General features: G+C 42.5%; 1 protein-coding gene and 1 long non-coding RNA gene across 2 annotated transcripts; both read right to left on the bottom strand.

Annotated features, from left to right (window-relative positions):
- Positions 1–29,891: 29,891 nt before the first annotated feature.
- On the bottom strand, positions 29,892–33,410 carry LOC113915888. Its single transcript, XR_003517835.1, has 4 exons — positions 33,307–33,410; positions 32,883–33,043; positions 31,657–31,783; positions 29,892–30,101 (listed from the first exon to the last, which is right to left on the bottom strand). It is a non-coding gene; the product is annotated as an uncharacterized LOC113915888 (long non-coding RNA).
- Positions 33,411–43,787: 10,377 nt separating this feature from the next.
- On the bottom strand, positions 43,788–75,335 carry YWHAZ (tyrosine 3-monooxygenase/tryptophan 5-monooxygenase activation protein zeta). Its single transcript, XM_027571855.2, has 6 exons — positions 74,881–75,335; positions 71,709–72,013; positions 49,715–49,838; positions 48,794–48,957; positions 48,621–48,716; positions 43,788–46,028 (listed from the first exon to the last, which is right to left on the bottom strand). The coding sequence occupies exons 2-6, from the start codon at positions 72,000–72,002 to the stop codon at positions 45,969–45,971; spliced, it is 738 nt and encodes a 245-aa protein (XP_027427656.1). The 5' UTR covers positions 72,003–72,013; positions 74,881–75,335; the 3' UTR covers positions 43,788–45,968.
- Positions 75,336–144,179: the final 68,844 nt, after the last annotated feature.

Here is a 144,179-nt window from a genome sequence, read left to right on the forward strand (position 1 = left end):
GTTGTTCCAGCTATGTATGTTCACCTGTGAAGCTAATTTGATAACAATGATGAAGCTGGTACAAAACCTAATCACTTCAAAAGAGCCCAGCATTGTGACAGGCGAACGTGTCGAGGATGTGAGAGTCATTCTATCCTAATTTTCTCTCTTACACACTCTACACAATCATGTGCATTTAACACTTTGGGAAGAACAGGCTTCAAGTAGGCATATGGTACGTTTTATGGAAGACAGTCCTGTACTCTTGCAAAGGAAAATTCTGTACATTCCTTTTCTTTCAAAGTCGTTTCGTGCTAGGTCTTCCAATTTGGGTACATACAAAAGTCTCACAAATTAGGACTTAAGTTACTCACTTGGAGAGAATCGGCTAGGCCTGCAGATATAATTTTCCGCCACTAGATGTCTCTGGATCTTAAAGTAGCACAGCAATGAGGTTTGTATCTATTTATACACACACATCACCTACCTCCCAGTTACAGAGTTTCATAATCCTCTTATGTAATGCTGGGTCGTCAGCTATAGTTATCATCAGTTGGGAAATGGGGGTGGGGTGGTCCCAAGGGCTCTCTGACCCCAAGACAGGGCCGGAAATGTTGAGAGAAGGGTCTGCTCCCGTGTGACCACACACAACCCCCAATTCCAAAATTTGCCCACGCACCAGGCAGTGAACGCATGGGCAGGGAAAACAAAGAGCTGCTTGTGGCATGTGATCAGCTGGATGCAGAGACCAAATCATCCTCTTTCTTACAGTTTGGAACCAGCAGAGGAGCTAGTGGGCTGGGCAATAGCTCAGCCTACATTTCTCCCCTGGCTGCAGGCACCCCTCGAAACCCTCACGCCCGCCACACCTGCCCCCACCACCACCCCACTCCCCACCAGGGAACCCGGCAGCCAGCAAATGCCATAGGATTCTCCCCCAGACTCCTACACACGTCGTCAGGGCATCTCATCTGTCTGTTTTCTATGGCGCTTTCCTGTACGCATCTGCCTGCAGCCTAGACAGGCAGTCCCGGAGGGCACAGAGCACCCTGTTCATCTTTGCAGCCCCTACGGCACTGTGCCCAGTGCTTTCTACAGTAGGCATACAGTGAATGTCTGCTGCAGCCAATGTGTGGTCATGGGAGGTGTGAGAAGGCTGATGAAATTATTCATCACTGATGAGATTTTGAATCTTAAAAAAAAAAATAGCTCAAATCCTCCAATAACACAAATCACCTTTAACCAATCCCCCCCCCCCCCCATGGTTATTTGGAGGTTGATTTAGGCAGCTCCTTAAAGCCTATCATTTCAGTGCAAGAGTTAGGTGTGTGCACTCTACAGTAAGACTGTCGGGGGTAAACCTGAGCCCCAATCTTTATGAGTTTTGTGATTTTGTGGCAAAAGACGGGCGATCTCTAGCTCAGTTATGGACAATCACAGTATTCATTTCAGAGATTTGTTGTGAAAATTCAGTAAGTTCGTTCTCATCACTTGCTTAGCACACAGCTCCTGGCACACAGCAGTTGCTCAATAGTGGTTAAAAGCTGGGGACCAAAGTGAGAACGCCTCCAGTTCAAACCCTTCTCTGTCTCACTTAGACAAGTTACATAAACCCTCCAGGCCTCAGTTTCCTAGTCTGTAAAGTGGGGATAATGCTACTTAGTTCATAGGGGAATATGTGACACAGGAGGCTAGCAACCCACATTAGCTCGTATCACCATCACACTTCAGCTCTCCCAACGTGAGGTAAACAGCCTGTGGACGGAGCTGCCAAGAGATCGGGCATCAGTCACTACACTACATTCACAATATTCACAACTCCTCGCTTTTCTTTTGTACCTTAGTCTTGGATAATTTTGTAAAGCCTGTTTATATTTATTATTTTACTTGGAGCCTAAAACCCTTCCAGCTCATTTTAATCCAGAGGATGCTGGTGATTCGTGAAATACATGGTTCCAGGCTGGTCACACATCAGATGACAAGGGAAAGCCAAGAATGAAGATAGTTGGGCAGAGGGAAGGAGGCGAGGAAGGAGATGTGGGGAGTTGTGAGCTTTATCTTCGCCAGTGATTCCTACCCTGTTCTGGTTGGTGGGGTTGTTCGTGGCTCTTTCGAAAATGCAGAAGCTGTGAATACTCACCAGAAAATTGTATGCAAATGCAACATTTTCAGAGCATTTGCACGGGGTCAGACTGAGATCTGTTGCAAGTGATAATTTAGGATCCCTTTCAAATTAATTTTTTAATAAACACTTGTTTAATATTCATTACTAGTGGCAGGGGAAAACTAATTTTATATTCATAAAACTCATGTTCCTCTTTGTGTTTGCAATTAGAATTTATCACTTACATGCCGTTTTCTGAACTTCTTGAACCCATTTAAAAGTTAAGTAAATGAATAATTTCTGGTAGTTAGCACAACCCCCTGAAATATTCCATTGACTGCGAGCATCGAGCAGCTGTCCACTGGCCGGGCATGATGCAGAAATACTCAACAGAAAGGACCCCAGTGAGGGACATTCCCTTTGTTTGCTTGAGGCCGAGAGCAAGGGCAGTTCAAGTGTTTCCACTCAGGTGCCATCTTTCTGACTTATTCTCCTGCGGTTTGGGGGGCACTTTGTAGACGGAGACCTCAGCACCTGCTGACCTACCTATCCTTTAATCCATACTTGGGTTCAGGGCCCAGGGGAAGACCCCACGGGCTAGACAGTCAGGTTTAAACACCAAGGAGGTGATTAGGAGCTCTTCCTATATGCAAATGTCTCACTCCTCCCCTCAAGTTCATGGTGATGGGAAGAGGGGCTGGGGAGGGGAGCGGACAAAAGGAAAACTGTGACGCTCCCTGCAAGCCAAGGAGAGAAGATTCATTATGCCTCCACGGAGGCTTTGAGAAGGGGACTCGAGTCAAGCGGGGCTGCCCTCGTGCACCCACACATAGTCTGCAGTGCTCACACCCCTGACCGCAGGCACGTGCCTCCGGTTCAAGTACCAGGTCTGGGGCAAGCTGTGGAGGGCCGAGGGCGAACATGCTCGGGGTGCTGAAAGCGCACTTAGTCATGCGTCTGCTGCGCACGCGCAGCAGCCGGCGGACGTCCGGCCAGGCGGGGGAGGCCCGCTGAGGGGTCGGTTGGCTGAGAGGGCAGGGGGAGTTGTTCCCATCAGCTTTCAGAGCCAGGAATCCACGGGTCCAACGTTATGAAGATTTGGTTCATCCCCCAAACACAGGGTGGTGCTTGTCAGCAAGTTCACGCCACAGTGAACGCTTTGTGCAGCCGGCAGGATCCACAGGCAGAGGGCTGGGGCCCCCAGGGCTGCCGGGTGCGGGCGTCCAGGTGGTTTTGCTGATGCTGACCAACTCGGGGATGGGGCAGGCAGAAAAGACGGCCTCCGGGTTGCTCCCCGGCCGGGCAGGCAGCCGCGATTTGTCAGTATTGGGACGGTGACACGCCTCAGTGGAGAAGGCAATGGCTCAGTAAAGCAGTGGCTCTCAAAGTGGGGCCCTCGCGGCAGCTAGCTGCATCGTCTGGGAACTCGTAAGGGAAGCACCTTCTCGGGCCCACCCAGGTGCAGTGAATCAGAAGCTCTGGGGCTTACCGGGTAGGGTACCGATCCTTCCAGAGGATTCTGATGCATGCCCAAGTTTGAGAATCACCGAGTTGGGCCCCACAGTCATGTCCTAGCCTGCCTTCTCCATGTGCCATGAGGGCTCCTGGGGGCAGGCAAGGATCTAGTTGTGCAAGATTCCCCCAAAATCACATACCCACCCCAGGTTTCACCCTTGGGGATCAGTGCAGGCCAAAGGCTTGTCTGTTAACCCTGCACTGCCCACAGCAGCCGGCGGGTGGGACCCAGGAGTGCAGGTGGAAAGGCTGTGTGCCTGAGGAATGCGCTGCTTCTGGCTTCTGGAAGGAGCTGAGGAGGGCGGCCCCACACTCACCCAGGTCCTCGGGGAAGACATGGCTGAAGGGCTTCTGAGGAGGAGGGCAAGGTTACAGATGCTGGGGGATAAACCTGCTTCCCTCATCCTCTCTGGTGACCCACTTACTCCAAGGCTAAAGCAACAGGGAAGGTGGCCTGACATTTCTGTGACATCCTAGTAGCTGAGGCAGGATAAATGTTCATTGCTAAAGACCCCAGGCTTTGCCTAGACATGGAGGCACCCTGTGCTTTCGCCTATGAGCCAGGGGACCAGTACTGGGGGCAAAGGAGGCTTTTTAAGCTCATGTTTGTAAGGTACAGGTGGAGGCACTCTCTCAGACTACTCCCAGCCGAGGGGACTCAGCCCCCGGGAGTGCAGAGCCTGCAGAGACAGGACGAGCACAGAGGTGGCACCCACACCTCCTCCGGAGGGCCCACTTCATCCCTCTCAGGGCACGACCTGCACTCAGAATGCTACAGCAGAGGAATCAAATGAGTGCAGAATGCACATTCTCTGAGCTATTTGTCTTCATCTTTAGCCTCTATTTACTGGAACAGATTCCTTAGCAGCATTTCCGTTGGGAGAGTCCAAAATAAAAACACAACCAAATAAACAATTCCCAAAATAAAGTCCTACCGCTCACTAGTTTTCACTTTTAAACATCTATTTGGCTGGAGGGCCATACTGTCTTTGCATAATGGAATGGTGGGGCATATAAGCCCTGGAGTCTGCCCATTTGGGTTTAAAGCCCAATTCTGCCTTTTACCAGCTGTGTGACCTTAGGCAGTTTACTTAACCTCTCTGTTCTCAGTTTCTCCCTCTGTAAAATAGGGTTATTAATATCAGCTACCTCCCAGGGGCATTATAAAAATGAAATGAGTAAATATTCATAAGATGCTTAGAAAAGTAGTTGGAGCATAGCTACGTGTGTTGTATGAGTGTCACGTATACCACAGGAGTTTTAAATAAGGTTTCAAAGGATGTTGTGGTGGCCTTCTAATGCATCCATATGGCTAGGCTAAACTACATTTCCCAGAATTTCCTTCGCTGTATATTTTGGTTATAGTAGGCCACAAGAGAGATTCTTAAGCCAAGACCTGGAGGGTGGAAGCGAATCGGCAACCAATTTGCAGCTCGAATTATCTGCTGGTTCCTCTCCTGGTGTGAGCAGCCACCAGAGATGCACCTGCTCCGCCTTCCCCTGCATCCTCCTTCAGCTGCTTGGACTCCCAGGGTGGAGGGGGGCGGGGGGAGGGAGGGAGGGTGTGTGTGTGTGTGTGTGTGTGTGTGTGTGTGTGTGTGTGTGTGTGTGTGTGTGTCCGTCTGTCCCCACAACCACAGGCAGACCTACACACCACACCACTGAGGGCAGAGGCAGGAACCCGCACAGCTTCCACTCCGTCCCCGTGGGGCCCGGCTCGTGCTGTGGCTCCCCATGCCCTCACTTTTCCTGACGGCCCTCCCTCTGGGCTTCAGGCTGATCAGTAAGAGGTCCAAAAACAGCACGGAAAATAGGGTAGAAAGTGATCAAATGAATAGAAAGTAACTTTCTCAAGCTGAAGAACATAAATCCTCATGGTGAAATGTTTATACTATGCCAAGGACCCTTGCTAATGGATAAGGACAAAGGGGGAAAGGGGGAAAGAGGGACAACTCAGAGAAGGGCAGTTCTCAAAGCGACAAACATCCAAGAGGGTACACAAACTCAGCCGAGAAGTGCAAATTAAACTAACTTTATACCTACCGGCCTGGAAAAGATGAAGACCCCCGCCCCAACCTGTGGATGCCTGAAACCACGGCAAGTATGGAACCCCATCTCTACCATGTCTTTTCCTATAGGTTCGTACCTAGGATACAGCTTGATTTGTGAGTTAGGCACAGTAAGAGATCCACAGCAATCAACAACGGTGACAACGTACGGGAATACAAGGTACGTGAATGTGGTCTCTCAAAATACCCCATCCTTCCGTACTCACCCTTCTTGGAACGTGAGATGGTAAAATGCCTACGTGACGAGATGAAGCGGCGTGAGTGACCTGGGTGCCGGGACGTAGCTTTAGGCCACTACTGACCTTCTGACCTCCCGTCCCAAGAAGTACCATCTGCCTTCAGGGGGCGGTGACCTCAGGGACCCGGGGAAGGGAAAGCGCGGACAGCAGAACGGCGGATAAGGGGGGGGGGGGCAGTGCGGCTGGAGCGTGTTTGTTGGCTGCATTGCTGAGCAAAGGGAGCTCTCCTGCATCGTTGCCGGAACTGCGAATGGTTCCGGGCATTTGGGCATTTGGGCATTTGGGAAAGCGATGTGACAACAGCTATTACGATGACAGATTTGAAGTTTTGACTCAGCGATTCCACTCCTGGGATTCTGCCCCACAGAAGTGAAAGCACCCAAGGCTCACGTACAAGGATGTTTATAGCCTCCTTGCTGGCGATGGCAGTGGCCGGGGGCAGGGAGGGGGGAGGCAGGATCACTCAGGGTGAGGCAGGGCGACACTTCATCATCGGGCTGTGGGCGGAGGACACCCGCCACCTGGCTGGGCAGCCCATTCTGCGCCTCACAGCCTCCGCTTGGACACAGGCTTCTGTCTAGACGTCGGCAGTGGAAATGCGAGCTGCTTACCTTTACTGCGCTTCCCAGGCAGACGTTTGTTTTTAAATAGATTGTTCCTTTCAGAGCAAGGCTTGGATCTCACTGTTCGGTCATTTTATTCCAGAGTGGATACAACAGTTTACCTTAACTCACCCCGGGGACTGTGGGTGCTGAGCCCTCCTCCCGGAGAACTGTCAGCCGAGCCACAATGCCCACCGACTGCACAGACCCTCTGCTTTGTAGGAAGACTGAGAAGTAAATACAAATCCTGCTGGGAGCCAGCCTTTAGTCATCTGATCTCACCCAGACTCGTCACTCTATCACCCGAGTCAAAATAAAGCACTTCTAGTTCAACTCACTGCTCAGGAAGAGAGATGCTTATTTGATCCCAAAATGAAACCCGTGAATCCACCAAGAGCGGACTCTGCTTCGGGAGTGTTTCCAGAATCCCTGGGCTTCGTTCTACTTGGTATTAGGCAACCCGTCTCTCTCTCCCCTCCCTGGGAAGACACCCTAGGATCCAGGCCCAAGTGTTCAAGATGTGGTGGTGTGCAGTTTTAAGGCAGAGTGACAGGACGGCAGAGTCACCCGGAGGAAAGGGACGGGCTAGCCTGGAGCCTGCTGCGCCTTCTTTGGCCGAAAACACTCTCTGTGCACTGGCTGTGGCCTCCCCTCCCCGCCACCCCCCTTGGCCTCTGGTCCAAGCCGCCTAGGTATTGCCCACTGATAAAGCTCCTCTTCTAATATCCCTCCATAGGAAGGGAAACTCGTGGAGGGAGGGGGCTCTTCATGGAGCACACACCAAACCGCAGGCCCTGCAGAGCCAACGTCTGCACAGACCCTTATAGGCTGATGGGAGAATCTGGACACCTGAGGGTCTGGTCTCTGGTTATGTGTTGTTCTCTGCAGCTGCACCTTCCTCTGATGAAGCACATTCCTTCTCAATGCCATGTGAATTGTGCCATTCACCCCAATCCCTGGTGCAGGAACGGCGGGGCGGTGAGGAAGGATACACCTTGCTGGGCAGGGCACGGGGTCTGCCGTCCTGACGGCGGTCCTGCTAGCAGGCCACGGCTTCTTGGGCTCACAGTGATGTCGGTGACACACAGGGGCACCTGGGCACGTGGCGGACAACCCTGCAGGTTTCTCCTTACACACCTGCTACCCACCGAATTCGGTCTGAAGGCAGCTCTCATGAACCCTGACTTATACAGGGGCAGCCTGACGTACAGGAAGGTAAATGACTTATCCCAGGTCACTGGGCCGGAAAGTGATAAAGACTGGAATTTAAATCCAAAGTTATCTGACTGGACAGCCCGACGGCTTTGCTTTATTCCCCTGGGCTGCTTTCCTGAACAAATGGGACTGGAGAACGACCAAGGACAAGCAACAGCTTTTAAGGACTTAAGGGCTGTGAGGAAGGGAAAAAAAAAAAAAGCAGCAGCAGCAGCAGCAAAAGGCGTTTCTTCTCAGAAGGCTGGGAGGAATATGTGCTCTGGAACCAGAAGATGAATGTGTGAGTGGATGAATGAATGTATTCCCTAGATACAAACTGAGCCATCCTCTGCGGCTTCCTTGTCCATTTTCTCTTCTTTCCTACCCCGTGATCCCCTCTGCCACCCCCGGGGGGCTGCTGCTGCTCCCTTTCTGGAGCAGCATGGTGAGGGCGCCGCAGGAGGGGCGAGAAGGCTGCACGTTGAATCCCAAGACAAGCGGCTCATACTCTCAGAGCTTTGGGTGCCTCCTCTAAGGGGGGTGAGAAGCACACCTCCAGAAGCTTTTGGAAATCCACAGGACCCCTTTCTCCCTCCAGCCCTAGTCCTTGCATTTTAAAGTCAAGGCTTTTAAGGTTATCGCTTCTCTACTGGGATTTAAGAATGCCTCCTTAAAAATCAGAGGACAAGAATCTGACACCCTGTTCTTTAAGTGTCTGCCCTCTCTCCCCTGAATTCTGCTATCTGAGTGGTGGCCTCAGGGTCCCTGGTATAAGGATGCATGCCAGGAGATAACAATTCCTGGTTCCTCAAACCTTATATAGCTGTGGTTCTCAAAGGGTGGTGTGCAGACCAGCAGCATCAGCATCCCCTGGGTCTTGTTAGAAATGCAAATTATTTCATTCCCAACACACACCTACCGGTCAGAAACTGGGTGGGGCGGGTGATCGGTGTTTTTCCATTCCCTCCAGGAGATCCTGATGCACCATAAGGTTTGAGAACCTCTGTATCCTACACCTTGTTGTTTTCTTGCCTTTATAAATTTGTTCATGCTATCTCCTCCTCCCAAATGCTTCTCATGGGTCTCTGCCACCCTCCTTCAAACCATTCTACCTCTAAAACTCATCAAGTATTGTGTAGTACCTGTGATCTGTCACAAAGTATCTTCCTTGTTATTTACTTCTTCTCCTTTAAACTTTTTGCATGTTAATGCTTTGCCTCTGTAATGGACCAAGAAGCATCTTGCGAATAAGAATTGTATTTTAAACATCTCTGCAGCTCCCACACCACCTAGGAAACTTTCTGTCTCTGGTCAGTCTCCTGGAAGGTATTTTGAGAAGGGATCTCAGAGCCTGTGATTTTTTTTTTTTTTTTTTTTTTGAGGCATTGCCCTAAGGGAAGGCACTGGGGGAAGGCAGGACACAGAGAAGGAAAACGTGCTAAGCAAGGATGCAGCTCAGGTCAAGGCTAGCCATGATTTTGAGGAGCATAAACCACACCCCATTTGAGTCAACGGGTTGGCATCTTGTACTTCCAACAGTCAGTCATGGGCTGTGGGCCACCCTGAGCGTGCCACTTCATGGGTGATGAGGTACTTGTTGGCTGAGGACACTTCTCCAGAGAGGGTGGCCGCTGTGAGCCATCTGCAGCCACCATGCATAGCCGCTATGGGATGTGCGCCCTCGCCCCAGGCAAGGGGATGTGGGCAGGACTGTAATACTAGCTCTGTCTTATGCAAAACAAATGTTCAATAAATATTTGTGACGGATTGACTCCTTCTATTCCCATCTATGAAAGAGAATACTACTGTAAAAGATATCACTGTGGGAGTTCTCTCCCTAGTCCTCACAAAGCATTTTACAGACATTCATTGTTGAAGAAACACCAGACTCACTTTGTAAACTGGGACGAGAATGGCTTAGAGAGTCCTTGCCTTATGCCTCCCTACACACAGCAGTGAGTATGGACATGGGGGTGCAGAAAGAGAAAATGGACCATCTGGAACCACTGAGAAACAGGAGGAAAAGTTACAGCCCAAGTACCACAACTCTTCTTGAGTGCAATTTTTGCGTTTCATCTGGGGTATGAGTCATTTCCCACTTTCTTCCCCTCAGCCTCCCCAAAGTCCAAGTTAACCAAAAAGGATCTCCAGATGGCTCACCCATGATCAGGTCTCCTCTGATTGTTCCGGGAGGATTAATTAGTCACCACCATGAGTACCAAGACCAAATCAAGAGGCAATATGGCAGAGAGAGAGAGGGAGGGAGTACTCGCCTGCCGATGAGGGGACCGCAGAAGGGCATGTGGCGGACACAGATGGTGTGCCATTCAGGAACTCTTCTGAAAAATGCCAACGTAGGTTGGACCAGGTGTGCCACTCAGTCCAGCCTGATGATTCATGGTCCTGGCCGCACCAGAACCACCTGGGAAGCCTTAAACATACTGATGCCCAGGTCCTGCTGAGATACTGATGTGAGTGGTGCATCAGAGCCTGATTTCCACATTTCTTTTTTTAAAGCTCCCTGGATGATTTCAGTGTGCACTTAGTGTTGAAGAATGCTGTTGTAGTGTCTATTTATTCAAGCTGCAGTCAAGATTGATGGCTTTTCCCCCCCAAGTATTTCTTATCTATCTGCCCAGTCCTGCATTAGACACAACAGAGAAACCAAGAAATGTGAAACTGGAAGGAACTTCGGTCTGGGAAGTCAAATGGTTTGGGTCCAACTCTGCCACTTCCCAGCTGTGTGACTTTGGGGGAGTCACTTAAATTCCTTGGCTCTCAGTTTCCACACCCCGAAATAGCTCAGGAAAGGGCCCAAAGAAACGAAAATGAGAAAACCTGAGGTGTACCCCTTCCTCAGCTCTTAAGCCATCTGAGTCCTCATCAAGAGCAACGAACTATTTCTAGAATCTTCCTTCCTGTTGGAGCAGTGACATGCATTTCTAAAGCTTCTCCTAATACTTCAGTGATTTACTAGGATTTACTCCCAATAACTCCAGGTCTTCCTCTGCCTCTTTGCTCATGTTCTGATCCCCTCCTCATGGAACATCCCCCCTCCCAACCACCACTTATCCCTGAAATTCCAAGGCAAGTCCCTCCTCCCCTTGAAACGCTGTTGGAGATTAGTTCTGATCCCACATACTACTCCCTCATCTTAGCAGCTCATTGTCCCCTCACTGCAACATGTGTTATTTTCTCCTCTACTCTGATTCCTTAAGGGTCATAAAATAAGTGTTCTCACCCTTCTATTATGCTCTCTACTAATTATGGAGCATGTACAATGTGCTGGGCACTGGCTAGGTGCTTCACTTCTGTCGTTTCTAATCCTCAAAGCAACCTGTAACAGAAGCTGCCCACATTGCACAGAGGAAGAAATGGAGGCTCTGAAAGACAACATAAGCTTATCTGAGGTCCTGGTGTAGGAGTCAGAGCTCAGCCCTGGATCTGTCTGGCTCCCCAATCCATGCTCCTTCCATCACCTAACGCTGCCTCTGCAGCAGGACATTTGTCAAATGACAGATTTAAATATCCATGAGGACATATAAGTAATATACATATAAATGACAACTTGAGGGAAAAGCAGGGAAATCTCTTTGGTATCTCCTCTGAACAGGAAATTGACACACTGACCCAGCCCCAGCCTGAACATCTGCTTGAGCTATTTGTCAATAAAGCTTGCAGATTATGTCCATGCTTACATAGCCACTAAACTGACACAGCGATTATAAATTCCTTAAGGGGGTGGCATTATGAAGCAGAAAGAGAACAGGACTAAAATTAAGGGTCCTGGGTTCTAATCCCATCTACCTTTGCTATGAAATTGTTGTGTGACCTTGAATAAGTCATACAACCTCTCTGGGCTTCCATTTTTCTGAGGACAAAAGGAAGGGGTGAACTATATTAGCAGTTTCAGACCCGGTTTTGAGAGGCAGAACCTTTGTGGTGGAGGTGTTTTGGTTGAAGAACAGGATGACAAGGAGACCCATATCTGTAGGGACCCGCACTTAACCCTTCCAGGAAATCCCAGAGGTAACCCCAGGGACCCGTTTGAAATCCACTGGGCTAGAAGATGTCCTAGAAAGGCCTGTGATCCTATCTCTCACTTGCTTGGGACAACCCCTCCAAGCAGTATTTTCTGCACTTAGGTGCTTACTGAATACTTTCAGTTGCTCAGTGGGAACTGTTCCTGGATAATGTCCACCAGGCACATTCTCCTAAGTGCACTGCTACTCCCTCCTCCCTGACTTCTCCTGGCATCCTGTCATTGATTAGTTCTACTTGGCAACTTCGCTTTAATTTCCAATCCTCTCTGCCAAGTGCTTCTTTCCTCATAAGATGAGCTGGCCTTGAGGGTAATGATGCATATGTCCACTGGGGATTATAAAAAGAAGGGACTTCCCAAAGTATGCATTTCTGTGATTTCCATGACCCTACTCTACCAGAAGCCCTTGGGCCACCTCACTCAGGCCTAAAATGGAAGAGTAATATTTACTCCATCAGTTAAGCCTGCTCCAGACCCCATTAAGGAGGAGGAGACAGGGTGTTTCCTCATTGATGAATCCTTTATTAAATTTTTATACCTCACAAGCTGTGACAGGACCTAAATGAAAACCAGGAGGTTATGGCTACAGGGAGAAATAAAGAGTTGTTTCCAACTCTTCTGTGTCAGTTTGAGTCTTCTCAGAGGCAGATACCAAAATGGGATTAGGGGCACCTGGGCAGCTCAGTCGGTTTAGCGTCTGCCTTTGGCTCGGGTCATGATCCCGGGGTCCTGGGATCAAGTCCCGCATCAGGCTCCCTGCTCCACGGGGAGTCTGCTTCTCTCTCTGCCTCTCCCTGCTGCTCATGTTCTCTAATAAACAAAATCTTTAAAACAAACAAACAAAATGGGATTAGCTGCGCCAGCATGTTACAGGAAACACCTGGAAAGGATAAAGGGGAGAGATCAGGAGTAAGCAGGGAGGGGCTTCAGGCCACAGTGCAGGTCTGCCACCTGAGAAAGCACAGCAGGAGGGAGGAACACTAGACACAACTTCAGACTGCCGTGTAGTCTTGGCCAGGCAATGAGAAGCTCCCCAGCAAAGATGACCCACCGGGCAAAATGCCCAACTCCAGAATCTCTGTCATGCTGGTCGCTGGCTGGGAGCAGCCCTGTCAAAGTGTAGTCTTGGAGTGAATGCCATGGTGGAGACAGAAGGGGACAGCTGGAGGCTGTCAGTGACCTAAGCACCCCGCAGTTCTCTTGAAAGCCAAAGAGAGAGGAGCACCCTTGGTTGCCACATCCACACTCTTGATTCAACTGATTTCACCCAAATGACCCCCCCCCCCAATTACACAGCACCCTTGTCACACGTGATACAGACTCTATTGGAAAGTGGCCCATTTGCTGGCTCCGGGCATAGTCAGAGATGATTAGGTGGCAGCCTTTGAGGACCTGGAAGTGCCCAATTCTCTCAAAACATCCCCACCTTCACCCTTAACACACTCAACAAATGTTTACTGAGCACCTATTATGTTTCGAGCACTAAGAATACAGCTATATCTCTGCCTTCAGGGAGCTTGCACTGTTGTTGGGAGAGAGAGGCAATATACATATAAACGGATTCCTTTCCGACAGGTACGGGATGAAGAAAACAGAGCAACAGTAATGAAGGGACTGAGAGAGGAGAGACGTGCCCCATCAAGGGGCACTGGGGGAGGCTTCTCAGAGAGAAGAGTGCTGTCAATGGAGAGGGCCAAGCCCTGTGGCAGGAACAGGCTGCCCTGGGGCTGGTAAAGGGAGAGTGTGGAGACCGCGGGAACAGAGACAGGAGATAGGCCAGAGAATTACAGGGGCTTCATAGGTCCTGGTGAGTTTGGTTTTTATTGTAATTTCAATGGGAGCCAATCTATGAGAGATGCTAAAACAGAGGGTAAATCCTGCGAGCTGTCATATTTTCAATAAGTTTCTGCACTGGGGGTGAGGATCCATCATCTAGGGTGCCTCCAAGTACAAAGATGATCACTAACTTGTTAGGAGGTGAATCACTTCACCCAGGGGATCTGTTCCTGGGGAGAAGGGAAGAAAGGAAGAGCAATACCACTGTCCTTCCTCACTCTCTAACCTTGCCCTGCGTAGTGCTCAGGCTTTCTCTCAAAATCATGCTTCTTAACCTTGGCTCTCATGGGAATCATCTGGAGCATTTAAACACACACACACACACACACACACACACACACACACACACACACACACACACACACACACACACACACACACACACACACACACACACACACACACACACACACACACACACACACACACACACACACACACACACACACACACACACACACACCCCAGTCCAACCTTATATGACTATATGACAACAGAACTCTGACCCACACCATCTGCAGTAACCAGCCCAGGAAACCAACAACACTCAGAACTTAATATCTTCTCACTTAGAAGCAACCAGGGAAAGTCAAATATGCATCCCTAACCAATCACACTGGATGCCCCACTTCTAGTTAGCCTACTTCCAGCTTCCCCATTTCAAGAACCCCAATGAGGGCAAATCTGAAAGCCTTCCTTTTTCTCCACTCCTCTGCCTGCCTTTGAGTCTCTACCAAATACAAGTGATGGTGGTGTTTGATTCTCTTGTAGTGCAAGCTCTGAATAAATAGCCTTTGACCTTATTTGATTGCTCTTCACTTATTTCCACAAGATGCAGCTCAGGAATTGGTGTTTTAATTTAAAAGTTCTCCGAGTGGTTCTAATGTACAGCCAAGGTTGTGAACCATGGCTCTAAATAAGTGATTCTTTAAAAAAAGAAAAAAAAGGATTTATTTATTTGAGAGAGAGAGAGAATGTGAGCAGGGGGGAGGGGTAGAGGAAGAGGGAGGGGAGAGAGAATCCTCAAGCAAACTCCCTGGTGAGCACAGAGCCCAGCGTAGGGCTCGATTCCAGGACCCTGAGATCATGACCTGAGCTGAAATCGAGAGTCAGACACTCATCCGACTGAGCCACCCAGGTACCCCTCTAAAGAAAGTGGTTCTTAAAATTTAGTCCTCAGACTAGCAAATCAGCATCACCTGATAACTTGTTACAAATGCAAATCCTATATGGCTTTTATTTTTAGGCAATTTCCTTCTATTCTCAGTTTGTTGGGACTTTTTATCATGAAAGGACATTGAATTCAAATACTTTTTCTGCATCTACTGAGATGATCATATGATTTTTATCCTTCATTCTGTTGATGTGAAGTATATTAATTGATTTTCATATATTAAACCATCCTTGCGTCCCAGGAATAAATCCCATTTAATCATGGTGCATGATCTTTTTCATGTGCTGTTAAATTCACTTTGCTGGTACTGTATTGAGCATTTTTGCATATATATTCATCAGAGCTAATATCACACTCCATAGTGAAAAACAGTTATTTCTCTAAAATCAGGAAACAAAGATGCTTGCTGATTCTTGCTACTTCTATTCAATATAGTACTAGAATTTTCAGACAGAGCAGTTTGGCAAGAAAAAGAAATAAAAGATATCCAAATAGGAAATAGGAAAGGAAAATGTCTGTTTGCAGATGACATGATATTATATATAGAAAGCCCTAAAGACTACACACATACACTCATACACGTTAGAATTAATAAATGAATTCAGTAAAGTTGCAGGACATAAAATCAACATACAAAAATCAGTTGCACTTCTGTACACTAATAATGAACTATCTGAAAAGGAGATTAGTAAAAACAATCCCATTTATGATAGCACTAAAAAGAATAAAATACTTAGGAATAAACTTCACTAAGGAGGTAAAAGATTTCTAGACTGAAAACTACAAAACACTGATGAAAGAAATTGAAGAAGACACAAATAAAAGAAAGACATCCTCTTTTCATGAACTGGAAGACTTAGTATTGTTAAAACTCCCATACCATCCAAAACAATCTACAGATTCAATGCAATTCCTATCAAAATCCCAATGGCATTTTTTACAGAAATGAAAAAAATACTAAAACTCATATGGAGCCACAAAAGACCAAGAACAGCCAAAACCATCTTGAGCAAGAAGAACAAAGCTGAAAGTATCACACTTCCTGGTTTCAAAATATGTCACAATGCTACAGTAATCAAAAAAGTATGGACTGGCATAAAGACAAACATATAGATCAATGGAACAGAATAGAGAAGCCAGAAATCACACATATATAGTACATATCCACACACATACAGTCAACTATCTTTGACAAGGGTGCCAAGAATAGCCAATGGGGAAATGATAATTTCTTCAACAAAAGCATCAGGGACGTGCAAATAAACCCACAATGGGATATCAGCTCACACCTGTTCGGATTCCTAGTAGGAAAATAAATACATAAATACATAAATAAATAAAGGTGGCAACAAGTGTTGGACAAAGATGTGAAGAAATTGGAACTCCTTACACTGCTGGCGGAATGCAAAATGGTGCAGCCACTATGGAAGACAGCATGGGGAGTCCTCAAAAAATTAAAAATAGAACTACCATATGACCCAGCAAGCCCACTTGAAGTATTTATCCAAAAGAACTGAAATCAGAATCTCAAAAAGATATTAATTCGTACTCCAATGTTCATTGCAGCACTATCCACAATAGACAAGATGTAGAAATCACCTAAATGTCCACTGATGGAGGAATGGATAAAGAATATGCAATATATATGTACAATGAGATATCATTCAGCCTTAAAAAAAAAAAGGAAATCCTGCAATTTGTGACAACATGGATGAACCTTCAGGACCTTAGGCTAACTGAAATCAGCAGTCATAGGAAGACAAATATTGCATGACTGCACTTCTATGAGGCATGTAAAATAGTCACATTCATAGAGCCAGAGAGTAGAATTGTGGTCAGCAGGGGCAGGGAAGGAGGAGAAATGGGGAGTTGCTAATCAATGGGCATAAGGGCTCCATACACAAGATGGGTAAGTTCCAGAGATCTCCTATACAAAACCGTGCCTATAATTAACATATAATACTATATTGTACTATGATAATAATAATACTGTGTTGTACACTTAAAAGTTTAAGAGGGTAGATCTCATCTCATGTTGTGTTCTTACAACAATAAAATAACTAGAAATTTAAAAATAAAATAAAAAATACAAATCCTTAAGCAGTATAGGACCTCCTGCATCAGACACTCTGGGGGAGGCCCAGCTGTTTTTAAAGCCCTCCAGATGATTCTGGTGCATGCTACAGGCTGCAAAAACACTGCCCAAATAAAGTTCAAACAGATATTAAATAATATTGGTTTGAAAGGTCACCAAACCATTAGCTTCCTTAGGATGCTCGTGTGCCTTCATGTTGGAGGAATGTTCCCTTTACCATGAATAATAACTTATTGAGCACCTACTGTATGCTTGGTGCTGTTCTAAGTGCCTCACACGCATTAAATTTTATAACACTCCTGTGAGGTAGAAACCATTATTATTCCTATTCCTAGCAGGATCTGAGCCTAGAGAGCCTGGCATACAATGTCCCCTGTTCTGGCACAACCTCTCAGGGAACATTTAGCTCACTGCCTGGCACAGTGTGTAATAAATTCTCATTAATTCAGAAAGTAAACTGTCAAGGATGTGGGTCCTGAAAGAGAATTCTGATGGGGTGGCATGACTGGGGGCGGGGGAACTTCACGGTGGGCGTGGGAGGTAGCGGTAGGTGGGAAAGGAGAGAAGAGGAAGGGAAGGGGTAGCCAGGAGGCAAGTGGGCCGATCAGGTGCCTGGGAGAGGATACCGAAAGGAGGAAGAGAAATAGCAATGTCAAATGTCACTCCCTGCCAAGTTTTGGGGGTACCCAAGGTCAGCCATGGGGTCGTGATATTTTTGGGCTGTGTCGAGTTCCTGACCAGAAAGGAAGCAAGGTCAAGCCAGAGCCTCTGGGGTGCTTTGAGGGAAGTCCAGAATGAGGGGATACAGGTTTGATTCCTCGAGGCCTTCTTATCTTTCCCCTTCCATAACAGTCCCATATTGGGGCTACTTCTGAAGGCATCTCTACCCCAATCCATGTACCATGTCTAGGCAGGGAATGCATAGTTGAGATAACCACCCAAGAACGTTGAGCCACAGACCTTCCTTTTACCAACATATTCAAGAAATTGTACAAATTGAGCTACAGACAATAGAGTTGAGGAAATGGGGAAGACTGTGCCCTGCCCACAGGGAGCTCACAGTCTCATGGGGAGCCAGACACGTAAACAAACACGAAGTCAAGAGGGCAAGTTCCAGAATGGGGCATGCACGGAGCTTTGAGACCATAGGAAGGACTAATGAAAAGCTTCAGAAGAGAAGTAACGTATGAACAGAGCCTTAAAGGGCAAGTAAGAGTGTCAGAGACCAAAAAGCTATGGAAGGGGATTGCAGGCAGAAGGAACAGCATGACCTAAGGCACAGAGTGATGAGAGTGGGGCAAACGGTAAGGAAATGAGTGCTTTCTTGGCTGATACAAAAGCTGAATGCACAAAAAGAACAGAGGGAAGGTGGGAGAGCTGGTAGGAGAGACGGGGAGGAAGGATGGGGTCAGATTAGCTGGGTCTTGGATAGCATGTAAACACCCACTGGAGTTGGCTTAAGCTACAGAGAAAAATGTACTATAAAGCAACAGGAAATCTCTCAGAACCCAAAGGCGGGGACACACTGGAGGGTGCCAGGAAGAACAAAAACTTGAAGTAGAAGGTCAGGATGAGTCAGCCAGGGTTCACTCTCCATCTTTTCCTCGCCTTCTCTGGGCAGACAGGAATCAGTGTCCTTCCCTCTCCCTCCAGACACCATCCGGTACAGATCGCAGAATACCAGTCCTGCTCAGTGCTCTGTAGTGTGTATGTGCTACAGACTCAGGCCCAGAGAAAGTGTCCCGATTCCAGTTCTCGGGGAGAGAACTCTTGACTGGTACAGCTCCAGCCATGGGACCTCCCCTGGTCCAATCTACTAGCGCTAAGGGGTGAGGTCACGTTTTGCAAATTTGTACCTGGTAGCCCAACTCATGGAGGAGGGGACAGTGCCCAGAGAAAGGGGAATCTGTGGCTCATTTCTGGGTGACTATCCCAGAAATTCTAGACCATGGCCTTGTAAGCCACAACGAGGAGTTCAGGCTTTATCCTGTAGGCAACTGGAGGGACTAAAAGGAATGATAAGACCGAACTTGTCTTCAGCAGTTTGCAGACAGCATAAAGGATGGATCACAGGGGGAGAGACCGAAGGCTAGGAGTCCGCTGGGGAAGTGTTGAGATATCCAGGCCACAAAAGGATGAGACCCAGACTAGGACAAATGTGGTAAGCATGGAGAGGTCTTTTGAGGACTGAAATGTGAAGACTTGGAGGGTGCCTGGCTGGCTCGGTCAGTAGAGGATCCAACTCTCAATCTCAGGGTCGTGAGTTCAAGCCCCACACTGGGTGTGGAGCCTACTTAAAAAAAAAAAAAAAGTAACAAAGAAAAAGAAATCTGAGGATTTGGTAACTGCTTGAAAATGGAGGCTGATGGTGAAGGAGCCAAGAGACTCCCCGGTTTCCTGCCTGCTGTGATGATGCTAAGTGGGACAGGGGCTGCAGAAGAGGAAGAACCAGGGAGGGGCGCATCGAATATGGAGCGTGAGGAAGTGAGGCTAGTTGAGAGCACACTGAATCTGAGAAGTGATGAAGAAATTGATGGTTCTCCTTTCTCTTCCTTCCCCAGATCCCTTGAAATAAGCTGTATTGCTAACATAGGAAAATTGGGTGGCATCATAAACTGATTCTCATCTCAGTTAGTAATTGTGAAATCAGGAAGAAGCTGAGTCTAAAAGACAGAGTGTGGGCTTTGGAGTCAGTCAGTGTGTGTGCCAGTCAGCTGTGTGACCTTAAGAAAATGACTCAACCTCTCTGATTCTCAATTTTCTCATATGTGAAATGGTATACCCAGCTGACCTTACAGAATTATTGTGAAGAATAAGGGTGATAATATCTGTAGAGTTCTTACAATATAGATGGCCCTCAGGAAGTAGGTCATGAGGATCATACTGTTTTTCTCCTTCACATGAGCTGGGACTTTGCCCTGTGCCGGGCAGAAATGCTATACCCACAGCCTCGGACTGAAGCTGGGTTTCTCTGAAAAACAAGCCCATCCACTCCCTGCCATAAATGTCCCCTGAAATCAAATTAATCAAACCTACTTACTATTTAATTGAACTCTTCTCTACATAGCTATGGAATCCTAAATGGATTCAAAATTTGGGTCTGTACTAGCAATCAACTGACTGAAGGAACTGATGAATTCGACTATGTAGATCAAACCGATGCTGACCACAATAATAATAACCATCTATGTTGGCTGCTCACTGCATGTTGAGCACTGTTCTGGGGCTTTACAGAGTATAAACTCATTAAATCCTCATAAACAACTCCATGCAGTCAGTACTATCATCATCATCCCCATTTTACAGATGAGGAAACTGAGCTCACAGGCCACAAACACTGCGAAATTCACACTCTTGTCTTTCGCTATTTTTCCAGAGTACATCTTGCTGTTCACCTGAGCCTTTCTTCCCAAGCCTGTCTCAGCCCAGTGCGAGGTATGTTGAGCATAACTTTTTTGGGATTGAGTCCTTCTTTAAAACAAATGAGAGCAGTTAGATCCTTCACCGGCCCTCACGTGCATTCGAATATTCTCTTAGGAGGAGGAAAGTGAGTCCTACTAAGGGAGCAGAGGTGGTTATGGCACTTTTGAGCCATCCTGGTGCCCTACTTCCTGTCACACTTTGGGGTGGAGGCTTGCTCAGGAGACGCAGTCTCAGAACTATGTAACTCGATTAAGATTCTTAACCTTGAGGGGTCAAGGACCCCCTTGAGAATCCAGGGAAAGCTGCTGTCTCTGTCCTCATTAAAATGCACATTAAAATGCAGGACTTTACATAAAATCGCATGTAGTTTGGGAAGGGCATGGATCCCCTGAAGCCCCTCCCTGAGCCCCAAGTTAAGAAGTTCTGCCACAGAAGACAGACCAACCAGGTACTTTAATCATCCCTCCAAATTCAGTCTCAGCCTATTAATTTGTAATGTAACTCCCTGGAAATCTCTCTGTAATACTGAAATTCATATGCTGATTGTGCTCTGCCCTTGAGACACTTATGAAATTAGCTGCAGAGAATGATTTGGAAGGGCAGGCACCATTTCTCACCCGACATGGCATTATATCAGGAGTTATGCCCTGCCTTGCCAGCCTGGGGTACAGACTAATGTATCTCTTTGAAAATTCAAGTTCGATGACTCTAAGCCCTCATCTTGATTATAATGGAAACTCCTTCTTATTAAAAGATTGCCCTATCCAAAATAATTTCTGAAACCCCTGAGAAATGGTTACACAGTCTACAGTCAATCCTTCTAACTGCTTCTGAAGCCCACCCCACCTTCTGGGACAGCTGTTGTGCTGGTCAATATATGAAATGCTCCATGCACCTGAGTAAGTCCGCAGTTCAATAAGGAGTTCTCTTCAAACTCCTTAATTTGAAGAGTCACTGATACTATCCCACCCTGTGGTCACGGCAGCAGCGATGGATGGGGATCTTAATCTTGTTTCCACTGACTAGTTCTTCCAGCTAACTCATTGCTTCACGTATTACTCGAGTGGTAGATACTAAAGACATTCCACTGAATCAGGATCTACAGAATGGGGTTGCTCATAAGCTCACTATTCAGGAACAGAAGTCTATAAATACAACGTGTTTACTTATGCATTAAACCATTCAAGTGATAAATGATCTGTAATGATTTCAAGGCAGCACACATTACATCCATTTCCTCCAGCTCTTCCCAGCAGGACAAGTGCAGTCCACAGATTAAGTTGGCAGAAGTCAGGGGTCAGGATAAGAAGGGCTTGGTCCAAAGACATCTCCCTTCTATGCTTCCCCAGGGCCTGAGTTTAATAACTGCAGTACACACGTACCCTAGGGGAGGGTACCTACCTAGCTGGCTAATCGTTTCACTCTCCCTTGTGAATGTGTTTGACTAGACAGCTATACCTCCAGGGGCTCACAGGTCATTCACAGCTGAGAGACTAGAAAGATTAATTGGAGGATTGAAAGGAAGACCTAAGCAAAACTGGAAAACCATAGCACGATGTTCAGGGCAGCCAGAGAGCAGTGAGTATCTGGGGGCTGAGGCTCCCATCAGATGGGAATGATGGAGAAAGGAGAGAGACAGAATATCAAAGACAAACTTCACCTCATTCATAATTAGGCCCAAGGCCAGTACTTCTCTTTCCAGACTCACCCAAGAAGTGCCTAAACTAATAAATGCCTATTTCTACAAGGGTCAGGTGAAACTTCTTTCCCCAGAGCTTGATGTCATTTAGGTCCTGCCTGACTTTTTCACATTGGACCTGTGAGAAATGCTCATTTGAAAAGTCATTCTATAATCCCTTGCAAAATAAACCACCCAAACATAGCAGTTAAAACAACAACCATAGCTCTCTTGAGTAACTTTCAAGCCAAGTATTTGAACCATCTATCCTGAAGCTAGAGACAAAAATTATTTGTAAACATTGAACTCAAGTCAGTAGTTTCATTTTGCTTTTTTTTTCCCTGCAGAGGTACGGGCTAACTATTTTGAAACTAGTCTCTGTATGTTCTAGGATTAAGAAAATAAAACAGGGGCACCTGGGTGGCTCAGTCGTTGAGCGTCTGCCTTTGGTTCAGGTCATGATCCCAGGGTCCTGGGATCGAGTCCCGCATCAGGCTCCCTGCTCGGCAGGAAGCCTGCTTCTCCCTCTCCCATGCCCCCTGCTTGTGTTCCCTCTCTCGCTGTGTCTCTCTCTGTCAAATAAATAAATAAAATATTAAAAAAAAAGACTCTCCCTCTGCCTTAAAAAAAAAAAAGAAAAGAAAACAGTATATCATGCATGATAGGAGCCAGGTTTTTCACTGTTGGAAAAGGAAATCATAAATATGGAAAGGGAGAGAGTTAAAATGAAGCTCTGTGATGTTAGGTTGGAATTAGAGATAACAGTATAAACTTATGGTTTGAACTAATGGTTTTTAATTGCAGACAGATAGATATAAAACAAAGTGTGGGTGTATGTGTATGTATGTGTGTGTACGTGTGTATACAGACATATACTTCCTAGGTCTGCCCAGTAAGAAAGCTAAAACGCAATGACACTCCAATAGCAATGGGCTTCCCTGGCCCCCAGATCTTGGTATCTAAATACCTTCCCCACTAAAAAGAAAGAGGGCACCTTAGGAAAATGGTTGTTTCCAAGGCTGGGGCAGGGCAGTAAAACATAAGAGCCCCCAAAGGCCAAACCTGGGACAATTTAAGCATCAGAATAATTCATGATAGTAATAGATTATTGACTCAAATAAGAATAATTAGTTAAAACTGATTTAAATAAGTAAATGGGGGGAAAGGAAAGCTCTTTCTTACAGTAGAATATTAATAAATGCAGAAGGAAGGATGAAAATTAGAAAGTCAACATTTGGCGGTCATCATGGTAATAACTGGTTCATCAACTGAATCATCCAATCATCCATGAATACTAAAGCTAGTGGACCAAAGTGTCATGAGAAACAGGATATTCACAGGGTCTCAACACACCACTCTGGGAGACACTTATTAATGAGAAAGACAACTATAGTAACTTTGTATGGACAAAACCGTCAGACACCATCATAATCCCGCTCAAATTTAACATCACCTGATCCCTTCTCTCATATTTCTGCCAAAAATGTATAGCCTGAAGGTAATGAGGAAACACCACATAAACCCAAATTGAGAGACATTCTACAAGCCCCTGCCCTACTCTGCCTCCTCCTATACCACCCACACCCAAGGCCTGGGCAGTAAGAACGCGTGTTCGGATAAACAGCCTTGGGCACCGTCCCATTCGTTTGTCTGTAATAAACTTGTGGATTCATTTCGTCAGCCGAGGGGGAGCTTGCCAGGTGCCGGGCCTCATGAGAGGCCCTGGGGTTACCACACCAAGCAACACCCGACTCGGGCCTTGCGTCCCGGACTGCGAAGGACAAGTCAGCCGTCAGTGGTTGCGTTACTGTCTGCATAGTCCCTGTACTAAGGCAGGGAACGTACACATTTTCTGGTGAACTTTTTGCTAAAAGAGTTAAATTCCTTTCTAAATCTCACTTACCCAGAAAAGCCAACTACTCGGAAGATCTCTGCTCCCAGCCTGCCCCCACCTGGCCCCTGTCGCCAGCCCCAAGCGCGCCAGGCAGCGCTGACGCACTGGGGCGGGGGGGCGGGGGGGGGTCTGCCCCGCCTCTCCGCCTCACTCTGATTGGCTAATGGTCCCTCCCCTTCTTAGTATTGCTTTCACCTGTTGGGCTTGTTGGGCTCCCAGCCCTCTTCCTGTCTCTGGTTACAAAAAGGTAATTAACAGAGATTAAGAGAAAACAAGTGGTTGGCTAATGATTAAGTAGCCTTTCCCAAGAGCACTGAAGACATTTAAAAAAAAAAAATTGTACACGGCTCTCTCCCCATTAGGTCACACAGGCCTGTAAACTAGTGAGGGGTTTTAAATCCCTCCAAAGGGAGCAAGAGTGGAAAATGTACAATTTTTAAACCGAAACAACCCTTCTTGCGCCCTAAGAGCGTGATGGGGTTGGAATGTGCCTTCATCCCCAACGACATCCTTCCTAGGGAAAATCGAAGCGAGGTGGAGAGCCACAGCAGAGGCACTAAACACACGGCCAAGGCTTTTATGAGTGTCTCTGGCCTTACATATTAGAGAACAGTGCTCTCTTTGGGTTATTGTTGTCCTGGGGGTTACAGCTGGAAGGGGATGAAAACATAGGGAAGCAAAGCAGACATTGGAATACACTCTGTGAGTTGTTTGAAATCCTTATGTCTATTCATTTCACACAAATAGAATTTTTGTGTTTTTAAATTTAATACTTAAGAGTCTCGACTCCTTAAAAAACAAACATGAGCTGTGGTCTCAACGTCTGTGTCACTGCAAAATTCCTGTGTTGAAATGCTAACCCCCAAGGTGATGGCATTCGGAGGTGGAGCCACAGGAAGTAACTGGTTGGAGAGGGTGGAGCCCTCATGCGCGGGATCAGGGTCCTTATGAAAGAGAGCAGAGATCTTGCTTTCTCCTTCCGCCTTGAGAAGCAGCGGTGAGAAGACCACCGTGAGAAGACCACCAAGGAAACCAACCCTCAACAGACACCAAATCTGTTGGTGATCTCGGACTTCCAGCTTCCAGAACAGTGAGAAATAAAATTCCGTTGCTTGTTGGCCCCCTAGTCCATGGCATTTTGTTACAGCATCCCGAATGGACCAAGACAACCCAGGAACTCCAAAATGTGCAGTAACTGTGAGGACTCACCAGTTAAAGTTGTCTTCCTAAGGCTGGAGGGCAGGAGTTAGTCGCTGAGTGTTGAGTGGCGCTAACCAGCCTCCTAGAAGTCCCCTCTCAGTGTGGCTGTGTGGGTCCCAATGATGAGTTGATTTCAGTCGATCCTCATGAGCATCACCCTCTGGAGGAACGAAGTGACGTCACCACTGCTCCCCAATATGCCAGGTTCACCTGTCTTTCTGGCAGGGAGGATTGTGCTTCGTTGCCCCCTTGAAATAAGGTTTGGCCATTTAACTTGCTTTGGCCAATGAAATGTGAGTGAAAGGGACACATTTCGCTTTTGCATGGGAGCATGCAAACTCTGTCTTCTCTTCCAACAGTGATCTTGGAAGCACGTGTTGATATAGAGGTGCCTTAAGACCAAAGCGCCCTGGAAAAATGAACGAACCCATGGAGAACAGCTGCCCTGGAAGATGACTATATCCAGAATAGACTTTTTTGCATGAGTAAGAAATAAACTTCAGTGGCATTAAGCAACTGAGATTTGGGAGGCCTTGTTACTGCAACATAAAATAAACTTGGATCACTATGACATGGTGGAAATGACCCAAATGCCAGTTCTTGTGACAACTCTTGGATGGTCTGGCCTTTTCCACCTCCTGTCTCTTGGAAGCTAGCCGCCACGTAAGAAATGCAGCCTCCCCCGAGACCACCATGCCATGGGAATGTCAGCTACGTGCACAGGCCCTGGAGGACGAGATATTGCCTGAGAAGAGAGGGGCCACGAAGCACTAGATGTGCCAGACATTCGAGCAAAAGGCCCTTTTGGTAGTGGATTCCCCAGTTGCTCCAAATGACACCATGTAGAGCAGAGATAAACCATTCAGCCAAGCCCTCCACAGATTCCTCACCTACAAAATCAGGAGCAAAATAAATGGTTGTTTTAAACCATTCAGTGTCAGGACATTTTGTTTCCTAGCTGTACACCACCAGAATACTGAATAATAAATATTTTACAGTGACCAACAGCTATTCTGTGAATTGCCCTGTATTTAGCATCTAAGTCATGCTGCAGGCTTCTATAGGCTATGAGTTCCAAATCAGATCAACATCGATGTCAAAGTACAGTAGCTCTGAGTCCCCAGCCCCTTGACTGAAGCCCTATAGACCCTGCCATCATCCTTTCTCTGTTCAGTTCTCCCAGTTACTTCAAGGAGGCCCCTCTGTGCCCTCAAACCAGTGTGTATTAGTCGCCATGGGCTATTCAGTGTTACTTCTCCTGTGCTCCAAATACCACTCACTCCTGTCTACTGCCCGACATGCCACCAAAAACTGTCTCACCACCGCTGCTGCCCACTGGTCTTGTCGCAGGTGCTGTCCCTGGGTGTCGTCTCTCCAGTGGCCGCTACACAATGAACAGCCCCCCACCCGCTCCTCTCCTCTACCACGCACAAAACCAGCAGCTCCAGGGCAACTAGTGGGTGCAAAGGAGCCATCAGAAGGAATGCTGCGATCCTTCTCCCAGCTGCCTCGCCAAGAGGCCCTGTTTGAACAATTCACAAGCATCTTGAAAAAAAAATAAGCAACAAACAAACAAAACCTCTATGTGTTGCTACACACAAACCCTTTTTAAGCAAGGTGGAGAGCTAAAAGAATTCTTAAATACACCTTTCATCTTAGACTTTAGCATCTCAGCCTGTGCTGGACAGCAAGATAGAGATGCGGGAAACTGTAAAATCTGGAAGGTATCCATGCCCGATGACAGGAAGCAGCCTCGGAGAAAAGAGGAGAAAAAGAAAATGAACACCGAAGGCAGAGGGGCAGGGAGAAGGAGTGAATGGGGAAGGCATCCAGCCTGGAGCAGGATTCTCTGGCACTCAGGGGCAAGGCTGTAAGTACCCGCTAAATAATGAATGGAACCAGTCAGCTCCCCAAGGAATCCCTGGAGCCTCTATTTCTGAGATCGTTGAATTATTGATGGAAAATATGCGATGTTCTGGCCCGAGCTGACAGCTGGAAGACAAGCCGCCACAATTTAAATTGATTCTGCCCCCAATAAAATGGAGGCCACTTTCTGATTTTCAGAGATGCTCAAGGTCCCCATGGGCAGAGAGGCTGAAGGGGTCCAGGTTTTCCAAGGGTCCGTGACTCTCCCTTAGGTCTGGAAGCAGCAGGAGACCTTGGCCAGAACGATGGGCTTATCCAGTATCCAATGTTTCTTACGTACGTGTGAGTCCCTGGGGTGAGTCCCCTGATACTTCCTTCACGTCTCTGAGCATTTCTCAACAGTTCCATGCCCTGCTCAGATCTGCTGCATCTGGCTGACTTCCGGTTGCAGCTGGGGCTTGGGTAACAAAGCACCACAACCTGGATGGCTCAAACAACAGAGCTTTATTGTCTCAATTCGGGAGGCTGGAAATCTGAGACTGAGGTGTTAGTAGGGTTGGTTCCCTCTGAGGGAGGTTCTGTTCCAGGCCTTTCACCTTGACAATAGCAGTTTGTTGGCAATCTTTGGTATTTCTTGACATGTACATACATTGTCCCGATCTGCACCTTCATCTTCACATGGCACTCTCCCTGAGTGTGGGTCTATCTCCATGTCCAAATTTCCCCTTCTTGTAAGAACACGGTCATGTTGGACTAGGGCCCACTCCGGGATCATCAAACACTTGACCAAGTTATCCTTATCCAAATAAGGGTCCAGAAGATTCTATTCATTTTGCAGTCGATATCAAATCAACACACTGTACACCTTAACTTTACACAATGTTGTATGCCAATTATATCTCAGTAAAGCTGAGGGGGGGAAGAGGAAGAAAAAAAAAGACCCTATTACCAAATAAGGTCACATTTGCAGATCCTGGGGGTTAGGACTTCAACATCTTTTGTGGGGGACACAATTCAGCCTATAACCAAGCCCTTTATACCAGACCACGCTTCCTTTTCTCTGCCCTGCCTCCTCGCCCCCATCGATGTAGAAGACTCTGCACTCTACCTATCTCTGGAACTTTCTTCCCTCACCTAGAAAACACACGCCCTGAACTAGGGATCTCTAAGCTCTTCAGCACTAAGAATCAGGACAGGCAGGCAGAAGTCAGGCAGGAAGTATGTGCTATGTAGCGTGATACCTATTTTCCCATGAGGCAGGTTCTTGGGTATAAACTTAGCACACTGCCTAGAGTATGAAAGGTGCTCAGCAGATATTTGCCAACTAAATGGAAGGATCAATGGATCACTGAATGTCATGGAAATGCAACGTTTTCATAAGTTCCATTGTCTTTACCTGATGCGAGACAAGCTTGAGGAGTAGGGTTTCCTACAGGGTGGTTGACTAGATGGACACAGCTGCAGCCCTGGGGGGCCTGAGAGCAGGGACCCCGGCAAGGAGACCACCGCTGAAGGCTCTTCTCAAACAAGTTCTGTCTTCCCGCTTCTCAGATGCTCTTTTCCCAGCTACTGCTCACTCGTTCTCGTGTGGACACACCCACTCTCTCCGGCATTGACTCAGCACGGGAAACTCTAGCGTGTAGCCATGGCCCCATCCCAGGAAGATCTCCCAACAAAGGGGGAAAAATACGGGAAGTGAGGGAAAAGCCGGGGCATGGCATCACCGTGCCTGTTTGCAGAGGGCAGAATTCAAGAGAATGAAAAAGAAATCCCTCAATGATGAAAAAAAAAAAAAGCGAGATGTTCTTTTTCCCTCTGCAACTTCTCCTGGTTGTCCTCCCACCTTCTAGAAGTAGCGCCCCCTCGCCCCTGCCCAGGGGTAGAGAGGGAGAAGGTGGAATACCCACCGGGAAGACAGAGGCAGAGGGAAAGGAATGGCCCAGAGAACGATTAACAGAGTTCTGGGGAGCTTTTCCTCTTTACCAGAAAAGGGAGGAAATTAGGTTGTACTGGCATTTCCGTAAAAGAGAACTGGAACATTCTAGGCTCTCCCTGCCCCGCAAAGCCCTTGCACAACTGCCTTTCAGACCCTTTGCCTTTCAGAATGGCTTCGCCCAGGGTCCCAGGACCTCCCTCCTGGTTGGATAAGTGCCTCGGGAGCTGGCCGGGGACAGGGTACAGCTTCATTCAGGGAGCAGGTATTGAGGTCACGGGGCAGTGCGGTGCTGGGTATTAGGGAGGCCAAGATGGGAAGGCAGGGTCTCTGCCTGCCGGCGCAGGCTGTAACACAGGAGCTGAGACTTGGAGGATAAAGAGGGGTTCGCCAAGTAGAAAAACAAGGAGGACCTTCCGCCAAAGGGAACGGCATGTGCGAAGGAGCCCTGAATGTTCTGTCGGCCAGAAGCAGTTAAGTATTGCGGGACTGCTCAGCTCAAGGTGGGAAGGGGCAGGAAATGAGCCCAGGCTGAGAGCTTTAGACTGTTGAGGATACAGAAAAGGGAGTCGGTGAGGTTTGTAATCCATGGAGAGCACTCCTCAAGATGATGCAACCGGGAAGAGAAGGAGTCCTTAGAGTTTGAATGTTTGTGTCTCCCCCACCCCACCCCACCCACAAATTCATATGTTGAATCTTCATGCTCAATGTGATGGTATTAGGAGGTCCTTAGGGAATGAGGGTGGAGCCCTCATGAACGGGATTACTGCAAAAGAGACCCCACAGAGCTCTCTCATTCCTTCCACCAAATAAAGATACATGGAGAAGTCTACAGCCTGGAAGAGGGCCCTCACCTGATCATGCTGGCACCTTGATCTAGGACGTCCAGCTTCCAGAACCGTGAGAAATAAATTCTGCTGTTTATAAGTGACCCCGCGTATGGTATTTTATCATAGCAACCCAGCTGGACTAAGACAGGAGCCAAGAAGAGACTGCAGATCTAGAAGCAGCGCGGTGAGGTGAAGGTCGGGGGTTGGCAGTACCTGGCCACTGGACAAGTTCCTTGATTTCTCTGGGTCTCTCCTTTGAAATGGGCATAATGGCATCTGCACTTCATGGTGTTGTGATGATGAGAAATCGTGCAGGTGCCTGGCTGTGAGGAGGCCCTCCGTGCCCAGAAGCCATGAGCAGCTGTGCAGCCGAGACCTACTTAGTCACGCTGAGGTCGTGCAAATTCAACTATCTGTGCTCCGCATCCCTGCCCCCACCAAAAAAAAAGTGCAAGAGGAAAAAAGGATTTCATTTTACTTATTGTGGTGTTGTAAGGATGGCCACCGACTCTCTGACACTCCTCCCATAGGTAGATGGGTTCCGGGTCCCCTCCCCGCAGTTCAGGCAGGCTCTGTATAGCCACACAATGGAACAGTATTCAGGCTCAAAGGGGTGAAGCACTGACAGATGCTCCCTGTGGATAAACCTTGAAAATCCCATGCGAAGTGAGAGAAGCCAGACATAAAGGGTCTCATGTTCTCTGATTCCACGGACGTGTAATATCCAAAATAGGCAAATCCACAAAGATAGAAAAGCGGGCTGGTGGCTGCCAGGGGCTGGAGGGAGAGGGAAATGGAGAAAACTGCTTGATGGATCCGGACTTCCTTTTGGGGTGATGAAAATGTTGTGGACCTCCACAGAGGTGGTATTGTACATCACCGTAAATATACTAAAAGCCACTGAGGTGGTCACTGTAAACACAGAACTGTTCATCTAAAAATAATTAATTTTATCTTATGTGAATTTCACGTCAATAGAAAAAATAAATGTAGTTGCTTTTGTGGAGTATGACAAAGTATTTATCACAATCTGGGGATCTTTTTCCCCCCCTCATACAGGGCTTCCCAAAACACTTGGCATTTGTCAAAAATGACACATGACGCATGACTGAGTGCAGAATATGAGAATAAGCCATTTTGACAAATTCAGTAGCTTTCTAAGTTTTACCAAAATGCTAAAATGATTTTTATCATATTAATTATTGGGATGTACCCAGAATATTGGGATGTACTTTTATACATTGTATATGTATATGTATATGTATATGTACATTGGGATGTACCCAGAATATTGGAATGTACACAGAATATTGTAAGTACTTTTAAGTATCCTATATGTAGAAAAAAATCCCCTAAATGTGAACACTTGGAATTTGGGGATTCCACCTAAAATCCTGCAGAGAACTGTTCTCTTATTAGGAGCATATGGATTAAAGGAGAACATTTTGAGGAATAGACATCCCACACGCTAACACTCTTGCGGGGAAAGTGGTGAATGCAAGCAGGGAAGGAGTGAAGTTTGCTCCTGGAGCTTGCGTGTTGCATTCAGCATTCTCAGCAGTGCGAAGAAATGATGCATCGGGCGGGAGTCACCGGGAACGCTTTGGCAATGAGCTGGGTGAGTTGAGGGCAATTCGGGGAATGGGAACACCGTGGAGTTCTGAGGCCTGACTCTCATGGTTTTGTGAGGGGTTACAGGCCCAGGAGAGCACCAGGGAGACAAGTGCTGGTGCAAAGCTTTGAGAGGACAGGGCTGCCCTAATTCTAGAGAGCCGATGTCCTTTAAAACCTTGCCCTAGATTCACTCATCAGTCCCTAGAGCATAGGTTAGGGCTCTCAGAGGTGGGACTAAAAGCTTTCTTTGAGGATTGCCTTGGTATTTTGGGGATCACACAACCTATTTCATAAAGGTGGAGGTAAGTGCAAGGATACAGGCTATGGATACAGGAATACCCCAATTCAGGATCAGGGGACCTGACTTACAGTTCTAGTTACGTCACCAACTGTGCAGTGTCAGGCAAGTCACTGAACTTCTCTGCTGACCACTTCCGTCAAGCAAGGGACAGCCACAGAAGTCTTCACCAGCCACCGGTGTCACATCTGTGTCGTTCTAAGAAACACACAGTGAGGTTGTTCAGGTCATCTATAAGCTAGAAGCCTGGGGATGAGTATGTTTTATAAACTATAAAGAGTATGCAAAGATAAGGAATTTTTATTGGAGCTTGAAAACACAGGTACATTTAGTTCTCTCAGTCAACAATCAGGCATGAGGCACCAGATCTTCAGCGAGCTCCATGCTGGGTGCTGAGGATAGAAAGAAATGGGGATAAACCCCTCCTTGGAGGAGTCTGGAACTGAGAAAGCATGACAGCCAAGTGCCGAGACAGCCAAGTGCCGAGACAGCCAAGTGCCGCGACAGCTGGGGGCCATGTTGGGGTTGCAGGTGTGCAGAGCTGGGGGTGGGGGGTGGTCATTCAGTCTGAGTCTCAAAGGAAAATATTCCAGCCAAGGCTCTTTTGGCTTCAAGCAATAGACATCTCTTCAAACTAGTTAAAGTGAAAAAGAAGCTTTTACAGCAAGGATTGAGGAACGTCACGGAACCCTAGCTCAGGAAATGAGTTACATAGCCCTGGGTTATTGAACTGGAACAGGACACTGGAAAGACTAGAGGCCCACTGGCTCCCCAACCCCCTCTCTCCCCTCCTTCCCCTCCTCTCTCTCTCTCTCTCTCTCATTTCTCATTCCCTCTGTGTCTCTTCCTTTTTCTCTGTAGATCAGCTTCTTCTGCCTGCTCATCAGCTTGGAAATGACCCCAAAATGGCTGTCACAGGCTTCAAGCCTAGAATCCAGATACACTTCCAATACCATTTTTTGTTGTTGTTGTTCTTTTGCTTTGTCTTTGGGTGTTTTATCACTGCCTGGCCACAACTTACACAGAATTAGTTCAAACGCTAGAAAAAAAACAGCAATCTGATTGACCCAGCCGAATTCTTGCATCCAGGACACTGAAGTCAGGAGCCAGCCGGTGGTTAGCTGTTCGGGGCTCAGGGGACCACCTCTAGTCCCATCGGCGGAGCGATACAGCCTTTGGGACTCCCTCTTCCAAGGGCCATGGGCCAGGCAAGTCCCCCGGGAGTGTTGGGTTGGTTTGCTGTGGGATCTGGCGGAGGAGGGACAAGAAGAGAGGTGGAAAGGGAAGGAGGGCATACCTGGCCGGGAAGCAGCACGTGGGAAAGCCCGGAGGTGGGACGTTCCTGGCGGCTGGAGGCTCCCGGAGGGGCTCAGTGAGGGCCGCCTTCGTCCCCAGCTGCTGTCTGCACTAACCACACATAGTGGCCCGGGGGCACCAGCCAGTCAGAACGGGCGACAGCTGTGAACAGCGGGGACGGCAAGAAATGCCTGGAGGTCAAGCCTGCCTTGATGAGAAAACCTCCCCATGTGTGCATGTGGACGGAAGGCTGTGGCCCCCTCCTAGCCTTGCGGGGCCTCACTTCCTCCGCTACCAGACGCACTGCCCCGAGACGGGGGCGCAGCGTTGGCTCGGTGGGGCTCGGCCAGGGCTGGGTGTCACCCCCGGGTCACCTGTGGAACGCGCAGGGCAGCCGCCCCTTCCGGGGGCTTCCTGGGTCTTACTTGGGGCGCTCGGTCTGCCTGAGGAAGTTCAGAAGCCGCTCTTCCCTTTCTCAGGCTTTCGGAGAAGTAAGAGGAGGAAGCTGAGAGTCGGAGGCCCGCTGGAGGCTGCGGAGGGTTCTGCGCGAGTAAGTACTACAAGCGTGGGAAGTTTCTTGAAAAGGCTTCTCAGCCTCTAGCCCGGGCTGGGGCGAGTCACTGCCATTCTGTGCGTACAGATGACTCATCGGGGCTCCTCTCTGCCTCCGTGGGGGAAGCCAGCTTATCTGCGGCTGTGTGGACGGGGGTGGGGGCGAGGGGACTGGCGGCTGGTACTGACCGAGCATTTCCTCTGTTGCAGACACTGTGCGAGCTGCCGCCGAGACATCGTCGTATTCAATCATCCCAAATTCCCGGTGTCGGCTCTTTCCCGACGCTCGGGCCCCGCAGCCCGCATTCGGACCCACTTACCCATTCCTTACATCCCCAGAGCCCACCTAATGCATAGGAAGATCTGGGGACTGTCAGAAAAAAACATCCAACGCTTGGAAATAAGGCAGATGAGGTGGACGCCTGCCTTTCAATCCTTTCAGTATAAGAGCAGGTCAAAGACCAGCTGAGGATTGTCTAGAATTGTGCTGTCTGACACCATAGCCATTAGCCAGGGGTGGCCATGGAGCTCCTAAAATGTGGCTGGTCTGAATTAAGATGTGCTGTTTAGTTAAAAATCTACATCGGATTTCAAAGACTTAGTTGGAAAAAAAAATGTAACATATTTGATAATCTTATGTTGATTATATGTGAAAGTGATAATATTTTGAAGGTACTGGGTGAAATAAGATACATTATTAAAATTCATTTCACCTCTTGCTTTTTTAGTTCTCTTTTAAAACGTGGCTACTAGAAAATTTAAAGTTACAGTGCGGTTTGCATTATATCTCTATTGGAAACATTGGTCCAGTGCAATGTAGTGCATCTCATTGTTTCCTATTGATCAGAAGTCCCAGACTTAGTGTGAGGTCACTTGCTAATTTGTATATTTTTGTCCAGTAGAGATGCAGGTAATTTCTGTTGACTAGAACAGAAAGCCCCTAAGATTTATGGCCTGTTGGACATTAACCAGTTTTATATCTAACCAAGCAAATGCATCCTAATATTTTATTGTTAATTTGTCTATAAATAGCTTAGCTTTTCGTATGTCCTTTGTGCTGGTCATAATACCTTATTAGTTCCTTCATTATTAATGAGCCTTCAGAGATTTTTTTTTTAAAGATTTTTTATTTATTTATTTGACAGAGAGAGACACAGCGAGAGAGGGAACACAAGCAGGGGGAGTGGGAGAGGGAGAAGCAGGCTTCCCGCCGAGCAGGGAGCCCGATGCGGGGCTCGATCCCAGGACCCTGGGATCAGGACCTGAGCTGAAGGCAGACACTTAATGACTGAGCCACCCAGGCGCCCCCCAAAATTCTTGATACATGTTCATTTCATATTTGTCTGAGATTTGTGATTATCTTTTAGAACAGCACTAATAGAAACAGAATGCAAACTACATGTGTAATTTAGAATTTTCTAGCAGTTATATTAAAAAGTAAAATTAATCTTAAAAGTGTGTGTTATCTAACTCGATATGCCCCAAAGATGATCATTTCTACATGTAATCAAGATTAAAACATGATCAATGAAATACTTTATGTTCTTTTTCCATCCTTCAAAAATCTAGCATGTCTCAGTTCGGACCAGCTACATTTCAAGTTCTTAGTAGTCGCACGTGGTGAGCGGCTGCTACCGTACTAAACAGGGTGAGCTGTGACTCTCTCCTTAGAAGTAAAAGAAATGGCCAACAAACGAAGGCAGCTCTGGACATCTAGGGTTCGTGTGTGAGCTGGAAGGCAGCTGTCTCTGCAAAGACAACATAGGTCGACGGGGAGCGAGAATGTACCTGGAACTATATTCCAGTCCTCAGGAAATCCTTATCTCACCTTCGGATACTTTCTTCCGTTCTGCCCCCCAACTGCCTGGCCTTGAGCCAGTCACCTCCATTCTCTGGTTCTGTTTACTCATTTGTAAAATGAAGATCCCTGAGGTCCCTTCTGCATCCTTGTGAACATTCTCTGAATGTGCTTGGGTAGCACGTTCTGGGGAAGGACGCTCCTGGAAGTTTTCAGGTACTTTTGAGACTCTTCTTCCTGTTCTTGGGTTTGCGTTCCACAGTCTCTACAATACGTGGCGCTGAGAGGCTGGAAACCGGATCGGGAGCCGCCTGCTCAACCAAGAAGGGGCTGCTCCCTTTGGGCAGGTGGGGAGATAAGAGTTACGACATGTAGGACTGGAGGCCTGCAAGCCGCCGATGATCTTCCTCTGTGGCCTAAAAGTGTATTTTGTGGGTCGGGGGGGGTGGATCCCTTGCTTCCTGGAGTTCTATAGTTAATCTTAAGCAATAGAAGATAAAGGAAGTTAATTCCCTTCTGAGGATCCCCAAGAGAGTGTGCAGGAAATTAGAAGCGAGGGTATACCAAAGAAGAGAGAGAAACTGCATACTGATTGTTCCTTTAAGGAGGTGTAACTAAGTCTTGACTTCTGTAGGTAAAAGTCACTGGAGCAGGTTAAGACAAGGGATTAGTCTGTGGATGTTCCTTTTAAATAAATTGACGAGGGGAAACCAAACTGGATATGCCTTCCCCAGCCTAACAAAATGTATGTCCCGTGGGGACCCCCCAGTGAAATGACAGAGAGGGCTTCCCGGGGGTACCGTGAGACTGGCCCCGCACACGAGCGCACGGACGGGAGAAAGACGCAGAAGACAGAGGCCAGCCACACCAGATTGGGAGGTGGCAGGTCTAATAAGCGAGGGAACTTACCTAACAAGGCTTGTCTTGGGTGGCGGCAAGATGAGTAGATCTCCGCACCAGCCGGCCAAATCGTAAACAAGAGGCCTTAATTGGGTTGAGTCCAGGATATCTGTGGGTGTTCTCATCATCACAGCACTATCTCCAGGCTATGTCCATACAGCAGCCTCTGGGAGTGGGAAAGGCAAGAGGAGACCACATTGCAAGGGCACGGGAGGGGGTGAGGAGTCTCTCATGGCCGGGGTCCCGCCCCTGGGTCAGCCAGAGGCTGGGTCCTCTCCAAGACCCCTCACAAGAACAAGGGCAGTAGAAAATCAGTGGCATGATTTGTGAGATGCTAGGGTCTTCCCCCACTGCCTGAAATCCCACCATCGGGGGTGCATTCAGAACTCCTTTGTGTCTGGAAGGTTAGTCTAATTTTAGGAGCTATCACAGTGCATGTAAATCTGGGGGCGTGGGCATCCCTCGGGCTTCTCAGTTTGTGCATGGAAGCCGCGGGCAGCAGAAGCAGCTCACGCCTCATGGCCCAGTAGGAAGGAACCCCAGCAAGCAGTGCCTGAAATACACGCTGTCCTTCTCCCCCGACACTCCACAACAAGCTCCCTGGAGCTGGAGGATATTCGTCATCCCATTGGAAAATCCAGAGCCCTATGCATCTTCTGGGGCTCCCACCTGCCTCTCCATGCCTACTGCTTGCCCTTGGCTTCCATGCATGAACCTTGGTTTCCACAGACATGCCTCCTACATTCCCCTCCCCAATTGTCCCTTCTTGCGTTCCCCTGCCCTGCTCTCCCCCTCCAAACCCAGGCTCCAGCTCTGCTTGGCCAGCCGGGACGTCGGATTCGGAGCAAGCCAGTTAATTCATCTAAACAGTTTTTTCACTGTCAAGACAGGGAAACTATTATCAGCCCCATTAACCTCCTAAGGTGGTAATGAGAATTTCCCGATTGTAAAAATGGTTTAAGATTTTAAAATGCCACACAAGTGTAAAGGATTACCGTAATACTGATGTTAAACGGCCAGCAAACAGGCACGTAAGGTAATCCTGAATTCTTAAAGTCTGTTGTGATGTCTTAGAAGGAATTTGATTTGTGGAATTGCTAACTCTGTGAAAGTGTGCCTTTGTAAAAGATGTCACATCACTTTCTCATGAGGCAGGTGTGTTAAACGTGAGAAGGAGAGAAGAGGCTTTTGTACTTTTTCCCTGTTCCGTTTTTATCATGAAAATCTAATAATAGTTCCTCTGGACTTTGGCAGATAAATCCACAGTAGATCGTTTTTTTTCTTTCTTCCAGGCTAGGAGTCTTTGATGTGGAAAACATTGTATTTTGCAGTTCTAGAGACATGACATGAATAAGAAATGACTTTTTTTTCTCTCTTTTTATTTGTCTTCAGCTTGTACACCTGAAGGACAACAGTGGCTGAAAACAGGCCCCCCCCAACCATACCTGTGGAATCCCAGCTTCTTACAAATCCCCTTCCTCTTCTGGGAGGTTGTCTGATTCCAAAGCCCATGGTTAGAATCCTTTTAGCAGATGAGGAAACTGAGCTCATTAGCAAGAAAGTTGTCATTTGGGCAAACTCACAAGCAAGCAGTGGAAGGTGGGCTGAGGCCTGATCTCCCCAGTGGACCAGGACGAATGCTCAACACCAGATAATAGATTCTTTTCAAAGACTGTTTTATTCACTTATAATTTATACACTTGGGAGCTTAAAAGAATGATACCTGGGTCCTACCCCAGATACGGATAAGTAGAAGGTCTTGAGTAATACTGGGGTGATTCTATTGGGCAGCCAAGTTTAGGAACCACCGTTCTAGAGTTTTTATTCCTTACAACTCTAAGACTCATTGTCAGTGTGGGAACAGATGGATATTTCTTCTCCCTACACCTGAGACTGCTTTTCCCAAATCAGGGCTGGCAAATTTCCACTGGGTCTACTATCTTCTTCCCTCTCTCTGTCACACACACACACACACACACACACACACACACACACACACACACGCCCTAGAAGTTTCATTTGTACCAATGCTGTCACCAGGTAAATGTGGCTCTGGTCCCAGCCTGACTAGGTCACACCTAGAGATGAGCTCTACATTCTCAAAGAAGACTAAGTCACAACAGAATCCTGAGACCACAAATAAGCATCAGAACTATGGCAAGTACGTGAAGGTAGATACAACATGCTGGTTGTAAGTGAAAAGGAGCAAAACAGATCCTAGTGGAGGTCGGGGAGCAGAAAAGGCCACAATTCCATGCCTCCATGTGAAGAAGAGCAGGCCCACCAATCCCGAGGATGGTCATTTACAATAAAACTGACCTTGGACTAGAAGCCAAGGACATTTATCTCTAAAGTCCTTTCCAAAGCAACCAAGAACTCAAAGGGATACTACTGTTATCAATATCCCTATGACATTTTTTTAAATATTAAAAACCAAGTAGCTGTTAAAATACAAAACGAACTTGATTCTGGAAATAAGGTCTTGGGAATTGGATCTTCAGTTGCTTGTAATTGCTATGTCTCCTTAGTCTCCTTAATCTGGAACAATTTCTCAGTTTTGACTTTCATGACCAATTGATTTGTAGAATGTCTCCCTGTTTTGTTTTGTTTTATCCTGATGTCTTCCCATTGGTTTCAGGTTATGCACTTTTTCCAGGAATCCTAACTGAAGTGATGTCAGGTCCTTAGGGCATTGCAAAAGGAGGCACATGATATCGCTTTGTCCCATTACTGATGCTACTAAAGAAAAATAGCTTCTCAAGAAAATGGAGGACACATTATTTATTCAACATTTTCATTGGTTTAAAACCAACCCGAGTTGCATTCTGCACTGCATAAATTTCTAGTCTTGCCCCTCGCCGACTGGAAACATGTCCACATTCTCTGCCTCCACAAACCTTGAGAGAGCAGGCCATTCCTAATGCAGTTACTTCTCCCCACTTTGCCGTTGGCAAAGCCAGCTAGACACCATCTTTTGACTGGAGAATGTCCAATGAGCCTAACTAGTGTCACTATGTGCCACATGGATTAGATTCTGGAATAGTCTGTGAAGTATCCCCATTGGAACACCATCCCCTCCTTCAGTGAGCAGTCAGGTGATGGTGCAGAGGAATGCCCAGCACTCCAAAGCTTTCTCCAAATTCATTTCCAAATCTTTTGGCTCAACTTTGACCCCTTATAAAGTTCTCCAAGAATGGACTAAGGTCTCTAAAAAGACTTTCTGGGAAAGAAAAGAAAGACAAATCCTGGGAAAGAAAAAAAAAATAACCAACAACCATATTTATATTTTATCTAGTACTATTTAAGGATTATAGATTCTGTACTTTCAACTCTCGTCAGTAGACTTTTCCTACAGAAACCAGTTAAACTCTTGAAGAATCCCAGAGGAATATGAGAAAAAATAGTGAAAATCTTGCCTTGGCTATTCATGAGGTGTGACAGATGCCTCAGGGATTCAGGACTGAAGGCAGTGCATTTCCTCTAAAGGTTGAGAAGTACGGAACCTTTAGATAGTCTGAATCCGCTTAAGTGGTATGGCTGGTAGGACAAAAAATTCTTAAGGCCTGACAGAGATAGGCTATGTGCTACCAAAAGTTCTTACAGACTTCCCTGCTCCTTCGTTTTGGAGACCTGGAGTTTGCACTAGTTTCAGTGTTTCCTCATAAAGGCTTCCCAGCTGTCCTTCCTCTGACTAAATCTCCAGTTCTTGCTCCTTGCTCCTCCAGAGTCAAACAGAAAGGACAGTAGGACAATTTTAGGGTGTAACGGTTAGGACAGCAATTAACCATCTTGTGTGCTGTTTCATCAAACTTGGTGATTACTTTTCATATTTTCTCTGCTAATCTTATTACCATCAAGCAAGCCTTTGACTACTGAATTTACTGGCCCACTGTACTGTTCCCCTTTAGTTCTTTTCCTTTGTGACTTTCTAGTGCCTAGAGCTGGATTAAACATAATCCTTTTATCTCTATTCTTGAATGGACTGCTTTCTAATGAGTATTTGTGAACTCACCATCCCATGCCCACGATGGTCACATTACCTAATAACTTACATTTTACCGCTGTCCTTCTGCCCTAGTCTGTCTCCCTGCTTCTCCATAGGTAACCTCTATTCTAAATTTTGTCTCAGGAGTATCCATCGTAAAGAGAAAGTTTTATCATGTATATGTATGCTTAAGCAAAGGCATTCTGTTCATTTTTATAAGGATATCATACTGTATTGTTTTTCACTAAATATTGTTATTAAAATCATGTTACCAACTAACTGGGCTGTAGTTGTTTCATTTTCACTAATGAAGATTATGTTGTTGGGTAAAATAACTCTATCCGTTCTTTCAATGGACATTTGGATGGTCTCATTTTTTTTTGCTTTAATAGTGCAGCTGTGAATTTCCTGGTGTACAATGCAAGTGTTCCAGGAGATACACCCAGGAGAGAATTGCTCAACTCTAGGGATGTGAATGTCAACCTTGAGATAATGCCAAATTATTTTCCAAAGGGATGTAGTAATTAAACTCCCATCAGTACTGGGAGGTCTCAAACCACATCATCTCCAACATTTGGTATGACCAGACTTCCAAATTACATTATGTGGGGGTAAAAGGGTGATATCTAATTGTGGTCCTGGTTTGCATTCCCCTGGTTAAACCTCTCTTCATATATCTACTGGTCATATATTTCCTCCTCCACAAAAATGCCTGTTCAAAACCTTTGCCCACTTCCCTATTGTTTATATATGTATACCAATTTTTTACATTATATGTGTCTAACACTTTTCACTTCGTTATCTAAATTTTTATGTAGTTGGATTTATATTAAGGTTCATATACTGAGTCCGAGTTTACATATAATTTTCCTAGTTAGGCCTTCTGTGTCCATTTTGAGATGTTTCCTCAAACTTCGTATCACCTACATCTTATGAACATCAGAGTTTAACTCTTTCATTCTTCTGTATTTGATTTTTGTGGATGGCATGATTTAAAAGTGCAAATGGCATTTTCTTAAAATACTCAAAATCGTTACTTTTCTCTTGACACAGTTGGAAGTTCTAATATAGTACAGTACCTGCTCCCAAACTAAATCAGTCATTAATGTGGAGAACCTGTTGACAGGTAAATTTTACCTTTAATTTCCTTGCTTTGGGAATCATCTGCCAAGGAGATCCACAAACTTGTTTTGCAGACCATAGTTGTTTTAGAAATAGTCTTTTTTGACTCAAAATGTAATCTTACACACCTTTGTTTTGCCAAATATTATGTGTTCCCCATACCCCTACAGACTTCAGCAGCATGGACACTCAATCATTACAGCACATGGGAGCCTGTTTCTTCTTTCTAGAGTCCCTCACTTGTGAGTGCATGGAAGTCTTTCAAGTTCTCGTAACTTGAAGCCTTTGCACATGCTGCAACCTCCATCTGGACCCCATTCATTCTGCAAAGTCTTGACTCAAAACATAAATTTGAGAAGCCCTTCTTAAACATTCAGAAAAGTGGCTGGCCCAAACCAACATCCAGTAACAAAAAATGCCAAGCACCTACTTAAAATACCGATGGCTTCTAAGAAATTGGAAATTAATACTTAAGTCTTTTGAGAACATTTGACTGGTTAAGTTTGGGCTTTCAGAAATTTCACAGAATGAGCTCAAATACGGAAAAAGGGTACTCATTATCAACTGAGTCTCTGGCATTACCTAGGGTCGGTAATAGCTGTGCCCAAATATATCCACTTTCAACTTGGTTTCTATATCCAAAAGACACATATGCTTGCTTGTCCAAGATGAGAGTCATTCTTATAAACTTATTATGGTAATGATACAGGGCAGGTACAGATGTCTTCCCAAAGTTAGCATATCAAGTCTTGCTACTTCAGTAACTTCCAAGTTCTGAAACACTTGGGGGCTGACAATCATATATAAAATAGACTTCAAAGAATCCAGGTTGAGTAGCATTATCAGATTTTGATGTACTCAGCATTTTTATGCTTTTCAAGTTTTTAAAGCACATCTACTGTGATGAGATCTTGAGTACCATTATTTTGTCATTTCAAGAGTACCATTTTCCGTAAGAGGCCTGTCGTGAAGTTTCTTAAAAGTACCTATACAGATCCAGCAGTATCTTTAATTTTAGGCCTTTAGTCTAAAGGAGAGCTAGAATTAACCAGTAACACTGTGACCGCTGTACACAACACTGAAAAGCATGGGAGTACTTTATCGACAGTAATTTCACATTTAGAAAAAGACCCACGTCTAGCCATCTTCCAAGTGCCGAGTTTTGGAGACCCCCCCCTTAAAACTGTAGATGTTTCTGGGGCACCTGGGTGGCTCAGTCATTAAGTGTCTGCCTTCAGCTCAGGTCATGGTCCCAGGGTCCTGGGATCGAGCCCCATGTCGGGTTCCCTGCTCAGCGGGAAGCCTGCTTCTCCCTCTCCCATTCCCCCTGCTTGTGTTCCCTCTCTCACTGTGTATGTCAAATAAGTAAGATCTTAAAAAAAAAACTGTAGTTGTTTCAATTCCACCACTTATTTTCCTACATACAACAAAATAATTTATGGTTCCTTGACCTTTCTCTGCAGGAATGTATAGGAAGACTATCTTCTCAGTACACAGCACCAGTTAGGAAGTTCCTAACACACTGTAGACTCTCATGCAGTGACTATGATGTAGTTGCATCCAAATGAAGTGCCATTCTCCCCTAATGTAGATATGAAACTGTTTCAATGATAACTGCCACTGCTGGAAAGTCTCCAAAATTCTTGGATTTGCACCCAGAGGCTTTTCACTGTTGGTTAAGAGTTCCTCAATTATTCAATCAAGGTTTCACTCTCAAATTCAGGTTTAACCACACATAATCTAAGACTGCAGATTCCAAACTGGCCATTATTAGGTTTAAGTATGTTTTGGGCCATGGCAGCATTGGTGACTATTTTGTAGGGAAGACAGGAAGGAAAAAAACTGAGGCCCTATAGTTAAACCACTTGGCATTCTTCTTAATTCTTATACTCCCCCCTCACCCCCCACCATTTCTATGATCTTTAGAGCATGACATAACAGCAGAACTATTAAATGGAAAAGCTAGGACCATAGGTCAGAGCTGTAGCCAAGTCCATCCTTTCAACTGATCTCAATGCTGGCTCCTCTCTCAAAAGGACAACTGTGAAAGACTTTTTTTTTTAACAATCCCAATACTCCACACACAGAAAATACATTGTTGTATTCTCCAATTTCCTGGAAATATCAACGTTATAGTGACAAAAACAGACATGAAGCCTGGATTTGGGACAATTAAGGAAAGGTCATAAAAATTTATTTTTCAAATCCCAAGGCAAAAAAATCTCAGGTTGGCCTCTTCCTTCATCTACTGGGCACTAGTACGTAGAAACATTAACAGCTAATATTAATGAAGTATTATCACAATTTCAGAATCAAACTAGAAGACTAATGCACATAAATAGGCAAATGTGACAAGCTTTAGTTTTATTTTTATTTATACTTGAATGAGATCCATCTCAAGTCTAGTTTAATGCTCCTTAGCTATAAACGATTACTTCATGTCCTTGGCCTGGGCGTCAGGAGAAATCAGTAAAAAAAGAGCCATGAAGATGATTATTTTGCCCCAATGCATAAGAGATCTTTTCTCCTTCAAAGAAAGACCCCAAGGCCTCCATTGCACTTTTATTTGAATGTAGTATTTGGGACAACTGTGCCAAAGGGCTGGTATTTCCCAATTTAATCTGAGGTCATAATAAAACAAGCAACAAAACAGTTATTTGGGATTTCCGTTTCTCACCCTTATCATCAAGACTCACTGCCTCCCGTCATCAATATTTATTGAGCATTTACAGTGTACTAGGCACAATAGAACATACAGAAAACATTGTCCCTGCTCTTGAGGAGCTTACATTCTAAAAGAAAAAAAAATACACCTCTTTTAAAATGGTATTTTTGTTTGGTGTTTTCTGCAAGGTACTGAGGAAAATAGTCTGAGGGTGAGCTTTGGGTATAACTTAGCCCCATCATTATTTAAAGAGAGGAAGAGGAAGGATTTTAAAGGCAGACAATGACAGACCATTCAGGATAGGTAGGGCTTACAAGGAGATAAACACAATCTCATCAACTAAGGAGAGATTTGCTGCAGTAAATAGGATGAGGGAAATAGTTTGTGGGATGCAAGCAAAGGAAGCAAGGTATCCTTAGACACTGAGTGGAGCCAGAAAGATCATGCGGCCTTTTTTCCAAGTACACGGCCACCAAGTAGGAATGGTTGGTGACAAGACAGAAGGCTAAAAAAGGTAATCCTGTGCACCTGACAAATAGAATAAAGGATCAAAATTGAAGGCAGGCTATAACAATATCAAGAAATTCTTAAAAACAAAAGTGATTTGGAAGCACAAAACTTAATGCTACCCAATGTCATGATGGGCGAAGAACATTGTGGCTTCCTAAGTTAGAAAATGCCATATACCAAAATTTTAAATGGAACACATTACTTTTTTCCAATCAATCCCGTCGCTAAAAAAAAACAAAAAACAAAAAACCAAAAACCAGAAAACCAAACAAAAAAAATACAAAACTCTTTCCGCCCCCCAGGGGAGGGGAGGAATATGGGACATGGTTGGGAACAGTAGTAGTTATATTAGTAGTATTTTGTTATGATAAACTTTGTATTTAAACTTGGTAAAAGCCCATTAGCTGCCAAGAGGGAATAAGGAATAAATTTCTAAAAATGTACAATTTAGAGAAGTTTCAGAACCAGAAAAGACTAATTTACATGAAAAGCTGTAGAGAAAGTAGTTGAAAAGTCCATTCATAAAACTTTTATTCCACTTACATGAACTTAATACACGTGTTCTTAACAATTATGCTTGGATTGTTCATGAAAATTTCATAAGACATTAAACAAAGCTAGCCATCATCTCAAGTTATTTCCCTGTTAACTATTTTTACAGCACATGCATGTTAGGCAAGTATCAAAAAAAAAAAAAAAAAAATCACAAAAGCAAAAAAAAAAACCCCAAAAACAAAAAACCAAAAAAAAAAAAAAAACCCCCTAAAAAAAGTTAAATACATGGGATTTTTATTTTGCTGCTGTACTTGATATACACAAAGTAATGGATATCAAGCAATTCATTTTTACTGCATCTTTACTTGTACATTTGTTCTTAGGTTGCCTAAAACATTTAAATACAAATAAAAGGAGTGTAGCAAAAATAATGAAAGCAAACAGCAGGTAACTTTACAAATAATGGAATGTGAACCGTTTCTGCCCTTATCCAGAGTAAATTGGGTCACAATTAAAGGAACACTTCTGCAACTGTAGTCAAAGGTGTGCACATTGAAGAGTATTCCACAGATACTCATGGTTCAATATGTAATATCTACAGAATACCCATTTCTACTACAGCCTTGTAAGTGCTCCAAACCTTAAAGTACCCACAAAAACTACACCTGTATCTGGAACCAATTATCCCTTTTATTCCCCACCAGGACAAACCAATATGTAGGCAGTTTTCTTTGCTTAGACATGGAAGCAGTTTTAACACTGGCCCTTGTGAAGCCACAATGTACCAAAAGTACTATGCCAAACATTTATAACTAGTATAAAAATTCCACATCCCCATATTGGCCACCTCAAGATGAAAACAGATAACTCCCTAAATGTTAACTGGCTCTACTCCCCTAATATTCAACATAAAAACCACATGGGAAATATAGAAATTCAAATAGAAGTAACATAAACCTGTCATAAATCGTAAACAAAAAACTATTTGTGGGACAGCATGGATGACAAATGGTCTACTGTGTAAATTTTAGAATGAGGCAGACAAAAGTTGGAAGGCCGGTTAATTTTCCCCTCCTTCTCCTGCTTCAGCTTCGTCTCCTTGGGTGTCCGATGTCCACAACTGGTAAAAGAAGGAAAGATTTTTCAGCATGTTTCAGTTTGAGAAAAATCTTAATAAATTTGTCATAGTTACCAGAATATAACCACAGCTTTTGCTGAAAGCTTTCTTTAGAGATGGATGTTTAAGTTTAGTGTACCTAAACTAGAATCATCTTAATTCAAACCCAAGTTCAAGCTCAGGTTGATTTCTTTCGTATAACATAAGACTCCCACTGCAAAGAGAATCTCACACTTCATGAAATTCAAGAATGAGGATATCAAGTTTGAATTAAATTACAAATTTAGCTTTTCTAATGTTTTTAGCTTAGAAAAACATACGTTTTGAATCTATAGGATTCAAAATAAATAGTTGAACAGAAAACAGTATGGTTAGAACCCAATCTTCTAAGAGGTAAAAACTGAATTGTCCCATAGTGTTAAGACTATGGATCTATTAATCTTTTTCATTAATGTTAATTTATTGGCAGGTTAAAGAAATCTCAAAATTATTTCAGCTTCTTCAAAAATTAGTATTTTTTACAAGTCTTAACAGTCCATAATGACTTTTAGATGTAATTATAAAAGGACTGCTTATACAATGAAAAATGAAGGAAAAAAATGCAATAATATTTTCCTAATTCCCAAATCATCCATTAGCTTTATTTATTAACCAAACAGATCTCTGCCCTAGAAAGGAGACTTCTTCCAACGTCATACATTTAAGCTAAATGACCTCTGGAAGTCTGTGTGTTCCTGTTCAACAGGTTTTGTAAGATGAAATTATCTTCTACCATCTCTTTCCAGTTTTAACCTTCAAGGATTCTCGAATTTTCCATAAATACCAAAAAAGTTGATACATTTTTCTACTAGGGTTATGTGTTGGCGGCAATATTAGTCAATCACATCCAATCTCAAATACTAGGTAGTTTTGGCAAAATTTCTTAACAGATAAATAATCCAATCAACCTATAATGATTACAGGTAATATTACCAAGGCTCAGAGAAGACACACAGTAATTAGTAACAGAATCAGAATGCAATCCTTGGTTCTCTTTTTACTCAGTTTTTGGGAGTATGCTCTTTCATGCTATACTAAAAACCAAAATCAGCTGGAACTATGTATTTCAAGCCAGGCCTTCTCAAAAAGTGATGACAATATACAGCAAGTTAGGTCTCAATTTCTACCTTTTAGGAATGACAATGAGAAAATAGGAAAATTCTTAATATTAAAAATACCTAACAAAGTGCTTTCCTTTGACATAAAAAATTCATTCTTTAAGAAACTACAGGTTATTTTCTTGACGGAAATAAAAATCCCACAAGTTTGTAAGTAGCCCCCAGTTACACTTTCTAAAATTAATTTTAAGTGTTTAACAATAACAAAGTATACAATGTGGTTCAAAAAACTCTGATGATGATAATAACACCAAAATATAGACCTGGTTCAGAAAATTGGCAGTGAATTAGAATAAAGCTAGAAGTGAAATGTATAAAAGGATATACAGTTCTCGGGCTCTACACTGCAACTCTTCACTCCTAGCTCTCATTAGCTGGCACAGCAGGTACTTGATAATTTTTTCACCTAAGACTCAAAACTTCAAAGTCAGTATTTATCTGAAGGAGAATGGGGAAACCTATGGGACTAAAGAGACATACCAACCACTTTGCAAGGTGTAGACTTTATTTGGATCCCAATTCAAATAAAAAACTGCTTATTAAATAGACAATTTAAAAAAGAAACAACTGGAATGAGTACTATTTAGATATTAAACATTATTAAGGAATTACTGTAGGTTTTTTCAATGTGATAACAGCATTACAGTTCTTTCTTCTCAGTTTGGAGTATGCTAAGGATAAGCATGACATTCCATAACAAGTCTTTTTTTTTTTTTGTTAATTAAGAGGCTAGCTAGGCAAAAGAGATTTCCCATTTGAATTCCATAGAGTATCTGAAATTTTGTAACTGAAGTTACTGATGGAGTACCACAGCTGTCTAAATATGGAAGCAACTTTATGGTCAAGAAAACCATTTTTTTTTAAAAAGGTTTTATTTATTTACTTGAGATAGAGAATGAGTGAGAGACAGAGCACGAATGGGGAGAAGTTGGAGGAGAAGCAGGCTCACTGCTGAGCAAGGAACACGACATGGGGCTTGATCCGAGGACCTCAGGATCATGACCTGAGCCAAAGGCAGACGCTTAACTGACTGAGCCACCCAGGTGCCCCAAGAAAACCATTTTTAATGGAATTTAAACATGAAGAGAACTTGTATAAATTTTGATAATAAAAACTATTCTGTGACTAAAATGGAACAAATGGAAACACCCAAACCGAATTGGAAAATAAAACAGCCTATGTGATTGAAAGTCCAAAACCAGGGCTTACAAAATTATTTTAAGAACTAAAACTCTAACAATAGATATGTAACTAATTACAGTATACATTCTTGGTCCTTGATCTAATCTTAGTTTCTATAAGGCAGTTTTTCTTCATAGATTTAATAGCTGATACAATTTTATATTCAATAAAGAGACCAGAAATATCCCTTGTAATAATCTATAAAAGAACATAATTTCAACCACACTGGCCATTCATAACACTGTCATGTACTTACTGTCAAGTTGTCTCTCAGTAATTGCATTATTAGCGTGCTGTCTTTGTAGGACTCTTCACTTAATGTATCAAGTTCAGCAATGGCTTCATCAAAAGCCTATGATGAAAGAAGGACATTTCAGTGCTCAAATAATAAGGATTACTAAATTCCCACAAAACAGGGAAAATACGTACTGTCTTTGCAAGAGAGCAAGCTTTCTCCGGGGAGTTCAGAATTTCGTAATAGAACACAGAGAAGTTAAGGGCCAGACCCAATCTAATAGGATGTGTTGGTTGCATTTCCTTTTTGCTGATTTCAAAAGCTTCTTGGTATGCTTGTTGTGACTGATCCACAATCCCTGGAAAATAAAACATGCCAAAACATTATCAACAAAGTTTGCACTTCATCTTCACCCCTCAAGCCAGACCTTTAATATCCAATGATATGCTCTGAAATACTAAGCTGTAGCAACCTTGATTGAATGAGAATCTTAAATTTAAAAAAGCCTTCTCGAAGGAACACCACTACACTAACCATTGGTCAATGTCAATACAAAACCTCTTGCAATCATCTCAGAATTAATAACTAGTTTTCACTGCTCTATAGTTACGCTGTGATCACTACCTCTTAAAATTGTGAGGAAACGGGGCGCCTGGGTGGCTCAGTCGTTAAGCGTCTGCATTTGGCTCAGGTCATGATAAATAAAATCTTAAAATTGTGAGGAAACATGGCTATGCACAAAATTGGCTTTTCAATAAGCATGGATTTTAGAACACCAATATTAGGCAGTAGATATACATTCTCAGGACTTTAAAAAAATTAATTACTGGAGCACATGGCTCAGTGCGCTGAGCCTCTGACTCTTGACTTTGGCTCACGTCATGATCAAAGGGTTGTGAGATCGAGGCCAGCATGGAGCCTGCTTAAGATTCTCTCTCACCCTCGCCCTCCTGCCCCTCCTACCCCTCCAAAAAAGAAAAAAGTTAATTACTGCTCTTCATTTAGAGCTCTAAGCAATTAAACAAAAAAACTACAACTGTTTACATTTCAGAGAGACTACTCCCATACTGTGTTATTTTATACAAGTTCAACAAACATGTTGAAAAACAGTTTACCTTTCTTGTCATCACCAGCAGCAACCTCGGCCAAGTAACGGTAGTAGTCTCCTTTCATTTTCAAATAGAAGACTTTGCTCTCTGCTTGTGAAGCATTGGGGATCAAAAACTTTTCCAAAAGAGACTTTGGAAGAAAAGAAACAGTAAGAATATTTACAAAACTGAAAAAATCTTCACTTCTTAACAGCATACTACAGCCCAATACCCAATTATTACTAGAGTACAATAGCTGAATGCAGTAGGCTCATAAATTTGTGGTTCAAAAGCAGAATGTTTTGGAGAGCAATGCTTAAAAAGTGAAGTTAGTGTTGAGTTTATTACTTAAGGACACATTCTGAGTATGTGCCTCCCCTGCACAGTGCTATCTGTTTACATGCTGATAAAGACCACATGCTTCAGTGAATGTGAAAGCATGAGAGCTCCTAACAAGCTTTTTCTAGTAAGTTGACAAACTTTCCATTTTCAAGGTAGTCATTAGAATGGAAAGAACACAAGAGATAAACTTTTGGGACTCTTGGAGAATTATGACTCAAGCAAAAAACCAATAATGTAAGAGACACTACCAGAGTCCATAACTGAGAAAGCAGAACAAAATTAACTTCATTTAAAAGAATACAATTCAAGCAAAACCTCACAACAGGTAACAAGTTGTTCAAAGTCAAAGTTTTATTGTTCCTAATTAAAGTTAAGACAGTGGTATGGGGCGCCTGGGTGGCACAGTCAGTAAGCGCCACACTCTGGTTTTGGCTCAGGTCATGATCTCAGGGTTGTGAGATCCAGCTCCCCACCAGGCTCCCCACTCAGCAGGGGGCCTGCTGGAGATTCTTGTCTCCCTCACCCTCTCCCTGCTCGCTCCTCTCCCTCTCTCTCAAATAAATAAATCTTTAAAAAAACTAAATACAGTGGTAGATGGGTTTATGAGAATTACAGATCTGAAGAGTAAACCTTTTATTAATTCCCTTAAAGTGATTTTTAGCTAATAAAACACATATTTACAGACCATACCAACAGATAAAATTTCATCCTGTATAATTTTGTTTAAAACTATTAACAATCTAAACTAATTTACATCCTAGCATGCTAATAATTATATTCTACAATTGATTTAAAGCAAAAAAAATATCAGATCGTTGTATTAAGGGGAGAAGGCACAATAAACTAGTGGGGTTTTTTTTAAGAGGAAAAAAGATAATTCCAGTAGTACAATTAGGCAAATGTTAATAAAAATACTCAAAAAACAAAACCATTCTCACCACCCCCAATTTTCCTCCTAGCTAAAAATACTATGAATCAAGGTGAAAATCAGTTTTCAACCGGGCTTAGCCCTAACTAGTCCATTTTTACAAGAGTTATCAAATTCTTGATTCTTGGTTTCTGTCCTTCTGGCAGTCACACAGTTTAGTCTACTCATACGCAAAACAGTTTGAAGCTACAGATAGTGTGAAGCTATAGATACCCACATGAAGTGGGTAGGGGCCAACATGGCAGTAGGGCCAAGCTGCACTGCATTATTGGAAGGGGGTCAAGGTGAGAAGTCAAACTACTACGTTTCCTGTGGTTATTAACCAATATTTGAAACTACCGGCCTAAGATCAGATGAACACTTTGGTTAGGATAACAAAACTTTATTACACCACACCCATACCTTCATATTCAAAGATCTCTCAGCTGCGTTTGTCCTTTGAACACTACGCTCTTTAGGACATAAGCACTCTATTTTTTTTTTAAAGATTTTATTTATTTTATTTGACAGAGAGACAGTGAGAGAGGGAACACCAAGCAGGGGGAGTGGGAGAGGGAGAAGCAGGCTCCCCGCTGAGCAGGGAGCCCGATGCAGGGCTCAATCCCAGAAGCCTGGGATCAAGCAACTGAGCCACCCAGGCGCCCCCATAAGCATTCTTTGAACACTGACTATGGCAGCTCTTTTGGGATCCACCTCAAAAACAGAAGATAGCTCCATTTAATATAGTAAGTGGATTTTTCACTTAAACAAATGACCAGGCCTTTTCAAGTTTTATATCTTAATACAAAAGATATTATTCATTCAACTATGGAAGATGGTATAGCATAATGGCTTTGAAGTCAGTCTAGTAAATGGTGGCATTCCACACTTCAAATGGTAAATTCAATTTCTGACTAAGCTGAAGATTAGACTATGAAGTCTAACTAAAGAAAAAGTAATAACGTGACTAACCAGAATTCACAAGTAACTTCAAACAGCAAGAGAAAAATACATAAATTTAAAGAAGGCTCCATATACAAGTCTCTGACTCATTTACATATGTAAGATTATACTAAAATATCTTCAAATAAAACTGACAATAACCAAGCCCAAACATGAAAATTATTTTTCACTTACGCAGTTCTATTTCATATTTTACTGCTTAAACGTATTTTTCACATTCACTTAATTCTCCAAATATTTAAATGCTCCTGTGCTAAACACTGAGAAATAAATGGTGGGCAAGATCGTCTCTAACTTTGTGGATAAGTGGTCTAGCAAGGAAGACAAATGAAACTGAGAACACTGCCTAGTCACGTCCTTCAACTTTGTCAATGACTTTAACCCATTCTATGTCAAGATGAAGGCCACAAACGTGTAGGCAAGGTGACAAGAAATATTACAACCCATCTTCAGTAACACATCTTTTATGAGTACTAACTTCTATATCCCTAGTAACATTGTGTGTAACTCACAAGGAAAATTTTTTAAACAGTAGTTAAGCACCTCTTCCCCCAAAGTGAACACTGCTTTAGCCCTAACATCGAAAACAGTAACAGAAACAACTTTAAAAGATATTAACCAGAAACTACAAGTAATAGGAAGGCAAGAGAACAGTAATCAACCAGCTTACTGACCAAACTATAGACCAAAAGGACCAAGAGTTAAGTATCAACAGTGGCAAACAAATGTTTCTAGTGAAATGCTGACTACAAGTTGAGAAAGCAAGCTCATTAAACTGTACACTACAAAAATGTGTTCTTTGCATGTCAGTTATACTTCAATAAAGCCGTTACAAGTAAAAAGCTGAGAACGGGATAAACGGCATACTTTTGCCTATTATATCTTCTGATGACATAACTCTAAGAACCATTAAAACGTACAACACAAGACAGACTGGATATTAAAGATTAAATGAAGGGGCTAACACTTGGTTCAGCTGGCTAGGAAAAAACAGAATTGTGGTACACAATCTCCAAAGATAGCCTCCACTAATTCCTTTGCCATCCCTGTCCACATATGCCATTCCCTCCTTGTCAAGATGTGGAATTTACTTCCTTTCTCCTGAGTCCGAGCTAACTTTGATGCCTTGGTTTGAACCAAGAGAATGCAGTGGAAGGGACTGAGTTCCATTTCTGAGCCTAACCCAAGAGGACTAGCAGCCTCCCCTTTTGCTCTTGGAACCCTAGGCTAGCATATATAAAGTCAAACTACCCTGCTGGAGACAAAGGTCAAGCTAGCCCCAGGAATGGGACATGTTAGGTAAAGCCATTCAGATATTTCAGCCCCAGCTAAATGCAGCAATGAGTGACTCCAGCCAACACCATGTGAAGAGCTGCAGTTGAGGCAAACCGCAGGATACGAGAAGGAATGAATCACTGTTTTAAGTTACTATGTTTTGAATGGTTATGCAGCAATAGACAAAAGTTTATAAAGCTATTTCAATAATAAAGATAACACTTCTAATATTCATTTTAATTTGATCCTTTCATAAACCTACCCATGAGAAACTAAACTACCCTACAGAAGACAATGGGGCCCAGCTTAAGGTGTGAAGGTACAACTCCAACTAGGCAATCTGACCTGTACTACTACAATTATGCTACATTTTTTTCTGCCCTAATAGGGTGCTCTGCCTACAAAAAAGGATAATGTGATTCCAAGATATTAATACAATTAGGAATCAAAATTAAGGAAAATGATTCAGTTCTATAATGTACTAATGAGACCAAAGCTATAGCATTTTGCTTCTTTAAGAAATTTATCAAGACAGGATTGGCAAACTGGAGAATATCCAGGAAAGCAAGCAAGAATGGTAAAGAAACTAGAAACGTCATGAAAATTGAAAAGAATGGCTCTAGACAAGACTAGGTTAAGTTAAGCAAGAGGCAGATTTCTGCTCAATAAGAGAGATTTGAGCGGTCCAAACTTGGAATAAAGCCACCTAATCAAATAGCTCCACCTACTCTTACAGAGATTTTAAGGAAAAATAAGGTCATCAGTTGGGGTATTTTATAGATTCATAAATCAGATGTGGTTTCATTCAACTCTAATGTAAGATATGGAAGATACAGAGTTCATTCAATTAAGTTAGTTTTAGCACTAAAGAGGTGATTAAGTATGTTAATTTGTCAAATTGACCAAAGAAGAATAAAATCTACATTTTCCAGATTTAGAAGCCACAGGAAAGAGGCAAAGTAGGAAGACCAAGATGGAAAGAATAAGAACAAAAGGAAAAAGGAAGCAGCACTTAATCAGAAAGCAGCAGTGACAAGGAAAAAATTGGAGGTGAGCAAATTTAAAAGTCAAATAGAGGAAAGGACTAACAGCTATTTTCAAAAAATATGAAAACTTAAGAGAATATCCTACTCTATATAATGCAACCTTCTAAATTTCATTCATCTACTATAGTATAACGAAAGTGATGATTACTCTGGGACACTGTTAAGAATCTGAATTTCTAAGGGGAAACAGCCTTTTATATAAGTGGTAGATGAGACATTACAACTTCCAACCATGAAACAAAGGGCAGGCTGACTACTGATGTACCTCCACTTACAAAATTCTTCATATGACATAGTACATAACTTCCTAATCCAAATGTAATTAAAATGGAAAAGGATATTTAACTCAAACACGAATTAAAGAACATCTTACACTCAAGCACCGAGGCTATACAATCATATGAATCTTGCTAAAATATAATTTGATTAAAAAATTCACAGTATTGCCTCAGCAATTTAAAAATCTGCTTTTGATGACAACCACTGTCTTAAAGATACCATGGCCAAGATTTTCAAAAATATCTATGATTAATTTGCAAAATTAGAGTTAATGCATATTCTGACTTTATAGTCATCCTAACAAGGTAAAGTGGGATAGGAAGCAGCAAGATGCTATTAGAAGCCCATATTCAACATCTTTCTGTAAATGGTTCATAATCCAGTGCTAAATGATATGTTCTTAAGCACGGTATATATATATTTTTTAATATTTTATTTATTTGACAGAGAGAGACACAGCAAGAGCAGGAACACAAGCAGGGGGAGTGGAAGAGGGAGAAGCAGGCTTCTCCGATGTGGGGCTCGATCCCAGGACCCCGGGACCATGACCTGAGCCGAAGGCAGACGCTTAAAGACTGAACCACCCAGGTGCCCCAAATGATATGTTCTTAAGAGAAGACACTGAAACAATCTATCAATGGATAAATTAGTGACTCTTGAGATCTTAAAAAGATTTTTCTCTCTTTACAGGTACGATTAACCTCTTAGGTTGTGAAAACACTTAAGATATATGGTGTCAAGTAATGACTCCCCCCCCAAACCAGTCAATTTACCAGGGCAGAATATATTAGCAAGTTTCTAACACATGCTTTGATCAAAGAATGATCTACATACCATAAATGCTTTGACTTTGGAGTGTATTCAAATTAAGGAACCATATAAACATGTCATCTAGTTCTGACTGCCCTTCCTGGGGTAGGTTCAACCTGCCTTCTTCATTAACAAGAACTTAACGTTCAATCCTGGCTGTGGTCAAATATTTCTAATGAAAGGTTTATAAACTGAAAAATCTATCTCTATTCTACTGATATACCATACCATTAGTCCTTTAGTATGATTATAGTCTGAAATTAAGAGGAAGAGTAAAACATCACCTTTAGGCAACAATTAGACTAGAAACCACCTAAAACACCAAAACTACTACCTAAATTGGTAGCAAGACCCTCATCTCTGGGTATCCAAGCACTTCCTAGAGCATCAGCTTGGTGTAATAAAGCATAAACTCTAAAATCAGACAGACTTTGATTCCTCTCTCATCATTTAATTTTGAAATACTGAGCAAATTAATCTCTCAGAGCTAATCTATAAAACTAAATGAAAATCTAGTTATATAAAATGATCGACATGAAAATCTACCTCAAAAGGCTGCTAGGTCTAAATGAGAGTATAAATAGGAAAATCATAGCTCCTGACAGAGCAGGCACTCTGTTCAGATATAACATATGAGATCCTGACATTCAAAAATCTGCTTTAGTGGCTCTTGTAATCTCATTTTTAACACTTTGAGTTCAGTAATCTAAATTTGTGTAACTATTAAGAGGGGTAAAATAATGTGAGTTAATATACAGAAAGCATTTAGAACAGAACAAGAAGGGATACCCTTTGGAGGACAGAACAGTCTAATCTGAACCAGCATTCTCTAACCAACTATTTTCTTTCAAGTCCTGTCTAAACTAATCAAGTAAATAAGTTATCATAGGAAATATCTGCATTATAGATAATTAACTTTAAAATGACACCTTAACCAGCCAACTCACCAACATCCCAGAAACCCACCTTAGTTCCAGACTCCCCCTCCTCTTATGTGATCTAATTTCCTTATGTTTAAAAAATGCTAACTTATTCCTCCCAACCATAGTACTTATTATTTCTCTCTAAACATACCTTCCGGGGTGCCTGGGGTGGCCTCAGCCAGTTAAGCATCTGCCTTCAGCTCAGGTCATAATCCCAGGGACCTGGGATCGAGCCCCGCATCGGGCTCCCTGCTCTTCCTCTCCCTCCTGCTCCCCTGCTTGTGCCCTTCTCTCTCCAAATAATAAAATCTTAAAAAAAAAAAAAAATTAGATACATATTCTAGAAAAAAACTAATAACAAATGCTCCATATTTAAGGTTTAAAGATTTTTGGTTTTAGGACTGCTTTATACTCATTAAAAAAATTTGGGGGGCGCGTGGGTGGCTCAGTTGTTAAGCGTCTGCCTTCGGCTCGGGTCATGATGGATCAAGCCCCACATCCGGCTCCCTGCTCCGCAGGAAGCCTGCTTCTCCCTCTCCCCTTGGTTGTGTTCCCTCTCTTACTGTCAAATAAATAGATAAAAATCTTAAAAAAAAAAAAAAAAATGGAAAGCTGTCAAGATCATGGAAGTGGTGGATACAAGTTTTCCAAAATTCTCATTTGTGCTTCAAAGCTTAACTTTTATCACTGGTCACAAATACCATTTGTTTTCATTAAAGTGACAAGATCACTTCTTCATTTTCAAGATGTCTGCCAAATACTCAAGCCTAAATAACCATAGCTTGCCTGTCTGTCATTCTTTGAAGTAGAGAGTGTTCTGTGGGGTAAAATCAGGGAACAGCTAGTTCAGCTCACGATTCAATCACAAAAACTTTTCCTGGAGGTTAACTGTTAATACTTCTCATTATGCCTCACAGAATATTAAAAAGATTATCTACATAAAGGCTATTAATGATTTTATAGCTTCAAGGACAGTAAATAAAGCCAGTATCCACTCCCCCCCCACACAAAAACTAGATGGGTGGTGGTGAGGAATACATAAATTACTAATACAGTATGGTCCCACTATCTTTATTAGTATTAGGACCAGCAGTTTTTGCATCAGTGCTAATGTCCACACAGTGAAGAATCAATGGTGACTCAGTATTATCATGAAATTAATTGTGACCTCAGGGACCCCCTCTAAAAGGAGTCCACACATGACTATTGATTTAAAGCAATCTGTGCTAAATACCATCCACCTTTAAATATCCAGCTCTAATTCTATGTTCTCCCTAAAGCTAATTCTCAAAACTATTCAGTTTAGGCCCCCACGTTTTCTATACCTCTAGTGTTCAGTGAAGAGCTTTTTTTTTTTTTTAAGATTTTATTTATTTTTAAAGACAGAGCAAGCAAGCAAATGAGCGAGCTAGCAGCACAAGCAGGGATTGGAGCAGAGGGAGAGGGACAAGCAGACTGTGCTGAGCAGAGCCCAACATGGGGCTCAATCCCACAACTCTCTAAGATCATGACCTGAGCTGAAATCAAGAGTTCGATGCTTAACCAACTGAGCCACCCAGGCACTGCAAGAGCTTTTAATTAAAGAAGAAAAAAGGAAATACCCTAATTTGTCAATAATGGACTAGTTAAATTATATTACACATATATACACATAAATTATAGTACACATATATAATGCTATAAAACATTTTAAAAATGAGATGTGTGTCAATATGGAATAAAGCCTAAGACATACACCAAAGTGCCCATGTGTATGCACAAGTTAAAGAATACTTTGGGGAGTTTTTTGGTTTTGCTTGTTTCTTAAAGATTTTATTTTTTTTTTTAAAGTACTCTCTATACCCAATGTGGGGTTTGAATTTACAACCCTGAAATCAAGAGTCCCATACCTGAGTCAGCCAGGTGCCCTCAGAGTACTTTGTATATAATCCTAACTCATGTGTCTTCTTCAAGGATAGAATTGTTTGCATAGGAACCATAAATTCCCAGAAAGGTAAAAATAGAACTAAGGCTAACACAGATTACCTCTGAGCAGGTAGGACAAAACTCAGAAAATTTTTATTTTTTTTACTTCATATCCTATGCTCTATAACAACTAAATTATTATCCAGAGTAAAAATTTAATTTTATACCTTTAACTTTTCACATACATATCTATTCTTAACCTACTTATAGGCTCTTTAAAGAAACAAGTTTTATACATATTAGGCACTTAAATATTAAATCCTCAGGCTGCATTACATATGCATAATTCAAACAGTTTCATTTTAATAGAACAGAAGAAAGCTAGAATAATCTTGAGGAAATAAACTTAGTTCAGCAACCTAAAAACTATCAAAAGTCATCATCTTATCCAACTTCTAGTTAAAACATGATAGAAATTCTTAAGGTTGGTACTGTTAGATAATGATTATCCTGCAAAAAAAGACAAAAAACAATATTCTGTTTTCTCTAAAGACCTAAGACATTGCTCCAAAATGACAAGTGTTTGGGTGTTATAAGCACATATACAGATGACCCTTAAACAACATGGGTTTGAACTGCATGGGTCCACCAAGAAGTGGGGTTTTTTTTTTTTTTTTTTACAGTATGGTACTATAAATGTATTTTCTCTTCCTTACGATTTTCTTAACACTATATTTTCTCTAGTTTAATTTTAAGAATACAGTGTACAACACATGTAACATACAAAATATGTGTTAACAGACTGTTTATGTTACTGGTAAGGCTTCCAGCCAACAATAGGCTGTTAAGTTTTTTGGGGAGTCAATAGTTATAGAATTCTCAACTGCATAGGGGGGTGGTCTGCACCCCAACCCCCATGTTGTTCAAGGGTCAACTATATTCAGAAACAGCGGCCAAGGGGAGGCTAGGTATGTATATATCCTAATATGCTTGCAAGACCCCTGGATAAGCTGCAGGGTTCTATGTAATGACCCTGAAGGAGGCTAAGGGAGACAAAAATCCAGAGATTAAGTCTTCCTGCGTTTCACTCCAACATTAATTTCAAAACCTCCCTTCCAATTTTATCCCAGGAAAACTTCTCTAATGCACTTCCTATCCCACCACTATTCCTTAGATTTTCTTTAAACTCAAGGTCACTTTTTCTTCCTTTCTTAAATGAGCATCAATTTATAGACTAAGGGTCCTCAGACTAAAATCTAAAAAATTAACGAATACCCATTATAAAGTATACATTTATTTCAGCCCTAAAGAACAGTGACTATGCACTTAAATCACTGGCCTATGTGCTGTGATTTGGGCTTGCCAATTAGAATACACGAAGCCAGCTAGCTAGTGAACTATGTATTTCAAAGCAAAATTACAAGTTATAGAACTGGGGTATCTTCCCTTTTCAAAGAGTAATCCATCAGAAAATGACATAATCCATTTAGAAAGTACTTTGGCAAAATACATTCAGTTCATAACCTTTGACAAAACAATCATACTATGGGGCGTCTATCTTAAAAAATACTCAACTGATTAATAGTTTTGTATCATACGGTGTTTCTACAAGTCTTCAGTGGTTTAAATTAATGTCCTATCTAGATATCTTGGTTAAGTAACAGGACAGTATCACGTGTCTCCTAGAGGGCATTGTTATCACTTCCAGGAAATGGAATTCTTCCCAAAATGCACAATCTGAATTTTAAGAACTCACTGGAGAAATCCAAATTGAGGGACAGTCAACAGAATAAAAGGCCAGTACTCTGAATTAGGGAAAATAACAGGCCAGTACTCTGAAATTAGGGGTTATAAGTGGTACTATCTGTGAATAAATTCTCTAGGTTATATAGTTTATTTCATCAGTTATTTTACAAAATGCTAATTTTGATAATTATACTGTGGTTATATACGACATGTTAATACTTAGGGAATTGGGTAAAGGATATATGGGAAATACTTCATACTATTTTTCCAACTTTTTTTCCCTAAGTTTGAAATTATTTCAAAATGAAAAGTTAAAAAATAAGGTAACTGGTTAGAAAGAATTTAACTACCATGTGTAAAAATAAAAAGGCTATTTTCCATTTTTGTAAAATATTATATAAAAATAAGTTTTAAAGAAAAATCCTTTTTAACAGTCACTCTTTCTAGAACATGACAATACCAGTGAGTTTGCTCTCCACCCTCAGACTATTTTTGTGCTCAACTGTATTTTTCAAATTTCCTTATTTGATTGGTAAAATTTGTATTTAGGAGAGAAACAGCACAAAAATAAGTGCTGATACGTTTGTAAACAAAAATATGAGGGGTAGAAAGGAGGCTCCCACTTTCTCTTAGAGAGTATTCCACTAATAGTACTAAATTTAATTTCCATTAAGATAAATATGCACGTCATTAGCAAATAGTAAATAGACCCAGAGTATCAAAGCAAAAGAACCCCTAATGAGACATTTACGGACCGCAATTTGAAAATATGCCTAGAGTAGGTCTCCTTTGACTTGACCTCACTAAATACGTGAATGGAAAAGATCAAGCTCCCATAACCCATTCCTGTTTTAGATTGTACTACCATGGCCCTCTCCTATGAAAACAAATGAAGAGAAGTCAGGATACAGATATTCTACTTTCATACAAATCATGTATGAAAAATGCCAGTCATTAAAAGAGAAAGGGGGGCAGGAAATTGAGGCACAAAGGTTTTCACAAATGAGATTCTCATTTTCATTTAACTATAGAATCCTAAAATACAGTCTAAAACTGAGGCCACTGTTTTTAATGAAATTAAAGTGGTAATTTCATCCAGTTATTTCAATAATCCTCAATCCATCCTAAAAACTCATGCATTTATAGCAAAGTAAACATGTCTCAATCTACAACTAAGGTCATATAATAAGAGACAAAGTGTTATGTTTATGGTATGACCTAACATAAATCATTAAACCTCTGAGCTTCAGTTTATCTGTGAAAATAAAAAATCTAGGATGGATGCTGCTTCAAACCTAAAATTCAATGGGTCAACTCCCAATTTATTTTATTATTTAGTTACAAAACTTGTAACATCTCCAAGTCATTTTTAATAACCTCAATAGGAAATCCAATTTTACAGCACACTGTATAAGTTCAAATTTCTAGTCTTGCACAATTCCCTTGTGTAAAGAATTTTCTCAGAACTTTCACTTTATTCTGCAGAGCGACTGAGCCTTTTATCATTCCTAAATCTAAAATTCTAAAAAGCAAGCAGGCTTTTTGTGGCAACTGGGGCCCACTGACTTGGAAATTAGCCTCTTGCTCCCCCTTGTGGCTGGAATGGCCTCTTTCAACTGCAACTTCATTTAGTTGCTTCCAACCAACCAATTAGAAAAATGCTCCACCAGAAATGCTAATGAATCAGGCCATGCCAAGAATTAATTTGCAGACATTTTGACTTAAACTCATCTTTTTTTTTAAATTTGTTTTAAAGATTTTATTTATTTATTTGACAGAGATAGAGAGAGAGAGCACAAGTAGGCAGAGAGGCAGGCAGAGGGAGAGGGAGAAGCAGGCTCTCCACTGAGCAGGGAGCCCGACGCAGGACTCGATCCTGGCACTCCAGGATCATGACCTGAGCCGAAGGCAGTCGCTTAACCAACTGAGCCACCCAGGCACCCTAAACTCATCTTTCTATGCAATGTTGGCCTACAAGAGTAAAATTTTAGGTGTCCTATGAATGAGGTCATATAGTATGAAAAGACAGAGCCGCTTAACTTCAAGGATGGGATCACAGAGGAGTGTTAACCAATCACTTAGCTGAATGTACTTTCTATTAATAAATAAATGGCAAATCTTCACCATTTAACTTCTAAAAAATCAACAACAGAATGTGAGAAAACCAAGATATATTAGCCCTGTGTTTAAAAATGTTAAAGCCAGCCTAAATTTCATCCTAATTCCTGCTGAAAGCTAGAGTAGTTCCTCCTTAAATTTTCCCCAAAATGAATCAAAAGATACCTGCGGAAAACTTAAAACTGATAAAAAGCCTGGTGTTCTAAAACATTTTGTATGTATGTCTTTAAAAAATCACCTCGGTGGGGCGCCTGGGTGGCTCAGTCGTAAGCGTCTGCCTTCAGCTCAGGTCATGGTCCCAGGGTCCCAGGGTCCCCAGGGTCCCAGGGTCCCGGGGACACACCCCCCCCACCCCCCCACACCCACCCCACCCCCCCCCCCCCCCCCCCCCCCCCCCCCCCCCCACCCCCCCACCCCCCCCCCCCCCCCCCCCCCCCCCCCCCCCCCATTGGGCTTCCTGCTCAGCGGGAAGCCTGCTTCTCCCTCTCCTGCTCCCCCTGCTTGTGTTCCCTCTCTGTCAAATAAAATCTTAAAAAATAAAGAAATAAATAAAAATAAATGAAAAATCACTCGGTGAAAGGACTCAAAATAAATGGGATGAAAAACTGCTAAATTAAATCAGGTTCAGACAATGTCTGCGTTTGGATTCTTAATACTAGACAAAATAATCCCAGGATAATCAATGTTTTACCTCATATTCAAAATGTAGCTCCTAATGATAAAATGGTAAATGGTAGAAGGTACCAAAAAGAATTTATAGAGCACCAATTGATAACTGTTAAAACTGTTCTAACATGCTTGGGGGGCTTTCCTCCTCCTCCCCGACGCAGAACCCTTTTTATAGTTGGCATCAACCTTGACCAGGGCTGACCACCAACCAAGGCCCCATTTCTCAGTATTTCTACCACAAAACACTTTTTGTTTAAAACACCTCATTTTTTATAGTGTTTTTTAATTTGCACATGCACACTGTATTATATTATTATAAACTCCCCAGTGGGACTAGATTTTATCAGTTGCTTTTTTAAAAAAGGTGAAGACCAGCTCTTTCATAGTTAACCAAACATGAAGTCTTTCTGTTGTATTATTTGGGTATGGGCCCACCTCCCTAAGTTGTCAAGATTTTTTAAGAGCAGGGACTTTTCATATTTATTATATCTATATATGTTTTTATAAATATGTATTATATGTATTTATTTTTCAATAACACAGGGAGCTTATAAAATAAATATTAAATATACAGAATTTACGCAATTAAAATTCTTACATTTAACATCAAAATTAATAAATCAAGTCACACTGAAGTGATATCAGAGGTACAAAAAAAGGTAAGCAGTATAGTTGCTTACCTTTAATAACACCACGGGTGTGTGTTAACTCAGTAATTCTCAAAACATCCTCAAAGTAGATACTATCACCATTCCCATTTTGAAGATGTGGAAATAGAGTCAGAGATGGAATAACTTGCCCAAAGTCATAAAATGAGTAAAAATTTCAAACCCCAAAAGTTTGCATAGCCTGTGCTAGAGTAGTGTATCAACCCTTTAAAGGTAGTACGCATTTTAGTTTCCTTTATTTTTAGAAAAATTACACAAGTTTATTCTTCAAGTCTTATCCCTGGGATCTAATTAAGTCTGACAAAAAGCCCCTCTATCAGATGAAAACAACCAAAGGAGAAACTGGAGGGAAAAGTCATTACTCATAGCAAAGAACACCATCACTTTAGATGTCTATTTCTGAACATCTTCCAAACACAGTAGTAAAGTACTCAAATTATTGAATTGAGAATTTGTTCTAAGTATACTACAGCCTGCCTATATATAATACTGCCCTCAACTGTCATTTTCACAGAATCGCATTTTAAAAGTAATACATTTGGGGTAGGATTTCACCAAATGTACCTGGGTTAAATGTGGTCCAAGTATGTCTACGGCCTCCTAAACTCTGGGCAATGGTGTTTATTGTATGTTTTAAGAAGCAAAAAAATAACGAGCAGACAATTCGTGAGTCTTGGATCAACAAATAGGTTTTTCTCAGAAAAGCATTTGTAATTAATCAAAATGAGACACACTCAACTCAGACTGGGTTCCTTGGTAATACTAATTAAAAACAAAGAAACAAACAAAAAACCCTCTTAGATCCCAAAACTTGTTTTCAAGATAGGAATTAACCTCCACTAAAAAACGTTTTTAACTACTCATTAAACAATTCAAGTAAATGAAATCCCAATACAACAAAATTGGGCACTCCTTGAAAATTAAATGCAATAGGGTCTTTCCTACATTTTAAAAAAATGAACAGGCATACAGGTCAACCCAGTGAACAAAGTCTTATTTTGGTCTATTTAACTCTACATATTAACATTTGACAGACTGTCCTCACATTCTTGCCATCCTACCTGTGGCTAACACCGCTGTAAGCGTATCTTTATTTGGGGGAGAAGGGAAGAATGCTCATAACAAATTCTATCAAAAGAAAGTCACAAAAGTTTAGATGTTGAAACCTTTTAGTAATCTATTCGAGTGTAAACAAATGTGCACGTCCATATCACAGGATCATACTGATACCAAATCAGCTACACATCCATGCTTTGTTGCCTTAAGAGCCACACTGTAGCAGTAAATAAATAAGCCAACAGAAAACAAAAGTGAACTCTGACAAGATATAGGACTCTTCTACAGAGCGCCTGGGTGGCTCAGTTGGTTAAATGTCTGCCTTTAGCTCAGGTCATGATCCCAGGGTCCTGGGAGTGAGCCCTTCATTGGTCCCTCTGTCTGCAGCTCCCCCTGCTTGTGCTCTGTCATATAAATAAAATCTTTAAAAAAAAAAAGAAAGAAAAAAAAGAAAAAGACTATTCTATACCACATTACTACTTATGTCACATTACCTTACCAGAAAATGCACAACTAAATCAATGACAAATGACAACTGGTACATTTTTGCAGATAGAAGTTTTTCATTCAGAAAAGAACGAAGAATGACCTGTAGCACAGCAATATGCCTAATACCCTGGAAACTGCTGATATATATGGTGGCTAAACACTCCATTCCTCCCAAGCCAAATTAAAATCTGTGCTACTTAAAAAATATTGATATGCTTAGTATCAAATTAAATACCACAAACATCAACCGTCCATTCTGTTTTCAAGGAGAATGAAGGAATGGAGCCAATCCTCTGAAGTTAGAAAAAGCAAAAACAAAAACAAGACTAAAGTAAATTCTAAAGCAGAGTAATGAAGCAGAAACGCTCAGGCCATAAAGATGGGAATTAGCAATGGCTTGTATCAGGGACAGTGGTAAGACCAAACTAGAGCCACAGGCTCTATGTACAGGATTTTGGCAAAGATCGAACAGAAGGACAGAAGAGAATCAGTGCTTTACAGAAATAATAAGAGCTGTATGCAGCACAGAACTGCCAAAATTAAGTCCATAGAAAGGAGAGGTAACTTCGAAAGAAAGATGAACTCTGGCTTTTGGCATATTGAAACTTAGAGCAATTCCAAATCCCCTAAAGAGCACTGTTTATTCTCAATGTAAAACCATCATGCTAATGAAACTACAAGAACCAGGATGAAATCACAATAGGGATCTTAGAAATTCTAGGGGGAAAAAAAAATTCTAGCACCTATTATAATTTCAATGGACAAGTTTTTTTTAATGTGGCTGACATCAGAACATCTATAATTTTAACTTTTTTTTTTTTTTAAAGATTTTATTTATTTATTTGACAGAGAGAGACACAGTGAGAGAGGGAACACAAGCAGGGGGAGTGGGAGAGGGAGAAGCAGGCTTCCCGCGGAGCAGGGAGCCCAATGCGGGGCTTGATCCCAGGACCTGGAATCATGACCTGAGCCGAAGGCAGACGCTTAACGACTGAACCACCCAGGCGCCCCTATAATTTTAACTTTTTAAGAGAATTTCTCATATGCATATACATATACATTCTTCACTATGAATGTGCCAAAGATCACTTACTTTGGGATCAAAAATGTATAGTCAAATTAATCTCAATAGCCCAGTAAAATTTAACTCAGTATTATAAAGGCAAAACTATTTCACATACAGGGCTCCCTTTATATGCTAGAACCACTTACCAGATATGAAAAGATACTATATTTATGGGGGGAAAAAACCCCTAAGTCTTTCATAGGTTAAAGCCCCAAGCATAAAAACAAGATTAATGTATAAACAATGGTTAACTATATATCCATTATATGGGCACTGAGAATCTACTCTGATATTAGAAGAAAATGAGTCCAAAGAATCAGATCAAATCTTCAAAAAATTTATAAAATTATAAAAGCTGATTTTCCTTATAAAAACAACTATTTTTTGCATTTCTACCAATCTACCTTCTAAGAGGCAAAATTTGGTGTCACTTTCCAGGGCCTTAAGTTTTTCCATGGCCTCTGATGTCCCCACTCCTTAGTTTATAACATTATACCAGGTATGTATAATAGTATAGTATAATCTAGCCAGTACCCATCTCTCCTAGTCTCATCTCTTGTAAAATTATTGAAAAAGCCTTTTAAAGGAAGCAATGTTCCCCCCACCGAATGTTCTAATAGAATGATCTAGAATGCAACAACTCTTCTGCAAACCCTTAAGTGCTGGATTAGCCAAATTTCACTTAAGTGAGAACCTAGATTATACTATATTCTTCACTTCTAGGTAAGCAAACCCGACAATGCCCATGACTTAGACTAAATGCTTGAGGATAGACTTTTCAGCTACTCTCTGGACTCCCCCTCAGCTTCTATCAGCAGTTATTGATATTTGTTAAGGTATCCGACTAATAGTCTGATATTTGTTTCCAAAACCATGCCACTATACTGGCTATAATTACTTAAAATGTTATGTTATTTAAATGTTAGGATACACAAGTGTGAAAAGATATGTTACTATGAAAACTAAATGGAGTGCTTTGGAAGAGGACCTTTTTGGGGGGGGTGAGGAAACAACTAGTTTTTAAAGAGAGTTACATACAGAAAAATAGCGTGGGTTGGACAACTAAAAGATTAGAAAAAATTACACATTTCTAGAGGGACTGTGAACTGATTGCTTACCAAACATTTAAATTCTCACTCTACTATGCAGCCTCAAACTGTATTTTATAAAGGATACATCATTGATAGGGGTAGTTAGCAAATTATTTGAAAAGGCCTTTGCCTCACATTAAAAATGGACAAATGAACATATACATCTGTATTTTAATTTAAAACAAATGTTTAAAACAAGTATGATCATATAAACAACTTTTCAGTTAACCAATTAGGATGCTTCTATTGTACCACTAATGAGGTGTTACCACTAGGATTTCTTTACTAGTGAAGCTGAGTGTTCTTAAAAGAACAAATGAAAAGCAAAATTACTCTTGGTGAGCTATTATAACTCAAAGGGAGCTTATTTTCCACCTTTCTAATTCAAAATGCCTCTGTGGGGGCCGCATACAATTTCTTCCTTTTTCTTGGGTAGATTAAGTGTTGAATCATTGTAAGTGTGCCTGTACTTCCTATTCTTGAGATTTTAACTCGGGTTTTTCACTCTAATTCCAATTTCGAATCCTTTAAACTTTTCCTCTTAGTTCACTTTTAACACACTAATCATCATCTTCACAGCTCACCACTAAAACTAAGCATCTCCATCTTTTACTAGAACAGGTAGAAAGGCATTCTTAGTGAAGTACTGCTATACTGAAAAAGGATAGGTAGCCTGTTGCTCTTAAATTGGTTATTCTTCCCCTTTCCACCAAAGAGCCACCACCTGCCTTTCTATTTTCATTCCTTTATTTCCTTTCATTTTCACATCACACACCTCAGACTTTCCAACTGTATAAAATACCTCACCAGGTGCAATACTTACTGCTTATGACAACTCTCCAAAAATAATGAATTTTATTATCAAGAGTCTGTCCAATGTATTCCTCCCTGGAAGAGACTGTATCTCCTTTGCAACAGAAGGTCTTTCTATTTTCAAACATACCAAAAGCCATTTGAAAAAACATGTAAATATATTAAGTAGTAAAGATGAGTATAATACTACAGAATTCTTTTAAGAAGCCCTTATTCCAATAAATAAGCTGCCTAGTGGTTGTCAGCTTACAATTCCATATAGTGGTTTTTAAAGCACAAGGCACATAATATATTCAGACCAGCAAAGCCCCCAAAGCTACCTGGTTTCCTAGCTTGTTCCTGCTTAATGGCAGTTCTGTAGTCTACAGATAAAAACCAGTGCCCAGCAACCACATCTTAAAACTGCCTGAGGCAAATAAAAATGTGGAGCATAATAAAATGGAACTTAAGTTAACTGAGTAACTATTACTATTATTCAACTACTGTTGCCAACTGTTACAGATGCTACATTCAAGATTTTACTGCTTCACCTCCTATAAGCTGTTTTTTGTCTTATACCAGTGGCTTTCAGATTTTTTAATGCAACTCTGGAAAATTTACTAGTCAAAATGGACCCTCTGCCCCACAAAAATACAGTTTTTAAGGCTTCCTGGATCTTTTAAATCCCATTCCTGGACTCTAGAGTTAAGAGACTCCTGATTTTCATTCTCCGTAACAATCCTATGGGGTAGACATTACTGTCATTTAATTGAACTCAGTTTTCTCAGAGGAACTGACTGATTTCCTTAGGCCTTGTAAGTATTAGGTGGTAAAAAGCTGGTCTGACTCAAAATGTGGTGTTCTTTTCACACCACTACATTCTTCTTTGAACTGGAATTAGGTTTTCTAGTATGTATTTTGTCATTTCATGTTCAAGACAAAACTATCCAGTTTTTGGCTGCTTCTTGTGGATTTATGCAGAGGAGGTAGTAGAAATCACTAGTGTTGAGTCCTTACCCTACTACCAAGAGAACTTCTGGTCTAAGACGTGGCAGGAAAGGCAGATTGCATTAGTTCACATGCTGCAAACTTCAAATTAACAAGTTCTCTTGCGAAAAGAGAAGTCCATGTTGTGAAGAACATGCCTGTGACCATTTTCCACAATAATGCTCTATAACTCTTACACAAAGTAACAAGACTACCCTTTCTCTGTTTAATAAATGGTATTAATTAAACACTTGATAAACGCTTATACCAGAATGGCAGTAACCATTTAATAAAAGACTAAAGAGCTCTTCAGAAAAACTTAGCTCCTTTTTATGGGAAGAGGCCTTGGCCAGTATGATGCAGGTGCTCAAGAGAACAATGAAGTCTGTTCCATTACTGATGCAACTGATCAGTAACATTAATTCTGAAAAGGGATTACCTGCTTATTTTTCTCAAACGGGGGAGTGAGGGGAGTCAAAGTTCAGAAAAAAACTAGAATAAAGATTGTGATATTTTTTTTACCATGTAAGACCTTAGAATATAATTAAGGCAAACTTTCCCTAATCATCAAATACATCAAAAAGTTTTTTCTCTAGGAGAAATGTCAGTTCTGCTCTATTTTACCCATTTTACTCAAAGAGGGAAAAGGAATTTTATGCAAGATGTTTCCAGCCAACATGACCTGTTTGAAAAAAGATGATGGGTCTACTTGAAAAAGAACCACAGTATGTGTAAATACCAAATTTTCCCAAGATGAAACAGAAAAGGCCTTGGAAAATTAGCAGTGCCGCTGACCTAGTTCTATTATCCTCTTTTCTGAAGAAGCCTTTTTGTTCATTTACTCAGCAAATACTTAAGCAGATACTATATGTTAGGAAGCATGAACTATGCAAAGATCAGTAACAGAGCTAAAAGATCTGCTTTTAGATCACTAAAAGACCAAGGCTGGAAGCAAAAATGTGTTTAGCTTTGGTATGGGAAAGCAATTATACTTTCATTTATCTACACTCTCAAGGTGGAAATTTCATTTAGACTGAGAGGCCAGTACTATTCTGAAGGAGAACATCGAGAGTCACTAATATCAAATCCCCTTAATAATCGTATCAACAAAGAAGCTATGAAGAGATTAATCTAGTTATTACCATCCACTGATCATATGCAGTATTTTTTTTTTTTTGATAAGGAAACCAAAGGGAAGCAAAGTTAAAACTGCTATAGTCTTTTCCTAGAAAAATCCTCGCATTGACAGGAGCTTTTATACTTTGTGTAGGAAAAACATGCAAATACCTACCTGGAATAGCAAAGAAGCTTGTTAGTAAAGAATAAATGTTACTACATCCCCTTTTATTCCTAAGATTGGCTTTTGTCTTAAGTTATAACTCAACAATTCTTTGAAACCAAAATAAAAATTATCAGGTGTAATAGTTGGAGGAAAAACACCAGCACAAACAAAATTCAGTAACATCTACAGAAGTATTAGTCCGCATAGAGAGCAAGGGAGAAAAAAACCCAACACGTTTTATTATAGAAAGACGTATTTTCGAATTTTAAGTATTATTACCCTAGCAAATCACAAGATAAACATGTTATTTAGCCTTAATAAAAACACAGATTTCCTTTCCCACTTTAGAAATAAATGACTCCTATTAATGTAAAGATTTAAAAGAAAAAACACAAAACAAAAACAAAACAAAACCCCAAAACCCCACCCAAGACAGACACTACATAAGAAAACTTTGTGAGCCCACGTTAAGATAAAAAAATACTGTTCTTTGAAATACAGCCTAAAGAAAATATCATTTGAGAATAATTTAGGACTTAAACTATCCCATTAGTAATTAAAAACTTGTGTAAAGGAATCTTAATACCAACACAACTTTAACAAAAGCCCTAAGCCTAAAACAACAGAAATAATCCTATGTTGCTCATTAGAGTACCCCTTGCATGAACAAGTTTCAAGTTAAGTGTGCACCTGGATTTCTGAGTCCCAGAACCAGTAACCTGTCCAGAGAAATTGGGATACTCTCTCTCTATATAAGTGCCCCGCCCTACTGAGTGAGACCCAAGTCCTGTAGGTAATCATTTAGTAAAATCACTCCTGGTTCATTAAAAAGGAAAAGTATTAATGTATATGTTATATGCTAAATGACTGGATCTCCTAACCAATTTATCCTAAGATTTAAACTTTTCTGAATGAGAAAGCTATCATTTCTAAGATTGATTAAAATTAGCTAAAATGCAATGTTCAATTCTTTTAAGCTTTTTAAAGAAGGAGTGCTTCAACGACAGTATGTACTAAATTCTTAAAATACTTCTTGATTGAACCTAGAAAAATCAAGTATGTTATTCATAATCTTTTATTGTGATGGTCCATGTTCAAAGTTGACTTCTAATACTTAAATGCAGGAAGAGGCAAAAAGCAACTCTGAAGCCACAGTTTTCCGTATAGCTGATTCATTACATTTTAGTGGCTAACCCAGGGAAGGATATTATGTCTACAATGAGTCTCCTACTACATCTCTTACATAAAACAAGGTATGTGAAATTCCTGTATCCGCAGATGTACAGTTAAGAAAATGAGCTCTATTAACTGTTACAAATACCTTAACCATAACTGAAATGATAATAGTTTATTTTTTCAATTAGCACAAAATACACTGGTCTTTTTTAGTCTACCTGACCTGATAATCAGTACTGCATTTATTTTATACCAATTTACCTACAACTGTTTTAATACCTTTTAGAATGACACCCTGAAGACTTCAAAATTTAGAACATGCAATTTTTTAAAGAAAAAGAAAAACCAAAGACAGAAAAAGTTGAAAGTAACACTTGACATTCATTACAGGAGCCCTATATTATAATGAAGCTAGTCTGAATGATTCTCACCAGTACATCATTGCAGATATCTCTTAGCTCGGTCTCAATTTTCTCTCTGTATTCTCGAGCCATCTGCTGTTTTTTCTCAGCACCTTCCGTCTTTTGCTCAATACTCGAGACGACCCTCCAAGATGACCTACGGGCTCCTACAACATTTTTATAAGCAACTGAGAGAAGATTCCTCTCCTCATTGGATAATTCAGCTCCTTGCTCAGTTACAGACTTCATGCAGGCTGCCATGTCATCATATCGCTCAGCCTGCTCGGCCAGTTTGGCCTTCTGCACCAGCTCATTTTTATCCATGACTGGATGTTCTGCAGGGAAAAAAAGTAGCATTTAGATTTTTCCATCGAAATAAAGACTCAAATTATACCTTCTGTAAATAAGTTATATGAACACTTCAAACTTTAATGCCTACGGAAGAGTCTTTATATGAGGAATTTAATGCAGCCTCACAAAAGGATGACCAGAATAGGAAAAAAAAGGGAGATGGCATACTCAGCATTCAGGGGACAAATTTAAAGCCATAAATATAATGCAAATGAGAAGCAAAACTAAAATTGCATTACACCATCTTTGTTCAGAAGATCCTAATTTCACATAAAGCCAAAGCACATTTGGTAAAGAGGCTACCTTAAAATCCAACCCTTACCTTACTTGGCCAAAATCTCAATTCCAATTTTCAGTACCGTAAGTAATCCAAAATTAAGCAGTTGTGTTTTTTTTTTTTTAGTGAAAGCACTGTCGACGAACAACATTACAACCTCTACCATACTTCCACAGAATCATGATTCAGGTCAGTTTAATGTAACTCATGTCTTTTTACTTTAACAATACCTACTATTCTTGTCAGAAGTGTTTAAGTTTATATTTTATTGGTATTACCCCCACCCCAATTGCCAGCTGATCACAGCATGACAATTTTCTGGGAGAATAGGCCAAATTGCTTGATTTAAGGCATTCTGAATATAAAACAAGCACCCACAATCGCTAACAGATCCTAAAGCCTCATTACCTGTACCTTGTTATATGCATACATGCTTAAAAAATACATCCATGAGTCCTACAACTTACCATCATACATGAGCACTAAAATGTGTATATTAAGTGCTTCGTGTGGTGTTTTCTATGTCATTGCTCCAGTTTAAATATAAAATTACAGTGTTTCTAGTAGTCAAAATTTAATTGTCACTCAAGCTGCCTTTACCATAACTTCTCACCTAATTCTTTCAAAGCTCCCTAGACCTTTTAATTTACCCATTATTTTCCTTAAAGATATCCTCTTGAAAGGTGCTAAAACAGCACAGAAAGATACTAAGCCATACACTGATCCCACAGAATAAGTGATTTTAAAGATAAATAGCCTGAAGTGCACTATTAAAAGGTGAACAGAGGAGCCACTGTCACTATACGAACTGACTCCCCAGTATCACATCCTTTACCTTCCCAGGGAAATCCCATAATACCTTTTTTTTTAAAGCAAAATCGAACAGGGTAAAAAAGTAATCAGCTAGCTTATTTGTGAGGTATACCATGTCAATGCAAAACTATTTAAAATTTATGATCTCATACCCCCCCACACAAACACACCCCTGAAATTACTAATTTTTCCCTTAGGAACTCAAAACGCTCTCAGGTTAATGCTGCTTCTAACGAAAAATTATCAAAAACCAGTACAAAGGTTTCTCTCCCCAACCCCTCGGGTACAAGGGGAAGTGCATTTCTCACAGAGTAGTACTCCAAGGCCTCGCCTCTGTATTGCGGAGAGGACTCGCCGCACCCATTTTAACCCTTAACCAAAGTTAAGACGTCGACCGAGGTCAAACGAACACGGACAGACCTTGACTCTAAAGTGCAAATCCTTCCGTGCGCGCTATCCGCAACCACCCCTCCTTGGCTCCGCCCAAGTCCCCGATTCTCCCTCTTTGTCATGGCGGATCTGTGTCAAGGAGCCCAACCTACTGCTGAGTGCTAATTCCCCCACCAGAGCGAGAGGGAGGAGCAGCGCGCCCCCCCCGAGCCGGGGGAAGGGGGGGAGCCGCCCCCCGCCCGGGGGGCAGAGACGCCAGCGCCGCCCGCAGAAGCGGAACCACGACCGGCCGGGCGGCGGACACACCCCACTCTCCCACCCGCGTCTCCTCCGCCACCGGACACCGCTGGTGCTCATTTAGTCTATAAGGACCCGACAGCTGCAGCAGGTGGGGGAGGGGGCAAGAGCCACACCCAGGCGAGCTGGGCCACCGCCGGCTGTTACGCTCAGCCTCAGCCGCCCCGAGAGGAGAACAGCGTCTAAAAAGCCAGCACGGGGACCCTCCCGTTCAAGCCCACCGGGCAGGCGAGCCAGACGCCGGCCCACCGCCTTCCCCATTCTCTTCTTTATCCCCACCTGGGCTCGGAGCCCCCCCCCCAACTCACCCTGAGGGGGAACAAAAACAAAAAAAACCTCACCGCAGCCCCATCCCCCACCCCACTGAGGAACCCAGGAAATTCGGCCCCAGGTCCCGGGCCAGCCCCAACCCAGAGCCGGTTCCCCCTCGTGCCAGAAACGAGGCCTCGCCCTAGAGTACCTGGCGGGCGCCTCCGGGCCGGCCTCGGCTCGCGGCCCGGTCCCCAGGCCCAGCCCTGCTGCCGCGCCGCCGCCCGGGTGGGGGAGGGCTGGGTGCCGTCGCCGCAGCGCGGGGCGCGGAGGCTGCGCCGAGAAGCGGGCGGGAGAGGCAGGGGGAGGGGAGGGCGGCGAGGGGAGGGGGCGGCCTCACCTGCGCCACTGCAATGCCCGCAGCCGCCGAGTCATTAATCTCGGGCGGGAGCGGGGCGGCGAGGAGGAAGGGGCGCGGGTGGGAACGGATTGCGCCCAAGGGAGCCTCGGCCACCCCCAGGAGCCGGCGACCGGGCGGCTCCCCGGGGACCCCGCGTGTGGGCGCCCTTTCCACCCCGGGAACGGGCGCTTATCGGGGCCAAGGCGTCGATCCGGAAGCAAGTAGCCCGAGGCGGCCGCGAGCCGCCCGCCCGAACCCAGCGGAAAAGAAGCCGCCGCCCGAGGAGACTCCGCCTCAGCCCAGCGCCGCTACCGCCGGGCGAGCGGGGCGGAGGGGCTGTGGAGCGGAGACGGCCCCCACGCTTTCGGATACTTGGTCTGGGAAAGGAAGGAGTGAGACTAGGCGGCGGCGGCCGGGTCCCTTACCTGTGTCCGGAGTGGGTGGCGGCGGACGGACGGGGGCTCAGCAGTCTCTGGGCGGCAGCGGCGAGGCTGAGACTCTGTCCGTGGATCTCGCTGCTCACAGGCTACAGCGGCTCCGCAGACACGGGGTTTCCTCCAATCACCAGCCCCGACAGCAGGGGCACCACACGCACGATGACGTCAAACGCTGCTATGGCAACCGTTGATTGGTGCCCACAGCTCTGGGGGCCCAGTGCAACCGCCGCTCCCTAGCGCGCGCGTCCTGCCCGCCCGCGCTAGAGGGCGAGCGGAGGAGCGTACCACTTATCCCGCTACCAACGCTCCTCCCCGCCCCGCTCAGCTTCCAACTTCTCTGCTCTTGGGAGAGTGAGCCTGGGCAGGAAGCTCCTTCCTTTTTCCTTCCCACCACTGCCTTCCTACCTCGCCTTCTCGAATCGCCCGTAACCTCCACAGGCTCACTCTTCCTCTAAACCAGCAAGGAAATTCCTCCCCACCCCCACCTTAGCTTTCCGTGCGGCCCTTCTGCGCCTGCGCCAGTCACTCCCTCTAGAAGGGGCTCCGGTTCAGCAACATCCGGGACCTTTCACATCCCCCCCAACCCCTCCCCGCGCCCAGGCCCGCCCCGCCCTCCGTGCTTCGCGGTGGTAACTGCCTCCTGGGTCGTCCCGGGGCTGGATTACGCGAGTGGCTCCGCCGCTCTGGCATTGTGATCAGTATTTGGGGGTGGCGGGGGAGGGCGCGGTCAGACGGTCGGGGAGGGGCGGTGTGGCGCGCTAATCCCCCAGCCCGCGGCACCCGGTCGCCAGGCGGGGTCAACCTGAGCGCACGGCCCCTCCCTTCCTCCCTTCCGCCGCGGCTTTTACCTGCTGGCTCGCGGAAAGCGGCCTTAGACCTTTTAAGGTTCGGAATAGAGAGTGAGGAATCGGGCCCCGGAGTATGGGCTGAGTGACGGGGAAGTTTTCCAATAGGGGACTCGGGATCTGTGCGCAGTGACAGCTGCGAGGGGACAATGGGGGCGCGAAGTGGGGGTGAGGTGGGTCGGGTGCGGCGGAGCTGGTGGGAGGTGAGGCCGCCTATAGCTCCCGCGGGGAAACGGCAACCTTCTTAGATGGAGGGTTCGGGTGATCGTGGAGGCCTTAGCATGAAGAGAGGCAAAGAACAGAGGTTGGCCCGTACCGACTCGTTTCTCGTAGATTAGATTTTTCTATCCAAATAAAGCGTCCACTGGAAGACTTCATGTTGCAGTGATTTTAAAATATAAAGATCACTACCTGCTTTCTCCTGAAGCGAGGTTTGAGGGACGTGGTAGTTCCCAGGGCCCCCGTTGACCCAGCTGGCAGTGGAGCAAGGACCTGGAGCCAGGAAGAGGGGGAAAGAGAAGAGCGGAAATTGCAGGTGCCATACAAACCGGCCAGCCCAAAACGGTAGAGCCTCCACCCAGTCAACTTAAGGAAGTTCAAAGAGATACATGAACAGTGTAAAATGCCTCTGCCTCTTCTCCCTTTAAATGTTAGAGCTAAGAAAAGACTAGTGCTGGGATGACCTGCAAAACCAGATGCAAAAGTAATCTAGAGTTTATAGTTAGCAATGAGAACTCAGAACTCTCCCTTACTACCCCTTTGCAAACTCCATTTTGGCCTTATTGAGTTTTCCAACATAGCCTTTTTTAAAATCATTTTCCCCTCATCCTGATAAGTATACTCTTTAATGCCCATTCCCTATTTCCCCCATCTCCCACCCACCTCCGCTATGGTAACCATCAGTTTGTTGTTCTTTGTAGTCAAGAGTATGTTTCTTGGTTTGTCTCTTCCCCGCCCCCAACATACCTTTATTGAGCACCTACTAGGGGGCCTGCCTTAAGGCACAGCTGACAAAGGAGCCTCACAAAAGAGTTCAGCCTCAAGATGTGCAGAGGATTGAATTTATCCGTAGCAGACACATAAAATCTGTCCTCACTCTTCCAGCACCTTGTCTGTTCTGAATGTTGGATACAGTGTTTCTGCCACAAACCGGTCGACAAATTACATTTTGCCTGAGGTTCCAGGTGGCATTTGGATAGTAAAGTATAAACCAGGGAAGAGAGTTTTCCAGCGACCAGTTCAGTTTCAGGGTATTTTATTTTTTCCCCAACCTTCCGCATCAGAACAGATTCGTACTAAACTTGATGAACATATTGATCGGGGTTTTATTTCTGAGATATTAAAGTCATCGTTCTTTTGACTCCCAAGTAAAGTCTTTTAGAGAGTGATTCATTTAAAATATTAATATTTCAACCCCCCCTCCCCATTTTTAAGTTGTCTTTGGTTTTGTGCTAGGCATGGCACCAGAAATTTGACAGAAGATACTAAGTTAGGGGTCCCTGCTGGCTCAGTCGGAAAAACATGCAACTCTTCATCTCAGGGTCATGAGTTTTGAGCTCCACATGGGGTGTAGCGATTACTTAAATAAATAAAACTAAAAAAATATATTAAGTTAAATCTTACTTAAAATGTAAATTGATGTTTCTTTAATCTCAACCTTGTGTCTAGATAGAATAATACCCTTTTGTTTTAGAGGAAGTTCAGGGATTTCTCTGCATCAATAAATTGTGGATTTACTTTAGGAAACAGCTAAATTAGGTGTTTACCTCATGTTTTAAATAGCAAGGCATGTGTGTATGAAAACAACAGGAATTATTAGGTTTACAAACTCAAATCAAGGAATTTGAGCTCATGGAATAAAGGTGTAATGCAGTTGCAGGGAAGCAAGAATAGAGAAAGTCATGAAAGCCCAAGTGATAAGTATTTTGAGGAATAGGAATATATATGGCAAGGATAATGGCAAAACAAAAAATAAAGAGGACCTATGAACTTGAACTCGGGAAAATTACTGGGAGAATTTCATGTAGCCTGACCTGTTTTATTTTCGTCACTGCTCAACTTTGTTGCCTCAGTCAATTTACTCAACCTTCTATGCCTTAATTGCCACATCAATAAAATACTGGTAATAAAAACACTTAACTTGTTAAGTGGTGTTGAGGATTAAATGAAGTTTTATATATATGTAATATATAAGATGTAAGTATCTTATATAAGTACTTATAATTATGTAAGATACATCTTACATAATTATAAGAGAAGTAATTATAATCATATATATATTGCTTAGCACCATTCCTTGTACAAAGTGAACTATTATTATTCATTAATAAGTGGACATATCTGATGTCTCTACTGTTCAAAGGGTTATGAAGATAAAATGAACGATATATTTAAGATGTCTTTAAAAAGTGAGGTATAGGGGCGCCAGGGGTGGTACAGTTGGTCAAGTGTCTGATTCTTGGTTTTGGCTCAGGTCGTGATCTCAGGGTCCTGAGATTGAGCCTCAAGTTGGGCTCCGCTCAGCACGTAGCCTGCTTGAGATTCTCTCTCCCTCTCCCTCTCTCTCTGCCCTTCCTGGTTACGCTTTCTCGCTCTCTCTCTAAAATAAATAAATAAAAAATCTTTAAAAAAAAGTGAGGTATAAAGATGTTCCCTCTGAAACAACAATTTGTATTAGTTTGTTAGCACTAATGAGACTTAAGGGATGAGACAGTGAATAGGCTCCACTCATGTATAAGGGATTGTCGTGACCTCTTCAGATCTATGCTATACATTAAGAGTTCAGGGGAATTTGCATAGGTGCATTATTCAAATTGAAAGTGAGGAGAGAGCTGAACAGAGTGCTCTAGATCACGATTATCTATTGTTGGAATAATCTGGAGTTCGTTGCTGAGACAGACTTGTTAGCTCTTGACCAAACCCATTCTGCTCTATCAGAGCCACAGCTGGACTCCATTGCCTGGGTCTCCCTTGCTGTTCGGTGTGGCCATGTGAGTGAGCGCTAACTAATGGTATATTACCAAAGTGATGTGCTCCACTTGTTGACCTGTCCCATAAAATCTTCCAGTTTGAACCTCTGTTCAGTCCCTCAATAGACCTCTCTCTGCGAACTGAGTGGAGAGGATTGCAAGGCTTTAGAGGAGAGTGGGTACATGAAAGGAGCCTGGATCCTTGAGAGCCTATTTGCTGATCATTTTAGACTTTATTGGTGGGTAACTTCTAATTTTTAAGCTACTGAGATTTTGGTTTATCTCTTCTAACAGCTAGCACTGTAGTATCTGTAAATGTCATTGGCAAGTTCAAAGCATGGAAAACATTAAAAAAAAGGGGGAGGGAAAAGAATTGAAGTTAGGGAGTAAGAAAAAGGAAAGTGATCTTGTGGTAAGCTCAACTACTCTGTTGACTTCTGGTCATGCTAGAAGTATAAAAACTACTTAAAAAGTAGCGTTTCCTCTCTTAATTCTAAATCAAACTGATTGTGTCACTACTTACTCTATTTTTTTAAATTTACTACTTACAAAAAAATGAAAAATAGAGCTATCATATGATCTGGTAATCACACTACTGGATATTTACCCCAAAGAATACAAAAACACTACTTTGAAAGGATATGTGCACCCTGATGTTTATTGCAGCACTATTTACAAGATTACAAGATATGGAACCAACCCAAGTATCCATCAATAGATGAATGGAGAAAGAAGTGGATTCAAGAAGGGATATTACTCAGCCATAAAAAAAGAATGAAATCTTCCCATTTGCAGCAACATGGATGAATCTAGAGAGTGTAATGCTAAGCAAAAGATGTGATTTCGCTCATATGTGGAATTTAAGAAACAAAACGAACAGAGGGGAGAAAAGCGACAAACCAAAAAACAGACTCTTAACTATATAGAACAAACAGATGGTTCCCAGAGTGGGACGTGGGTGGGGGGGATGGGGTGAAATAGGTGAATGGGGATTAAGAGTACACTTATTTTTTTAATTAATTTTTTTGAAGTAATCTCTATGCCTAGTGTGGGAATCAAATTTATGATCCTGAGATTAAGAGTCGTGTGCCCTACTGACTGAGCCAGCCGAGTACCCCAAGAGTACACTTATCTTAATGAACACTGAGTACTATATAGAATTGTTCAGTCACCATATTGTACACCTGAAACTAATTTAATACCACATGTTAATTATACTGAAATGAAAATAAAATTTAAAATAAGTAAATTAGTTAATTTACTCTTGATGTCATCCTCATTCCTTTGTCTATTACTTTAGCTTGTTTTTCTAAAAAAAAATATTTTTTTCAGCCCATCCCTTTTATTTATTTATTTTTTAAAGATTTTATTTATTTATTTGAGAGAGAGAATGAGAGAGAGCATGAGAGGGAGAAGCAGACTCCCTGCTGATCAGGAAGCCCGATGTGGGGCTCGATCCCCGGATTCCAGGATCCTGACCTGAGCTGAAGGCAGTCACTTAACCAACTGAGCCACCCGAGCACCCCATAGCCCATACCTTTTAAACTCTAGCCTCACATCCCACACTCTGGCCCTGTGTTCTACAATACTTTGGTCATAGATGGGTTTTTTTTGTACAATGATTTAAAAAACAAAAATGTAAACAAAACCAAGGCGACTGTGAGCTCTCATTTCATACATTCATCAAGCACTTAATGAGGACCCACTGGTTAGGGGTTGTGTTGCTCACTGGGGATAAGAATGTGTAGATCATGGTCCCTCCCTGAAAGAACTCATAGTCTCAGACAGACACAGACACCAAATGCAATTACAGTGAAGCACAGTGAAGTAACAGCTAGTTGTATGTGGGGAAATCTGAGCTGTAAGCATTAACTGTCCATAGAAAGGTGAGGAAGTTTCCCTGAAAAAACTCACACTCATCCTATAAATTACTGATTTGATTATCAACAGAGTCTATTTTGCTTTCTTGCCTCCAATGAAATTTTTAATTCCCCAGTGAAATTTTAGTTTCCTTGCATTCTTAATTGATAGGTCACTATTTGATAGATCATGTCTCCTTGCGTTCTATTAAGGACACAGACATTTTGTAGAGTATTCTTTTCCTATAGTAAGTCATTTCCAGATATATGCTCTTCATTGCAATCTTCAGATAGTGTTCTATTTCCTTGAACTGTAGGATTTTTGGTCACTCTTATGTTGTGGTGATGATTGTTTTCCTATTACATATCAATGAGGGAAGTTCCTTCCAGTCTGAGTTGGCCAACGGATAGATGAAATTTCCTCTGCTTCTCTTTACCATCCTCTTGAGGACTGTTAGGTCTAAAGTTGTAGGAAGGTGCAAGTACATGCTCCCTTGGCCAAATTCTGGAATCCAGCAGACGTTTACATTTATCGCCTGTTGAGCATCCGCGGGGTAAGACCTTATCCTGACTCACTGTCCAGTTGTCTGCAATGAGGAGAATTTATGTTGTCAAGAATCAGAGGCTCTCTGTGGTTCTTTTTTAATCAGCTGTGATAAATGTAAAAACTACAAGCATGAATACTGTGGGCTCTCAGTGTGCTTCCACGTGCTGCTTCATCTGCAGCTCTTTATTCTTGGGGCCTAGCCATCACATTTTGTAACTGGCCTCCCCTGCCTCCCTAGCCCTCTGTACTTTTGTGGTGCCACCTTTGGGGATTTGTAGATTCTGACTGAATAACAGTTTGAAGGCTTAACTTCTACCTTGCAACTTTGCTCTTCTTTTTTCAAAATTTTTTTTTAATTTTTATTTTGAGTAGGCTTCACACCCAATGTGGGGCTTGAACTCACAACCCTGAGATGAAGAGTCACATGCTCTACCTACTGAGCCAGCCGGGAACCCTTACTCTTCTTTTTCAGAGGATAAATTATCCATGATAAAGTTTCTAGATTTAGCCTCCTCCATACTGTAAGTGGAAATTTTTCCTGTAAATAGTTGACTCTTATTTTTCAGAAACTCTTTCATGGTATTTTAGTGGGAAGATGAATTTAGCTTGACACCGTTTTTAGCATCTGAACCCTCAAGTCTCCAGTCACTTGTGTATACACACACACACACACACACACAATTTAATATACATCTATATATATATATATATTAAGTATTTTAAAGAGACAACAGGCCCCAAATGGAGTCACTTGTACTAAGCCCACATCACTAAACCAAGACTTAATCCCTAATGTAATTGCATTTTCAGCTACTCCCAGGAATGCAATCTTAACCAGTCAGTTTGGAATTTCCTGGTCAGGTAATGCACCTGATAGACCCCTACCATCCCCAAAAGGAAGGTGACCTTGCCTGAAACAACCCACTCTTTGCTTCTAATCCCCTTTTCTTTTATCCTGGCCCTCTCCCTATAAAAGTCTTTCATTTTATAGAGTTCTTTGGAGCTTCTTTCTATATGCCAGATAGGATGCTACCCAATTCATGAATTGTTGAATCAAGCCAATCGGATCTTTAAAATTTACTCAGTTAAATTATGTTTTTAAACATAGTTTTTTTAAACATATATTTAGTAGAACTTATTTTTTATTGCAGTTTTACATTCACAGCACAATTGAGAGGAAGGTACAGAGATTTCCCATATACTCATGCATAGCCCCAACTCATGCACAGCCTCCCCTGTTTTCAGCATCTTGCACCAGAGTGGTATATCTGTTAAAATTCCTAAAATTGATTTGTTAAAATTGAATGGTATATTTTGTCAAAATACATTCACAAGTCATCATGACCCGAAGTCCAAAGTTTACATTAAGTTTCACTTTTGATGTTGTACATTCGATGGGTTTGGACAAATGTATGATGACATGTGTCTACCATTACAGTATCATACAAATCATATCATACATCCATACAGGCATACCATATAGTATCATACAAAAAGCCTCTGTTCCACCTATTCATCTCTCCTTCTTATCCATGTCAACCACTGATCTTTATATTGTCTCCCTAGTTTTGTCTTTTCCAGAATGTCATAGAGTTGCAATCACAGAGTATATAGCCTTTTCACATTGGCTTCTTTCACTTAGTAATATGCATTTAAGATTCTTCCATGTCTTTTTGTGGCTTTCCTTCATAGCTTTTTATTTCTTTTTAGTGCTGAATAATATTCCATTGTCTGAATGTACCATAGTTTATTTATCTATTTGTTTCCAGGTCTTGCCAATTATAAATAAAGCTCATCTACTTTGGAGAAATACTAAGGAACACCATTGCTGGATTATATAATGAAAGTATTTTTAGTTTTATAAGAAACTGCCAAACTGTCTTCCACAGAGACTGTACTATTTTGCATTCCCTCCAGCAATGAATGACAGTTCCTGTTGCTCCACATCCTTGCCAGCATTTGGTGTTGTCATGGTTCTGGATTTTGGCCATTCTAATAGGTATGTAGTGGTATCTCGTTGTTGTTGTTGTTTTTCTCACTGTTGTTTGAATTTGCATTTCCCTGATCAGATACATTATGGAACATCTTATATGCTTATTTGCCATCTGTATATCTTTTTTGGTGAGGTGTCTGTTAAAGTCTTTTGTCCACATTTTAATCTGGGTGTTTGTTTTCTCATTGTTGAGTTTTAAGAGTTCTTTGTATATTTTTGGATAACAGTTCTTTATCAGATACGTCTTTTGCAAATATTTTCTCTTGTATGTGGCTTCTCATTCTCTTGACCTGTTAAGTTTTTTAATGTATCATAGTTTTACATTTTGTAAAAGCAAAGGTAAAGACTTTAATTTGGTGTTAAGTATTAGAACAGCTTTTGGAAGTTACCACTGAGATTAGTATGTATTATAATACATACCAGGAATTTTGTCTGAATTCAGGAGTCATTTCATATGAGAGGTACTCATATGTACAAAGAAAAATGAGAAAAAAATACAGGTACTACCACATCTGCTCAACCAGTGGAGCTTGTCACCAGGTGACAATGGCTTAAGGAAGGTAAAGGCAGCTGGGAGCTCACAGTTTCAAAAGTGCATAATTTACAATTCAGAAGTGATCAGTGGCAATCATGGAGTAAAAGGTCAGAAAAAGAATTTGTTCCTTTCTGGCATGTATTTCAGTCCTGGAGTACCCAAGAATAAGCAAAGGGAACATTTGGAATTCATTAAGGATTTAAAATACAGTAAGAATGCATACATATCAGAAGACACTTAAAAAAAAAAAATTCCCCCCTCTAATAAAACAGGCATCTGGAAAAGGAATCAAGGGCAATGTGAATTTCTGGCAGTTTTCCCCAGGACCTGATACAAAATTTTTTCCTGGACCTAAGAGCAGAATTTTTGTTTTCTGGTTCTTCTGGTCTTCCTCTGGGGCAATTGCTCTCAACTTGAAATTATTTTTAGGAGGAGTTCACACACTTTCTTGGCCATGAAACCCTCAGGAATCCCTGAAATATTTTAATATTTCAGCAACTTGATAGGAAATTTACACCAAACCCCCTCTCTAGGACATAAGATGGCTATTCTGGGTAAGTCAGATGTGTGTTTTTGACAGGACTAACTTTCATGCAGTTAATGCCTCACTTATTTGTTAAACATTGATTTTTTTCCAGTCAGGCTAATATATAGTTAGTAGCCTTCAGGCTTGAACAATTAAAAAAAGAGTAAGTAACAACTAGAGGAACATTTGAATTGGTAAGTGATCAGTGAAAGGAAAGGACACCGGCGTACGACTATTTCTCTAAACCACCATTTGTTAAAAGACCTATCTAAGCAGTTTGTAAGAAGAAGTCACCTTCCTTTTGTGACTTTTCCTATCTTAGCAGCACAGCTAGAAAGAGCTTATGCATGCGAGCAGCATAAATAAGTTAAAATATATCAGCTAGGAAGCATCTGTGGATATGAGAGGGTAGGGATTAAAAACAGTACGAAGGTCAAGCTTTAGAAAGAACAACTAACCCTGAGCTGCTGACAAAAAAAGGCTTGATTGTTTTATTAGAGTAAATTGAGAGTCAGAGGTCAGCGAGAAGTGGGTGTTGTACTTGACCCAGAATAGAGGGAATGTTAAACGCAGGGAAAGCACCTGATGTCTTCTGAATAGCCAGAAAGGAGAGCCTGTTCTCTGATGAGGCCTTGGTTATGACATCCTACTGTTCTCCTTTGCTGAAAACTCTCAAAGGCCTTTCTAGAAGGGCAAGTAAATATTATTAGGACCAGGGAATTCTGGAATGTCAGCGAAACGTGCAACATGACCGTGGATAGCTTTCATGGTCTTTGGGAAAACAGAACACCATCGATGGATCCGGTTCTGGAAAGACCACATTTACTCTTTTTATTCTTTCATTCATTCTTGAGCAGATGTTTACTGAATAGCTCTTGGGCGCCTGGGCGGCTCAATTGGTTAAGCGTCTGCCTTCGGCTCAGATCATGATCCCAGGGTCCTGGGATCAATCCTGCATCAGGCTCCCGGCTCAGCGGGGAGTCAGCTTCTCCCTCTCCACACCCCCCCCACGCCCCCCCCACCCGTGCTCTCTCTCTCTCTCTCTCTCTCTCTCTCTCTCACAAAAATAAAGAAATAAAATCTTTTAAAAAATTAATAGCTTTTTTTTTTAAGATTTATTTATTTGAGAGCGAGAGAGCACGAGCAGGAGGGGCAGAGGAAGAGGGAGAGAGAATCTGAATCAAACTCCATGCTGAGTGCAGAGCCTGACTTGGGGCTCCATCCTACAATCCTGAGATCATGACCTGAGCCACAACCAAGAGTCCACTGCCTAACCGACTGTGTCACCCAGGTGCCCCTGAATAGCTCTTTAAATACCAGATGTAATATGCTGAGGGTAGAAAGATGGAAATGAAAAAGACACTTCTGGACCACAATGGAGTCACATTTTAGTGGAAAAGACATATCCTTATAAGTAATTGGTAAAGATTGGTTGAATGGAAGAAAGAAGAATAAATGGACTTTTATAAGAAGAGAATAGCATTTTGGAGATTACTAATTCTACTATATATGAATAATAACATGAATAAATGAAATTCACTGATGAACACATGCTCAGTATTTATTTAAATCCAGAAATTCCAGGAAGTATTTCTCTATTCATTAAAGCTGAGTAAGTTTTCTTTATGTTCATTTCTCTGCAAGGAACCCTGATAGAGATTTGGTTACTGATGAAATGAGCTAAGGAATAAAAGAAGAGAGATAAGACCTGGATAAGCCAATTATGTATAAATACTGAAAATAAATGGGACATTGTCACTTTTGAAATATTTACTTGATTCAGGGGACAGATTCAAGACATTTAAAGGGCTATTAAAATTCAAATATCAGGGCTCCTGGGTGGTTCAGTTGGTTAAGCAGCTGCCTTCGGCTCCGGTCATGATCCCAGGGCCCTGAATCGAGTCCTACATCAGGCTCTTTGCGCAGCCGGGAGTATGCTTCTCCGTCTCACTTTACCCTCCCCACCACGTCCACCCTGATAGTGCACGCTCTCTGTCTCTCAAATAGATGAATAAAATCTTTAAAAAAATTAAATTAAAATATCTTTAAGTCTATTTCTGAAAAAATATCCAAATAAAGGGTTATATACAACAACAAAAAGTAATATTTTTTAAAAGCCAAAATTTAATCCCTTGTTTCTTAGATCATTTCTATAGAACTTAAAAAAAAAAAAAAACAGGTATACTTAAAAACTACATATCAATAATAATGATGTGGGAAACAAAGGCAAAAGAAAAAATACATTTCCTTACTGCCTACAGTCCATTGACAAGTCCTTGAAACAGCAGAGTGACCTTACTCTGGGAGCTCGGCTGGCTCGATGTTGACACTTTGCTAAGGGCAAAAGACAATCTTAGCCCAACCCCCAGAATCCTGTAAGTCTTTTTCTTTTTTTTTTAAAGATTTTATTTATTTGACAGAGAGAGACACAGCGAGAGAGGGAACACAAGCAGGGGGAGTGGGAGAGGGAGAAGCAGGCTTCCCGCCGAGCAGGGAGCCCGATGCGGGGCTCTATCCCAGGACCCTGGCATCATGACCTGAGCCGAAGGCAGACGGCTTAACGACTGAGCCACCCAGGCGCCCCTCCTGTAAGTCTTCTTTAACACATAAAAATTCCTTTGGAGGGGCGCCTGGGTAGCTTAGTCGGTTAAGCGTCAGACTCTTGATTTCAGCTCAGGTCATGATCTCAGGGTCGAGAGATCAAGCCCTGTGTCAGGCTCCAAGCTCAGCGACGACTCTGCTTCGCTCTCTCTCTTTACCCCCCCACCCCCCCACTCATGTTCTCTCTCTCAAATAAATAAATAAACGAACAAACAAATAAATAAAATCTTTTAAAATTCCTTTGGAAACTTCCTTTATCTCTACCACCACGATACATGTTAGGAATCATCCTCTAAGCATATGGCCCAGTGATATACATCTGAAGGGTCTCATGATGAAGGTTTACTAAACAGTAATAAATGAACTTTTCCTAACAATAGCTAGCCCCCTCAGGATCCTGGAAACCTTGTTTCCAAAATATCTTGGAGGGCTGTGCTATCCCTAACCCCCTCCCAACTTGGAAGTATATAATGGGCCACTCCTCATGACCCCAATGCAGCTCTTTCTGCCCACGGGGCCTGTCCCCGTGCTTTATAAAACCGCCTTTTTGCACTGAAAGCATCTGAACAATTCTTTCTTGGCTGTCAGCTCCAAACCCCAACCTTCAAACCACATCAATAAGGTTTTTTGTTTTGTTTTGTTTTTTTTAAGTAATCTCTATGCCCAACACGGGTTGGGCTCAAACTCACAACTCCAAGATCAAGAGTTGCACATTCCACTGACGGAGGCAGCCAGGTGCCCCACTAATAAGGGTTTTTTAATTGCTACTAAAAGTGAGGTATTTTTCCCTTTAACAGTGTATCTTTATCTTAATAATTTAGCACATAGCACAGTTTCTTGAAAAAGGAAAGTATTTCTATGTTATTTCTGTGTTTGTTGAATGAATGCTACCCTCAGTTAATGAGTGTTGGGTGTTTTTAGATTTTTATAGGAAAACTGTATTTCTTGTTCAGAGCTTTCAAGATGATAGAGGCTTGAGAACCTTCGAAGAAGAAAATGTAAATGTGGCCTGCGGGAGAGTCTGCAATTTTTCTCCAATATACCTTCCTCCTTTTTTCTTAGTAATATCAATACAATTTCCAATTAACAGCTGGGAACAGTGCTACCTGGAATAAAGGCTACATTTCTCACGGCCCAGTCACCAAGGTGGGCCTTGTAAATTAAGTGATGGCCAAGAAGTAGAAAGGGAGGTTTCACATGGCAAGTGTCCATAAAGGAAAAGGATGACCACTGCTTTGTCCCTTCTCTTTCCTGATGGCCAGAATGTGGACATAGAGACGGCTAAGGCAGCCAAGCTGGGCGGAGGGGGAATTCCAAGGAAAGTGAACCTCAAAGCACAAGTGGCTTGGGCTTCACAACTTATGGGAGCCGGGGTACTAGCCCTAATCCGCATTTTGGTTGTTGTTGTTGTTGTTAACAAGTAGAACCCTATGTAATTAAGTCCCTGCAATTTGGGGTTTATGTCATTTAAATCATACCTAATCCTAACCAAAAATGGTATAAATAACCCTAAAATGGTTATCTATTCTGTATACTTGTCATGGATACTGTGACGCAAGGTTGAGGTTCTTTTTTTTTTTTTTTGGCTATAGATGTTCAATTGATCTAGAACTATATTTTGGAAAGGCTGTTCTTCTTCCATTGAATTTCTTTTGCACTTTTGCCAAAAATCAGTTGGGCATTATTAGCATGGGTCTATATAATTCATTATTTTTATTACTGAATAGTATTCCATGTATGGACATACTAAATGTCTTTATCCATTCACCGGATGTTGGAAATTAGGTTGGTTTATTTTGGTTTTGTTTTTGTTTTTGGCTATTATGAATAAAGCTGCTGGAAACACATACCAGTTTTTACATGGACATATGCTTTTGTTTCTCTTGGATAAATATCTAGGAGTGGGATTGAAGGATTGTATGGTAAGTATATGTTTAATTCAATTTAATTTTTTAATATATATTTTTTAAGATCTTATTTATTTATTTGACAGAGAGAGAAAGCGAGAGCACAAGCAAGGAGAGCGGCAGGCAGAGAGAGAGGGAGAAGCAGCCTCCCACTGAGCAGGGAGCCCGATGCGAGGCTCGATCCCAGGACCCTGGGACCATGACTGAGCCGAAGGCAGACGCTTAACCAACTGAGCCACCCAGGCGCCCCAGTATATGTTTAATTTTATAAGAAATTGCCACACTGTTTTCCAAAGTGGCTGTATTATTTTATATCCCCACAAGTGATGTATGAGAGCTCTGGGTCTACATCTTTGTCGTCATTTAGTATTGTCAGTCTCTCATAATAGCCACTCTCGTGGGCGTGTGGTGCTATCTCACTGTGGCCCGGGAGCCTGGGTGGCTCGGTTGGTTGAGGAACTGTCTTCGGCTCAGGTCATGATCCTGGAGTCCTGGGATTGAATCCCGCATTGGGCTCCCTGCTGAGCAGGGAGCCTGCTCCTCCCTCTCATGCTCTCTCTCTATCATTCTCTCTCTCTCAATAAATAAATAAAAATCCTTAAAAAATTATTAAAAAAAATAAAAAAATAAGATGCATTACCCTAATGACAAATGATGTTGGGCATTTTTTCATGTGTTTACTTGCCATTTGTGTATCTTCTTATCTTTTTCTCATTTTTAATTTTTTTTTTTTGGTCTTACCAGTTATGTGTCTAAAAAACACCAAGTAAGTGTTTTGAGGAAGCTTACCTTCATAGGAATCTTGAAGTAGTTCTTCCCAGGTTCAAAGGATCTTAGCTCTTTCAGAAAACAAAAAGTTGCTCCTCATTAAAAAAAACAAAGAGAGAGAGAGAGAGAGAACTATTATAATTTATCTGGTATATATATTTGGATTTCCATGTACAGTACTAAGTTGTTTAAAGGATATATAACTGAATAACTGAAAAAAATATAGTGCTTACTGCTCATTCTTTGGTGACTTAAAGTAAACATGATATTTTGGTGGTCAAACTGCTAACTAAATGTTGAAGGAATTAACTTCTTTAAGCCAGTGTTTTCGCATTTTAGTGAATAACTCCTCTTAATAATTTTTCCAACCCCTCCCAAAGGTAATCATTCCTTCTTCCAACTCTGACTCTCTATGTTGCAAAAGATGTGTCTTGGGGCATGCCTCTTCTAGAAATGGCAATAAGTGCCACAAATCCAGAAAGTATTGGCACCAGAGTGGGCTGGAGGACAGTGGAATCTTCCATCTTGCTTTTCATTTCAATCCAGTAGATTAAAGACCGGTAGTAGATTTGAGACCAGGGTCCACCAGGCACTATAGGAACTATGATGCCAACCCAGGAGTACAAGTTAATCACACTGTAAAATGTGTAAACATACTGACTACAACAGAGGGCAATTCCTCTACTTTCACTGCTATAAACCAACCATTATAGCACATTTCACTAAAATAAAGGAGAATTCTGTAGGCATCAAGCCCTTTGGTAGTGAAATGCGCTGGCTCAAAGACAGTAAGCTTCCCATCATTGGAAATATTCCCACAAATGTTGCATGACATCTGACAGGAATGATGTGGAAGCTGCAATTGGTTACATTGTTTAAAACATTGTAATTTTAGGGATGCCTGGGTGGCTCGGTTGGTTAAACGTCTGCCTTCGGTTCAGTCAGGTCATGATCCCAGGGTTCTGGGATGGAGTCCTGCGTCAGGTTCCTTGCTCAGTAGGGAGCCTGCTTCTCCCTCTGCCTGCCACTCCCCCTCCTTGTGCTCTCTCTCTCTCTCTCTCTCTGACAAATAAATAAAATCTTTTTAAAAAATAAATAAAATATCATAATTTTATTTACAGATTAATTTGATTGCATTACAACTCTTAGAGGCAGTTGGCATAGTAAGGAGATTGGGGTATAGAGTCACTTGCCACCTCTCTGACCTTCTGATCCTCGGTTTGTTCATCTAATAATAGTACCAGATATAACGTGAAAATTAGTGTTTTGTGAACAAAATGTCTGCCAATATGCTTGGCTCAGAGTAGAGGGTCAATCAGTAATAACTATTATTCTCCTATTTCAGTCTTCCTAGACTATAGCTTAAGTTAACTACTTAAACATTAGAAGTGATCATTGTGATAAGGTTTTTATTTTAAGGTTGCATTTTGTTATAGGTCATTTTCATTAACTGGCCACTTACCATGTGCCAAGCTGTGTGCTAAGTGCTTTATATATGAATTCTTGCAAAATTAATATGAAGTAGGTTTCTCTATTCTCATTTCATAGGAAACAGAGACACACAAAATTGAAGTAACTCGCTCAAGATTCTTCAGTTAGGAAGAGGCAGTGCAGGAATCCAAACAAAGCCAGATTCTGACACTGGTATTTTAACCACTACGGTCTCCTGCCTCCCATCTTTATTTGTACTTGTATTCTAAGCTTGAACTAACCTAGAACTCACCTTGCTTTAAACCTGCCCTCAGCTATGTTTGCAGATATCATCCCATATATTATTATCCTATAAATTTTTTGGAAACTCACATGTATAAACTTGAACAATATGTGGTCTGTTAAGCATACCTAGGTTTTCTCCTCTATAGGCCTAAGATCTGGAAGCTGATTTCTTCCAACTGATATTCCATTCGACTATAAAATATCAAAAAATTCCCAAGGATTAGTGTAAAGGATGAATATTGGTATTTGCTAATATTAATTTTTAATTAATGTATTGAAAAGAAACAAACAAGTTTGAGTATTATAACTTTTGCTTATCTCTTTTCTTTTTCACCTTTGCACTTTTTAAAATCTTAATTTTTGAACTACAATTTTGATTTTATTTCAAAATTAAAATCCCCTGCAACACAACCTCTTAGTGGTTCCCCTTTTCCATTTTAATCTGGCTCCTACCTGGGCAAAAGCTCAAAGAAATAGAAGGTTCTTATTCCACGACCTGAAGGTCAAAGTTCCAAACCTGTAGTAGAGGGAGGAAATTACAGGAACAAGGCTCCCTGCTTCTAAGCTGTGTGTGTGTGTGTGTGTGTGTGTGTGTGTGTGTGTGTGTGTGTGTAGCTCAATTCTAGGTTGTTGGGTTTTTTTTAAAGATTTTATTTATTTATTTGACAGAGACATAGCAAGAGAAGGAACACAAGCAGGGGGAGAGGGAGAGGGAGAAGCAGGCTTCCTGCTGAGCAGGGAGCCCGATGTGGGGCTCGATCCCAGGACTCTGGGACCATGACCTGAGTGAGCCGAAGGCAGCCGCTTAACGACTGAGCCACCCAAGCGCCCCTCAATTCTAGTTTTTAAGTATGTTTTTACGATTTCACATATTGGGGGAGTGCACGGATTTGGTATAGAATGTATGGTATTGTAAACAGTTCTACCTATATAGAATAACTTTAAATGAGATCTGCTTGAGACAGGGTCCTGCTAATTAGATTGTGAACTATGAGAGTCAAGGACAGTTTTCTTCTTTGTGTCACCTGCCGCAGGTGAGGAATGTTGAATTCTCATTAGAATCATAGAACCTAGATTTTAGAATTCATGTGGCCCAATCACTCATTCGATAAAAACAGCCTTTTGAATAGGCCAGTGCCAGGAGTTTCCCATCTCAGGCAGCAACTAATTTGACTTCTGTTGAATATTTCTCATTGTTATTTTTTTTAAGTGAAAGAAAGAAGAAAGAAAAGAAAAAAGAAAAAATTCTAACATTAAACCCAAACCTGGTGATTTGTACCCATTTTTCATTTTTTTTCACATGATGGTTATTCAAGTTTTGAACGTATCATTTCTGTTTTCCTTTACACCTCTCCTGTCTAGGAAAAAGTCAGTGGTACTTTCCACCGTTCCCAGTTGGAAATATGAGAATCACTGGGACGGGTGCAGGATCTTGGGAGACTTTTTCAAACGATACCACACATCGTGCAGTGGGATCTGACAAACCCTCAGGGTTAAGGGAAGACTGCCGCAGTCGAAGCCTAGGTTCTCCAAGGAAGTAAAGGCTAGAAAGAGAGGCACCTACAAAAGGTTTACTGGAGGGAAGACCTACCAAGGAAAAGGGGAGGAAGCAGAACTGGGCAGGCAGAGCAGTCAAAGGGCCATCAGACTTGACCAAGTTGGCTAGCCCCATGAGGAGCGGCGTCTCAGACATGGCTTGCTAGAGGAGGCTCACACTGAGGGGAAATGGCTAGGTCTTTGCACCACCATCTTGTTCAGTTATTGGCCGGGGATCCTCCTCCCAAGAAGAGTGTGACCTTGACCTGAGAAGCTGAGGCAGAGCCTGAAGGATCCGAGAGCTGGAGGCTATTGGACAATCACACTCCCCACAGTTGGACAGCTAGTCATTTCCTAAAGCAGGCTCTGAGCAAGGCATGTCTGTCTGCCCTGGGAGGGGAGGAATGGAACAATCTGACAGAGAAATCCTGAGGTCTTGATGATTGGTCAGATATACGGACGAGAGGTTACAGATAACCCTGATGGCTAGGACAGCCCTGCCATCAATAAACAGTTTGGTTGGGAAATAACTTCTTCCCACCATACTCACAGCTGCCTTTTACTGAAAGTAGCCTAATCATTTTCTGCATAAGTTGCCATGGCTTGTGCCTTCTTTATTGACTGACTAACCATGCTCTTTGGCTGCAAATGATAGGGCTGGCCAGGGGATTAATCCACAGCCCAAGGCAGCCATATGTATGCTCAAGGTGGCTTGATGTGAAACTGTCCATTTTAAATGGGGACAAACCAATTCAACACTGTCATTTTGGAAGTCTCAAACATAAGTGTACGAGGAAAGGTTGAAGCAGGTGCTCAGGCCATATTCTGAAGGACACTAAGCTCTTGTTCTCCTCTCCTGCTGCACTGAGCTGCCCAGAGAGCAGAGGGACCTGGAAGCTCTAAAAAAGCAACAAGTCCTTTGCCACCCAATATCCTTATATCATCACAGGTGATCTGGGCATGTCACTTCCTTAAAGAGTCTGTTTTTGAATTTCAAAATGACAGTGCTGATGGTTATTTTTTTTTTTTTTTGTAAAAGTGGATGAAAAGATTGCTTGGCCCCGAGCCTCTATGAACTATCCCTTAGTTCTTGGTTTGGGCAAATTCGTACGCCTTGAACATACCCAGCTTGCCTCCTCACCTCCCAGGGTTATTTTGCCCCCAGTGGGAGCTGTCACTTCTCTAAATTTTGAATGTCAGGCTGGTCTGTCTGCACTTTTATGGCATTCCAAAACACTAGCAGGCTACCCAAAAGTTGCCTAAAGTGATTATTTTCTGCATAACATGTTTCTGCATTATTTTGCCCCCTTGCCCTGAGTTCCAAAAAGATGGAATGACTTGTGCAATAAACTTCTACTTTGCTTTGCCATAAAGCATTCCTACTATCTGTTTTGTCACTCATTCATTTATATGTTTATTCATTTTTGCACACCCCCACCCTGACCATTACATGTATCCTGCCCACCAGAATTCAAGTGCACTAAGTGGGCAGATGTGTTTTAGGATCTTTGTAATTCTACCCTGCCCTTTGTATTTTCAATCATGCCACTCAAGAAGCCAGATGTGATGCTTGTGTGAAGTGTGGGCATGATAAGGATGGGTCAGGATAGAATAAGGGATTACAGTTCCACACGCAATTCTAATGTATGTGGAGCTACGCCCCCCCCAAGCAATTCTCAGCCACCAGCTGGGTATCCTACAATTCAGCTGAATTCTGACACTGTGTCTGGGAAGATAGCATCAGCTTCCATATGTTAAAGGCTCCCTACTACAAGACTGCTCCCTCCCCCCATCTTCAGACGCCAGGCACAAGTCCAGGTTATCACCTGCGCTTCCGACCAATGGATTGTAGATCACTTAACTTGCTGGAATGGCTCACAGAACTCAGAGATACTTTTATTTACTAGATCACCAGTTTATTATAAAAGGAGATAACTCAGGAACAGTCAGGTGGCAGAAATACGTAGGGCAGGGTATGGGGAAGGGATCAGGGGCTTCCCCACCCTCTGGGAGTGTGCCACCCTCTCCAAACCTCCAAGTGTTCACCACGTGCTCTCTGAATCCTGTCCTTCTGGGTTTTTATGGAGGCTTCCTGACATAGGCATTATCTTGATTAAATCATTGGCCACCCCAGGCCCTCTTCCCTTCCCCGGAAGTCAGGGGTAGGGGACTGAAAGTTCTAACCCTCTAATCACTAGGTTGGTTCCCCTGGCAACCAGCCCCCATCCTTAGGTGCAGTCCAAAAGTCACCTTATTAACATAACAAAAGACACATTTGTCACTCTCATCGTTTTGGAAATTCCAAGGGTTTTAGGAGCTCTATGGCGGAAACGTGGGACAAAGACCAAATATATATTTCATATTATAAATCACAATACCACAGGAATAATTACTTACTTCATAGAAGGATTTTTGTTCCATGTTTTAAAAAATAAAAATGTTCACCTCAGGATCATCTTAGAATGTTTTCATGATGCATTTGAACCCTTTGATTTACAAAATTTGAATTTACACCTCTCTTTTCTCAGAAAGCAGCTATCAAGTTAAGTAGATATAATATGCTTGAAATAATTGCTCTTCATAATTGTAGATGACACACAGTGATAGCTTTGCTCTTCTTTTTTTGTTTTTTTTTTTTGCCTTTATATGGCCGAAAATACTTGAAAAACTGGAGAAACACTGATGCACGACTTAAAAGAGACCCAGAGGCTCTCAAAATGAGGAATGAGGATCTAAAACAATCTGTCGTTTTATGTTATGCAAACAATAAACACAAGCCAGTTTTACAGCCAGGGTAAATGAGACATGGTGAAAACAGCTCTGGCGTACAAGACTCCTATACAGCAACGTGGAGATGGTGGCGCAGGCATTATTGGTCCCATTTGGTGAAAGGAAGAAACGGACCATGTTTTTCTTTTACATTTCAATTGTTTTAAGTAGCTACTATTTTCACAGGATTCAAAACTCAAAAGGTACCATACAATATGCAGTGAAAAGTCTCCCTCCCACCCCAGCCCAGGGGAACACTTTGACACCTCCTTGGCTTCTGACAGGCATCTCCTTGCCCACCACTCACCACCTCCATTCATGGGTTCATTCAACAAATATTTACTGAGAACTATCTAGTGCTAGGCACTACTCGCAGGTGCAAGGAGACAGCAGAGAATAAAACAAATCCCTGATCACCTGGAACTGACATTTTAGAGGTGCAGAGGGCAGACAACAAGGAAAAATGAAATCTACAGTATACCTGATAGTGAGAAGTGCCATCCCGGATAAGGAGTGCCAGATTAGGGAAGGTGCAATTTTCAAAGGTTGGTCTTGGAAGGCCTTTCTGATGAGGACATATTTAAACAGATATCTGAACGAAGTAAGCAAGCGAGACACGTGGCTCTTTGGAGAAAGCCTACTGGCTAGAGGCAACAGGAAACACAAAGACATATTCTAGGAAGACTTGTTTCTTGGAATGCTCTACTGTAAGAGTAACTTCTGTTCCTGTTCCAAAGGGAGGCTCATAGGAGAAATCGCCTTCTCGATATTTTATTCAAATCCTAAGGCTGAACTTGAGTTGGTCATGGTGTTGCCTTTTTTCCAAACCTAGCAACGGTATGAATTGGGCCATTAAAAAAAAAAAAAAAGATTTACTTATTTATGAGAGAGTGCGTGTAAGAGTACAAGTGGGGGGAGGGGCAGAGGGAGAAAATCTCAAGCAGATTCCCTGCTGAGTGTGGAGCCAGACTGTGGGGCTCAGTCTCACAACCCTGAGATCAGGACCTGAGCCAAAATCAGGAGTTTGCCGCTTAACCGAGTGAGCCACCCTGGCGGCCCTGGGCCATGTACTTTTAAAGGAATGATTGTGGTGTTTTTTGTTGTTTTTTATTGTTTTGTTCTGTTTTTATTTTTTGACTAAGCTCTCCACCAAATGTGGGGCTTGAACTTATGACCCAGAGATCAAGAGTCATGCTCTACTGACTGAGCCAGCCAGGCTACGCCCCCCCCGGAAAAGGATTGTTTTTCTTTTTTTTTTTTTTAAGATTTTATTTATTTATTTGAGAGAGAGAGAATGAGAGATAGCACGAGAGGGAAGAGGGTCAGAGGGAGAAGCAGACTCCCTGCTGAGCAGGGAGCCCAATGCGGGACTCGATCCCGGGACTCCAGGATCATGACCTGAGCCGAAGGCAGTCGCTTAACCCACTGAGCCACCCAGGCGCCCAGGATTGTTTTTCTATAGGTGTACTTTGCTTAACTGAGCACTTTTTCTGGTGGTGGGGAGAAATAAGATGTGTTGATTAGATTTTTGTAAATCAAATAGTTTTAAAACATTATAAAATTTTGTACCATCTCTGAACCCAACGAGTATTGGGCATACTTCTAGTCTCTCTTCAATGATAACTTTAGAGCAGTGCTTCTTAAATGGGGGCAATTTTGGTAATATCTGGAAGTATTTTTAGTTGTGACAATTGCACTGGAGGGGAAGTTACTGCTGGCATCTAATGGGTGGAGCCTAGGGATTCTGCTAATTGTCTTATAGCAATGAACAGGACTGCTCCTCAAACAAACCTTATCTGGTTCCAAATAACAACAGTGCCAAGGCCGAGAAACCCTGCTCTAGGATAACAAGCTTAGGCTAAAACTTACAGGAGAGAGGACAGCTTTACCTTACGGGGCCAAAATTTCATCTAGTGCCCAAGTAGTCCAAGCAGGGAAAGGAAGATCCAGAGGCCAGGTCTGACCTTGGGACACCCCTCCTTTTTTTTTCAGAAATCAAACACCAATTTACAAAGCCATTCAATCCCAGAAAGTCAACCCCCAGGAAGGTCAGCCAGGCCCATGGACCCGCTGGCTTTCCTGCTTTCTAGCGCCTTCCTTCCTTCTCTTTTCTTGTGTGCTTTTTTTTTATTCCCTTCTTCTGCCTTATGCAAGAGGTGTTTTCTTCACTATATTACAAAATAGGTTTTGCATGCATTCAGAAAAGAAAAAGAATGTTTTAAATAAACGGCTATAGCAGCTTGTACAATGGTAGATTAAAGTTTTTCTGCTAAAAGCTTTTTCAGCAAAAGTCGTGGAGGGTGGAAAAGGTGTGAGTGTGAGAGGAGGGGCAGGATCATGACGTTGTCACCCAAGTAACCACAGTCTGAATGGAAGAAAATCGTCCTAGCTGCTCAGTAGCAGGAGATAGAGGAGAGGAGTGTGATCTCTCTCTTCTCAGTTTCTTACTAGGTTTGGGAAAGCTTGGGAATGGGAGGGGATATTAATATTTATGTTGCCTTCAGTGTCACTTTGTATAGGAACGAAGAGCTGGGGGGGAGGGAAATTGGTTTAGATTTTACTGAAACCACATATATACCCTTAGCAATGTGGTGTCCCCACTCCTCAATGATATGGGCACCACAAGGTACGAGCTCTGTTTTTTGCTTTTGTGACTATAAATACTACAAGAATAGCTCCCTTTCCTATTGTGGGCTTAAAGGCGGGTGCTGGGTTAAAAACTACATTCATTATCTCATTTAATCCTTAGGATACCTCTACAAGTTCTGTATTATATTCTGAGGAAGCAGGGCTCAGAGAGGTAAAGTAACATGCTCAAGGTCACGTAGCAGAGACAGGAAAGAAACCAGGACTCCCCACAGCTGAGTTCTCAGGCCCCTTCCATGTGCCTGTCGCTGGGATCTAGGCTGCCTTTTGTGTTCTAAGGAAGCCCTGAGAATGCTCCCCATCCCTCCCTTTCCAAATGAAATGTAGGCATTTCTAACACAACTCACTGAAAGAAAATGTACTTTCATAAGCTTTAAGGGTAGAAAACATCACACTTCCCCCTCCTGTGCAGATCTTGACCTGGCACCAGATGACCATGCCTCTTCTGAACTCTTTGATATTTTATTTACAACACTCCAAAAGCATCGAATTTCTCTTGGAATCTGATTTTTTTAAAGATTTTATTTATTTATTTATTATTTTTTAAAGATTTTATTTGAGAGAGAGAATGAGATAGAGAGAGAGAGAGAGAGCATAAAACGGGAGAGGGGCAGAGGGAGAAGCAGACTCCCCACCGAGCAGGGACCCTGATGCGGGACTCGATCCTGGGACTCCAGGATCATGACCTGAGCCAGAGGCAGTCGCTTAACCAACTGAGCCACTCAGGCGCCCCAAAAGACTTTATTTATTTATTTGAGAGAGGGCACGATAGAGCATGAGCAGTGCAGGGAGAGGCAAAGGGAGAGGGAAAAGCAGACTAGCCGCTGAGTAGGGAGCCCACGTGGGGCTCCTTTGAATCTGATTTTTACACACACACACGCACGCACGCACACGCGTGTGCACACACGCACACGATGACTCTTATTTCAGGTGGATTCCTATAATTCCATAGCACTTCATCCACGTTTCTGATACTGCGTGCATCAGGTTGCATTTTATTTGTTCAGCATATATGTTTGGGACCTTCAGATGCCAGGCGGTGTTCAGGTACTAGGGATTCAGCCATGCATCAAGAGGCAAAAATCCCTCTCTCGTGGAGCTCCATTCTAGTTAGGGGAAAACTGATGGTACAATGGTAGAACATAGGACAGGTAAGATGATGATAAGTGATATGGAGAAAAGTAATGCAGGGGAAAGGGTAGGAGAGGTGGGAGAAGGGGTGTCACTGTTGGGTCTTTTTGCTTACTCACCTTCTCAAGGACAGACACCAAACCAGTTAGTGTCTGGGACTCCTCACCTCTCATACTGCGCGGCCCTGCTGAGGCTCAAGAAATATTTGTTGATTGCACACAGGAGGCCAGTTTTATGGAGCTCATTTGGTATGGAAATAGTTTGCTTTTCACAGCTTTTGATGAAAGACATATTGGTTGTACTACTAAAGGCCCTTCCAAGAAGGAAGTGACTATTTATTTTTGGGGTGGGTTCTCCACTTTCTATAGTTTTATCAGGACCCAGTGTATGCCGGCAGTTTTGAATGGGGTTTCAGTATAAGCCCACAGAGAACAAAAAATAGACCTGGTCAGCAATGATGAAGCTTATTCCTTTTATGGAAAAGATGAGACATGAGAAATTAGAAGGCAAGAAATAATGCCAGTGTCAGAAAAGGAGATAAGAAAAAGCGATGAACAGAAACAAGAAAGAAACAACAGAGAAAAATGTAGAAGAGAATGAACTGGTAGAAAAAGCCAGAGCCCTAACAAGAGAAAACTCCAGACCCTAACTCTAATGCGGCTCAGAGAACTGGAAAGAGGACCTCGGAGCAGGGAGAGGGGAGGCCTCTGCTAGCGAACCCAAGGCAGAGAATCCCAATTTATTTCTATTCTTTAATGATTGTAACTATTCCTGAAAGTCTAGTAAGAGCTTATATCTCCTCCCACGTGATACAACTATCTAAGTGATCTTCACAGTCCTTGACATCAGAAGGAGAATCTTTGGAAAGGAGCACCCACTAGACAAGACTCTTAGGTGACAGATGGATCAGGAAGGGCCGTGACTGTGGGCATGGTGGGTTCTCCATGGGGTCAGCACAAATCCTTGCTCACGAAAGTTAGCAGGGGAAAACACAAATAGGCAAATGCGAAATTTTACTAGATCTATTCAGAAAACTGTGCTCATGCCATGTAATAATACTCCTCAAAAATAGTCAAAAAGCAAGGGTGAGGTCTCTTTTTAAGGACCACTTCATTCATGATCATTTGAATGTATTTAACACCTGTCTTACAGGTTGAGGATTCTTGTCTATCTGTATATGGTGGCACCCACCACACCTGCTTTTTGACCACTCATTAACCTGGGAGAAGGAAAGGCAAAGAGATGTCAAATGACTGTAACTCAGGTAGCTGCAAATAGGTGGCAGTTGGCAGCCAGGTGGAGGGACCAGAAGATGAGTACAGGTGGGCACTGGTAAGGGCTCCATATTGCCCACCACAACATGTCAAGGGCTCCTCTTCATGGTGGTAGTTATGTACTCTCCTGAAGACCTTACATCACACTGAGACCATTAAAGAAGCTCCTCACATCCTCTAGAACCTTCACCATCTCACAGGAATGGGGATTAGCATGGTCTACTACAGAGTTATTTCAGGAAAACCAGGTATTTTCTTTCCTTTCATTCTCATGAAAGCTCTAGGAGTAAATGGAGGCACAAAGTGGTCCAGTAACATACTCTGGGTCTCACTGCTAATAATCGCTGGGGTCAGAATTTGAACCCAGCCCTGACTTGTTGGAGTGCTTCTCACGCCCTCTGGCTGCTCTGTGGCATGCACGTGAGGGCAGCTGCCAAGCACTGAGAAGGTGAAGAGCTGAGGATATAAAAGGGAGTCATTTATGGTTGTTTCCCCCATTTTATTTATTTTATTTATTTATTTTCCCTGAAAACCTCCTCAAAATTAAAAAAAAAATGTTTTGTGTTGGCATGCTTAAAAAAGATAAATTACAATTGAAGATGAGATATTCATAAGGCTTTTCAGCTGTATCTTCCACAATATAAAAAAGTTTAAATGAGATCCTTAGAGTGAATAATATCCTACACCCATCCGTCTAACTCTTCGTGTACCTCTCGATCTGGAACTCCCACGGCTGCCTTCTTCTTTTTTTTTTTTCCCAATGCATCATTGCAAGAAGCATCTAATCATTAGTCTCAAGAAATCAAATATTTGATGCTGTCCTATAAAAAATGTTCCTGGCTTTGTCACTGATCCAGGGGCTGGGGGGAAGGGTAATGACTAGACCAATTTATATTTTCTGGAGCATTTACAGCCTACAACCAAAAATACATCCTGGCAGGAAGTGCTTTAATTATTAAGATCAGCATATTGTTTGCCTTGCAGCCAGGCTCTGAGAAAAGTCTTCCCTTAGAGTCAGAGTAGGACCGGGGAAGGGAATCTGCTTAAGCAGCAATCCATCAAGAATTATCTTTCAAAATATTTACAGATTAACAGAGAGAGGTCACGGTTTCTGTGATATCAACACCCCAACGTATTTTTGGTTCGCTTGTTTCATGGAGAGTAGAAGACAGAAAGATTGTAGATATCAGTTATCAATGTGGGAGGCCCCCCAAAAGACAGCGAGAGGTGACTGGTTTGCTGACTGAACAGAACAGGCGCACAGTGGAGAACAGAAAGGAGGGCTGCAGATTATCGCAATAGGATGCTCTTTGCAGGGCCCAAACTCGCTTCCTCGTGACATCATCAAGTTGGGTGTTCTCCAGAGCTACAGGAGATCCAAGAAAGGGAGAAGGAATATAAAAAGCTATTCATAGGAGAGCTGCTGTCTTCAAAAGAAAAGAATGCGTAGGATAAAACAATATCATTTAAAACCCTAGCAAATTGATAGGAGCGGTGTGGTCCTATCTTTAGGGTGGCCACTTTTTAGTTCCTTAGTTTTAACGTAACTGTACCTGACGAGGATGTTGTCTGCAAGTGGCCCTGAAGACTTTAAAAGTGGGTTTTATGCGGTGACTCAAAGGTGGGGGGAGAGGAGCATTGTGCTGGGGCCTCGGGTTTAAGAGCTTTGCCTTTATCTTCAGTTGAAGAAGTACTATATGCTGGCTAACTGAACATAATTTAAAAAATTAAAAAAAAATAAAAAAGTAAAATAAAATATTTCATGATAAAAAAAAAAGTACGGTCACAGAAAAGCCTGATGGGATTAAAATAAAATGATCTTCATGCAACTTTGACTTAGTCCCATGACAAGCCGCACCAATAGTTATGCATTCTAAATAAATTCTGCAATTGTCTAGCCTTATTTTATTGCATTATTACTTATATTATTATTTCTTATTGCATTGTATCTTTATATGTGTGTGTGCATTAAGAGCTTCGGTTTATTAAAAGTATGCATTTGAAAAAAATATCAAATATTTTTACCCTACCCATTTGAAAGTCTCCATTAAAAGAAAATTAGACCTGGATCTTCAAAGAATGAAAGCGACTCCAGCCTTTTTTAATCTCCCAGAGGTCTTGTCTAAAGCCAAGTACCCTTGTGCCAGCTATCAATCAGGCAAAGACCTTGATAAATACAAGTTAAAAACAAAAAAAAAGAAAGAGGGGCGCCTGGGTGGCTCAGATGGTTAAGCATCTGCCTTCGGCTCGGGTCATGATCCCGAGGTCCTGGGATCGAGTCCCGCATCAGTCTCCCTGCTCTTTGGGAGTCTGCTTCTCTCTCCCTCTGTCTCTCATGAATAAATAAATAAAATCTTTAAAAAAAAAAAAAAGAAAAGAAAAGGCTTCACGTTTATTTCCATTTGGAAGGTTGGGAGGAAATCAAGATGCTTACTGAGAAGCAGGAAGTAGTCAGAGTGCTGCATAGCTCCTGGGCCAGAAGGCATGCGCATGAATTATGGTGCTCCTGAATTTGTTTTAATTACAAAGCCCACGCGGCCACTGATGTGGGGGGTAGGGTTTTAAACTTTGCAGGACAGGAAAAGATTTTCAGGTGTTTTGTACAGACGTTTGGTCTGAGATTCTGCAAACACGTCCCTTCCTCCTCCTGAGGGTGGGTCCTTTGCCCAGCTCTGCCTCTGACACACTGACCCTCTAAAACAAGAACAGGAGTCTGCCTCTGTCTGTCAATACTTATGAGGGAAAATGCAACAATATGGTCTTTAGAAAGATAAAGACGTGTTGTCCCAAGAGAAATCCTCAGTATTTCGAGATCCTCTGAGATGATTAAAATGCAGCAATAAGTTTAAAGACTCTTTTGGCAATGGTTTGCAAAAATAAGGAATATGAGAAGGTTACTTGTGTGTGTGGCAAAAATTGTATTTGGCAAGACTTTCTCCTCCTTTCTTTCTTTCTCAGCCTTTTTCCTGAAAATGGGGGAGGGGTACTTCTTATAATTACGGGACACTTAATAGCCACACAAGCTTTTTTATAGTATTGATGGCTTATTCTTAACTTGGCTCCATTCCTCATAAACTGGCAAACCCCTAAAAGATGCTATCAGCAGCTTAGAATTCTGGGTGTGTTAAAAAGTGCAAACAATGTAGAACAAAAATCAATCAGCACATTTATAATTAACAATGATTAATTTTAAAGGCAAACTATACCAAGCATAATAATTTTATGGCAAAACTAAATTACACATAATATCTTTCATATTCTTAAACAGGTTCTTTTTGACTTTTAGAGTATTAAAATTAACCATTGACCTTTTTTTTAAAAAAAAAAAAAGCCTCTATGCCCCTCTACTCTAAACCACTACACAATTTTCTCTCTCTAAAAGTAGATAAACTCCCTTTCTCATGAATGCTACTTTTTCCCCCTGTGCCTTTCGTTCTTTTTGTTGGCAAGGAGTTTCAGCTTCTAGTGATCTTGTAAAAACTTGGCACCCTCAGGCAGCAGGGACAAACACGTGTCCAAGTCTTCCCTTTAGGTTTGGAGCCTCCGCAGGTCCCACAGGGGGCTGTCTCTGATTTGTCCCTCACTGCAGCCACATTCCGGGTGGATGCCAAGTAAATATTTGTTGACCAAAGTGTCCAAACGCAAGCCATTCTTGAGGTTCTCTGCTTGTTATTTATTAAGTGCCCACAGTGGGTCAGAGAGTCAATGAATTTCAGAGCTGGAAGGGATTTTAACGGTGACCTGGTCCAACCCCTTCATTCTATAAACAAGGAAACAGATCCAGAGAGAAGGGTCCTGCCCAAGGTCAAACACCTCGTACTCGGCAGAGCTGGAAATGAAACTCCCAGCCGAGGCTCCTTCTGCTTTCCCTACAACCGCATTATGCCTCATCGGACCTGATCCCTGCCTGCTAAGGATTTGTAATTGAATTAATACCACATTTTTGAAGTTTTAGATATTTGCATAATGAGAATGATGGAGTTGGGATCTACTTTTGGATTTAGGGGGAAACTGATGAGAAGACAGAAATAGCAGAAAAATGAGCACCCCTAACATAGATATTTTAAAAATTGATTTGGCTTTATTTATATTCCACTTTGTCCCCAAAAAGATGGTAAGAAGTTTTAAAAGGGACATACAATATCACAGAATCAGACAAGTAAAGACGATACTATAAAACAAGTAAGAGAAATGACAGAAAAGAAATAAAGGTAGTAAAGTAAGTGGGGAACTAGAGTGAGATTAGTGTACAAAGTACAGGTGATAAGACTCAGATACTTGCTACAGGAGGCGACAGATTTGCTAAGCCTCCTCACGAGAAGCCGGCACGGTTACAAGATTCATAAGTCCCAGATAAAAAACAAACCCAGCCCTGGAAAAACACAACTCTCCTTACTAATGAGGCCAGAGAGAAGGTCCTCCCATGTGTCCTCAGATATCCTGAAGTACATCAGGATAGACTGGAGTTGGAATGACAGCCTTTCCGAGCTATTGGTGATCAGCCAGTCAACTCCCGCCCCAAGAACTAGAACAGAGACTTCTCAAGGTCACTTCCTGGCAAGGAGTCTACTGGATTTGGAGAAGGAAGAAAGGATCCTGGTAATTTCCCTTCCATAGCAGACCTCAGGAGAAAGGCAGGATGCATCCTGTAAACACAGGTGCCCTTTTACCTGGCCGAGGAATCATTTTCCTCCTCTTTGAGTGTCCTGACACCAGAGAGCTGGCTGGAGCTGCAGCTCCCCCACGTTGGCCCCCCTCCCCCTCAGTTTCAAAGACTCCCCGAGGGAGTTCTCTGAGGCCCCAGAAGGTACCGCCAAGGAGATGGAAGGAAGAACCTGGGGCCAACTTCTAAAATAGTTGTTTATCCTGAATGGCTGGCAGGATTGGTTAAAAATGCAGAAATTACTGCTCTGGGTAGAAGGCAGAGGACATTTAGAACTCTAAATATCTAGTATATAATAGAAGGAGGCTGAATTACTTAGGGGGAGGGGAAAGGAGGGGAGAGAGAAGTTGACTAAAGGGACAATGGCGCCCCATCGACCATTTCCCCCTTAGTGAAAACACCAAAGATGATACATGGGTTCAAAGGTTGAGAGTAAAGGTGTATTTAGATTGCTTTGCAGTAGAGGCAGAAGGAAATCTATGTTAAAGAAAGGTGATTTGTATTTTAGTTTTTATTTCTCATTTTGTTTTCTAGTCTAGCTAGGAAATTGCTATTGAGAACAATAAGTAGAACCTGAACCAGCTCAAATGTTTAGGGTGATATCCTACCACACAGGAGAAAAGGAATACATATGCGGATGGAGCAAACACTTTTTTTCTTTCAGTTTTAAACTTCTTTTTGATCTTGATTACTATATTACATAATCATTGTGAAAAATGCAGGAAGTAAACTTTAAAAGAATAGAGGATTAGATCCCCTGTAACCTCATCCATTTTAAGGTTCTGGTAAATTTCCTACCATTTTCATTCTTATGCATTATTTGTATACCTAATTATGATTCGAATAGGAAATTAATTTGAAAATCAATTTCAAGGTGCAAGACAGTTCTTGGATTTGCTTCTTGTCATCAGTCTCTAAGCCCCAAAGATTGGATTTCCTCTGCAATAAGTCTGTAAGTTATGACTGTAAGGTTAAGAACTTGATTTATAGCAAATCTCTCAGAACTTAACCATCTAAGTGAGCATGCTAGTCCTCTTCAAGGTGTCTTGGGAGTTAGTGACATGATATCACCACACATTTATTTTAATGCTGCTGACTTAGCTCACAATATTTCTGGAATTTCTCCTGCGGAATTACTTTCTGAGTCTATGGCACTTTCTTTTGAACATTATCAGATTGACAAGTTCTCCCACTTTGAGGGTGAGTTTGATATTTAGAAACTGCCAAAAATTATCAGAGGTTGGATCTGATGAATAAAGTATGTGATTCCATAAGCTGGGCAATATTGTTTTTGGTTAAAAACATGTTGGGGCGCCTGGCTGACTCAGTCGGAAGAGCATGTGATTCTTGATTTCGGGGTTGTGAGTTCAAGCCCCATGTTGGATGTAGAGATTACGTAAATAAATAAATTAATAAACAAACAAACATAAAAAAAATATCGAGTCCTAAATCTAATGAAACATTTTCTCATGTGGTGAAAAGATTTTGAAGTGGAAATCTTTTAGGAGAAAAGATATGAATCTTAATGAATTCTATAGTGTGGAGGGGAAAATTATCTCTGTAGGACCAATTCATTCCAGGTTTTCTGACTTTTGATTACACTTTTGCTGGCCAAACCTATTTGTTTTATAAACTCCATAATTCCATTCTCAATTTCTAGCAAAGTAAAAAGTATTCCATATTCAAATATATGAAAGTCACCAAGGCAAATTGTTCTGACCCAATTAATGAGCTAAAACTACACTTACCATTACCATTATCTTGAGATATAGGCTTCATGCTATAATTATTCTGTTACTCATTTAATAATGTTCTTTCTATTCATTTCAGCCTGAACATTCTTTTCCTGGTTTCTACATCAATCTGGTAGCATAAAAGAGGAAATTAGATGGCCCTGTTTCTCAGTACAGATTGTTAATATTTCTGAAGGTTGCATTACAGAATCATGTGTAGCGTTCTGAATTCTCAAGCTTGCATAGTATTTTAAGTACAAAGTATAACTCTACTCAGTGTTCTTTTATCATGTTTTTTCTATTTGACAGTAAAAGATTGCAAGTGTTTTTATAATTCAAGGATTTTAGTAAACATCTTGAAGAAGAGCCAACAATATTTCACTTTATACTTTTTTCCCTTTCAAATTCTTGTTTATTCCCGAGAAGTTGAGAAATAGAAATGGTGAAACCAGGGCGGGGGTCAGTGAATAGATATACATATATTAAAAAAATTTTTTTTTTGCTGTCTTGATATTCACTAGTTTTCTTATTCCTTGAAGACTAGTCTCTTCTCTTCCACCTAAAAATGTTTTTCCTCTTTTGGTTTGGTCAATTCTGTAAAAGGAAAAAGAAAGTACTATCTGTGTATTAGGCAGCCATTTGAGTAAAAAAAGGATGTGGGCGTAACTATGTATACATATTGCTTGTATACATCGAATCTACAATACGTAGACTATTCCTGGAAATACAAAAAGACCTGGTAATATTGGTTGTCTCCAGGAAGAGAAATTGGGTGGAAGAGGGTGCGGAGGGAGGGCAACTTGATCACTCAGCGTTTTTGAATCTTTTGAATTTTTGGACTATGAAGAATGCTTTTATTAATTAAAAAAACCCCAAAACCAAACCAAACCAACAACAACAACAAAACAACCCTGCCAGTTTAAAAAAAAAAAAAAAAGAAAAATCAAGGATGAAGAAAAAAAAAACTTTCTGTTGGTCTGAGTCTGGAACTTAGAGCAAAGATCCAAAGAAAATCATTGCCTTTTTTGCTAACTCCATCTCTACTTCTTCATTCCTTCTTTCACTCTGGCCAACAGCTTTTAGCTCCTATTGATCAGATAAGAACTCAGAACTCACAAGGAGCAAATGCATTAAGTGTCCTCAAGCTGCCCCTAAATTCTGCAGGATCCTCAGTAGACAGCCGGGTGTCCTCCACAGAAAAGATGGAGGCCACCTCCTCTGGTTTCCTCATCATAGCCTTAGCCCGGACATATGGTAAGTAAATATCTTTTAATCAATGTGTTCAAAACCATGTCCTTCTTGAAGTACTCTAGGAGTGTTCTTTGTCCTTTGCCATTCATTAAGTACCCATGTTTTTCTCACCTCTAAGCCTTTGAGCATGTAGCCTCTCTTTGTCTAGCTAACTCTTACCAACATTTAAGGTCTTTCTTTCTTTCTTTTTCTTTCTTTCTTTCTTTCTTTCTTTCTTTCTTTCTTTCTTTCTTTCTTTCTTTCTTTCTTTCTTTCTTTCCTTCTTTTTCTTTCTTTCCTTCTTTCTTTCTTTCTTTTCTTCTTTCTTTCTTTCTTTCCTTCTTTTTCTTTCTTTCCTTCTTTCTTTCTTTCTTTCTTCTTTCTTTCTTTCTTTCTTTCTTTCTTTCTTTCTTTCTTTCTTTCTTTCTTTCTTTCTCTCTCTCTCTTTCTTTCTCTCTTTCCTTCATTCAAGATTTTATTTATTTGTTTGAGACAGAGAGGGAGTGAGCGAGAGAGAGAACACAAGCCCGGGTTGGGGACAGAGAGAGAGAGGAAGAAGCAGACTCCCTGCTGAGCAGGGAGCCCGATGTGGGGCTCAATCCCAGGATCATGACCTGAGCCAAAGGCAGATGCTCAACCAACTGAGCTACCCAGATGCCCCTAAGGCCTTATTTCTTGAGCTCAATGAGACTTAGTGGCTGATTAGTACAGGCTGCCTCCTCCTTAAGTAGAAGGTGATTGTCTTTGACCTCCCTGCTTTGCATTTCGTCTGTCCCCCACACCCCACAGCCTAATTTAGGACTCTCTGCTTTTGCTCCTTGGTGTCTGGCAAAGCAAACATCTGTAGAATAAGTAGATGAATAAATGAATGAATGAAAATCTTGTACACTTGCCCTAACTTTATCTCCTAGCCACTATATCAGAGGATTTCTCTCTCTCCTGGGTTTCGGGGGCAGGGGAGGATTTTCCCAGGCCTTAGCAGTATAGTCCATATATGTTTGATCTTCATAAATTGAGTGCCCATCAAGTTGAAGAATGCTGTCATCCTCTTGCCACATGATGGGTAGACACTATCTAAATTTCAGTAGATAACTTGTATGAAACATAAAAATCTCAAGTCCCACCTCTCAGAAATGTTATTTCTTGTCCAGTACCATTGGGCTTATCTCTGTCTTTCGGACTTATTTTCAACTGCTTGTTTATGAATAGCTATAATAGAAGCAAAGTTTTAGGTAAACAGTAATCTTTGAGAGCTAAACCATAAAAACCTTATTATTCTATGGGAAGTTGACTTACATAACACGCATATACTATAAAGTTGGAAGGACTGATGACAAAAATTATCCAAAAAGTTTTTGAAACATTGAAAAAAGTTGAAACTAAAAAAGATGAAGTTTGACAGGATTAAATTAAAGCTCTGCATTTAGGTTAAAAAAAATCAATTGCACAAGCAGAGGGTGGGAGAAAGCAGGCTTGGAAGCTATTCATATGGAGAAAGTCAATTATAACTGACTTAAATGTTCAGCCAATGGGAATGATGGTGTTACTTTTAAGTTAATGCATTTAGATTACCTTAAAGACACCAAGGTTTGGACTCAGGAAGTAGAAGGCCCTTTTGCTCACTCAAATCAGTCTGCTGTATCAAGGCTCCACCTTCTAAGAATATCTACAGACCAGAGCACATCTGGAGTAGTGATTTTCAAACTGTGGGTTTGCCACCTATGAGTGAGTATAAAATCCACTTAGCGGACAGCAACGAGCCTTTCAAAAAGTAGAACAGGACACAATAGATTACTGTTTTCTGGAATTTCTGCTTCACTTACATCATGTATATGCATACTGATGATATATAAAATGGATTTCTTTCTGTGGGTCGTAGTCAACGGAGTTCCAGAAACACTGATCTAGGGAAAGATACCCAGATAGTGAGAGGGATGGACACCTGGTTATTCAAGAAACAGTTGCAACAATCAGGAATGTTTAGCTTGAAAGGAGAGGACTACAGGATGACATAAGAGCTGTCTTCCAATAGTTGAAGGACTGTCATGAAGAGGAGAGAATGGCTTTGTTCTCTGTTATTTCAGGAGACAGGGGTTCAAGGGAGGGCGTTTTGAGATCATTACCCAGATAAGCTATCTGACAATTGGAGCTGTCTATCAATGGAACTGCAAAATAACACATTCTAAAAGCGCTTAAGCATAAGACAGGGACCATCTGTCAGGGTTACTGTGGCAGAGATTCTTACATTGGGAGAGAGGTTGAATTAGACATCTCTGAATGTCCCTTTCAACTCAAAGATTTGACCATTCTATTTTCTCCTGTGGGTGTGTCTGAATTTCATAAGTTATGTGCTTTAGATCAGGTGATTAATTTAGCTGACACTTGAAACTAATGCTTATCTTGTATGCTTGTCATATTCTGTATCACACCATTTAATTTTTAGTCATGACGTAGCTATTATTTTACAGATGATGTTACTAAGGTCATTTGGATACTTGGGGAGAAGTGAGATGGGACCGAGGCCTCCTGAATCTAGGCTTTCCACTTACCTGTGGCAGCCTCTCAACCCTGGATATCAGCACTGACATTGCTTGGGTTGCGACTCTGCTGGGTTCCCACCTCAGGATCTGTTCTCTTCTTGCTTGTAAGAGAACTTTCAGTTTTTACCTGGCCATGACCACCTGCTGTAAATCCCATTGTCTTCCAAGCTCCCTAGCAGCTAGATATGGTTAACTGGACTCAATTATGTCCAAGTAATACGCATGGAAGGCCGTTTCTGGAAAACTTGCCAGAGAGACAGCTGCTATATGCCCTTGGCTCCTCAATCTCCTCCTTCTTCCCCTTCTCCTTCCTGTTGGGTGGATCTCAAACAGCCGTCTTGAATTAGGAGACGGAAACCATGTGCCAAAGATGGCGGAGCCTGGGTCCCTGAAACCATGCAATTGCCATAACAGCCCTAGAGTGGTTCTTTTATAGGATGAAAGAGAAGGAAACTGCTATCTTCTTTAAGCCAATGTTACTTGTTTGTTATATGCAGTTGAAGCCAATCTCAATTGAGAAGTGCTGTCTTTCTCTCACATGTGGACATTGGGCCTCCTGCCTTTATTTGCTGTAAACCTGACAGGATACCAGATCTTCTGAAGTTAGAATTTTGGCATCTTAACATCTTTCATAACAGGAGAACACCTAAAAATGAGCCAGTTTCTGTCTAGGTATTCCCAGGATTAAAATGGGGGTATATTTGCAAGCAAATTGCTCTTTTAGTATATTAAGCGCTTCCTTCCTTAGTAGCCCCAGTTAATGAGACTTCCCAAGCTTCCTCACTCAGGCACTCAGAGAACTGGACCCACCCATCACCCTTCTCCCCTTCAGACATTTTTTTGCAATAACAATAATCCCCTTCCTCTTTTTCTAGTCTCAATTCATCCTTGCAACCAAACGCGACCTTGGTTTATCATCTTTTTCTCACCACTTAACGGCTATAAAATGGGACCTTAGGTGACTAGGATTCTGGGCAGCACCGGATTTTAAAGAACACAGGAACCTTGTACAATCCTTTCCATTCTCTCAGGAAAAGGGGAGTTTGAGATGCTCTTTGCATGGTCATACAAACAGCTGGCTGAAAGATTCTGTCAGAGTCCTTGTGCAAAGAACAAAGAATGATGTGTAAGACCTGAAGATGGAACTTTTCTATTTCTACTGCTATTGTCTCTTCTCAGATTTGCAGCACCAAGTAGAATCTGCTAGATCTTCCAGTCAGTCTGATTTTATTCTATTGTAACTTACTCTTGTAACTTGAAATGACTATGATGTTTGAGGGTAATAGACTTCTTGATTCCTGGTTCAGAGCTCTTCCCATAGCGGTGTTCAGTAGTCCCTGGTGGTGGTACTTTGGAATAAATTTGATATACTGAAAGTTGATATCACACATACATGTCCTTCATAAAATTATACTGTTAGAACAGAGAAAACGTAATAGAAAGGCAAATCATTGTTTTGGGGCTGTGATTCCCATAGCAGCCATTCTGATGATGCCATGAATTTGAAGGATTTATGGCATTATAGAGCTTTGATCTAAAATCTGAGGTTCTGCCAAGATTTCTTTTAAAAGCGCATTTTACTTAAGAGTAAAAAAAAAAAAATCCACATATTTAAATGATATTCTATGCATATACCATAGCAGAAAAAGAATTATAATCCACTGAATAGCATAGCTAAAAATGTTTATTTCAAAGACAATCCAGAGTCTCTACAAGAAAGTTCCAAATTGGACTAAGAGTAGAATAAACATGGCTTTTGCAAAAGCATCTGGTGTGGTCCAGCAGAGCCAACAGTGCTGCTCGAGGCAATCTCCATAGCCACCTCGCGCTTCCATTTTCTTTAATGCCTCAAAAATATATTTAAAAATCATGTTTAAAAGATTCATTCATAGTGAGGCATTAAAGAAATATTAGATCGCTAAAATCTGACTTTGTAACACATACTCTCACACTCACACCCTTCTCTCTTCCCCCACCCCTCCTTTAAAGTGAACTACCAGGCTATCATTCTCATAAGAAAAACAAAGGGAAAAACCTACTCAGAGTTGCTTTACTTTTCAGATCAAATCCTTTTGAAGAATTTCTCTTTTTTTCTTTTTTTAAGATTTCAATTTATTTATTTGCCAAAGAGAGAGGGAGGGAGAGAGAGAGAGAGAGAGCACAAGTGGGGGAGAGGGGCAAGGGGAGAAGCAGACCCCCCCACTGACCAGGAAGCCCGATGCGGGGCTCAATCCCAGGACCCTGGGATCATGACCTGAGTTGAAGGCAGACACTTAACTGACAGAGCCACCCAGGTGCCCAAGGATTTTTCTTTTTTTGGTGAATACCTTTAACATGAGAGAATGATGACAAAACCACAATAAATATCCATAAAAGATGAAATGTGTTGAGTGGTTAGGACAGGAATCCTTTGGCTCCTATTTGGCATCCCCCTGTCACTTTGGACCACTCAGATTTCGTACTAGCTCAGCTTTGCCAGCCCTAGAGGGGAAAGCAATACCTGCCTCTCGAAGATAGAAATACATTATTGTCTTGATTTAAAGGAAGTCCATCCTCACTACCACAAATGTGAGAACGAGTGTCATTTTGAGCCTGAATAGCTCAGTTATTTAATTACAACAAAATCCTAGTGGGACAGAATACACTGATGCTCATGGAAATAAAGTTGACTTCTGCGTAGTCTGCATGAAATCATCACAAGGTCCAAATCTCGTTTAAATGAGATGCCTCTGAAATTCCTCAGCTTGAAAAACTTCACTTAGAGGAGTTTGCTGACAAAGACGCATTCTCTCCTGCCCCTACAGAAGCCTACATTACTCATTCTCAGCCTTGCCCCTCCCAGGTGACTCCACCCAACATGATCACCAAGTAAGGCAATCCTGCAAGTGAGTTTTCCTTCTATTTACTGGAATTATTTAGCGAACAGCAGGATTTTTAAAGGAATAGAGGGTTCCCTTTCCTTTTTGACACTCTTGACTCATCAGTCAGAGAGAGGTTTGGAAGCCTATAGAATAGTGGTCCTCAAACTTGGTGCACAGCAAAATTACTCGGGGAAATTTGAAAATACTGGTGACTGATTTATGGGGTTGGGCATTGGGATTTATTAAAGTTCCTCAGGTGCTTCTAACGTGTGCGTAATTTGGGCTGGGGGAGTTGTTGAGAATCACTATTAGTTCTTAAAATTTGTGCTCCTTTAATTCAAGAAGGCACAGTTGATAAAATTAGTTGTCACTAAATTGAGCACTCCCTGAGCCAAGCACTCTGGTAAGGGCTTCACATACATGATGTCATTGTATCCTCCCCACAACTGTGTGTCAGGCCCTAGTGATAATCTTCATCATCAGTCTAATGCAGCAAATATTTATTGAACACCACTGTTGTTCTGGGCACCACTGTAAAAACATAGATGAGCAAGACATGGTTCATGTCCTTGAAAAGTTAATGGTAACAGGGATTCATGACAGCCATAATATATGAAGAATGCTTTCATGAGAGAGTTCAAATTACTAAGAAGGTTGAGAGGAGGGAGTGCATACCTCAGACCGGGGGAGTCAAGGAAGGTGACATTGTAGGCTTAGTGGTGTGCTAGAGCCAGCTCATTCTGGTCTCTGAGAACTGATAGTGAAATTTTCAGAAATTCTGTGAGTCAGTTGAAGTCAGGTTGGTAGCTAGAAATTGGCCTTGGTGGGAGTATTAACACTATGAAAATTGGCAAAAATGCTACAAATCCAGGCTCTTTCTGTTCACGTAGCGGGTTGTTCAATATTTACTGACACACCACTGATGGATCTTAAAAGGTGTGTAGGATTTCATCCTGAAGAGGGGGCATGTGCCAGGTAGAAAGAAGAGTATAATTGAAGACAAAGAATTGGGAGAGAATTCAAGCTTGCTCAAGTAAGAAGGAATAGTCTGGTTTGCTTGGAGTAAGCTACGTGCGGGAGAATCATTGGAATTACAGCTGAAAAGCTGAGGGAGGACTATGTTAATCAAGTCTAAAGCTTCCATGTAAAATGTCTAATAGAGTTGACACATAGTAGGTGCTCAGAAAAAGTGAACACTTTTCCCCCCTTTTCTTTCTCAAGTAAAGTTCAAACTTTTGACATCTAAGGCTCTCTGCAAAAACCCTACGAAGGAGGTATTTTTTTTAAATGATGAGACTGAGGATCAGAGAGATAAGAAACTGGGCAAGAACCACAATTAATCACTGAGTCTTCAGGCAGCAAAGTGAGGTGGATAATCACTCTGAGATGGTGACTGGGAGGATGGAGGTACCATCTGTGGAAATGGGGAGTAGAGAATGAGGGGGGACTGACAGCAGAAGTGGAATTTAGGAGGGAAGTAGGGGCTAGAGGTATATGGTTGGAAGGCCACTACCCAGGGCTTGGTGAACAGAAGCCTGTCTTCCATTTCTTTCTTTCCTTCCTTCCTTTCTTTTTTTCCTTCCTTCTTTCCTTCCTTCCTTCCTCTTCTTCTTCTTTTCTTTCTTTCCTATTTATTTTTAATTTTTATTTTTTATTAACATGTACTGTATTATTTGTTTCAGGGGCACAGGTCTGTGATTCATCAGTCTTGCATGATTCACAGCACTCACCATAGCATGTACCCTCACCAGTGTCCATCACCCAGCCACCCCATCCCTCCTACCTTTTTCTTTCTTTCTTTCTTTCTTTCTTTCTTTTTCTTTCTTTCTTTCTATTTCTCTTTCTTTCTTTCTTTCTTTTTTAAAGGGTTATTTATTTATTTGAGAGAGAGAGAGAGAGAGAGCACGTGTGCAGGAACATGAGTCGGGGGAGGGGCAGAGAGAATCCCTAAACTGATTCCCTGCTGAGTGCAGAGCCTGAAGCAGGGCTCAATCTCAGGACCCTGAGATCATGACCTGAGCTGAAATCAAGAGTTGGCCACTTAATCGACTGAGCCACCCAGACGTGCCCCGCCCCGCCGCCCCACTTCTTAGGATCTATTGGGTGTGAAGGACCCTGGTTTCTCTCATTCTCATTCCTCTCTTGGAGGCTGGGAGGCCCTTCACTTTAATCTGTAGCAGTTTTAGGATCATAGATCAACAGTGGCTCCCCAAAAGTACTAAGGATTCTGGGGACGGCACATAATGTCCCTGGAGGTTTAGGCCAATCTCTGGAAGCTAGGATGCTTCTTGGGAGTATCAAGCTGTGCCAGGCTCTTGAACTTTCAGATGAGACATCAGTTTTCAGGGTGGAAAAACTCTGAATCAAGTGTTTCTGCCTCTCAAAACCAGGAGAACCTGACCTTTGGCTAAGAGATTGAGGCAGATTTCCTGAATCCATCCCAGTTAAGCCTGACCACATGAGGAGAGCTATCTGCTTCATTTCCCTGTAACTGGCCCATGGCAGACAGTCCACCCCAGTAAAACTCCGTTAAGTTGAGCTTCAAGAATGGGTTTGAGGGTCAGAATAGTCTTTTTTAGAAGTAGCTATTCTGTTCACATCTTAGCACTGGTGGAAGGCCCAACTGGAGGATTCTCCTGCCACATCTTTTTTTCCCCCATAATTTTTAATTTTTAATTTTTATTTTTTTAAAGATTTTATTTATTTATTTGACAGAGAGAGACACAGTGAGGGAGGGAACACAAGCAGGGGGAGTGGGAGAGGGAGAAGCAGGCTTCCCGCTGATGCGGGGCTCGATCCCAGGACCCTGGGATCATGACCTGAGCCGAAGGCAGACACTTAATGACTGAGCCACCTAGGCGCCCCTCCCTAATTTTTTAGAAGGTAGGCTCCACACCCAACATGGGGCTCGAACTCACAACCCCAAGATGAAGAGTCACGTGCTCTACCAACTGAGCCAGCCAGGTGCTCCATCTCCTGCCACACCTTGAACAAACTCCTGAAGTACAAAGACTCTCCAGGTGTGGAGAGCCCTGCCTTCTTATAAAACCCTACATACTCTGAGGAACATCTTTTAATCCTAGATTGCATTAAAAAATTTCTGGGTACCGATTGTTCCAATTAAATTCTTAAATGTCAAAAGTTTCTTAAAATAAAACTCCTTAAAATAAACTACATCAGCCGTTCTGGATTCCAGCCAACATAAATCAAAGTACCTAACCAGATGGGGATTCTGTAAACTAAAGGTAATAGCAGTTGTTCACAGCTTAGGGCCTGCTGAAAAAAGCAAAAGGCATGGGATAGGTCATTTTTCCTTTTCCCATTTTCAAAATGCAGGGTCACATCCTAATAAACAAATGAATCGTGCTTCCTACAGCACCTGTTCACAGAAACCCCAAAATATGCCTGTGACATTCTGGAAAAAGCTGTAGTCCAGCTAGCAAAACAACTGAATTTATTGAGAGTGAGAGAAGAATCCAGTAGCTGCTTGTCTAACCTGGGGAGAAGCGTGTGGGGTCCCTCACTCCATTCGCCATCGGCCTGAATGAGGGCATCAGCAGGATGCAACCTGACCTGAGCTAGCAAGCATGGTCCCGCTCACCGTGCCACCGAGACCTAGCGGGGTGCTTGCCACCAATAAGACGCAGCTCTGCTAGAAATGGTTTCCTATACAACCACTGACCATACCACAAACAGAAACCCTGCATCGAGCCCTGAGTTCTTGTCCAGAGAGCAAAACGTAATTGTTTGGAAAGAAGGGCTTTCTAATAACCTAAGGAAAATGATACCATCATATATCTTGCTACCCTGCTGGATGGGGATCCTATGAGCTGTCAGCACCAATACGGGAGAAGTGGGGTGGGAAATGACCCAGGCCAAGGTCGGACACAGACAAAAACAGAGGCAAGTGTCCAAGCCTGGGCTGTGGAGCTGTCATCACCACAGGGCACTGGGCAAGGTCAATGTGAAGTCAACAGCCCGAGCTGCCAAGTGGGGACAGGGGTAGCTGGTTGGCGGACAGAAGGGGTAAAGAGGCCAACCAGGGAACAGGGAGACCCCTCTTCTTGCTTTTCCTGGCTCACCACTGAGCATCCTTTGGGCCTGGGCTCAGACCTCATTTTCTCCAGGCAGTCCCCAGGGCAGGGTCAAGTGCCCTCATTCACTCTCCTATCACCCTGTGAGTCTCCTACAGAGCACTCATAACTGAAGTGATTTATTGACGGGTAATTGTGCAGTCCTTCCTGCTAGAAAACTTGACAAGGTGGGCCTGGGTCACATCTGTCTTCTTCATGGCTCCATCTCCAGTATCCAGTGCCGTGAGTGGCCTGTTGTCAGCCCTCTGGACATCTTTTTGGGAGGAAGAAAAGATTAATAAAGGGCACACAGGAGAACAGAGGGCTGGAGGGAGGTGCACAGAGAGCTTGGTTCCCTTGGGGATCTCCTTTCTGAAAGCTGTGGGCAGGCTTGCCAGCGTGGGTGGGCATGGCTGACCCAGCCCAGCAGCTGACCGCGTGGTCAACAGTCAAGGGCAGATGGTTGGGAAACCTGAAACAAGAATTTCTCCTGGAAAAATGGTCTCATTTTATTTCTTGGCGTTTCAGCTCTTGGTGAGGTTTTTTTCTTTCTCTGTGTTCTGAGATGAAAACCTGCTGTAACTTGAACTATAGATACTTTTCAAGGATGATGGTATGTTGAAAGAATGTAGTTAAAATGCTCATTAGGGATCATCTACAGTTGTGAAGAACAGGATAGAGGAACAGACTCCCTCACTCCTTGAATCTACCCAACAGGATTTTACCAAAACAGGATGAACCTCTGAAGAAAAAAAAAGCATTTATTACACCATTCAGACAAAATCTAATAAAAGACACCTGAAGGATACAGGCAAAGAGACAGTTCTAAGAAGCCTGCATTTGACAGGCAGAGACATTTAACAATAGCTTTGATACCCATAGAATTATTGTCGTTGGCTCTCAGATCAGTGGCAGATGGGAAACCCAAGAGCGGAAAGGTGACTGGGACAATGGGTTTGGGACTATTAGCTGGGGAGGGGAGCAGTGCTCCTTACACTTTACCATTCTCACAATTTACTGGGTTGAGTAGGTCTGGGTTGGGGGCCTAGATTCTGCTTTTTTAACCATCTGCCAAGCAATGTCCCTGCTGGTGGGTTTTGGACCACACCTTGAGTAGCAAGGCGGTAGAGTGCTCTCGCTGCAGGAGGCTGTGCTGCTGTGGAGAAAAACACGGGTGAAGACAGGGAACTCCTCGAGCGGAGACACCATCTTCAGGAATTCTGTCTTTCCCTGCAGTCTCTTGCGTACATCCAGCACTCATGTCTTTCTGTTTTACTTAGATTTCTCGGGTTGCAAGAAATAAACAGTCACTCAACCTCGTTCAAGGGCTGAGGTTGGTGGTGAAGAAATGGCAATGCAGCGAGGGTGGATGGAGACTTCTGGAACACAGGATCGGTGGACCAGCCAGGCCTTGAAGAGACTGGAACCCGATATCGTTGGGGAATCCGGGGCAACTGGAGGGACCTCAGGGGCAGGGATTTGTGGAATTCGTCACCCTCTTGCTATTCCTTAAAGGGCTTTCCTCTGTCTCACAGCTTTTACCTCCCTGTATTTCCACATGACTTCTGTTTGTTCACAGCCTCCCCAGCGCTGCCTCTGACCCATGGCCCCTGTCAGCTTCCTTTCAGCATCTCTCCTGCTGAGGGTGGGGCCCCTCTTGTTCCTTCTTCAGGCTCCCGGGAGCAAGGACGGGACTGGCTGCCCTCGTGTTAGGCAGAACTGGTCACTTGGCTTCTCTTCAACTTGGGTCAGGTGTGCCTCAGGAAAAGGATGAACATGGAGTGACAGGAGGTCTGCCCTGGCTGCTGGGGGCAGGGGCATGCTGTGTTCCAGTGTGTGTGTGTGTGTGTGTGTGTGTGTGTGTGTGTGTGTGTTGGGGGCCATGGTATTTGCCTTCTCCGGGAAACCCAGGGCTCGATTTCCAGCTTTTGTGGTCCCTGGAGAGTTACTTGCTCATGGTTGCTCTCTGAGGCAAAAAATATCTTTCCTTAGAAAAGCACTGGGAAACTTCCTATTTGGAAAGTTCTGGTCTATTCTCCTGAAGGTGGGGGAAGGGTTGTTCATTTTGCAGTTTTTAAAGGGTTGATGGTTTTCTGAAGGCTTCATTGAGGCTAAACCCCGGATCCTTTCCCACCCCTGCTGCCTGTGGGGGATGATTGGCTTGGGGTGAGTTGGTCGCTGCTCCTTGTGATGGGCTACGGATGTGCACCCATGCATACGTGTACATGCATCATCCTGCCAGTCCTTCTATGAGTATTTATTGATCCCCCAATGTGCCAGGCACTAAAATCAGGCTTAGGGATACAGCAGTGAACAAAAAAGAACATCTCTGCCTTCAGAGAGCTTACATTGTAGTGAGGGGAGGCAATGGATAAATATAACAAAAACACAAATTCTACATTATCTTAAAAGGTGATATGTACTTTGAGGGAAAAGTTACCACAGAGTTTAGGGGTTAGGGAGTACTGGTGAAGGGGAAAGATGGGTTGAGATTTTTATTAGCATTGGGAGGACAGGTGTCATTGAGGAGCTGACGAGCATAATAGTTTGGCACATAGCGTAATATTTCTGACCAGGAGCCAAGCCTAGGAGGAGGTAAGGGAAGTCTTGAGGATTTTGCAATATCCCTCAGGACAAGACACTAGAGGCACCTTGGAGTCTTGTGAAACCAGCCCTGAACACACAGGGACTAAACAATGGAGGAGTAAGAGTGTGACAAGTCAGGAATATTCCATGGCCATATACCAAGAATGGCCCAACGCAAATATTTTAGGCTCAGTGACAGATTTGAGAAAGAAGGAAGAAGCAATAATATGGGAAATAGTAGCAAAACCAAGGTTCACTTTAGTGTATTATTCTTTCAACTTTTTTTGTAGTTTTGAAAAATTCAAAATAGTTGGAAAAAAGTCTCAGCTGTGACAGTGGTATTGTGGTTATGAAGGAAAATGGCTTTATTATTAGGAGGTAAAGTGTTTAGGGGTAATAGGTCATGAGGTCTGCAACTTTCTATCAAATGGTGCTTAAAAATATCTTACAGAGACAGAGATAAAACAAATATGGCCCAATGTTGTCAATTGTGGATCGCGCTAAAGAATGTACTGTAATGCACCATTCTTGCAACTTTCCTATAGATTTGAAAATTTTCAAAGTAAAAGGTTAGATTTCACTCTTAGGTATTTACTCAAGAGAAATGAAAATATATGACTATACATAGATTTGTTCGTGAGTGTTTATAGAAACATTATTTATCATTGTTCCAAACTGAAACCGATCCCAGTGTCCATCAACTGTTAAGGGTTAAACAAAATGTGGCATTTCTATGCAGTGGGATACAACTCAGCAACGAAGGAGAAACTACTGATATATATGCTACTGGGTGGATCAACGTCAGAATATTATGCTATGTGAAGGAAGCTAGAAGCAAAAGACTACATATTAGGTAATTTCATTTATGTGAACCATCCAGAAAGGGAAAAGGGAATACAGATCAGGGATTGCTTAGGGCTGCGTTGAAAGTGGGGATTGATTGCAAACAAGTATGAGAGAACTTTCTGGGGTGATGGAAATGTTCTAAAACTGGTCTGTGGTGATGACTGCTCAACTCTATACATTCACTAAAAATTCTCACATTGTAAGCTTATAGTGGGTAAATTTTGTGGCAGGTAAGTGATGCCTTTATAAAGGTATTGAAAACAAAGTTAAGAAAAACCTCGAAGTTCATTTCTGATGGTGAGACTTTATTCATTCAACAGATATTTTTTGAGTCCTACTATGTGCCAGGTACTATGTGCTGAACCCTGGGGGTATGGTTTTGAGGTCTGATAAGCTTTATGAGCTATCTGTTGGGCCTGTTTTCTAGGAAACCTGCCTGGGGATAGAGGTATGGACTACATAAGCTGTATCTCCTTTGCTGCTTGCTTTGAGTTCTACCGAAAGCAAAGCCTGAGATGAATGTGAGTTATTTATTTGGCAGGTGTAGTGGGTAAAATGGCAGCCTCAAAAAGATATATTGGCATCCCAGGCTTCACAACCTGTGAATGTGACATTTGGAAAAAGAATCTTTGCAGATGTGATTAACTTAAAGATCTCAAGATGTGAAATCATCCTGAATTACTTGGGCGAGTCTTAAATCAACAACTAGTGTCCTCAGAAGAGACAGAAGAGGAGAAGACATGGACAGAGGAGGAGAAAGCCATGTGGAGACAGGACAGAGAAGGGGACAGGGATGCAGCCAGAAGCCAAGGGACACCTGGAGCCTCCAGAAGCTGGAAGAGGCAAAGGAGGATTCTCTTCTAGAACCTTCAGAGGGAGTGCAGCCACCACCTTGACTGTGGACTCGTCATCTAGAACAGGGAGACAGTGAATTTCTGTCATTTTAAGCCACTGAGGGTGTTGTGATTTGTTCTGACAGCCTCGTAAATAAATCCAGCAGGTGACTGTAGGTGAGGGAGTGAGAAGGTGAGACACAGAAGGGAGGCAAGCAGATCAAGGGAATGTAAAGCAGTGCATTTCTGCCCTGGGGACTCTTCCAAGAAACAGTGAAGAAGGGGTAAGAAGGCTTGGGCATCCATCAAGCCCACTCTTTGCTGGTTAAAGGTAGCTCAGTATTATTAATATCATTTATTAATAGTTAATGGAAGGTTCTCATGTTCCCATTATAGTTGTCTTACGTGTGAGCTCTACAGTCCTACCCTGAATCAACCATCTCCTTGCACATATGCCAGAAATGCTGCCAGATGCTTCATGTGGAGCCCGGAGCTCCTGACTTCAGCCTTTGCGGTGCTCAGCTTAGTGTGGAGACAAAGCAGGTGAACTTTTGGGGTTCTCACTCCCCTTCCTCCTGCCTCTGGGTCCCAGTTGTAGTCACTGCCAAGCAGTGCTTCCTGCAGCTTTTGTTTTTGCCTGCCTGTACTTTTTTGCTCCCAGCGAGCGATGGTCTTTTTTTGTGTCTTCTCGTTTCTCTCGGTGGAAGCCTGCAGTGCTCTTGGCCAAGACTGGGTGGGGAGCTCTCCGTGCCCATCTGTATCATTTGATAAAGCTCCCAGCATCAGACTTGGTATTTTATATCTAGCTTTGCTGACCGGTCGGTCGCCTGGTCACCAACCACCACCCCCGCCCCCAATGAGGGCTCCAGGGTACCATTTATCACAGAATACATGTACATATCGGAAATGAAAAATGAAAATGTATCTGGTCATATTAAAACTCAGCTCCTCCTTCTCGGGTTGGGGAAGCTCCGGGAAGTGGCATGTCTTTGCTTGTGGGTTCTCCCCCGGGGCTCCTGGGTATGATCCTGGCTGTGGCTCTCCTCTTTGCTTGGCTGTTTACCTCTCCTATGAGCTGAAACCAGGATGGAAGAGCATCCAGAGGACTAAGGTAATTTAGTTTCTAGCCGTCTTTGGCTTGAATCCTTCTGGCACCTTCTGACAAGCTGAAATAGCATCTGCACTAATGGCATTATCTTAGCTGGAAGAAGTGATTTTTTCAAATGGTCTAATAATAATAGCTCCCATCTACTGAGTGTTGGCCACATGCTAGGCTTTGTGATAACTGCTCAGCATTCTTTATCAATTTTAATCCTCACAACAACCTTCTAAAGTCATTCCTTTAGCATCCTCAATTCACAGGTGGGGAAACTGAGACGTGGGGAGTTCAAGCCCATGTCTGGAGCTGCATGGGGGGAGGAGCTAAAATTCAAGCCGAGGTCTGTCTGACTTCAGAACACGTGTGTTGAACCTTCCAGTTGTGTGGCCTTAGATCACAAAACCCCTCGTCTTTTGTTCCTTTTCAGAGAGAGTTAAATGGAGACATTGAGAAAGCAAGCGCTTCTGAAAGTGTCCTTAGAAAACCCCAGTGTCAGGAGCCAGGTCCGTCAGAGTCAGTGCAAATAAAGCAATGGGATGCTGGCCAGCCTGAGAGTGGGCTTCTGCTGTGCAGGAAGACAGTATTGCCTCTAAATGGAGATTTGCTGCAATGGGCACTGGAAGGAGAGAGTGAACACTTTGGACCATGGAGATGGAGGGGTATCAAGGCCTGAGCATCACAAGGACCATTCAGGGCAGCAAATGAGAATTAAGCTCGAAGCATAGGAGCCTGGCATTCTTGGGGGCATAGGAAGAGATGGGTGGACTGTTGACATTCAAAGCCCCATGATATGGGGTCACTGGTGCACGGGGTATCAGTGAAACAGTGGTAACCTGACCCCTCATTCAGTCAGATGGGAAGGCTGCCATTGTGAGAATTCTGGCCCAGCATGTTCTCTGCCTGAAGTGTGGCTTGGCCTCCTGTCTCTCCTGGATGTCTGGCTTTTATCACAGGGACAGAGGAGCAAAATAAATTGGGTATATGGATAACATTTAAGTGACTCTGAAAAGTTTTGTGGCAACATGGACCTGTTTCAAGAATTATTTTTAACTGTAGACATTTGGTCCCAGCGGGAAATAAAACTTAAAAGGACAGTTATAATTAGGTCACATTTTGAGAAACTTATTACATTTTGCTGTATGTCCCAGGAGTAGTGTATCTTAAATGATTTCAGTATTTAGATTCAATCATGGTGCAGAATTCCATTTTTCTATGTGATAATGGGAAGCATCCAAGAGAAATTATGATAGCAGTATTAGACGAAAGCAAAGACAGGAATAAATTTAACTTGGGAGAAAGGAGAGAGAAATTTCATATAATCTGTCTCCTTACTCCCCTCTCTGCCTTTTTCCCTGGCTGTTTCCCCTATTTCCCCCTAAAATAGTGTCTACGGAGGGAGCCTGGATCATTCCATCTGTAGTCCCCGTTAAATGCCCCTTTATTTCTGCTCAGGGTGCAAATGTGACCAAAGATGACCCTGTCATTTCTCAAGTACAGTATAGTGAAGCAATTTAGTGGAGAAAGTCTGGTATCTCATTGGAAGCAAGAAAATAAACATTAACTGCAGCTGTAATAATGTTTCTATGATCTCTGTACAGGTTTCAGAGCAAGGGCCCACGGGAGACTGTTTATAGGACCCTTGGGAGTGAGGCTGGTGGGAAAGAGGGAGAAAGGTTGATGGTGGGGTAAGGACATGACAGTGGCAAAAATAGGGGTCATACCACCCTTCTGTGAAAAATGTCCCACAAGAACTTTATTAGAGCAGAAACTGGCAGAACTCAAGGGCCCTTGGCTCTGCGTTCCATAGACAAATGATGAGGTCTGATCAATCTCTTTTCCCCAAAATCATCCCATGCACCTGTGAAATTTAAAAAAGGAACACTAAAATTTATCTACATAGCAGTAAATTAAAATGGGCCAGAGATGTTTTCCTCTGCTGACGAATATGTAATATATTCTTACAGCTAAGTATCCGCCCACAGAAATGATTTTACTAGATTCCCTTTAACCCTTTTTAATATAAAAGGATTCATAAAATCTCTATTCTTTACCCTTCATCTGGGATTAAATCATGATTTGCCTTGGATGAGGGTGTGTGTGGCTATTTACCAGGTTAAAAAGATAGGATTGTGTAGAGCGAGCCGAGCTCCATGTACCAAAAGACTCCTTGCATTTGTTTAGGGAAACATGGCACAGTGGGTCCTCTCCCTGACTGGACAAAGTGTGAGGAGTCGGCAGCCTTGGTAACCAGCTATATGAGGGTAAGTGGCAGCCATTCATGATGCAATGGCCATGGTGACAGATAACTGATACTGAGTGTCCTCTGCTCTAGGCAGATCAACATGTCTGCTGCTTCTTGCCTCATCGGCCCTCCAGCTTGTACCTATTCTTCTATACACAAGCCAAAGTGTATTTTGCTGCCACAGAACCTATATTGGGGAAGATCGGTAGAAAAAATACTCAGGGATCAGCAGTTAATGAGCCTTTCTATCTTCCATGTCCAATAGTCCCACTGACCTGGTGTCTAGCCCACTCCAGCCCACTCTTTTCCATGCCATTCTAAGAGACAGCCTTTCCCCTCTAGGTTTTCCTATCTGACAGATATTCCTATGATCTGATAGACTATTCTGTTATTAGTTAGTGATGGATGTGTTACAACTTCCAGAATATACACCAACACCTTAACCTAGGTATCACTAACTCCTGTGCTTAAAGGAGCCAGGCAAGTAATATGAGTGGGCACAGGTCCAGTGGGGACTAACAGAACTGTAGAAAAGATGCCGCTTCATAATATGGGTATTATGCCAGAATTTCCAATTTTTTAAGAGAGAGTTTGGGAATCTGAATTTTTATATGATCTCCTAATATTCAAATGTTGGGTAATCAATTCAAAAATGAAATAACTCTTGTAGTCTAAAGAAACAAAATGTGCATGCATGTGCCCACACATGTACACACACACACACACACACACACACACACAGATGTTCTAGACTCCGTGGTAGAAAATATCTTGGCACACCAAACTATTGTCAGTGGTTACCTTTGGGAACAGGAGTGGGAGTATATGGGGACTTTTACAGTTTTCTCAGTATACTTTTATAGTGTTTGAATTTTTGACAATGAGAACACATTTATATATTGCTTATGTAGTTATTTTAAAAAATCAACAGTCTGAAAAAACACAGGAGATCCTGGATTTAGGAGTTGGAAGTCTCCAACATTTGAGAATGACGAGAGACTTATGTTTAACATGGCAGATTGATTGCATGAAAGACAGACACCAAATAAAAAAAGGAACTTGGAGGAAAAGAAAAAAAGGGAGCAGAAATAATCAAAAGCACTGTCAAATTATGAAAAAGAACAGGATCCTATAAAAATCAGAGAACAAGAAAGAGCACTTAGAAATTAAAAGTGCAGTGATGAGGGGCACCTGGGTGGCTCAGTTGGTTGAGAGTCTCATTCTTGGTTTTAGCTTAGGTCATGATCTCAGGGTCATAAAGATCAAGCCCCGTGTCAGGCTCCACACTGAGCGTGGAGCCTGCTTAAGATTCTCTCTCTCCTTCTCTCTCTGCCCCTCCCCTGGTTTGTATGCTCTTTCTCTCTCTCTCTCTCAATAAATAAATAAATAAATAAATAAATAAATAAATAAAGTGCAGTGATGGAATAACATTCAATAGAAAGTTCAGTAGATGAAATTAATGAAATCTCAGAAAGGAAATGGAAGATACAGAATTGGAAAGTAGGAGAGAAACAATATGAAATGGAGAGTATTGATTCAAGAGTCCCACATTCAACTGATAGCATATTCAGAAAGAGAGAACAGAGAAAACTAAAGAAAGAAAATTACCAAAGAAATAATTCAAGAAATCCCACGGAATGCCCAAACACAATAAATAATTGTAAAATAAAACGTCACATCGAGGCACATCATCATGAAAGTTCATGGGGCACTTGGGTGACTCATTCGTTAAGCGTCTGCCTTCAGCTCAGGGCATGATCCCAGCGTCCTGGTATCAAGCCCCACATCAGGCTCCCTGCTCAGTTGGGAGCCTGCTTCTCCCTCTCCCACTCCCCCTGCTTGTGTTCCCTCTCTCACTGTCTCTGTCAAATAAATAAATAAAATCTTAAAAAAAAAAAAAGAAATTTCAGGACACCAGGAATTAAGAGAAGATTCCAGAGAGGTTTCCTGAGAGAAGAAATAAACCACAGCACAGGACTAGAAACAGGATGACACCAGACTTCTCAATAGCAACACTGGATGCTGGAAGGAAATGGAACATTTGGAAAAAGTATTTCTGAACTGATCTATAAAGCCAAACTAACACCAAATGTGAAGGTATAATTAAAACATTTTCGGACATGCAGGACCTCAGATTTTTTCTACGTACTCTTTCTTAAGGATCTTCTAGAGAATGTGTTTTACTAAAATAAGTGAGCAAATCTAGGAGACTCGGGATCCAGGCCACATGGTGAATGGATCCAACACATGAGATGGAGTGAACAAAGGAAAGTCTCAGGATGACAGTGAAGACAGGTCTTAAGATGGTTCTCTGCAGCACGACTAGAGGGAAACAAGTGCATACAGCAGAAGAATGAAGGGAAAAATTCTAGGAAAAAAAAAGGAATTGTAAAGGATCTCAGATTTATGATACATAGAGTACTGGGGGGATAAATCATTGATAAATACGTTAAAAACGGTCAAATGAAAATGAAATGGTCAAATGAAAAACAAGGCAGTTATTAACTTCAGGAAAAAAATTAAAATGGTCAAGAAAGGGGTGCCTGGGTGGCTCAGTCGGTTGGGCAGCTGGCTCTTGATTTTGGCTCAGGTCATGATCCTAGGGTCCTGGGATCAAGCCCTGTGTTGGGCTCCCTGCTCAGCGAGGAGTCTGCTTGAGGATTCTCTCTCTCCCTCTCCCTCTCCCCCCCACTCATGCTCTCTCTCTCTCTCAAATGAATAAATCTTTAAAAAATAAAATAAAATGTTCAAGAAAGGAATTTTAATAATTGATACCTATGTCTCAACTGTAAGCAATATTTGCATAGTCATAATACTCAAATATGAACTATGAATTTAACCAAAAATTATAATGTAACCATTTGGGAAAAATGAAGGTGAATACTGAATAGCTCTGTGTGTGCATAAAGGGTGGAGGATATATAATAGAGCTTAATATTTCCCTTCTACAGTAGAAAATCAGTAGATAATGCTTAAATTAAAAATTGAGAAATAATATTAACATTTTAAAAGAGACATATACAGGTAAATATCTGAAAAATCAATTAACAGATTTTAAAGCTTCTGGTAATTGAGAATTGGGGATGGGGTTAGGGTGGAACATGGGATTGATTTTTTTTTAAGTAAACTTTTGACTTTTTTTTAAAACTAGTCACTGGGGTGTTTCTAATGTTCTGCTAATACCAACAATGCTGAAGTGAATAATTTTATACATATGTTATTTCATTTGTGTGCACATAAATAAGCTGTGGGATAACTCTTCAGAGGTCAGAGGGCAAATGCATTTATACTATTGATAGATAATGCCTAATTGTTCTCCACAGGGTTTGTAGCATCTTATTCTCCCACCAGAATGTGTAAAAGTGGTTATTTTCTCACAGTGTTGTCAAACTTTTGAGGGTTTTTTTTTTTTTAGTCTGATGGGTGTCAGTCTGTTCTCATTATGAGTAAGGTTAAGAATCTTTTATATGTTCAAATGGTGAAGATGACAATGCTACCTAGAGCACTCTACACATTTAATGCAATCCCTATCAAAATACTATCCACTTTTTTCAAAGAAATGGAACAAATAATCCTAAAATTTGTATGGAACCAGAAAAGACCCCGAAGAGCCAAAGGAATGTTGAAAAAGAAAAGCAAAGCTGGAGGCATCACAGTTCCGGACTTCAAGCTCTCTTACAAAGCTGTCATCATCAAGACAGTATGGTACTGGCACAAAAACAGACACATAGATCAATGGAACAGAATCGAGAGCCCAGAAATGGACCCTCAACTCTATGGTCAACTAATCTTCGACAAAGCAGGAAAGAATGTCCAGTGAAAAAAAGGACAGTCTCTTTGACAAATAGTATTGGGAAAATTGGACAGCCACATGCAGAAGAATGAAACTGGACCATTGCCTTACACCACACACAAAAATAGACTCCAAATGGTTGAAAGACCTAAATGTGAGACAGGAGTCCATCAAAATCCTAAAGGAGAACACAGGCAGAAACCTCTTTGACCTCAGCCGCAGCAACTTCTTCCTAGAAACGTCGCCAAAGGCAAGGGAAGCAAGGGCAAAAATGAACTATTGGGACTTCATCAGGATAAAAAGCTTTTGCACAGCAAAGGAAACAGTCCACAAAACCAAAAGACAACCGATAGAATGGGAGAAGATATTTGCAAATGACATATCAGATAAAGGGCTAGTACCCAAAATCTATAAAGAACTTATCAAACTCAACACCCAAAGAACAAATAATCCAATCAAGTAATGGGCAGAAGACATGAACAGACATTTTCCCAAAGACATCCAAATGGCCAACAGACACATGAAAAAGTGCTCAACATCGCTCGGCATCAGAGAAATCCAAATCAAAACCTCAGTGAGATACCACCTCACACCAGTCAGAATGGCTAAAATTAATAAGTCAGGAAACCACAGATGTTGGCGGGGTTGCGGAGAAAGGGGAACGCTCCTACACTGTTGGTGGGGATGCAAGCTGGTGCAACCACTCTGGAAAACAGTATGGAGGTTCCTCAAACAGTTGAAAATAGAGCTACCATACGATCCAGCAATTGTGCAGCCATCAAAAGGAATGAAATCTTGCCATTTGCAATGACGTGGATAGAACTGGAGGGTATTATGCTGAGCGAAATAAGTCAATCAGAGAAAGACATGTATCATATGATCTCACTGATATGAGGAATTCTTAAGCTCAGGAAACAAACTGAGGGTTGCTGGAGTAGTGGGGGGTGGGAGGGATGGGGTGGCTGGGTGATAGATATTGGGGAGGATATGTGAATTGTGTAAGACTGTTGAATCACAGACCTGTACCTCTGAAACAAATAATACATTATATGTTAAAAAAAAAAAAAGAAGATAGTAGGAAGGGAAAAATGAAGGGGGGGAATCAGAGGGGAAGATGAACCATGAGAGACTATGGACTCTGAGAAACAAACTGAGGGTTCTTGAGGGGAGGGGGGTGGGGGGATGGGTTAGCCTGGTGATGGGTACTAAGGAGAGCATGTATTGCATGGAGCACTGGGTGTTATATGCAAACAATGAATCACAGAACACTTCATCAAAAACTAAAAATGTAATGTATGGTGATTAACATAATAAAATTAAAAAAAGAATCTTTTATATGTTCAAGAGCCGTTTAGAATTCTTTTTTTTCTGAATGCTCTAATTATGTTCTTTGCCCACATTCCAATTTTTTTTTTTTTTTTGTATCTTTTTCTTCTTGATTTCTAGGAGTTCTTTACCTTTTAGGGAAATTAATCCTTTGTATTGCAATTTTATTTTCCAGTTTGTCATTTGTCTTTGCTATTATTTTCTGCTAAGTTTTTGACTGATATGTAGTCATATTTAGAAATATTTTCTTTGATAGATTCTGGATGGTGAGTCATGATTAGCAGGGTCCTTTACATGCAAAGATTATAAAGTAATTCATCTATGTTCTCTCCTAGTGAAAGTTTAAGTTTTTTTTTTAATTTTTTACATTCTTTGATCCATTTAGAATTTATCCTATATATTGATCCAGCTTCATCTTTTCCAGATGGCTACCCAGTTGTCCCAACTCTATTTACTATTTGACTCTCACATTAAGTACATATATTACCCTGATTAAAAAAAAAAAAGTAATCAGAAAAAGAGAAGGTAGGGGGCAGAGAAGTCTTCCGGATGGGCTGAACTGAAAAGGGAAAGGGAGTAAGTGGGAAGGTCACATCCTCTTTCCTGGCCTCTGTGTCCCTACACAGCCATTCGGATGGCCATCAATATAGCGGTGTCCCACCCTGTGACTGTTTTTTCAGAGGGGATACTTGACTGCAATGAGGGGCTCACTACTGGGAGGCTGGCCAAGTCAGACTCTGGAAGGATGAGTTGGACTTCAGACTCTGGGAGGGATGATAGCAGGAGCCACTCCAGGAAATTCCCTGTCACAGGATGACTCAGCTCTAACTGCCTTCCTGCTGTGAAGACACTTAGGGTTCCAATCCTTGGGAGAGAGAATTTGATGGACCCAACTTGGTCACTTGTCCATCCCTGTCCAAGTCCAGGGGTTAGCGACCCACCACCACCAAGGGCATGGGGGTGGGATGGGGCAGCATCTCCAAAGGAAGAGGTGCTGGGCAATGAAACCAAACAAAGCCCCCACAGCGGCTGTCCACAACATTTGTAAAAATAGTAACAAAAATAGCAGCTATTTATGGGCTACTGCTATAGGCTGGGAACCTTGTTAGGTATTTTCTCACTTATCTCTCGCTTGCTGTGTGAGGTTGACAGGTGAGGAAACCAGGGCTAAGGGACTTCCCTGACACAGTAAATGACATCACCAGGATTCAAACTTGGGTGTATCCACCCCCATCCAATCTCTGCCTTTTAACCCTTCAGGGACTGCCCTCTGAGTAAGAATAAATGTTCTCTTTGGTATAAGTCAACTTCTGCACCCTCTGCCACTGTCAGCCTCCATGGGCTTGGGACATGGCTATAGATGATTGTTCTGACACCCAGGGGGCTCCTTGATGTTCTCATCAGTTATCCTGGTGCTTGTTGCCTGCTCTCATGGTAAGCACCCTGTGTCTACAGCACCTCCAGGGGCAGAGTTTTCTCATTCATTCTTTCCTCACAGCCATCTTTGGGTAAGGTCATGTGGGCTGGACTGATGACCCTGTCAGGGAACCATCTCTTGCTGCATGTGCAGGTCTCCCTCGGACCCGGAACCCCTGTCTGGGCTCTCTTGTGCACCTCAACCTCTCTCTCTTCCCTTGGGATAGGGTCCCTCGTCATGGGGAGTAGCCGCCCACCACCACCAACTGCGTGGGGGTGGGATGGGGCAGCATCTCCAAAGGAAGAGGTGCTGGGCAATGAAACCAAACAAAGCCCCCACAGCAGGGGGGGGGGGGCTGGGCAATGAAACCAAACAAAGCCACCAAACAGCCCATGTTCCAGTGGAATAGATGCCACATTCTCTAGATCATAACTGCCCCTTGAAGAGGATTCACACATACCTGTGCAAATATCCCTGCCCTTCCACCTGCCCTGGGGCTCCTCTAGCCTGTCTGGATGGCTAAATTAGAACTGGGTGCCTCTCTAGAACCCTCTGGCACCCAGCCTACACTGCTTCATCCCTACCTCCACCAGCCCGAGGTACCCTGTTGGCAAGGGTCTCCTGAGAAATTCTACATGGCCTGTAGTGTGCTGACCCCCTTTTAGCCACACATAAGCCTGGAATGTCTTCTCCTTCCTGCTCCCTCCTTTCATGTTTCAGAAAACTTCAAAATTCTGACATTCCCTGGGCTAGGTGGCTTTCGTTGGGTGTGGTCTGGAGCTCACCTTCAGTTGTAGAAACACCACAATCCATTAAGCACTAAAAATACACAGTCAACATTGCAAAAGTACTGCTCCTCCAAATGGGTTCTCTTCAGGATTGAGGGGCTCACCTGTCTTTCCCCCTTGGGTGCAGTGTGTTGTATGCACGTGCTGCCTGCAGCTTATCTCAGGGTGACATAGAAGCTCCCCCTGAACAGCCACAAAGGTCACCTGCAGCTGGGGATTGCCACAGGAATACCTCCTCCTCTGTGACCTAGGGGAAAGGAATGCTGGCAGTTCTCATGGACTGCAGAGAAACTTCTCTCCCCATCCTTGCAGCCATAAGGGAACATGGTAACAACCACCAGGATTCACGTGGCGTATGTGGTCACATGGTGGACTATGAGGCCATGCACAACATGGTCCCATTACCTCTCCAAATCACTGCCTGCCCCACTCTGTCTTCTCAGTGAGGACAAGTCTGATGACTCTAGTTAGAATGTAACCTGACTCTAGGATTCCGGAGTTCTCTTCTCCCGATCCTTTTCTCACCAGACCAGGGAAACCTGCAGCACACTACAAAATGTCCTTGTTATGCTTGTCGTTTCCTTTCTCTCTCTCCACTAGAATTTAATTTGACAAGGGCAGGCAGGGACGTTGGTCTGTTTTGTCCTGGATGTGTCCCAACCTTCTAGAACAGTGTGGGCACACAGTAGGTACTCAATAAATACTTGTTAAATGAATGAATGATTTACTCCTAACTGTGGTGGCTTTAAAATGTGTTCACTAATACGCTGGGGGTATCAGTGACACTGCTCGCTTCAAAAGTTGAGCTAATTCCCTCCCCAACTGAGGGACTGACTCCCTTCTAATGAATCAGATGTGACTCCTAAGGCTGAGTCAGAGGAAGGACAGCTTTCCCCTGCCTCTCTCTCATGGGTCACTCACCCTGGGGGAGTCAGTGTCCTTGCTGTGAAGACATTCAAATAGCCTGAGAGGCCCACGTGGGGAGAAAGTGAGGCCTCCACCGATGACAGCACCAACCTGCCAGCCATGTGAGCGGGCTATCTTGGAAGCAGGCTCTCCAGGAGAAGGCAGCCCCAGCCAACATCGTGGCTCTAACCTCAGGAGAGACCCCCAAGTCAGAACCGCCCAGCTAAGGCACACTAGAATTCCTGACCCACAGATATTGTGAAGATAATAAATATTTACTATTGTGTTATCCCCTATGGTTTGGGGATAATCTCCTATGCAGCAATAGAGAACTAACACAATTTCAAGGTCACCTAGTGCATTTGAAATATGACTTGCTTTATAAAAACTCCATCCAGCCCCAACTTGATAAGAAAGCAATGCTGTATAAAGTGAGGGACGCCACAACCTAAATGGAGGTTGTGGAGGTTTGATGGAGAGAGAACAGGCCTGGGGACATAAAATATAAAAAAAACTGTCAGATGGTCTCCAATCTGGCACTTATCCTGGGAAAATCATTTCAAGGCAGTGAGTCCCCAGGAGAAGCAAGTGTTTGCCAGGAAGTTGGTACAAAGCCTGGAGCCCTAACCCAGTGGCACGGGCTGGGGGAAAACACTTGTGGGCTGATTGCAGAGCCTGTGGTCCCATTGTTGGTGTACTCGTGGTGTCACGGTGGGGAAGTGCAGGTGGGGGGTGAGGAGGTGGGCCTGGGGGGAGGGCTGCAGAGGGCGGAGGTGGGCCTGCCCACTTGACCATCTCAAGTCCTGATCTGGATTGCACAAAGGCTGTAGCTCTTGTTGCTGCCTTCCCGAAACTGCAGAGTGACCGTAAGTTATATCCCTGAGTGGTGGGACAGCCAGCACAGTCCACCGTTAGGGATGCTTATTAACCCCAACAGGATACACAAGATAGAAGAGAACCCACTCGGAGAGCTGCTGTGTCCGGAATCCTCACCGGTCCAGAGCCATCTGCCAGGGCTCTGTAGCACGTTTCCTTTTAGTCCGTGAATGGTGCTAGACAGAGGCTCTGGGGGCTTCCTGCCTCTCACCCTTCTGCCACCAAGGATCACCAGCCATGGCCTGATGACTTGATCTGACAGAGGCATTTGGTCCCCAGGGCCCGCTCCTGCTCTTGGTGTTGGCCCCTGAGGCTCAGAGGGGCAGATCCAGCCAGGCTGGGTGGCCATTCAAGCCATATAGGAAACTTGTCCCTTATGAGAATGATTGGCTTTTGGCAGAATTACTGGAAGTTCTCCTTTGGCTGAAATTCTCTTATCTGGGAGTTTCACCAGATTATGGGGGAAAAAAATGAGAGGGCTTTAGTCACTGACTGTTTAGACTACTCCTTTGATCAGTCTTATTTAACAGACGGGAGGAAAAGCCCACGAAGGGTGGGTGTCTCTGAGTGTTGCAATAGGGAAGTCAGAGTTTCTTGGAGACCTTGCTTGCTACTGATAATAATAATGATAGTAGATAATGTTTACTGAGCATTCGCTATCTGCCCAGTGCCATGCTACACACTTTATTTTCCTATTGAAGACTCATGATTCCCCTATGATGTAGGTACTATTTTTATCCTCATTGAACAGATGAAGAAACTGAGGTTCAGTACAGTAATTTGCTCAAGATTACATGTGGCTGAAGTAGGGTCTCACCTCAGGTCTGCCTACTAACAAACCTATGGCCCTAAGTGGTATGTGGTCACTGTCCTGAGCATTGGTGATTCCTGAGTATCTGCCTGTTTCCAAGGTTGGGGAATGTGCTGCGTCTCAAACCTGTCATGTCCAGACAATGCCTGACATCAAGGAAGGAGAAGGCAGGAAAACCAAAAAGTAGGCCCAGCTCTAAGCCACCCCTACACACTGCAATGGATGTTCATAATGATCATCCTGGCTTACAGCAAAAAAGTTAAGTCATGTCCTTTGCTTTAAAAAGTAGAGAGGTGAATGGTATGTTTTTGAGTGTTTTTCTTCCAAATGATTAATATTTTGGGGAAGAGTATTGGTTCTCAAATGGGAAAACTCTAGTTACCTGGAGTATGCAAAAGACTGCATTCCCAGTGCTATTGGTTAAATGAGATATCTTTGTATCAATTCTAAGACTGATGTATTTTGAGATGATATAATTTTCACATTTTGCAGGATTCCATAGGTGGACCAAGAGAAGGGGAAAAAATTCTAGTGTGCTATCATTGGCTCCTCCCTCCTCTGCTTAGAACTCTTCATGGGCTTCTCCAGGCTTAACTCTCTGGTTCATATAAATAGACATATCAGTATTTCTGCATTGGAGCAATGATTGAGGAGAGTCTGTCTCCATACCACAGCTATGCACTGATGATAATAATGATGTTTACATACCCCCAAAACAGATGATCCAATTAAAAAATGGGCCGAAGACATGAACAGACATTTCTCCAAAGGAGACATCCAGATGGCCAACAGATACATGAAGATTCTCAACACCACTCATCATCAGGGAAATGCAAATCAAAACTACAATGAGATATCACCTCACACCTGTCAGAATGGCTAAAATCAACAACACAGGAAACACCAAGTGTGGGTGAGGAAGTGGAGAAAATGGAAACCCTCTTTTGCTGTTGGTGGGAATGCAAACTGGTGCCGCCACTGTGGGAAAGAGTATGGATGTTCCCCCCAAAATTAAAAATAGAACTTCCCTATGATCCAGCAATCACATTGCTGGATATTTAGCCAAAGAATACAAAAACACTAATTCAAAGGGATACATGCACCCCCTATGTTTATAGCAGCATTATCTACAATAGCCAACATATGGAAGCAGCCCAAGTGTCCACTGATGAATGGACAAAGATTATGCACATATATATACCTATATATATGTATGTAAAATTATATTATTCAGCCTTAAAAAAGAATGAAATCTTGCCATTTGCAAAAACATGGATAGAGCCAGAGAATATAATGCTAAGTGAAATAAGTCAGTCAGAGAAAAACAAATATCATATGATTCCACTCGTGTGTAGAATTTAAGAAACAAAACTAATGAACAAAAGGAAAAGACAAACCAAGAAACAGACTTAACTATAGAGAACAAACTGCGGGTTACCAGAGGGGAAGTGGGTTGGGGGGAATGGGTAAAATAGGTGATGGGAATTCAGGAGTACACTTGTGATGAGCACCAGGTAATGCATGGAATTGTTGAATCAATATATTGTACACTTGAACCTAACATAACACTATGTGTTAACTAACTGGAATTAAAATAAAAACTTACGAAATAATGTTTGCACTAATAATAGCAGCCATTTATGGAGTGTCTGCTCTGGGCCAAGGCACTGTGCTAGGGCCTTGCATATGTTAGTTCCTTTGATCCTCTCAATTACTCCATTGGGGTAAGGATTACGTTCATTATATAGATAAGAAAACCAAAGTGCAGTGAGCCCAAGCAACTTGCTTAAGATTACAGAGGGAGTAAGTAGTTAAGGCACAGATTTGCACACCAATCTTTTTCCAAAATCCCTGTCTTTTTCAGAAAATCTCATTGCCTTAGGCAAGGAAGAATACCCTGGACAGCTGGGGATCTTTATATGTAGAGAAAGAACTGAGAACAACTTCTGTAAATATAATATTATAAAGTTAGATTGATTAAACACACACACACACTCACACATACACATGATCTGCTTACTCAGGATGAGAGCCATCCTTTAAAATAGTCATCCTGGAAGACTATTACGTCTTCCAAACACCATCTAAAATGCTTGCGATTCCTCTTTGAAAACTGTGGTCACAACTAGCTTACATTACCCTCTAGTCCTGGTTTCTTTTGGTTATAGCCAGGTTTGACCAAATAATGGTGTTCCCCATCTTGATCACATACCTTGGTCACCAGATTTACTTTCAAATGACTTCAGTTGTTTCCAAATCATCAAATCTACTCACAGAAGAAGATTTGAGGCCAGGGAGAATTTTTCATAAAAATATGCAGCAGGCTCTTGGGATAATTTTAAAATATCGTGAGCCATGGGCAGCATGCTTGGAAAAAACTTTACTATTTGGAAATGTAAGCTCTGACTTATTTGTTAAAGTAATAAATAAAGTCGTATTATTTGCAGTGCCCAGCTTGTTACACTAACCCTTCCTGGGCTCCACTTTCTCTCCTTACACTTTGTTAGCTGCCTGTGGATTTCTCTTGTTGAGATGGAATTTGGAAGCTCACCAATGAGACTACACCTCACTTAGTACAACCATAATTGCAAAGGACAGGATTTCATGATAACCTAGTACCTTGATTCTCCTGTGGGGGCAAAGCTTCCTTCAACATTTATGGGATCACTTCTCACCCAAGAGGCTCTTCATGGGCTTCTGATTTGAATCTAGGAAACATTGGTATGGGGGATGGGTGAGGGAAACATGGGCTTAAAGGAGCAATGTTGTTATGGGTTTAAGGTTTGTCTTAGACTAGGTCAGTGTAAAAGCATAATGGGAAGGGAAGAGGTAAGAGCAGCCAAGAGAACAGATGGTGTGATAAACGTTTGTGGTATTCTCTTTTGGGTTCCCCCATCCTGGGTTTCAATTATATCTGGGTGGTGTAAGCCTAGAATGTTGGGAAGTTAGTTATCCTTGGTGTGTCCCCCAGATTCAACGAAGGCCAAGCCCTGATTCTGTCACTTACCGTCCATGGGAGTTTGCACTGTCCCTCACATGTGAAATGGAGCCAAGAAACATCTAGTACCATGGTTGTAAACCAGCTCAAGTTGGTCTTAACTTGATCCACTGAAACAAAGGATTATTCAGCTGGTTATTGGGATAAAGTGTCAGCATCATTGCCAAACAACATTTATTGAGATACCAATAAGCAGGTAGAATTTTACCATCTGTGAGGCATTAAGAAATCATTAACCCACTATATATTCTGAGTTTCTAAACCAGAGGTCCTCAAACTTCAGCGCAACTAATTACCTAGAGAACTTCTTCAAAATGCACATTTTGCTTTCCAGTCTCCCAGTTGTACCTCCCAATTGCAGACCCTCACTGGAAGTCAGTTAGCAAGGGAATCTGGGAAATCTAATTTTCAGACTTCAAGCCCGCAGAATTACAAATCAAAGTATAAAGGGTGTACATGGAACTGAGAGGTAATCGACAAGCACACATGAATCAATTCACTTAATACTCTACAAAACTGTGAATAAATAGAAGAACCAAAGTTCAAACCAGGGTCTAATACCAGGATCCTTGCTCTTGCAGTGAGTTTGAACTCAGTTTATATTTATATTTTGCCCTTGACTTTTTTTTCAGTCTTAGCATTTACTTAATACTGGCTGTGTGTTGGGTGCTATGCTAAATGCTTAGGCTATGATTTTCCTATTTATTTACTTATTTTTTAAAGATGTATTTATTTATTTTAAGGAGAGAGAAAGAAAACATGAGCGGGGGAAGGGACAGAGGAAGAGGAAAAGGAAGAGAATTTTTTTTATAAACTTTTTAAAAAATTATTTTTATTTTTTTAAGATTTTATTTATTCATTTGACAGAGAGAGAGTGAGAGAGCACAAGCAGGGGAGAAACAGAGTGAGAGGGAGAAGCAGGCTCCACACCGGGCAGGGAGCCCAATGCAGGGCCTGATCCCAGAACCCTGGGATCATGACCTGAGCCTAAGGCAGTTGCTTAACCAACTGAGCCACCCAGGTGCTCTAAGGAAGAGAATTCTTAATCAGACTCCCCGCTGAGCAGGGACCCCCCCCCCCCGCCCCAGAATCATGACCTGAGCTGAAGGCAGATGCTGAACTGACTGAGCCACCTAGGCGCCCCGGGATTAAACTCTTTATATATATGTTTATAAGTAAATATGTATTTATTTATATAAAATTATGTATATATATATATATATATATAATTATGCAGACCACTTAGGTGAAAAAATACCATAATTAAAGGAAAATAAAAATATTGTCCTAAATTGTTCAGCATGTCATTCTGATCAAATTCAATTCATTTCAGAGCATAATTATTAAATGCATATGTGTGCTCAGCACTGAGCTAGAGATAATGGAGGATACAAGAAAAATATGTGATAGGGACACTGTTCTCAGGAAATGTAGTGTTTAGCTCTGAAATTAAGCCTTAGCTACATGGAACATCATGTATAATGAAAACATAAAGGTCAAGGAATGCCTTGGGAAGTCACTGAGGGCTGCATTTGTCAGAGAAAGTTGTCAGGAAGGAAGAGATGAGGCCTGAGGGGACAGTGAAGGCAATATGGGTGTGGAAAAGTGACAGAACTTTCCACGTTAGGAAAGAGCATGAGTAAAGGCTCAGAGGTAGGGCATGAACCCACTGTGTTGAATGACAGCAAAGGGACTGGGGATATGAGTGAAAGAAGGAACATTAGTCAGACGGTGGAGCTGAGTCCTAGATGTTCTTCTCACCATCCATTCTCCTCTTTTTCTATAGTGATGGAAGGTTAAGCTGGGCACATGGCCAGCCTTCCTTGCAGCTAGGTGTGACAGAGCAACTAGATTCTGGCAACAGGATATCAGCAGCAGTGAGGTGTGAAATTTCCAGGTCATGTTGCTGAAAGGAAATGGGTTTGTCCTCCATTGCTCCTATTTCCTCCTTCCTGCAAGCTGGAGTGTGGATGTGCTCTTGCGCCATTTTGGACAGTGTAGATAGGACAGCATCCTACAGCAGATATAATCTAGAAAGAGTCCAGACTCCCAGCATTGACAAGCTGCCATCCCAACACTGGAGCACCTACAGTGATTGAGAAATGAGAGGGAGGATTCCAACTGACAGGCACAGGGGAGTCTTTTGCTCTCGGGCATCCACAGCGATGACTGGGGAGTCTGGTGTTTCTTCATCTGGTGTAGCAGGAGTTCCTCCAAATGTAACCTTACCTTGTCTGCACATTTGCACAATGGCTGCTAGGAGTATCTTTTGGGAAGACCTTTTAAAGAACTGGTAAAGCAGTGAGAGGAGCGATTTTCTCTCCATATGTTCGACAGGGACGCCCAAGATTCTGGCCAACCACGTTCTGAAGGAATATGGGGTTTGCTGCTAATCCAGAAAGCTGCTGTAAGAACTTACAGTTGGTGTGGGGGAGGTATTAAAAAACACTAATATTTCTGGAATGGAAGCTTTAATTGAATGCAAAAAAGATATCATAACCTAGAACAAATTGCTTTTGAAATCAAATACATCTTGGGCAGACAACAAGACCTATCTTTTTGGTTGGCTCTTTGCAAAAGAATACCCACTGAAGGATGAGTTGTTGCACTAGTTCCCAATCTGCAGCATCTTTCTTTTTCCTGGTACAGCAGTAAGCAAAGATCCTAGAACCAGACTTGGGGAGAAGGTAGACTTGATGGTCTTCAGGCTCTTTCAGAATCTTTCAGGATTCTTTCATGTAGGAAGGTTGTCATTTAAAAAAAAAAAATCGAGGTGAAATTCACATAACAAAAAACTAACCACTTTCAAGCGAATAATTCAATGGCATCTAGTACATTCACTCTGTTGTACAACTATCTGGTTCGAACACATTTTTATCACCCCAAAGGAAACAGTGCACATGGTAAGCAGTTACTCCTCATTCTCCCCTCTTCTTACCCCTGGCAGCCACCACTCTGCTTTTTCTCTCTATGGAAGTACCTGTTCTAGATGTTTTGCACACCTGGAACTATATAGTACATGACTTTTGGCATCTGGCTTCTTTCAATTAGCATAATGTTTTTCATCCAAGTTGCAGCAATTCATTCCTTTTCATGGCTGAATCATACTCCGTTAAATGTATATACCACAATTTGTTTACCCATTCGTCTGCCGAAGGTCATTTGCCTATTGTGAATGGTGCTGCTATGAACAGGTACGTACAAGTACTTGCTTGCGTACCATTTTAAAGAATTTTAATGAATTGCCATTTTAATGAATTTAAAACTCAGGACTCAGGTAGGGGGGGATTAGGAGCATCTGAAAGTCCAAGTTCTCATTCTTCTTCGACGTGTTGGAGCAGCAGGCCACCATGAAGGGGCTGCCGCACCACCCCGGTCCGGTGTTAATGGGCTCCCAAGTTGCGGAGCAGAGTGGTTCTGAGCCTGAAGGAGTCTGGTGGAGTCAGGGACCCTGACATCCCTCTCACTGCTGCCACTTCCTTTCTTCCAAAGTCCAGGCACACTGTTGAGTCAGACTGAAGGCCCGTTTCCCCTCCCCGTGGCATGCTATCTGCCAGGTTGTTCTCTTGGTTGCCATTTGCCCTCACACGTTCTGGAAGATGCCTTCCTGGCCCAATCAGAGAAAGAGAACTTTCCAGGTTAGACCAGAAGGGGCCCCAGGCCTCCTAATGAGACACAGAGGACAACTAGGAAAAGGGACCGGTTCTGTAAGCATAGTAATAGCTGCTATCTATGGAGCATTGAGCATTTGATCCATTCAACAGCCCTCCAGGCAGGCACTAGCGGCTGCATTTCAGAGAGGAGGAAATGAAAGCTCATGCAGGTACAACTGAGGCAAATGCAAATGCAGGCACACCTCAGAGATGCTGTGGGTTTGGCTCCAGACCATTGCAATAAAGCGAAGCTCACAATAAAGAGAGTCCAATAAAGGTTTTGGTTTCCCAGTGCATATAAAAGTTACGTTTACGCTATGCTGTGGTCTAGTAGGTGTGCAATAGCATTAGGTCCAAAAAACAATGCCTATATCTTAATTAAATGTTTAACTGAAAAATGCTTTGTTGTTAAAAAATGCTAACTACATCTGAGCTTCTAGCAAGCTGTCGTCGCTGACCCTAGATCACCATTACAAATATAACAATAAGGAAGAAGTTTGAAATCCTGTAAGAATTACCAAAATGTGACCCAGTGACAGAAAGTGAACAAACGCGGCTGGAGAAATGGCACCGATGCTCTTGCTCGATGGCAGGGTTGCCACCAACCTTCGCTTTGTGACAAACGCAGTCTCTGTGAAGTGCAGTAAAGCTCAGCACAATAAAATGAGGTATGCCCGCAGTAAATACTCTCCTAAGTTTACTCTGCCAGGAAATGGTGAGGTCAGGGATCAAATTCATGCCCTGTGGCTCCCTATTTGGACTCTTCATCCTAACTCCCACAAGGGACTTATAGCTAGGCAGGGCAGGGAAGAAGAGGTGTTGACTGGAAATGGGTTCTGGGGTACCAGTTGAACGGTTCCGGCAGGGAGCCAGGATAATCAAGATGGTCTCATCTCAAGATCCTAAATTTAATTATACCCCAAAAGATCCCTTTCCATACAAGGTCGTATTCTCAGGTTCCAGGGATTAGATATCTTTTGTCTTATCTTTTAGGGGGCACATCTTTTAGGGGGCACCACTCAACCTCCTACCAAGGGCCTGAAGCCCCACCAGAGATAGAGAAACCACTGGTTCCAGAGTGGCTGAACTTCCTCCTCTCTGTTGTCATGCAGCGCGTTGCTGCCGGGCCCCAGCATTCTCCCCTGCGACCACAGGTAGACTATAAACCTGAGAGGACATCACAGGGTACCCCAGAAATTAAGGTAAGGAAGCTAGATACTCTGGGCTGCTCGCTGGGTCCTCACAAGAGTGGTCTGGCTGAGCAAAGCCACAATGACCTGTCTTGGCTCATTTATGAGCTCAGTAGAGATTCCTTGATAAGCCTGTAGGTAGCAAAGCTTCTCTAGGGAACAGGAGGTGGCAGAGAGAGCTGGAAAGGCGATTGATAAGGCTGGGCTTGGTTTTCCCTAACCTCCTTCTGTCTGGCCGCTCTGAAGCCATATTTTCCTTTCCCTTCTCCCAGCACCAGCCTTGTTCTTCAGCCCAGTCTTCACCTGGACCACTGACCCATTGGCTTCTAAGACCCAGGCTATGGTCCTTGGAACGTGTGATGGTTTTTATGTGTCAGCTTGTATCAACTTGTGCTAAGGTGACCAGATATTTGGTCAAACATTGTTGTGGATGTATCCATGGGGATGTTTTTAGATGAACTTTATACTTACATCAGTGGACTTTTGAATAAAGCAGATTGTTCTTCATATGTGGGTGGGGCTCATACAGTCAGATGGAGGCCTGAATAGAACAAAAAGTTGACCTCCCCTGAGCAAGAATACATTCTGTGGCAGATGGCCTTTGGACTGGAAGCACAACATTGACTCACTCCTATGTCCCCAGCCTACTGGCCCATCCTGCAGATTCTGGACTTGCCAAGTATCCATAATCATGTGAGCTAATTTCTTAAAATAAATCTCTCTTTCTCTGCATGTGCACATTCTATTGGTTCTGTTTCTCTAGAGATTCCTGACTCATACAGAGTAGCCTCCACTTTCCCAGGCTGGACAGCAACCTTCTCAAGGGTGGAGGCAGGGTCTTTTCTATGCCCTGTGCTCAGCCCCATGCTCCTTCTCTCTCTCCGTGGTCTCCCTCCAGGCCCTGCAGTGTCTAGCTCAGAGAAAAGCTGGCTTTTAACACGGATCTGGATAGCTCATATTGGTTCTGTAGTATGGTTCTCTTTGTTTCAAGCTGCTGATTATAAGTTTACCCCAGCCAGGGGCCATCCCATCCACCAGCTCGGTAGGGTTCATGGAGAGGAAACATTTGCATCTGAGAAACGTCAGGAACAGAATGATGGTCCCGGCCCAGCTGGGAGTCTGGAGGTGTCTGCCAGGCTGAGTTGAGCTGAGAAGGGCAGCACCCATGCAAGAGAAGAGAGACTATGACCCAGGTGGCAGC

Source organism: Zalophus californianus, chromosome 4, assembly GCF_009762305.2.
Source record: "Zalophus californianus isolate mZalCal1 chromosome 4, mZalCal1.pri.v2, whole genome shotgun sequence".
NCBI classification, from domain to species: domain Eukaryota; kingdom Metazoa; phylum Chordata; class Mammalia; order Carnivora; family Otariidae; genus Zalophus; species Zalophus californianus.

Bases quoted from the DNA above. Each gene is read 5' to 3' on its own strand.
- YWHAZ (XM_027571855.2), bottom strand. From the start codon at position 72,002: ATGGATAAAAATGAGCTGGTGCAGAAGGCCAAACTGGCCGAGCAGGCT. The intron at 48,958-49,714 runs GTAAACTGTTTT...TTTATTTTCCAG, and splicing joins TGCTGGTGATGACAAGAAAG to GGATTGTGGATCAGTCACAA. The intron at 46,029-48,620 runs GTAAGTACATGA...TTCTTTTACCAG, and splicing joins TACTGAGAGACAACTTGACA to TTGTGGACATCGGACACCCA.